The sequence below is a fragment of the Strigops habroptila genome, chromosome 6 (assembly GCF_004027225.2).
Source record: "Strigops habroptila isolate Jane chromosome 6, bStrHab1.2.pri, whole genome shotgun sequence".
Taxonomy (NCBI): Eukaryota; Metazoa; Chordata; class Aves; order Psittaciformes; family Psittacidae; genus Strigops; species Strigops habroptila.
The window spans coordinates 13,824,873-13,969,051 of record NC_044282.2 but is presented as its reverse complement, the minus strand read 5'-3'; the positions used below and the strand labels follow the sequence as shown (position 1 = coordinate 13,969,051).

At 40.3% G+C, this 144,179-nt stretch overlaps 3 protein-coding genes across 12 annotated transcripts; 1 reads left to right on the top strand and 2 right to left on the bottom strand.

The window, feature by feature from the left end:
• Nucleotides 1–6,614: 6,614 nt before the first annotated feature.
• TUBE1 (tubulin epsilon 1) lies at nt 6,615–31,874 on the bottom strand. Of its 10 annotated transcripts, XR_003991940.1 has the most exons (14): nt 31,755–31,862; nt 31,605–31,678; nt 30,299–30,351; nt 27,607–27,664; nt 26,901–27,016; nt 25,760–25,881; nt 24,305–24,492; nt 23,301–23,476; nt 22,504–22,644; nt 21,052–21,192; nt 19,989–20,163; nt 18,377–18,954; nt 16,243–16,446; nt 6,615–7,413 (listed from the first exon to the last, which is right to left on the bottom strand). XR_003991940.1 is itself a non-coding variant. In XM_030490164.1 (12 exons), the coding sequence occupies exons 1-12, from the start codon at nt 31,777–31,779 to the stop codon at nt 18,796–18,798; spliced, it is 1,425 nt and encodes a 474-aa protein (XP_030346024.1). In that variant the 5' UTR covers nt 31,780–31,863; the 3' UTR covers nt 17,748–18,795. The 10 variants fall into 10 exon arrangements, 6 of the variants coding, with proteins under 6 accessions (XP_030346024.1, XP_030346023.1, XP_030346027.1 ...); XR_003991939.1 differs by lacking the exon at nt 6,615–7,413 and having other exon boundaries at nt 15,870–16,446; XR_003991941.1 differs by lacking the exon at nt 6,615–7,413 and having other exon boundaries at nt 15,870–16,318.
• Nucleotides 9,467–17,460, top strand: CCN6 (cellular communication network factor 6). The gene is made up of 5 exons (XM_030490170.1): nt 9,467–9,553; nt 12,774–13,050; nt 13,463–13,705; nt 16,228–16,421; nt 16,828–17,460. Exons 1-5 carry the CDS (start codon nt 9,491–9,493, stop codon nt 17,107–17,109), a joined length of 1,059 nt encoding a protein of 352 aa, XP_030346030.1. The 5' UTR covers nt 9,467–9,490; the 3' UTR covers nt 17,110–17,460.
• A 5,941-nt stretch (nt 31,875–37,815) lies between the features above and the next one.
• On the bottom strand, nt 37,816–137,450 carry LAMA4 (laminin subunit alpha 4). Its single transcript, XM_030490344.1, has 38 exons — nt 136,791–137,450; nt 113,923–114,024; nt 102,285–102,409; nt 98,213–98,293; nt 92,791–93,005; nt 88,944–89,039; nt 87,474–87,625; nt 87,224–87,334; nt 83,719–83,830; nt 80,622–80,789; nt 79,670–79,863; nt 78,029–78,145; nt 76,480–76,628; nt 74,289–74,430; nt 73,734–73,830; nt 72,840–72,956; nt 71,619–71,804; nt 66,669–66,808; nt 65,265–65,438; nt 64,088–64,230; nt 63,600–63,762; nt 61,402–61,535; nt 60,081–60,252; nt 58,138–58,269; nt 56,988–57,130; nt 53,641–53,776; nt 52,364–52,501; nt 50,796–50,929; nt 49,313–49,477; nt 48,479–48,632; nt 47,584–47,777; nt 45,894–46,083; nt 44,883–45,038; nt 43,903–44,062; nt 42,745–42,875; nt 40,673–40,766; nt 39,815–39,934; nt 37,816–38,387 (listed from the first exon to the last, which is right to left on the bottom strand). Exons 1-38 carry the CDS (start codon nt 136,989–136,991, stop codon nt 38,242–38,244), a joined length of 5,484 nt encoding a protein of 1,827 aa, XP_030346204.1. The 5' UTR covers nt 136,992–137,450; the 3' UTR covers nt 37,816–38,241.
• Nucleotides 137,451–144,179: the final 6,729 nt, after the last annotated feature.

The window sequence follows — 144,179 nt, the reverse complement described above, 5'->3', positions numbered from 1 at the left end:
ATGCTGCCTTTCATATTTTCGTAAGAAAAAAGATTCAGTTTAACTAAACTTACCTGAGTCCCTCAACAAAAACCACTTGGGACTTCTTTGTTGAATGTAGCTTAAGTATATGAAAACAAAAGCCAGAGTGCTTGTTTCTTCTATTCGGAGTGAATGAGTCATGAGCATATACAAAATCACCAGAGGCTTGAATCAGAACGATGGCAATGAATACACTCCATGCTCAGAGGCTCTCTGCTAAGCCTCTTAATTTCTTTACTGAAGCCTTCTTCATGTTAAAAGGAAGGAGATGGTGGTGGGTGCTGTGCTGGGCACAGCTGTGGAGTGACAGCTTGTTGGGTAGCTGTGGCTGGTTTCCCCTGTGACTTGACACTGAGCACTGCCAAAGGGGCATCTGCTCCCATTGCCCCTCACATGGAGCAAGGATCCAAAAGAACTTTTCAAGGTCATCCAGATCATGGGCTGGCACCGACTACCTATGCAATTCCATGTCATTCTGCACCATGCCTATGGCTCTGCTGTGGTGCCAGCCCCAGAAACAGAGAGAGAGAGCAGAAGGGACTGTGAAATCAACTGAGGATGTCTAAGCATCAAGTTTTACACTGCATCTGGTCACCTGAGCTTTAGGCATCACTATTTGTGTTTCATTCTCACTGTTTCTGCCAGAGGGATGCCTAGACACAAAAGGCATACTTCTCTGACCAGATGTCATCACAAACTCTCTCCATGGTCACCAGAGAGAAAAAGGTACAGAGGTACTACAAGGGTGTGATTCATCTCCTCCTGAGGATGAAGTGTCCATTTGAAGAAATAAACTGCACCATGGAAGCATCTGTTGCTCTCCACAGACAGAAGGGTTTCATGGCTGCCATGTAGCTGTCCCCTTTGGAGGACAAGTAGGGGAATCTCACCCCAAAAAGGCAGACTTGCCACTTCCCTCCATATATTGGGTTATAGTTCATCTTCTGTTAAATATTTGTGTCTAATAAGAATTTTTATGGCTTGAGATGCCCATTGCTGTGTCTTCTTGTCCCTATCTTTGTTAGGTTAAAGGGTCTTCTAGTACTCCAGTCTTCTGCTGGAAGGTCTCTCGGGAGCCTAGGCAAACATACATGACAGATGATCTGTTAGTCTTAGATAAAAACCCCACCTTTTTCCCTTAAAAAAACCCCTTTTTCCTTTTCATATGGGAAGGCAGGATCCTTCCATCCAGAAGTGGGATGTTGCCATCACTGAAGCTGGTTTACACCTTTGGTGAGATGGGCTCTGAAGCAGGAGTGCAGCCTGGGCACAGCCTGTCTGGATGGGGCCCTGGATGAACTGGACTCCCCAGATGGCATGGTCGCTGCTGGTTTCTGAGCTCCTTTAGGAAAGCAAACAAGTATTTGACTGAAAGACAAACCCAAGCAACTGCTGGCAGGTTTGTTTTCTTCTTCTGATATTAAACAAACACTTAATTTAAAAAAAATCCGACAGATGTCAGGGCTGTACCTAGATCAAGACTGAGCACCTCTCCGTGAATTTAAGGTGGTCTGCGAGAGAGTTTGAAATACAAGGATTGAGGGATCTGTGCGTTGTTGAGGTTATATAAAAGAAACCCCTAATATCTTTCTTTCTTTTAATAACATTGAAAAGGTTTTCTTCTCTTTTCCTAATTTCTTCTTAGCTTTGCAGTGTGGGCCATACCTGGTTTTTCCAGAGGCTTCCTGGGTATCTGCCGAGGTACCTCTGGGGTATCCTTGCTTTGTTAAGTGTTCAGCAGGAGAGGCAAGGTGTCAGATGCAGTGAATGCACCCCTCAGCCCCAGCTGGGTGTCATGGTTTAAGCCCAGCTGGTAACTCAGAACCACGCAGCCGCTCGCTCACTCCCCTCCTTTCCCCCACCTGCTCCCGGATGGATGGGGAGGAGAATCAAAAGAATGTAACTCCCACGGATTGAGATAAGAACAGTCCAGTAACTGAGGTATAATACAAAACTACTACTGCTACCACCAATGATAATAATGATAAGGGAAATGACAAGGGGAGAGAACATAAAACTAAAAGGGGAAAAGGAAAAAACCAATAAACACAAGGATGCACAATACAATTGCTCACCACCTGCTGACCGATACCCAGCCCGACCCGAGCAGTGATCTGGGCCTTCCGGGTAACTCCCCCCAGCGTATATACTGGGCATGTTGTGCTGTGGTATGGAATACTCCTTTGGCTAGTTTGGGTCAGGTGTCCTGCCTCTGCTTCCTCCCGGCTTCCCGTGCTCCTTCTCACTGACAGAGCCTGAGAGACTGAAAAGTCCTTGATCAGCATAAGCGCTACTTAGCAACAAGTAAAACATCAGTGTGTTATCAGCATTGTTCTCAGACTAAAGCTGAAACACAGCACTGCACCAGCTACTAAGGAGAAAAATGACTGCTACAGCTGAACCCAGGACACTGGGGCAGGAGACCAGCGCAGTGATGAGAGGGCACCAGCTCTAAAGCTGGTCCTGTGGATGGTCTGGCTCCAGCAGCACTAAATCTTGTTTGTCTCCCCTTCCTCATTGAAATTCCCCTGGTTTTGCTTTCTGCCACTGCATTGTCCCACCAGCAGTCAGCACCATGGCTCCCACTGAGTGGGGAGCCAGAATTCTAACGTGGCAAAAAAACCCAACAAAACAGTAGGGTGACATCTCTGAGGCCAAATTTTCACAGAAACAATTCAGAGACTTCTGTAGCTATCAATAGGTCATGATTCATTTATAGAAAATGCAAACGAAATAATCCTTTCTGCAAAACAGAACTGAGAGCCTTGGATCTTGGACACGTTGTTCACTTGTTTATGTCTGCGCTCTCCCATGGGCTTTTCCGGATCGGAGATGACTGAGCCAGGCACAATCATTCACTAGGAGGCTTCTGCCTTAACCCCTTCCTGTATTTTTCCTTCCTCTCCCTTTCCACCCACATGGCAAATGAATGAGCTTTGGGTAACCCAGCAGCCCACCCCTGCTGCCATCTCTTCTCCTTAGTTCAGCCTGATGTTGGTGGATACGTTACTTGGCTGCAAGCGCTAGGATGAAATAGATGGATACAGTTGTGCAGCGGAGGTGGTGGTTTTCCCCTGATGACTTACAGGAAATTCTGCTGTAGGCATGTCAAAGGGAGAGTAACTATGCAACTGAATTGCTGGGGAGGTCAACCCAGCATAACTTGGCAACATGTTCTTGCAAGACAGGCAAGCTTGCAAGCCCTCCAGAGAGTTTGAGTTGATGTGGGGGCTTGCTTGGGTATTTTGTAGATTTTGATGCTTTTTCTACAGAGGAAACTGAAAAGAAACCAAACGTGACTGTTCAAGCTGCGTTTCCCGTAGGTTTTGCACTCTCGTACACACATGCTGAGGTGACATTCTTAAGTAGAAAAATAAAGACACTTCATGCTATTCTCCATACCCTTGCAATAAAGAGGTATGGATTTTTTCTCTTGGATACTTCATTACTTTTTAGAGCTTGAAAGGCACAGGCTGAGGGCTGGTGCAAGAACTCTTCTATGCCCTTTACAAAATCTTCCCTTACAAGAGTCTGAAGACAGGCTGTCACCATCTTTTGAACCCTGGACCTTGCCCAGATCTGATGTGCCCACCCAGTGTTTGCACTTTGGGGTATCCACCACTAGTTCCCCTGCTTCTGCTATTTTTGATGGACTCATCCAATGAAGGAGCAAATCAGTTTCAGTTCTGAAATGCGGAGCAGCTTCCTTGTACATGGGAGGAGAGAGGCGGAGGTTACCTTCTTCGTACATTAGATGGAAGAAGTGGAGGTGACTGCACCAGTGGGAAGGAGAGGGGCAGGGACAGCATCCCTTCCCCTCACTGGGGGTTTCTCACCCCCTGGGACACTTGCTATGTGAAATGAGCACCAGCTCCAGCCAGTGCCCTACAATTCACAGGTACCTCTGGGTTTATGGAGACCACCATACACTTTCCCTGTAGACCAAAGAGCTGACTTTGCCTTTTGGATAACTTTGTGCCAAAATAAGTCTGGAGTTAGCAGTGAGAATACACCAATATTTAGGTGGAATGATTTTTAAAATGTTATTAAGTATGTGCTGGGAATAAAATAAAATAAAATAAAATAAAATAAAATAAAATAAAATAAAAATAAAATAAAATAAAATAAAGAATCCCCAGATGATGGTTCGTGAAAAACATACAAAACTTTTTCTGTGTCTCTCCCATGCCCTCCCCACAAGGGAGGTTTGGGTAGCACATTGGCTGGGACCTTATTTTCATTTCCATCGGGAATGTTTTTTAGCTGGCACACAAACTATGTGTAAATAGCCCACGAGTTTGGGAAGCTGCTTTACTATTTCCTGCTATAACTAACAATGGAAACCCTTTGAGAACTGTACGAGCCTCTGCAGCAGTTCACAAGTCTCCTGACATGTGGGATTAGCCGCCGTGCTCAAATATTTATCCCAATGGCACTTGTCCCTGCGGAGCAGCTGGCTGCCTGCTCTGCAAAGCACTGGCCAGCTGCGGGCAGAAAGGAAGGGGAGGCTGGAGCTGCTGGCATTGGGGTACCCACAGAGCTGGGTGGTGAGGAGAAAAGCCGCTTTGCAAATATGACTTGGGCTAATCTGGGTTTATTCTGTCACAGTGAATTCAGCATCAAATGAAAAAGACAAAGCAGAGCAGCTGCACTGTATGCAGAATTGGCCAGTTCCAGTATGTAATAGGTTAGCTCAGTGCAGTTACACTTCTTTGCATGGCTTGATGGGTCCCCAGTTTGTCTTCATTTTTATTCCTGTCTCTGCCTTCACTCTTCCTGGCCTGTATTTTATAGTCTGTGCCTCTCTGGATTGATTGCACGGAGTCTGCCCCACAGATCTAGGCAGAGCGCAGGCTGAACCTGTTCGCCATGTACAGATATTTTTAAATGATCTGTTAATAAGAAAAATGAAAGCTCAGCCTCTCCTTGCTGACAAATATTCAACTGAAACAATTCTGAGAGTTAATTATTTCACATGGTTGATGGTCATGGAAAGATGAACAATTTCAGAGATTCATCCTTAGGAATACAGGCACTTTATGGCATCTTTTCTCTGTTTAAGGCCCCTTAAAAGAAAATAGGATATAGACAAACTACCTGCATAAGTCAGTTTTGAAAATGGGACCTAGACATCTTAAATTGGTGTGTAAATATCTTCATAAATCAGGTGGCAGGTTATGGCTGTGTGAAGCTTTATAAATTATTTTGAAAGTAGACGAGAGCTAAAATAGAAACAGCAGTATGCTCTAGGGAACATATTATAGCTGCCCTTGCACAAAGCATTTCTATCCCTCCGATGGTGATCTCAGTGTCACACGTGGCCTTGCCGAAGTGGGTATGAAGGACAAGAGTTTCTGTGCCACTGGCAATACCCCTGTCATCTCAGAGAGGTTCCCTACTCAGCTGCATTGCAGAATGTGCTGCAATTGGGGGTGCTCAAGGAGGAGAAGTACGGAGCCTTTTCAAATGTAACTAACTCATGTTTGAAACTCAATTTGCAGAGAAGCAAAAGTGGCCCAAATTTACCAGAGATGAGCAGCTGGCCAGCCAAGAAGGGAAGCATCTCAGAAGAGCTTGTCAGTGGTGGACAGGCAGCTCCTCTGCAGAGACCATTGCAGTGCCTGGCCTCAGTGACCCAGCTGGGGACTTCAATGCACATTAGAGCATGGCTGAGCCCAGGACCTGGGACACTCTCTGCTGCCCAGGAGCAAACTCTGCTGCTCCCAGCAGGGAGATGTCTGTGCTTTGGTGTGGCCAAACTGCTGCCAATAGCAAGCATACCTCTTAGTGTAGCACGCTGGTGTTTTGGAGCACGGCTGTTTTGAAGAAGGCAGCTTCTTTGCGAAGCCCAAGTGAGCCAAGAGCAATACGTTGCCATATAATGGGCCTATTTCTTTTTACTCATCTGTTTATTTTTTTTTGGGCAAAGAAACACAGACAGAAGGTTCAACTGACTGAACTAGAGGAGTCTCTTTGTAATGTCCATGCACGAAGAATGACAAAACAAGACAACATGTTAAAAGCTTCCTGCTGAAAGCCAGCTGAGCCCCCAGCTTTGGTATGTGTCTGAGGCTGACACTGAGTTAATAAGAATGACCAAACCCAACACTGGCTGGATTTTGTCACAATAACTCCGCCAAGCCCAGTAGGGAGTACTGAAAATCCAGGCCCATACATAACAAATATCAATAACAAATATTCCTGTCATTTTGTCTAAGACAGGGTATCCTGTTAGAACGCATGGTTATATTAATTTTTGGGTTTATATGCCATACTTTTCCATCTAAGATTTACGTTAGGATTTACATGGCGTATTTAACAGACAGGAAGATTATTTTTTGGCACCAAAGAAATGTGTGTGGTACATAGACATCACTGAATATACAACCAAATCACATTTTTGTTCAGGGTAGTATTAGAATGGCACCAGATAACAGGGCAGGTTTAGTTCAGGAAATGAATGATGCTTTATGTAATCAAATCTGCAAGGGACATTCGGCAAGAAGGACGCATACAGACAAATTAATGCTGAGTCTGGACATGGCATTAAGAACATTAATTTTTAAGTTGTGGGCGATCATTAAAGATCTGCATGAGAGGAAAAGGGTACACAGCCCCCATTTATTTAAATCAGAGCCAATAACAGAGACACAGACTCTAATACTAAGTCAAAGTATTAGTGCATTCTTTACGCAAAGGAGTTAGTGTTGCAGTCTTTGTGGTCTTATGGCTCTTTCTTACACACACTCAGGGCTCAGTACTGCAGGTTCTGCAAGCTCCAGATGACTTGAGTTTATGCGTTTGTTAGGGAGAGGCAATGAAGGCACGTTATTGCTTTGGAGTGCTGAGGCCTACTAGTGGGAGAGCTGCTAGCAGCAGGCCCTTCCTGGGCTGAAAATGCGGGCTGGTTGCTTTGCACACATGAGCCACATAAAATCCCATTTTAACACGTTATACTGCCAGAATGTCTTCCTCAGGGAGGAACCTTCCTTCCACCCCTCCCAAACCCAACAGTTTCTATCAATCAGCTTAATTATATTCAAACAAATTTCGAAGTCTTGCTCTCCAATACTGAAGATATCATGCTCTCCAGGTGATTCCAACAAAATACACTATGTAAAACAAATGGATAATCCTACAGGAACATCTCTTTCCTGTTTCCCAAGACTGGGGACCATTATCCACAACAGACCAGGCTTTGCCAGCTCACACAGAGCATTCCCAGGCCAGCACTAGCCACATGCTTTTTTTCTGCGATGCAAAGAGGAACAATATATTTCAAATGAGTGCTCTGTGCTCCCCTGCAGCTCCAGGGGGAGGAGGATGGATGTGCTGGTCCTCTGACCTGTCTCATTTCTTCCAGGCTGGAGAACAAGAAGGGCGTCTCTGGGTCTGCAAGAGAAAACTGTATGTAGGATCTCCTCAGACAGCCTGCATTGCTCATTATGATCACTCTGAAAGGCTGTAGGAGAGGTTTGGCATTCTCCATCCACCCTTGGAGGTTATCCAGACCCAAATAGACAGGGCCCTGAGTAACCTAGTCTGATCTCAGAGCTGCCCCTGCTTAAGCAGGGGTTGGACTAGAGACCTCCTGGGTCTCTTCCAACCTTAACTATCCTCTGATCCTATAAAACAAGCTGTGTTTTGAAAGTATGCAGAAGAGATTTTTGAGAAACCTAGGTGCTATGTTCATAAGCTTTTAATGGGAACACAAGGCTTGAGTCAGACCTGGTCTGCACTGCTGCCTACTCAAGAGTAACATCACTGAAATGAACTGATATGCAGCATCCACTTGGTACCTAGGTACTGTTTGGACCTCATATTGAATTATGTGGCAAAGAACAGTTTTTCAGTAATTTACAACCGACTGTTTTTCCTGGTTTCAGCTGGGATAAAGTTAGTTTTCTTCCCAGTAGCTGGTGCAGTGCTGTGTTTTGGCTTTAGTCTGGGAACAATGCTGATAAAACACACTGATGTTTTAGTTGCTGCTAAGTAGTGCTTACCCTGATCAAGGACTTTTCAGTCTTTCATGCTCCTCATGCCAGTGAGGAGAGGCACAGGAAGCCAGGAGGGAGCAGAGACAGGACCTGACCCAAACCAGCCAAAGGGGTATTCCATACCACAGCACGTCATGCCCAGTAGATAAACTGGGGGGACTTGGCTTGAAGGGACCGATATTGGTCCTTGGGGATGGGATGGGCATCAGTCACTGAGTGGTGAGGAATTGTATTGTGCATCACTTGTCTGTCTTGGCATTTATTTCTCTCTTTCTCTCTTTTTGTTGTCTTCCTTTTCATTACTGTTATTATAATAATAATAACAATTATTATTGTTATTATTCTAATTATTATAATAATATCGTATTTTCGTCCAATTATTCAACTGCTCCTATCTCAACAGAGGAGTTATACCTTTTTTCCGATTCTCCTCCCCATCCCACATGGAGGGGTGAGTGTGAGCAAGCGGCTGCATGGTCCTTAGTTGCTGGCTGGTGTTAAACCACGACACTGCTCAAGAGTTTCGAAGGACAGTTCAGGATTCATTTGTAACTGCAGAGGACATATGGTGCTCTGAGTTAGGGAACAAACCAGAATGGCTCAGGCTGGATTTGATTCCATACTCCCACCAGAACCTCTGTCCACACACAGCTGCTGTGTGAGCAAGGTCGTTGGAAGCCTTTCCTAGGAACTCTGGGACTTCACAGGAGGGGGCTGAGCGAAGACAAACACAAAGGAGGATCCTTCACCAGGGCACCACCAACACCACTGTTGCAGGGTGGAGCTTTTCTCTCAGCCTGGAGACCCTCACTTGTTAGCCTAAAAATCAGGCATGTCACCTTGGTAGTATTAGGAAGGAGGAAATCTGGAGATTTGAAAGTTCTTGTGTTTAAGTAGGGTAAACATACTTTTATACTTTGGGTTTCCTCATTAGGATTCCACGGAAAGAAGCAATGCAGAATATGTACCAGTGTTATTTCACACTGTCGCATCTCTTTCCCTATTTAGAGAGCATGTACTGATGGTGTTAATTTTTATGCTGTGGTTCTTCTAGGCACAATACATTAGAAATTTTGAGAAACTCTGCCTTCCCAGCCTCAAAAAATACATGTATTTGGGGCTTAAAGACAAGTTAAAAATAAGACTACATTTTCACCAGCAAGACTTTAAAAATCATATGTCACCCCACCCGACCTCAATTAAGTCAGGCAGAATCTGCTGAAGCAGCTGGATGGGATCAAGCAGGGTGTGAAAATCTGTGTTCTAGCACTGGGGAGAGAAAAGACCAGTTGGAAATTTCAGTGTGAAGCTGGTTCTGTATGAAGTGGAGAATTTCAAGTGTGAATGCGTGTATGTGTTCATGCATGTGCTGGGGAAAGTAGGGTTGGCAAGGGAGACAGAGGAGAGCTTTGTGTTCAGTGCTTCCTCTGACACAGCTCAGCCTGTTCCCTATCTCCCAGTTTCACTTCTGAATGTGCAGGAACATGCGGTGGCTTCTTTTTCCCACCATCTTCATCATCCCTTGTACGCAGCAGGTAAGTTCACTAAAAAGAAGAAAAAGATTTCTCCCTTCCTCACGCTGTCCCGGTTTTAAGCTTTTATTTGCTTAATGACAAAATAAATTTCAGAAAAGCAAATTCCTCATAAAGAATAAGGAGCCATTCCCTATGCCTGAGTAAATTTCATTTGCAGCTTATTTACTGTATCAGTTCTGATTCTGGTATTTTTTGTCTCTAATCTCTATGTTAATATGATTCAGTGGAAAAAAAAGTGTTAGAGAAGCTTAAATTGACAGCGACCTTGCTTTTTTTCTTTTTTTGGTCCATGCTCATATTCCATATATATACATGTATATGTGTATATGTGTATATATAGAGTGGTCTAACGTCAGGCTAGTTTTAAAAACGAGAAAGGCACCCGGGCTGTGAAAGACCTGAGCTTTGTCTCTTACGAGAAAACTTTAAGGGATAGCTTGTGCTGAAGGTATTTGTGTCAAAGGCCAATTGCATTATTTATTTACTTGATTTTGGAAACCCGCTTTATGTGCAGACTGTGTATTTTTCCTTTATGATCAAGACGAATGTCAAATGGAGACTTTCCAGCTGACTGTCTCCCTCTGCTAACTTTCTGCATATTTAAAGCCAGACTAAGATAACCAAACATTAGCAATAAAACATTGCCTGCCTTTGCTATTTGCTTATTTACGCCATCCAGACCTTGTTCAATCTTTAAAACGTAAGCAAACAAAAAACAACACCTGAAAGGCTCCTACACAATGGTCTCATTTTCTGCTCTGCCATAGGATCAGGAAAAGCATGCAGCATGCTTGTGTGGTGTGGATAGCCGTGGTATAGAAACTTTGGGAAGCAAGACTTAGAAAAATATTTGCCTGTGAACTTTACAAGTAAACTTTACATTTTCATTGTAACTGAAAAGATTTTGGAAGATTTTTCAGGTAAACTGAGCTCCTCGGTAATTTTACAGTTATAACTGTCAGGTATTTGCTTGATGCTGTGTTTCTTTCTGTGAAACTTTGTAGTCTCACACCTTTCAGTTGACAGCTTTCCCTAAAGAAAGGAGAGAAGAATCACTTGCTTAGGTAGAATTCTGTAGGTTTAAAGCATGTTTTAATTTGCAGTACAAATGAAACATACGGGTTGAAGCACACAGGTTATTTCCTGCTACACATACCTATTTTGAAATGCAATATCTGATTTAAGCCACATAACCTCATATAGCTGGCACATGGCCAAATTCCTAACAATAATCGTCTGCTTAAAAAGAAGAAAAGCAGCAAGAAAGTGTTTCCTAAAACAACCATCCAGTCTTGAACACTGCTAAATATATAGGAACACCTGTGTGTCTTATTTCCGGAACAAACCTTTGAGGAGCTTTACACTCCAATGCAAATGTTCATCAAATTAACATGGTTTATAGAAAAAGCTTAGCTGCCTAAAAAGACTATACTTAAGTTAGTTGTTTCTTTATTATTGCTGCATTTAGGTAAAAAAGATTAGAAGAAATCCTTTCTCAGCAAATGGTTAACAAAATAACATGTTTATGAAACTATCTTCTGCATGCTGCACGGAATACCACATGACATTGTTTAATATTCACTTATTATATGAATTGCCTCTGTGAATTAATATCTATTTTAAAAATCATTCAGCCAAAGGAACTTGAAAGCTACTGTTTTGGAGCTTCATTAGTAGCTGAATTAAGATATCGTAAGTATAGTTTAAATGACCATGAAAAATGGAAATTAGTAGTAGAAAAAAGCCTTTTAAAAGGTCATTTACTGTTGCACGCAATTAGGACAGATCAATTATGCTGTGAGAGCTTTCGTGGGATGTGACATACGAAATGCTGAATTCTGCAGATACTTCCAGTTTGAAAGCTGAACTGAAAGAAAACCCAGCCAAAAGATCCCTCCCCAGCTTTCCTTTACTATCTCTGCGGGAGGTGGTTTCTACATCAGTAGAGCCCTGCAGTTTGGAGGAACAGAGAGAAACTGAGAGGTGGGCTTCATGCACGCTCCAAAATTATAGGCTATATGTATATGTATATTTATTTCTTTTTCTGCATCTTGATGGTGATACTGGCACCTGATGAGGGGCTGGATCTTGTTTGTCCCTCTTGCTCAGTGGGCTGTCAGAACTGCTTGTTGAGAGCAGCTCCCAAGCCTTACATTGTACTAGCAGCCAAGTGCTGTGTGTGCCCCAACTTAACTATGGATCCAGTCATCCGTGATGAACAACTATATCACGATCTGCATTTCTGCTGAAATCAGCAGCATGAAAAGATTTAATGCTAAGATCTGAACTGTTATGTTTTAGATGTAGTTCTTAAAAAAAGCAGATAGAATATAGCTATCTCAAAGAGATCCTTTCGCACTCTGCGCTGACTTAATTTTCCCCCATCCCACAGAAAAATAAACCTATCTAGAATTACTTAGGACTTCCTTTTCTTAAAAATAAGAGGAACCTCCCCACCCCCCCATGAATTCTGAGGCAGAATATGGAGAACAGTAAACTCTGTCTAGATCTTGGCTTCCTACTGCTGATAACACTCTTTTTTAGAGATACATCTTTGCCCTTTAAGCCTTGGATTCAGTTCAACACTTACTCATGCAAATAGACTCTTAGAAAATGACCCATTAAGCTCAGTGTAACCACTAACCTCCCTTATTAGGAGTCAATTTTTGCATCTAGAACAAGAGGATTTGTAAATACCATAATGTTCCTTCCCAAACAGCTACTCAAATTTTGGAGCAAAAGGAACATTCAAAAGAGGTCTACTATTTTATAAGGCTTTTGCCATCAGCAGTGGACACAGGGCAGTGGTTGGCTACCGAAGAGTGGGAGGAATCAAAAGTTAATTAATTTGACAGGAAGTTTGTGGGAAAGAATATTCAAAGTAAATACACCATCTACTTGAAAATATTTTTTTCCTACTTTAGCTCTACTACAGGTTTTGTTCTATTGGAGGCAAAGGAAAAGGCAATGAATTGTGTTTCATACCAGCAATAGGTAAGGCTCACTGGTAGAATGTCACCTCAATGAATGACAGTGATCGATGAAACTGGTCCTCTGTCTCCTACCTAAACCTCACAGCCTCTCACTTTTGGATCCTGTGGGATGAGAAATGTTAAGTGTCTTTATGAAACTTCATAGTTCCTTCCATTACAATTTCATTTTATGCCATCCCAGCTATGCATAATGCATTGAGCTCTCAAAGTATCCCACCGTATGTAAGTTTTTCCACAGCTCACCAGTGAAGCCTGGAGAAAAACCTTCAGAAACTGGTGAAGCCCACCAGCGCAAGGAGGTTTGTCACTGGCCATGCAGATGCCCGCCTGTGCCAACCTGCACCCCTGGGGTAAGCTTGGTGAAGGACGGTTGTGGGTGCTGTAAGATCTGTGCCAAGCAGTCAGGAGAGAACTGCAATGAAGCAGATGTCTGTGATCCCCACAAAGGCCTCTACTGCGACTACTCGGAAGACGAGCCTAGGTATGAAACAGGCGTGTGTGCATGTAAGTTGTTCTTTCATGTTCTCTTCTTGAAATCTAGGAGGGTGGGACCATGCAGGTGAATGCTTTTGGAGGAAAACTCTGCTTGCTGGTGCTGCACAGCTCTGTGCTTGGCAATTTATCCTCATTTAGTCCTTTGACTGCTCAGTCAGAGGATCCGAGAGTAGGGCTGGGACCACCTTTAGACATACCTGTATATGCATTAGTGAAACCAGTTCATTGTACACAAGCCTGTTATTTGCAGACTTGTTGATGACTGATTCAAAGGTGGGTGCCTGTAGTTATCACTGGGCACAAATAAATAAATGTGTGCTTGGGCTGGGAAGAACTTGTGGGTGCAGTAAAGGCTTTCCCACTCTGTAATCAGGAACCACGTGCTCTTCCTGTGTTAGTAACTGTTGTTTACCATTTGCAGATCTGATAGCTGTGGGATGTGAGCTCAATGGAGTTTATTATCTTAATGGGCAGACCTTCCAACCTAACCCACTTTATAAGTGCCTGTGCATCAGTGGTGCAATTGGGTGTACACCTGTATTCATACCAAGACTAGCAGCAAGTGCCTGCAGCAGGGTCACGGGCAGAAAGAAGCCTGGACAACCCATCTGTGGCCCAGGACAGCACAAGCAGCTTCAAGCAACAAACTACAGACTGATGTCAGGTGTGCCTGGCTACACTGGTAAATGTTTCTGTGCATAAGCCTTGCTGCATTTAGTGTTCCTGGCTCCATCAGCCAGGCAGGCAGCACACTGGCAGTTTCTCAGTTCTTGCTGATGGCCATTGCCAGAATGACTTGTCTGTCCCAATTACCCCTCTTACTCTTAGGTCACAGGCTCTTTTCTCTAAACCCAATGAATACGCAAAGCAAAAAAGCCTTTTGGCTTCTGTCACCAGGGAATTGGCCAAAGCTATCTCCAGCCCATCTTTCTGCAGAGGTTTACTACTCATCAGATCAGACCAATTAGGGCTGCTGCTGGACAGCTATTTCACAGCCTGGGAGTTGTCTCACTTTCTCCTGCTTTGTCCTGGTAGGGAGTCTTGGTTTTCACATACACACATTAACGTGTTGGAGGCCTCTTTCAATAGAAAGCAGAAAATAGTAAAAACTTGCCTTAGCGGCTTTCCTGAATTCACCAGATTTCAGGTTGCTGCAAGGACAATGGTCCCCCCCAGTTTCCTCTCCATTCAGTCTGACCAAAAGCTTATAAGAGCTTACCCATGAAGTTCTGCTAAGGCCAGCTGATAGTCCCTTTCATCTCATTCTTGCTCTGCTGTTAACACTGTAGTTCTCTTTTTCACTTTAAGGAAGCAGCATTGCCAGGAGCAGCTGTCCTGCCCCTTCCCTGGCCACAGCTACCTGTGCTTGCACTGTCTCCTTCCCTGTGCATGTGCAAGTTTCCACAGTGAAACTCATCTTCATTACAACTAACAAGGATATCAAAAGGCTGAACCATTTATTTGGTGGCAGCTTGAATTGTGGGGAAATTAGGGCCTGAATCATCATGGATCAATAAAATAAAAGGATTGCAAAGCTGATCAGGAAGCCTTCATAAAAGGCAGCTGAGTAAATAGGTAGATGCACATAAGTCAATCTGCGGTTAAATGGGCCCACTTACAAAATCCAAAGTTCAGTTTTGACAACTTCTAACATGTTAGCAGTGGTTATGCACGTTAGCAAAAATAAGCAGCTCATCTTTACTTCAAAATTATGATACAACACCTATAACTAGTATCAAAGCCTTTTTACAGAAATCTACTTAATGCTGTGTACAAACACACACTTGGTGGGGCAACTGACTTCAAATGGAGAGACACTTCATTTCTAGAGAACATCACTAATCTGATCAAAGAAAACAGAGCTTTGAAAACAATGGCATCCAAACTGTCTGACCCCATGCAATATATTAATTGGGTTTGTGAAGAGCTGGATTTCAGATACCTGGAGAACAGCACTAAGGCATTTACTTTGTAGCACTTCAAAAGCTGCATCCCAGCCTTCAGTAACTCCTTCATTGGCTGCAACACCACACCTGGCAGCATTTGTTCTGGAATTTGAATCAGCTGTGCAACATAACCTTGAGAAAAGCTACCCAGCTCTCAAAGCACACTTCCTATGTGCCTTGGTTCAGGGACCCAACAGCCTGCCCCTGCGATGGCTGTACATGCTGAAGGATGCTATTCCTCAGGTGGTACAAACCCTCTGAAGAAAAGCATCTTGAAAGTTTTGTTTCAAAGTGAGGTCTCCCCCTTCCCTTTCCCAGTGCAGCAGAAGTATCATGTCAGCTTGTTCATGAATTCTATGAATGGCTCAATAGGCTGACACATGTTTTGAAAAGTCTTTTTTCTGTTAGTGTGGCTAACGAGTGCAAAGTTTTGCTTTACCGCTCTTGCTCTGGTTTCCGGCTTTCCTGGTCAGTTTGATTTACCTCATTCAGATACATAGGGATGTACCCAGGTCATACTTTAGAAAAAGGCACCAAGTATAAATGACCATTGAACTTCCCTTTATTTGTTGCAGATCTCTGACGGGCTTTAACCTGCTTGTTGCAATGAGATCTTTAAGTTGTTGTCTGCTTTCCAGGTAGCCTTGTCATTCTGCCCATGCTCTTACCTAAACACAGAGATTCCACATAACCAGTTTTTGTTTTGCAGTTTCACCATGAGCTTTTCACTGCAATTTTGTTTCTTTTTTGAAGTGTACTTCTCCTCATCCAGCCCTAATCCATCAGAAAATAGGCTTTTTGGTGATATCTAGAAGTGACTGGAGAATTCTATCCCTCAATAAAAAAGCAAAAGCCTTCACGGTACCTACAAAGAAACCAACATTGATGTTTTCAGCACTCCTTTTCAAGCTATGCTTGGCTTTAATTAATTTTCAGTGTCTCTTCCATTCTGGACATTTCATAAAAATTCCACAAATAACTGTCTCCACATAACATTTGCATCACATTAAACCGGAAGGTCGAACAATACATGCAATTTCATAGTCCTTGCTAGGATGAGCATCCAGTGTCGCTAAGTTTAATAGCAGCTTAGACAGCTTTCTTGTAACTCCATTTACGCCTATTTTTAGATTTACCTACAAAAGCACCTTCATGAACAGAAATCCAGTGCTTATTCTTTTATTTTCAATTAATGCTTTTTGGGCTGTTCTGCTACATATATAATATATTGCTGTCTTAGCTTACAGAAGCTTACCGCTAGTTTTGAAGAGAAAGTGCCTGGTGCAGGCAACCCCCTGGACGCCGTGTTCCAGGACCTGTGGCATAGGCATCTCCAGTAGAGTGACCAACGAAAACAGCAAGTGTGAAATGAAGAAAGAGAAGAGGTTATGCTTCATCCAGCCTTGTCTGAGCAACACATTGAAGACAATAAAGGTATTTTCTAATATAAAACGGCTTCCTAATAGAAAATGAAAATATTGGAATTAATGGAGTCAGGGATGGATTAGCAACTACTAACATAAAATGACCTTTTTTAAAGGTTTTAAAATAACTCCTCTCCATTTTCTACCGTCAGTCTTTAGGTTTCAATAGTAAACTCAGATGCGTAATTTCAAACAAAATGTTACACTGTCCTGAAATGTAAGTGCTACCAGTGCTGTCCTGCTGCTCGGTCACTCAGAAAATACTTTCTATTTGTTGACTGGTAAAGGAAAATAAGACAGCTCTCAGAAGGAGTGGTTTTCAAGTTATTTCTATGTAACTAGTGCCACTTTTTCTTACATGTTTTGTTTTTAATGTTTAAAAACCTCACAGGCTTTTCTTTGTTTTTATATTAAAGATTCCAAAAGGAAAAACATGTCAACCGACATTCCAGCTTCCTACAGCAGAGAAATTAGTTTTTTCTGGATGCTCAACTACCCAAAGCTACAAACTAACTTTCTGTGGGGTGTGCTTGGATAAGAGGTGTTGCATACCTAATAAGTCCAAAATGATCACTGTACAGTTTGAGTGTCCCAACGAAGGCTTCTTTAGGTGGAAGATGATGTGGATAACATCGTGTGTATGTCAGAGGATTTGCAGTGCTCCAGGAGATATATTTTCTGAACTCAAACTTGTATGACAAGTTACACCATTGACTGTAACCCACTGGGAATGCAACAGCACATTCACACCCTGAAGAGGTAGCATAATCCCCTGCCACAGCAATGTTTATAGTGAAACTACACATGGGAACACTCCTCTGTTAAATAGCACCTGGAGCACCTAAAAGCAAGTCAGAGTGCATCTTTTTAACCAGAATTGGTTTTGTATGTGGAAAAACATTCTTGAAAAGGATGTATGTAACACTAGTACTGCCAAAACAAGAACTTTTGGTAATTAAAGGTGCAGCAAGACAGCTTCATACCCCACTGTAACAAGTTGCTGCCCACTAAGACAAATACATGTAAATTCATAGACACTCTGACCTATTAGAAAAACCCCACCACCCTGTAATACTTCATCTATTGTTCCTGATTCTCAAATTAACATTTTCTACTATGTGTCTGCAATAGTAAAATACATCAATGCTGTCTCAAACAGGAGAAGTCATTTTAAGCTCAGACAGATTTATCTGCTGCACAAAGCATTCTCTAGTGGTGTGAATTTAACACACTGGTAAAGGAACAAGTAAGTGGGCACCTGCTGATAACAGATACAACATTTCAAGGAAATGACTACTTTTAGAATGTTTTCTTAAAAGAAAATGCCCTCAACAAATGCTATCACAATCTTTTATTGAATACTTTCAGACTTACACATTGAAAATCGTGCTTACTTATACACCCACTCTAACTCTACTAGAAGGACTTCAAGCTTTAAGAAATCATTGTATTGATCCAGTCTGACTTGTAATAGTTCACTAGTCTTGCTGTTCTAAGACAGCCAAGGCTGGCGAGCAACTGGAAACAGCTGTACATTGTTTTGTAAGATTTCTTACTGTAATATAAAGATCTACTTACCCTGGTAATTATAAATATTAAACCGCCTATTTTACTTGCATTATTTTAAGCATATAAACATTGTTCTCGAAACAGTCATTACAACTTCATTATAAGTGCATGTTTCGCTCAGAGGTACATTGTATTCTCTCATTATCAAGTGCAACTCAGCATTCATTAATATGAATCATTAAAATAATGTTAATTAATACTCCAAGTATAATACTTGGAACAAGAATTTTGTTGAATTTTCTGATATTGCAAATTTTGATATCAGCTCAGAATGCTCTAATACAGCTAAGTGCAACACGGAAGCAAAAATGTTACAACTATGAACATAGAGCATTCTTAAATTACAACTATCCTGCAAAGTTTAGGAAACCAGTTTCATTAGAGACTTGCTTTCACCTTTGAAGAGACGATGTAGGCTTCTCTTCATAGTTGCTTGTTAAAAAACAAATCAGCAACAGTGATCCTTCCTTGAAGCAAGGCCTGCCTTCAGTTTACTGTAAGATGAAAATCTGAGAAAAGAACAACATTTTTGGCTGCTATAACCTCTCTTTCTTCTCTTTACAGCATATGGTATGCCAATTCACAGTTAGGAAGATGGCTCTTACTGATATATTTGCCATAATTAGGTGCCTTCAAATCTTTCTTACAGTCTGGGCCTGTCACTTCATATGATGCCTCTCAGAGCTGAGGAAGCCATTGTCCCAGTCTCATTTTGGAATTACAATAGCTCAATATGCTTCGATTCATTCTGGTTAATTGAAGTGGTTGGATGCTTGGGGGGTTTCTTTTTTCTTTTTATATCAGTTCCTCCTCCTTCAAACAGCTATCTTCAGCCTTGGTGGATCTGTTCTAGGCCCACCTTTTGTGGCATCCAGTTCATTGTACTCTTCTATTAGGTCAGACAAAGATGATATGGCTTCAGAAAAACAGCTTTGTTCCATCCCATCTACATGCAGATAATGGTGAAGGTGAGCCTACGGGAATAAAAAAAAATATTCAGTGTTCTCCTTTTTCTTGGCACCTTATCCTTTTGGCTCAATACGTACCATTTAGCCCACACTGAAGGGGAGAGTGCAAGCACTGTAGGACACAGATTTAAAGACTTAGGACATTCCTTGTTCAAAGACTGAACAACTTTAGTAATAATCCCCTACGGAATCACAGTCGATATTACTGATTTTTATATGTCCACCTCTTCACATTGTTTTCTTGGGTTCACCTGAACAAACTGTGTATTGGGTTTACGTGGCAAGGTTTTGGTAGTGAGGGGGAGTGCAGGGCTGCAGGGGTGGCTTTTGTGAGAAGATAACCAGGATCTGCCCCTATGTCAGACACAGCCAGATCCAACTGGCTCCAGTAGTGCCTCTGTGACAACATACTTAAGGAGGGGTAAAAAATGCTGCACAACAGCTGTGAGAGAGGGGAGTTAGAAAAATGTGAGAGAAACAGCTCTGCAGACACCAAGATCAGGGAAGAAGGAGCAGGAGTGAAATTGAGGCTGGGAAGAAGGGCATGGGGTGGGGTGAAGATGTTCTCAGTTTTCATTTATTTCTTGCTATCCTAGTCTGTTATTAATTGACAATAAATTAATATTCCCCGAGTCAAATCTGTTCTGCCCATGACAAACCAGTGAGTGATCTCCCTGTCCTTATCTTGACCCATAAGCTTTTCATCATACTTTCTGCCCCTGTCCTGCTGAAGAGAACAGCTTGGTAGGCACCTGACAGCCAGCCAAGGTCAATCCACCACAAGCTGGCAGGCAGATCTGTCACATACTGACAGATACTGACTGCTGAAGAGAGTAAGTATATAGCCTGGTAGGTACAGATTAATAATGAGGTTACACTTTTTGAGCAGCAGCTGTTGGAATGATTCCTTGAGAGGTAATGCAAATAAAAATCTTTGGCTGTTACTTTTAAGCAGTCCCTTTGTGATAACTAAGATTTGCTTCCAGTAAAGCAAGATGCTAATGGTTAGTGGCTACGGATGTTATAATCATCAGTTGTACCTTTTTCTTGTAGAGCTTCATAAATCTGTCTTTGAGTTCAATGAAAGTTGGTTTTACACAGGTGTTGTTTGCTAGAGCCAGCAGAGAATGTGAATGGCCCACAGGAGGTACTGAACACAAACCAGTTTTCCAGCCCTCTTGATTCCAGGAGACAAAGTGCAGGGAAGGCTTCAACCTGCAATACAAAAATGTAGATAACTAAGGAATGTAAAGAGCACAAAGCTTAAGTTACCTTTGCTAACAGTGTGAAAAGGTTAACATTCAAAACTTTCAGAACTAAGCAAGCCAGTTATAACTATCATTTTGAACACAACATTTTAGACTTCAGACTAAACCATTGTCTATTTTAAATTTAAATTACAAACACCAATTTTGTTAATTTAATGTATCAGGGTTTGAAAAATAAAGTTACAAGCACCTATTTCCATAAAAGGGACTGGAAGCAATCTGAGATTTACAAGAGGGGCAGATTAATACTGTGTGGGGACAATGAGTCCATGTGTAGTTTAGAAATAAGTAAAATGCTTTACATTCTCAGAAATTTTCCCCATGTACCTGTTTGCCTGTAAACTCCATTCTGTATGCAAAGCTTGCCTGCCTTTCCTCTTATAGCTATGTAGATCAATAGTGTAAAAGGTAGAAAAAGAGTGCTAACAACAGAGTTGTTAAAACAAGAATGATTCCTGATGATGAAAGCGTCAATAACAAAGAGGGGCTTTCTGTTCAGTAAAAACAAACTTCTACTACAGAACTTACTCCTCAAACATCTTTTACTTGCAGGAGACCTCTGGAAGGTTGGGCTTTGCTTTCTTTTGCGTTTTTGAGAAAGGAGCAGCACAGGGACATCTAGTCAGCTCCCTTTATTTGGGAATCCAAGAACGCTGTGACTTATTCTAACTCATTACGTAAATTAATTACATTTTCTTCCCTTCTGAAAGTAAGAAAAATATTTCTGAGTAAACTAATTTGGTATTGAAATTCTTCAAATGAATATTGAGAGTGTTCTGGACAACTGACAACAGCTGCAAAACCAAATCCATGACTACTTTGTGGCATTACAAACCTTTCAATATTTCTGCGAAGGTCTGAAACCTGCACATTTCCTCGAACGAGAAGTGCACAGGCAAGGTAGAGGCTGTGCTTTGGATCTGCTTGAATTAGTTGATGATCTCTACTGAAAGCATCTGAAAACATCTGGTCCAACCTAGGTGAAAAGAAAACAGGGTTAGGTACTCTTACTAAAGGGTATGAAAGTTCTTCAGAATGCTCCCCCTGTGAGGGTTTAAAAGTTCATAAAATTCTAGAGATAAAGGTACATTTAACCTGGGACCATGAATGATAGGAAAAAGATTCAAACCCTTATACGCACATATGTTGGCAATAGAAGTTTTTAAAACCACACTGGACCCATCTTCCCTGCTCTTCCCCCTCACGTTACAAGCCACTGTTCAGTTCAAAGTCAGAAAGCCAGAGAAGTGGACAGACTAAGAGACCTTTATTATGACAATTTTAGGTCAATGGTTACAAAGTATTAAAAATATGTAAAAGGATGTAACTACTTCAGGTTCTGGTTACATGAAAATTTAAGTAAACAATCTCACTGCTTGTGAAGGATCTCACAAGAAACACCAAAGTGCTGCTGACCCTTACAGAACTGTTACACATCATTATTTAAAAGGATCAATGAATCCTACAGCTGCATTCACTTTGATTAAGTGAATTGGATTAATATCCAAGTTATTCTTTCCATTTGTTCTGAACTCTCTGCATCCACCACCACGATTTCTTTAAAATGACCTCTGCCAGAACCTTCCTATTAAAAATAACTAGAGACAAAAATATTCCTGTTTCCACCTCACTCTAAAACATGATTGACTGAGGACCTCCCCATAGCCTGCTACCTTCCCTGCAGCACTGTATTGTCCCCTCAGAGCATGGTTTCAAGAGATCCAATTGATTGTCACAACCTGTTATCACAGAAAACAGGTGGTCCTGCCCTCTTCTTCACTTACCCTAGCTGCCTGTCACTATTTGGACCTTTTGCTGACTGAACTTAATTCACTAAATCAAATAAGATCTATTTTAACTAGTTATTTTTCTGCCATGTCACTGGTATAACTCATCTCAAAAAATTTGACAAATGTCAGTTTAGTGTTACAATGAGCTGTTAAACGGCCTCTCTGCATCTCCAGACTGAAGTATGATGCCACTACTTCCCAAAGAGTCTAGTTTCATTCCTTGTTTGTCTTTACAGGATTTTGTGAGTCAAGTGCAGACTGTTACTCAAAAGACTTTGTGGTGTGGCTTCTAAGTAACACATTTTCCAACAGAAACATTTCCCAACAGAGATAACAAAAACAGATTTCAAGTTTACTGGCTCAAGCATTACAGAGACAAGGGACAAAGGATGTTCCTAAAAATCAGCAGGACTGATTTGAAAATGCGGTAGACTTAAAACTTTCAGAACTTTTACCCTTCATTAGTTTTGCTATAGTTTGTTATTTTTTTTCCTTACCTTCTAGAAGGTACGTTAACATCAGCCAACGTATACAGAGGAGTCAAGCTTGAAACCAAGTAATGAAGCCGAGGAAATGGAACCAAATTCATGCTGATTTCATTAAGATCCATGTTAAGGGAACCTTCAAACCTAGCAGAGCTGAAAAATTAGCAGAGTGTTATGAAACTGTTACAAACTAAGGGAATTACTTTTAGAATGTAAGCATTCATCACATCTGTTTTTTCAACTGTTCTATACAACAATTGAACAACACAGCATTCAAGAAACTGTTCATGTACTAAACTTTCACATTTGGCAGTAACAGTGCTATGTCTTATTTACTTACACTTCTCATTATAGAACAATAAATCATCATGATTGAGACCTTGTTTCCTGATTGCAATTTTTAACACTTTTTTTCAGTATGTGGACGTAGCTGGTTTTAATAGTTTTAATAAATAGTGTATTTCACCAGGAGTTTCTTGCAGCAATAGGCAGTTTAGGAGCAACAATGATCTGATGGTATTTATAAAATACAACTGGCCTAGAAAGCCAAATCTCCCTGGGCTCTGTTAAGCATTAATGGAAGACAATATCCTTCTGCCTATAAACCTTCTTTACTTCAGTAGTAAGAACATATCACAGGTAGGGCAACACCACTGCAATGTGAACACTTTCAAATACGTAAACATTTACTAATTCTTAAAAAGAGAAGACATATCAAATGGAAAACAGTTAGTATTCTTTGACTTGCTTTGCAGCACACATGGCCTCCAGAAATACTACTTTTACAGAGGAATAACCTGTAACTTTACCTTGTCAGGTTCAGCAGCAAGTTGGCTAGAATATTATTCATTGCATCAAATGGCTTTTCTTGTACAGTTTTTGCACTCCCTGCACTTGATGTCACCAAGCTGTTTTGCTTCACAGTTGACCCTAGCTTCCCAGAATTGGCCATCTGATGAATTTTATTAACTATATCAAATAGAGACTTTAAGAGAGAGAAAAAAAAAAAAGCATACAAGAAGTCTTGAGCACAAAGCTTTCAAATTCAGTACCCCAATTTTTAATTTCAATTAGTCTTAAAGCAAAAGCTAAGACATTGTTCTGTCAATTCAAAGATTATACCTTTGATACATGTAAGTCCAACTTCTGACCAATTCCAACTGACTGATGTGTTTCTAAAAGTCTGTTCTTTACATGTTGAACATCTACACAGCTTGACTCAGAAGTTCGAATTTTATTCAACTATTCAAAATCCTCATCTTCTAAAATTACATTTTGGATTTTCATATTTCTTGTGAAAGCAAAAATATACTCCCTAAATATTTTTTCACTCTCTCTTGCCTTTTTTACAAGCAAAAAAAGAGAGTCATTGAAGTTAATACAAATGAGTCTAGTGGTTTGTGTGGTCAGGTATGCCTACTATGCTCACATCACCAGTCAGTAAAGTCAAGTGTGTTGGAATTTGGAGTGATGAGTCATCTCTCTTGCAGGACTCCACTAATACTATGCAAAAATTGATTGCTAAAAGACTGTAAGACTCTCAGCCTCCGTAAATAGAGGCTTTTCACTGTTTACCTGGAAATATACATGAGAAAATTCACTCTACACCACTTCAAAGGTGAAGAGCAATTTTTTAGTGATACTCATGTTAATTTCAAAAGCCTGCGAGTGACTTAGGATTTCAATTATTACTTTAAAAAATGAAGTTATGCTTTTTAAGACATGGTACTCAAATTGATACAAAGAAGGAAGAAACACTTCCTACATGCAGTCTAATAAAAAAGAAATTGAGGGAAATAGATTATTATCTTACTTCATTCTCTATTGGCAGGACACAGTCTGCATGTTCATTAAGCTCCTTCATAGCCAGAACACTGTTATATGGAGAAGTAATAACGTCATCTTCACCAGAGGGATAAACTGAAGTAACAAATCTATATACTTCTGGGAATTCATCCTCAAGCAACTTTAGTACAAAAGTTCCAAGACCAGATCCTGTCCCTAATTATGAATGAAGACAGAATGAGAGAAGATAAAAGGTTCCCCATGTTATTTTAAGCCTTAAGTCTCGTATGTTGGAAACTTTTACAACTTTTCAGTAATACATATTAATGAATATTTTCTGAAGCATTTGGCTGACAGTGGAGGCTCAAACATAAAGGTTTTTCTCAGACAGGAAAGTACTTAAGTGATAAAAGTATTTCCCACAGCATACCAGAAGGATGAAGTATACAATCTCAAATTTCTGCAAACCAAAAGGTCCTATGTAACCAACAGTTTTCTGGCCTAGTATTATTTCTTATTTTAAAAATCTTTAATTTGAATTTTGAAATAAAACATTAAAAACCTTGAACTGCCCCAAACAATCATTTACTTTCCTTTTGGGGTTTCCTTATAGTTTACTCACTCTCCAGTCAAAACAGAACCACCCCTTTTCCCTGGCACACCTTTTTACCTCAGTAGCACAAAGCACATAGCACTGAGTTCAAATCAGAGAACTGAACTGTGGTTTTTCTGTCTTGGACAGCTAACATTCTCAGCAGCAGACAATTTCATCAATGAACAAGACAAAGTTTCTGCAATAACAGAAATAAGATCTGCAGGGTCTCTCAGATTAAGCAAATGGCCACAAAAAAGGCCCTTGGCAAAAGTCTTGCTTTGTATTTAAAGCTATTTTCTGTTCCTTTTTCCACATCATAACCAGTTATAACACACAGGCTCCCCTCCACGTTTCTGGGGGAGGAAGGCTTTATATTGTCACTGCAAAGGATTCTCCCGATTTATTAACACAGTAGCTAGACTGGTTTCAAGAAAATTATGTGGAAAGAAAACAGGAAAGCAAAGTTTTTCTAATGTTAAGTAACATCAGAAGAGTCCTCCAAAGCCTTTAGAAAACTCCCACCATGAATAACAACTTGATTACAACAACGATGTCAGTGTTCCAAGGCTCCTGTCCCTTCCTCTGATCAGTAATACTTCAGTGTTTCCTTGTTTGATACCTGTCTCGATCCACCCATTTCCTCATGTTTAAAATTTTAGCTGTATTTTTGTTCTGTGTGGCACTTACCTTAGTTCATGATTTGGGCTTCTCAGTTTTTTAACAAACCAAATAATAATTACAGGTCCACTTAAATGGACCATTAGGGTTTTTTTTTATTCTGCATTCTGAATGACAGATTACTACGCTGATCTTTTCAAGATCCAGGTTTTTCTTTTTCCATCTGTGGCTGGTGCAATCACACTAATGATAAAAAAAAAAATTACTTACCACCTCCCATAGAATGAATTATAAAAAAACACTGTAGACAGTCACAATGTTCTGCAGCTTTCCTCAGCTTTTCCACAATGTTTTCCTGATACTGCGAGCCATACAGCTTATGACCTACAGCCCTGAGGACACAAAAAGTACGTTAAAAAAAATAAATCCATTAATATAGCTTTCCATTTTTTATTTTAACTCCTCCTATTTGATATTTTAGAGTTCAGAGCTGGGTGCAACACCTATTTTCTGCAAGTTGCTAAGCTGTGACTAAATCACATGAATATGGGAGTCAGGATATAGGTTTAATTTTGAGGATGCAAGCAGCAGTAAGTTCACAGCTTTGCAGTGTGCTGTATTATTTTGTACTGTTACGGAAATAAACTTGCAGACTGGATGATCAAATTATAATTATGAAACTAAAGTTATGCACTCCTTAACAATAAGGATATCCCTATGTAATGCATATAGTGATCTTCCTTTGGGCACTACGCGAGTCAGTTGCTATCAGCACTAAACCACCCCCCTTGCAAACAGCTCATTTCCAACACACTTGCCTGCGAGGTGGTGAAGTTACAGGATGCTTTATTCTCTATATTGCACTCTCATTTGGTACATTTGCTGATGATTTGCTTTCCAGTCTGTAGTGCACTGAATATTATTAGAGGCACATCAAGGTCTCAGTGAAAATTTGGAATTCATTATGTTAATCAATCTTTTCCTGAATTTCTCTTTTTGGTAATGTAATTTATATGCACAAAGCCAGACTCTGTGGTGCTTAGAAATCAGAAGTACATTTGTTCATATATCTCATTTCCATACTAGTTGTACAGTCTCAAACTAGATTATGGTTTCAAGTAAGCAATGAAAGCAGCTGAATACCAAAGAAACAAAAATAAAAAGCATGTCCTCTTGAAAAAGAAAATCAAAAAAGAGGGAAAAAAAAACAGATAAAATGATCCATCAGCAGAATTATCCTTCTCTAAAAGGGTTTTCAAAGCCCTCCTCCAGGCAACAGTGACTCCAAAGTTTACTGGTAATATGCTGCAGCTCCCCAGGTGCAGAACAAACCAGAAAGCTACTGTTATCCTTTCCCTTTTCAAATGCCATCTAATTAGTTGCTAAGAAATGCTTCTGAAAAGGTTCTCACCAGTTGTTTCCTGACCCAGAAACATCTGTGATAAGCTGTGTGCTATCAAACACATCCCTCAATGGTCCCTGCAGAATTTCATTTACCACGCCCTCCTCCATGTCAATCAACAGTGCCTTTGAGAAAGGGAAGAATTAAAATTGTCAGTAAGCAAACCACCCTGTGAAATAATCACACAAAAAAAATACAAGATTATTTACAATATAAAAGGCTCGTCGTTTTTAGTCTGCTCAAGAGAAACTTTTTAGTTGTTCACTAGAAGACAAGCTAGATTCACCTTGGCTGATTTGCCAGAAGTCGTTCAAGAGGACAACATTTCAGATGATAATGCAATTTTGTTAAAATTGCATTTTGCCCGAATAGTTAGGAATAAAGAAATTGAAGCATTTTTCTGTTTCAAGTGTTCTTGCTTCTTAATCACTTAAAGTGGCTAAAAGAAACCCATTCCTTAGAAAAGTAAAATAAAAGCTTTGCTGGTAGTATCTGCAATCATTTTATTAAAATTATAATTTACTCATCAAGACTGGCAGCAAATTGCTTACTCCACTGAATCACAAAAGATACTATTATAAATGTTACTATTCAAAGCAGTATTTAAAAGCATAAGTAATTATGCTTTTAAATAATTGGAAGCAAATATGGAAGTGTAAATATGCTGGAAGCAAATATGCAGTGTAAAAGGAGTGACTTTTATAGATTGCCTTACTCGTGCTTTTAAAGAGCAGATTTTTCCTTTGTAAATATCGGGACCATCACCACCACTTCTGGAAAAAAAAAGGGAAAAAAAAACCCCAAACAAAACATCAAGCTCTGAATCACCATAGAAAATAAGGCAATATATACATTAGCATAAAATTTCCTCCTTAATCTTTTGTGTTCAGAGGACTGCTACAACGTAAACAAACAGAAACACCTTGAAAATGATGCTAAGACAGACCTTGTAATTCCCTAAAGCAGTGCAATTACAGAACATGATCTCTATCAGAAATATCTCAAACTACTTCAGGAAGCTGAAACAATCATCATTAAGAGTTTAATCTCAGATTCAGCCTCTGCTCTGTGGCAATTCTACAAGCATGCCAAAACTTGAAAGGATTATTTTTCCTCTAGCACGCAGTATGTATATCTGCAACATCTCATGGAACACACCAAGTAGCACCACTGGCTTTACAATGGGGGTAGTACAGCACTGTAGTACTTACTGCTCAAGCTGTGACAGCTGTATAACTGCACTAGCACAGTACTATGTTTGACTGGCTTTGCCATTAAGATTTACCGGTTCAGAAATCATGCTGGGTTGACGTAGCTTAATTTTCCTTTTTTTTCCAGGACTGGTTGTAGTGAGCTAACCCAGGGGACTATGCATTGTGCACAATCACATTTTTTCCTCACAAAGAATGCTGATACTTCTGCACTCAAAGGATGAGATACTCCAGTCTGGCCAAACTATATTTAACACAGGTAAAAAAGGCAAGGATACTAGAAGATGGATCTAATTTTCCCCTCAATTATTTATCTAATCTGGTGGCTGGCCAAGCCAGAATTTAAAGTATCTCTTAGACTACTCTACATTCAACCACAATAATATTCCAAAAACATCCGCTGAAATTCACTACAACACCAAATGTTCTGACCATGCTCAGTCCCATCAGGAATGCAGAGTATGGGGCTGCCCTGGGTTCCTCAAGGATCTTCCACCTTCTCACTCAAAGAGGCAATCCAGACATCTCTCATTAGCTGAGTGGCTCACAGCAGCTCCAGTACTCATGTGATTGAATTAGCCTACACTACCCCCATATGAGTCCACTGTAGCACCAGTAAATCCAGCCAAGGAAGTTCTATTTCTCCTCAGGCACTAACAAAATTCAAAGAGAAAAAACCTACCCCAGTTCAACATTTCGTTCTCTTATTATCTTCATGATCTTTCATGCTAGCTCACATTTTCAATCATTTTGATTCAATTGCTCAAAAAAATCCCCACGCTCCCTAGAATTCCTTAAGCTCAAGACATGCACTTCTGTATATAAAATCATACATGTAAGCACATTTCTAATGTTACACAGTTTAATAGTAACCATAACAGAAAAAAGTCTGCCTGGTTCTGCCAGAGTTTTGTTCATAGCTGTTTCTGACAGGTTAACCCACCTGGATTAATCATTTTGAACAGTGGTATGGCCATAGCATAGAAAACTGAAATTTGCCACTTTTAGGACATAGGGTTTTATGCTTGCAATAGCCTGGGAGGTGAACGACTTCTTTCTGATAAAAAGAAAACCCCACAACAATAACAAAAGGCTAAAACCTCAGAGCCTGAGCAACAGCGTTTGAAACAACTGTAAATAAATTATGGTTCAAGGCTACAGTTAAAAGTGGGAATTGTTTCAATAGGAAAATGAATAGCTCTCGGGAAAGACAAGATTTGAATAATCATTCTTCTCTTTCACAGGTAGGGGAATCTTCCTTGAAACTTCTACAGTATTCGATGAGACAAGTCCTTCCTTTTTGCAGAGAAAACAGATGATTCTATTGGAGCCAACCTGTCAACTGTAAACTTGGTGGTTTCATCTGGCACATACACAGATGTTGTTTGCAACCAAATCTTCTTGGATTAAAAAAAAAATAAAATAAAAATTATATTCTAGGAAATGCCCACAAGGAATGGCAATGATAAACTCCAATGCACTTGCATGTTCTTTCAGAGGTAAGATTTGAGACAAAACAATTAGTATTTCAATGCCATTTTAGTTAAAATTGCATGCTGTACTGCAACTTTGCCACATGATAGAAGGAAACAGAGGCTGGTCAAATGCTTTTTAATTACTTACAATAAAACAACAATATCCAAGTGCACAACTGTTTTATTCTTGCAAACTGCATGGATTTTTATAACTGATCAGTTAAGAACTGACTGAATGCTCTTAAGGTACAAATTGGTTAACAAAAAAAAAAAAACAAACCACAAAACAAAAAACCACAGACACCACTCTCCTTGTGCAACAAACTAGTCAGATAAAAGAGATCTGAAAAATGACATGACCTTTTCTGACTACCTTACATACAATTCCTCCTACAGCTCTTCAAGAAATGATGCTAAGTTGGTATTCAGAGGGCTTGCAGTGTGATCTTGATTTGCAACGACAAAAGCTATCAGATGCTGACTGTCCACTCTTGGGACAGAAAGAAGGTAAGACAAATCCTAACACTTTCAACGCCTTTCTGAAGTGAGTATAGTTAAAATGGTAAGGTGAAGATAGTGTTCTGAGGAGAATACAAAAAAGTAAAATCTTCTTCTAGAACTAAATATGACTTGAAGCAAAGAAAACTGTAGCTTAGGTTAAAAGAAGATACTAGAATTGTTGATCTTCTGTATTAAACTCATGAGCTGCTTGATGACTTACCTTGTATCTACATTCCTAAAGAAACTGCTTAATGCTTCATCATAAATTCCTTTCTAAAAGGAAACAACACAACAAAAGATGATGCATAACATCAGAAATTTAGTGCTTTTTCATAGAATAATTTAAGCTGGAAGGGACCTTTGAAGGTCACCTGACAAACCTCCCCACTTAAAACAGACTAAACATCTACATTGAATCCAACTAGCTCTAGTCAGCTCCAGAAAGAACATTTCTTTGAAGCATGAGCTTGATATTAAAAACTGTCAAGAGGATGTAACTAGGAAATTAATTTTTCAACACAAGATTAAACAACTACTCTTCTTTCAGTTCAAAAAATTTAGGATTTCACTGAAGATCGTGATGCAATTATTAAATTTCATAGCTGCTGTTTAGCAGACTCAGTTCAACACTGATACAACACTCGGTTCATCATGGCTCCATACCCATGATACCACCAATGTCCATGAAGTTCTGTGGAAAGCGTATTGCATTGTATCAGTGATTCCTAAACTCCCTGCTAAGGGGTGGTATGGAAATTACTTACCCTGCCATAAAGCTTAAGGGACCTGGCAAGTTCAAACACTTTATTATTTTACAGACTACTTACCATACTCCTAAAGACCTGGTGAGGAAGAATTTGGAAGTCACTGCTCCCTACAACACTAAAACCAAGAGACTCTGCATATACATATGAACTTCATTCACTGCTTTTTACAGCTAGTTCAATAGAAGGTATTGAGAAGGATTGCTCACCATTATCTGCTAACATACAGTGTTTACCAGGAAGTAGTATATTTACAGTCATAGCAAGAAGAGTGCATTTGTGTTCAGATACTCACAACAATCCTGTGCCATCTTTATGATGCTATTTTGGTCAGCACAGCTGTACAGCAAGTCACTGCGCAGGTTGTGTTAACATAGAAAAACAAAGCTGGACTTTGGTGAGCTGCTTTTTTGCTTTACTGCCCAGCAGCAAAAGACCTGTATTGTACAACCCTCTTTTCATTAACTGCCTCAAACCTGGTAACGTCTGCCTGCAGAGAAGCATCCTGAGCTTTTCAAGGTGGGAAGGCTAGAGAAAGCTGATCTGAATTAAGAGATAATTAGATAAAAGGCTTAAGAAGCTGGGGATAGTTTTGCCCATAACGAAGCAGCCTTCAAATAAGCACAGTGCTTTGCAGCCACAGTGAAGAACACAGGACGAAGCGAGGGTTACTGCAGCCTGTTTCGGCACGGTACACAGCGAGAGGGGCAGGCGTTCAGCCCGGCCGCGGCACCGCTCCCCTCAGCCCAGCGCCGCCGTTACCTTGTTGACGTTGGCGTGCTCCCGCAGCGCCAGGTCCCAGAAGCGGCAGCCCACCTGGTTCCCGCACTGGCCCACTGCAAAGGGGAGACACGAGGGTCAGGTAAGGGCTGGAGAGGGGCGGAGAGTGCTCTGGGCGCCAGGACCCCTTACCCTGCACCACCACCGACTGGGTCATGGCGGGGCGGAGGGCCACCGCCTGCTCGTTCGAACTCGGCGCTCGGAAGCCGCGCCCCTTTAACGGCCGCGGCGGAGGGCGGGACGTTGCGGCGGACGGGCTTTTCTAACTGCGCGGTCTCCTCCCTCTCTCCCCGCCCCCCCCGCATCCTTTCTGTGGTGGAACGTCCCAGCTGTCGGCTTAGCCTACCCGTCGCGAGTGGGGCGTTCCATTAGGGAGTGAGGGTGTGTGTGGGGCTGTACCTCGCGTGCCGCATGGGGGGGCCGCCAGCCTGAGGGAGTGAGGTTTGCGTGTTGGTCGTGATGGTCGCGACTGCTTCTGTAAGATCCAAAGTTTGGTGTAAGAATAACTGTGCACTGGGAGAAGCTGGGGTGTAGTAAGGTGTCTGTTGGGCAGTACGGGAGCAGTGGACCTGGTGAGGTACTGAGCAGCTCGGTGTAGTCTTGAAGGGGAATCTGTCTACAGGGGTCTCTGCTAACAGCCAAGTACAGGAGACACGGCAAAGACCTAAAATGAAGTCTTTCTATGGGAGAACAGAAATACTGCCATACAGTACAGTTCATTAGCTTTTGTGGCTAAAAATGTGCCATAAGGTATGTTTTATTTTCCCCAGATACATTATTCAGAGTGATAGTGTGAAACATACCAAATTATATGAAAATACAAATTAAAAACGTAGGGAAAAAGTGGTCATGTGGAAATGCTGTAAAAATGTCCCCTCAACCAGGCTTGCAAATCATGTTTTGGCTTAAGCTCAGTTTTTCCTGAAGTCCAGCAGCTAACCTAGCACTGGCACGTTCACTGCTAAACCAGTAAAGAACATGTGACACAAAGCAGTGACTTGCAGAAAACTCTCTTGTGGCACAGACAGCATTTGTGGGAGAACAAAAGTACTTCCATGCAACCCACTTCATTAGGTTTTATGGCTAAAACTATCCAACAAAATACCCGTTTTCCAGATACATTATTTCTGGTGCTGGTGTGCAAACAAAATTTGCTAAATGAAATTCTTAACAGATACCTGAAATTCAGTATATCTTAATCCTTTATTTGCTCTGGAGAAGCCATGGCACTGACTCCTGGGCATGACCAAGGCTCCTGTAGAGATCAGTTGAAGTTCCCAGGAAAATAAAGTTGTAACAATGACTATTCGAAAAAAACTTACCTGGAAAGCTTAAGTATGTATTGCAGCAAATACAATATTGTACAGTATAATGATGTGTTATATGTAAGAAATTCGTATCAAGACTATTTTTTAAAAAAATCAGTTGAAAGAAAAGAATCTATATCTACTGGAAATTTGGATCGTTCTTAAGAAAAGGTACTGAGTGGTCCAGGCTTACTCAAGCTTCATGTCTGAAGTTGCAAAAGACTGATGGCTTCAGTGTTATCAGCAGGTGGAAAGTTCAGCATGAATAGAGTTATACTGCCTCAAACACTTCTTTTATAAACTAATCACTAGTGTAAAACTACATGGATATTAATCAGGAAAGCAGGTAGTAATTTCTCATCTTTCTCTGGACAGACTAGATGTAACATGTAGCTTAATTTTGTTCCCTGTGTTTACCTGAAGTGGTCTAAACCTGTAGGCTGTGGTCTGTTGTAGCTGTGAGATGTAAAACTTTTCTATACTCCTTGCTTATTGTCATGTCCTTTAAGTCTTCCCTTCACTTGTCTTTTTGGCCTTACTTAGACTAAAAGCAGTACATGATTGCTTGTAAGCATTCTAAAGCTTAATTTAAAAGCTACAGAAATCTCTTAATATTACTGTATCTGGCTTGCTTGCTTCTTGTGAAGTTAGCTACAGTTTCTATTTGTTCTTTCAGTTAGCTGTAGTTTTTGTGTTCTGTGTCTCATCAAGATTCAGCTTAATGGGATTTGCTCCATTGAACATGAGATTGCAGCAGGAAACTCAGTGCTTTGGCTTCCAGTGTACTATTAAGAGGTCTGTGATGGCAAATGTAAAGTGCCATCACAGTATTCTCACTGAGCTTGGAAACGCTATGAATCAGAGATGCAATAGAGATTCATATTCATGTGGGAATATGAATAGTTTTAGCTTCCAGAGGAGGTGGATGTCTAATTACCAGTTTGGGTTGATGCACGTGCTCAGAGGTTTAATGAAATGGGCAGCTCAACTATGTGAAACAAATAATCACACACTGACCTTCTGTTTCGTTGTAGATGAAGCTCTACTTCATCTATCAGAGTACAAATGCATGTATCTAGTCAGGTCCCCTCAGAGACTTTTTGTCTATATTAGTCATTTAATCTGTAGTCGTATGCTAATGTGTGTTTCTTAGCTTTATATTCTCAGTAACTTTTGTTGTTGTTGATGGTATATAGTAATAGTGTTCCACAGCTTTGGAACATGAATTGCATTGTAGGAATAACTGAGTTATTGAAAGGAAATAAGTTGACATTGACCACTGTGAATCTGTGAATAACCCTTAAATCCCAACCATAACAAGACATTACAAGTTAAATATATGTTCCATGCTTTCAGCATCTTTTTAATGACAGTCATTTGACTATTTAGGCCACATGCTGCTGTAGGGAGAATACACTGGAATTTGAACTAATGACATTCCTTGATTTATATCAGGGTTTAGTTAATTTATAGAATGGTTAGGGTTGGAAAGGACCTTAAGATCATCTAGTTCCAACCCCCCTCACATTAGACCATGACACCCAAGGCTCTGTCCAACCTGGCCTTGAACACTGCCAGGGATGAGGCATTTACCATTTGTTTGGGCAACCTGTTCCAGTGCTTCACCACCCTCACAGTAAAGAACTTCTTCCTTATATTTAATCTAAATCTCCCCTGTTTAAGTTTAACCCCCTGTCCTGTTGCTGCAGTCCCTGATGAAGAGTCCCTTATGAAGGTGGTGTTTGTGTTTTGGTTGGGTTTTGTTTTGTTTTGGGTTTTTTTTGGCTTAGGATGGTTGGCTTTTGGGGAGTTACTGTGAGGCCTGTGACTCTTCATCTTTCATTTTCCTTTTAAGGCTGTTGGCCATGCTCTTGGTCTGTGAGGAGGAGGAAAGGTTGATAACCCTTAACTATAGGACATCTCTACATGTCTTCAGCAACAAGAGGTAGAGAGGCCAGAGATCCTAATTAGATACTCTATTTTGAAACAGTTTGCTGAGTATTTAAACTCGAAACTGGATCGTTCTTACATAACCATGCAAATTTCAGAATATTCCGTGATATAATAGTGTAGTCGTAGCCCTGATTTAGATAATGGCTATAACAACATTTAGTATAGCCTTGAAGGTGGCAAAGTTATAATCTCCTTAGGGTCAGTGCTCATTTTTTTGTAGGCTTTCTGCAGAATTGAGATAGTAATATTCATATTGAAAACACAATCTGACAGTGTACCTCAGAACTTGAAGGTTTTTCCCAAATCTGTGTAGATGAACAGTTTTGGACTTTGGAGCTATAATTTTTAAGATAGATACAGAATGCAAATTGAATTCTGGGAAGATTTCTGCTTAGGCAGTTGCCTTCTCTCAAACACCAGGGGTTTTGAAATGAATGCAGAGGTGTGTGTAATGTAATGTTGTCGCATACAGACTTTCTTTAGTGCATATGGAATGGTAATTTCAAGGTCTGTGTGGATGTTGGGGGGAAGGGAAATTTGCATTATTCTTTGCTGTCTCTTGAGTCTGCAAGTATGCTCTGGTTTCTTGTATTTTTCTTTGGAAACCCTCTTCTGCAGAGGGAAACCCTGCATCTCTAAGGCCTAGAAAGGAAGTTACATCCTCCACAAATACTGCTGTGTTTGATTAGCTAGTGATATAGTAAAGAGAAGTAAATTGAATGGTAGCAGTTTATGAATTTTAATGTGTTTTTTAATCACATACTATTTTACTGTATTTTTAGTTTTCCATATATAAAGTATGCAAAGGACTGATTAATCAGAAGAGTCATTCTTAAATGTAAACCCACTGAATAAAACCAAATCTCATTGCAGCAAATATGGCTAAGAAAAACACTGTTTATTCACAGAGCTTGGATGTGGGTATGAGAAAATATGCTTTAGTTTGAAGTAGGTGTAAGACAGAAAAGCGTTCTGAGCCTGTGTGTGCCAGTTACATACAATGCTCCGCTTAATACCAGCATTCACTAAACTGTGAGGCTCTTAAGGGGCACAAGCATATGCTGTTCCTGGCAGTCTCTGCTTAGCAGCTGCAGGCAACCTTGAAAGGAATTTCAGTAATGCTTATAATGAACCTATCTAAGCAGGGAATCTGCTGTTCTTTTCTCTCTGAGACTGGGGCCTGAGGAAGCTTAGCTCAGGTTGTGGTGTTTTGAGATTGACTGAGCCAATCTAACAACTCGCTGCCACTGGCAGGAGAGGCACTGCCTTTTTTACCCCTGCTCCCAGCTGCGCAGCCCTGACACCACGCATGGTCTCCGGTACACACTGGAAACCCAGCTCACTGGTCTGAGGATGTTCCCCCTCCACCCCAGTAATAAAAAAAATCCCAAACCAAAAGCCCCAAATATTTTCTGTTCAGAGTCTGCGTAGTAGCTGGGAGTAGGGAAGAGCTGAGCAGGCATACTGGTTTTGGTATCTGAGGCAAATATGGCATTCGAAGGCAACTGGATTTGGGGACCCATGATGTGCTTGATTCAGAGACACTGCAGAGGGATGCTCTTACTGCTTCCTTCTAAAGTGTGAACAGTAGGCTATGGAGTGACAAAAAGAGGGGCCTGTATACCACTCCCAGAAATAGGGGGCCTCCCTACAGGGTTGGGAAGGGAATCAGGCTTGGGAGCATATTGCTGGAGAGTTGCAGGGAACAGGATGGGAGATGTGTCCAGGAGAATGCAGTTAGAGCAGGCATGGGGCTGAAAGCATGAGCAAACATGAAAAAGTTGATGGAAGAAAAGGCAGTGGCTGCTGGAGCCACACTGTCTTCTCTTGTCCACTTACCACCCAACACTGGACTCTAGAGACAGGTGGAGAGGTAGTGACGGGGTCCCAGTTGCTGGAGAGTTCCTGTGCCAGTGTGTCCAGAGCTTGCAGTTCTTTTTCTGGAGTAAGCCAAGACCTTTTCAGTCTATCAAAACCCTTTTCCTACTGAGATAGTAGTAGGGAAGTTACTGATTAGTGTATACAGATGTATCTTACTCTGGTGGTTCCTCCAGCTGTCCATAGATTCAAGATCTTTGGCTTCCAGTTGTCACTTTTGTGTTTTCCAGATGAGCTCCTATTAATTTTTAGTCTGTAGGGTGTTGTCCTTTATTTTTGTGTTTCATACTTTCCTACTTTGCCGCTGGTCATGCCTTGAGTTGGTTCCAACAATAATTTGCCCAGCAATCATAAAACTTTCTATCAACAGTAGTTTATTCTTTAAAGAAATGAAACCTAAATGGGTTTGATGTACGTTATCTCTGAAGAGACTAAATTTTGCAAGTAACTTGTGTCTGTTTGATTTTCAAGCCTACTGTGACCTAAAGCCTAGTATTAACTTCTGTTTACCTTCTATGGTTTTAACACAGCTTAGATTTGCAGCCCTTTGCCTTCTTTTTACATCTTCCTGTTTCACCCCCAGTTTCTCTGCAGCAGCATATCTTCTGGGATACAATCCACAGGAACATGTTCCTAGTTTGAGGATTACTGCTGTAAACTGAAGCCTTACTTGTGTTACATTAGTGCAAATGACATCACAATGAGATGTGGATTTAATGCTGTGCTAGAATGTAAGTGCATTTAAAAATTTAGAGGAAAAACTTGACATTTTGAATTTTGTCTCTCCCTTCCTATATAAGGCAAGTACTGTGCTAAAATTACCTAGTTTAGGTAAATGGTCAGTTATATAAAGTGTCTGTCTTAAAAGATACACATCCAATCTTCACATTGTGCTAGAATGTATCCACGAAGTCTAAGAGTGCAATGAAGATTTTAGTTTTCATTGTTTGTAAGGTTACATAACTGATATGCTCTCTGCTCCCATTGTAGTTGAGGAATATATAAATGAGTTGAATGGAAAATTAAAAAAAGAAACAAATCTTTGGACACAGTTATTTGCGATGTTAAGTCTATTATCTAGCTTTATTCTTTAATGTGCATTAGCAGATCTTTTTCTGCAAAACAAAAGGTGACCTAAGGCATAGAATGAAATAATGTAGAGGATCTATCTTGAAAGTAATAATATAATTTTCATATCTTTTATAATCCCACATTTTCATGTAACAGACTGGCCACCCATACACTATAAGAAATGGTAAAGCTCACTCTTGTGGTATAGTAAGAGAAGTGCAGAAGCAAGAGCCCTTTATTCTTCAGTGATTTTTGTTTGCACATAAACAGAAGTGACCCTTAAACATACTGCTTTCTGTAGATGGATCCTTGATATTTTCATTCTTCTCCCGATGAACATAGTTTCTTTTTTTTTTTCTATTTTCCTTTCTGTGATCTAAGAAACTTTACAGGATTGATGCAGTGCGCTGTCAGGCTGCTGGACAGCTATTGATGCTTACAGCGCCACTAACCAAAGCTGCTTTACTAAAACTCACTGGTTTTTCATCAATCATGAAGTTACGAATACAGCCAATGAAGGAGTTGCGTGTAGTCAGGCTGGGTGTTAGCAGAGACTCTGGAAGAAGCAGATTAACAAAAAAAGATTAGAGCTTGTGATGACCAAAATAATCAGTTTGATGGCAGAATCTTTCCAATCTGCTACTTACTGCAGCTCTGCTGAATCTTCTGTGGATCTTTTAAAATGTCTGGCCTACAGCTAGTGTCGTAGGGGCTGTTAGTACGGGGAGTTACCTACATTTATGTAAAACTCCTCATACTACGTAGTAGAGGCCCAATCTTGCATTTTTTGACAACTGCATTTTCTTTTAAGTAACAGACTGGATGAATTCCAGCCACGCTGTAATTTCTTTTAACATTACCTGTATTGTCATCTGTGTCTGATTTGCTAGTTTGCAATTAGTTTACTATATTGACATGGTATTAGTTAGTATTACATCTTTTTTGTTGTCGTGAAGTTCTTTAAGATTCTTCTGTGCCAGGGTGATAATAGCATTACAGAGCCAATGTATGGCATTGCTTTAATATTCTATAATTAATGTAGAAATAGAAGGCTCTATTATGATGCAGAACAGCATTTGCAATTACCACTTTATAATATCTCTCTGGGAAGAGTTCTGTCTTAAAAAAATCCCAGTTTGGATTTAAAGTGTGAACAGGCATCTGCACATAGATTTTATTATCCCCTTTAGGCTCATTTTTCCTCCTGGCAGCGTGGGTTGGATGAGAACATCACACGCTCAAGTCACTAATCCAAGATAAGCAATATAATAAATCTTGTAGTTAGAGCTCTTCATGATTGACATGCAAGGCACAGAGAAATAATGCTGCATATTTTCAATGAGAAATGTACAGATAACTTAAAAATTGAATCACGTAGTGTTGATTACAGTTTGTATATGAACCCCAACAGAGTAGCTCTGTCTGTTGAATAAGGGAAGTAAATGTAGTAATCTTGGCCCACGCTACACAGATGGTCTGTGAGTCACAAATTCAAATTAGCAGACATCTGTGCAATAGAAATCGCTAGTCAGAAAAAGAAATTTCATGTTTTGTCTTGTGTTCAAAGATGCCATTGCTTGAAGAAGAGGAAATAAGCCTACCAGCAAAACCCCCTTGAGACTCCAGTTACTGTGACAGTGAATTTCCAATCCCATAAATAAATAAATCACTTCTTAAAAATACCAGTAGGCCCATACAGGAAAGTAAAATGGAAAAATCCCACTTTTTTTCCTAGCTGGCTACAGAGTCCCTGCCCGACCCTCCAACAGCTGTGAATGTTTTAATTTCAATGAAGTGGCACTTTTTTGATTTGGGAACTTGAGACAGAATGTATCTGATCAGGTCTTGAGCCTTTGAATTTTACCAGATTGTTCACATGAAATATGTTGTGTTCTTTTTTGAAATGAAAACAAAGTCTCTGTGCTTTCTCTGGAAACCATTGAAATTTGAGAACAACATACCAGAAAGCTCCCCAAAACTTACCTGGTACACCTCCAATGAACACTGGCTCCCTGTGGTCGATTGCTTTTGGATTTAGTGGCCCTACTACATGGTTGACTTCAGAGTCTACATCCAGCTGCACCACATTAGCATCTCTAATAACTAAAAGCAGAAGGAACATGGATCAAGAAGGTTGTAAAAAGTAGCATGTGAGTTCTCTGTGAGAGACAGGATACATACTAGAGTGCATTGAAGTTTCCCCCTTCTTTGTGTGCCTTGGTTTCCTTCAGAAGGAAGCCAGAATGCATAGGAAAAAGGTGCATATTCAGATCTCTTCTGGATGTGACACTGGGAGACATCCCAAGTCAGCATCTAGGAAGGTAAAGAAGTTTGGAGTATCTGAGGTTTAGAAGTACTTTTTGACTTTCAGACTTGGGAAAGAAGGATGGCTGATTGGCACAGAGTCAAAATCCTGACTGTAGACATTGCTGTCCGTGAAGCAGAGGCTCTCCAGATCTGTCCTGTTATTTGACCTTTAAGGGCAGCATATACTTGTGCCTACTACATTCTACCGACTTATTTAACCTCTAATTGGGAAAGAAGAATATAATCTGTTGTATGATTTAGGAATTTCAGCTAGGCTGTCTTTTGTTCTTTGAACAAGGAGCTTCCATCTTTGCTTGTTCTTTGAAGCAACTTGTGCTTGTCCTCCCAGGAAGTTCTTGTATCTGAGGCGTGAATATGACTGTGTCTGTCGCACAAACCTGTGTCTTGACAGGTGACAAGGAAGAACTGAAAATATGACTCCATTCCTAGTGCACCGGCCCATGTATATGGATATCTGGGGAGGGAGGACTGGGCTCTGTCATCTTGATTAGGGAATGATCGTGTTCTACTGACCTGCAATTCGGTGCCACCTGCCATCACAGAGACTCTGTTTCAGTGTCACCGAAGTTGAAAAATCCCTGATTCCATTATTCAGTTTCACAGTAACCTGGGGGAAGATAATGTAGTTGTCACTGCTTCTTGTTCTCTTTTCTTTCTGTTGTAATAATGCTGTATTCCCCACTCAAAACATGTCTAGTATGTAAGTAAAAGAAAAGCATGATTTCATGAAATTCTTTAAAATAAAGAATTTCTAATTCACAGATTTGAGTTGCAGTTTTTTGTGCTCCTCCTTCCCTCCCCCCATTCAATAGTTCTGCAAGATTTCTGATTTGAACTCAAGGAAGAGTTCAACTCAAAATTAAAAGGTAACAGCTATTTTCACTAAAATTTTCTAGTACTGCTACTGTATAACTTCCTGTGTGGTAAATTAGTATTTAGAGGCATCAGATGATGTTTTGGTATCTTGCTAGCCACTTAACAAGGAAAACAGTCATGAAAACCTCAAGAGTAAACAAGCAGACAAGATGTGAGAAAGGAATAGATAGGGGACTTAAGAATGACTTTTAAGTTACTTGTTCAAGTTTACCAGAGCTCTCTGGCAGAGCTGGAAAGTGAACCTAATTCTGAATTTTGTACCTCTGCTTTAGTTACATGGATTAATATCTTTCTGCATGGAAGTGTTACAGCAATGGCAGAGCAGTGTCATGTCCCTGTTGCAGCGCACAAGATTCCCACTGTTGATTGCTGGAGAACTGTAAACAGAGTCCAGCCACTCAGGCTTTTCAAATGCCTGTTTTCAAATGTTTGATAATGCTGACATCTTGTTGACTGAAAATGTTAATTTTAGAAGATCTCTGTTTCAATATAGCAGTAGCTAAGAGATTTTTAAACTTTTTTTTTTTTTTTCCCTACAAGGGCATCAGCAAATGAAAATGAAATGATCCTCATGTTTTCTTTTATTCACCCTTGGACAAAATATATAGGAGCGATTAAAACAACGAGTACAGACTCGTGAGAGAAAGTGGCTCCTTAATAAATCACCCAGACAAGCTGTACTGATAGAGATGTATACATTTAAAAAATGAATTAAAGGCACTGATTTTATTTGCCCAGCAAAAATGTTCTCACAAAATAGGTCTTCGGTAGTACATTCAAAGAGAACAGATAGTTAATGGTAAAACCCATAAATGCTTACTAAGAAGGTAACTGGTGTACCTGTTGCAGTGACAGCAGGGAAGAACTGCTTTTCCAGGGTGAATTTTATTTATGAATTGCATATGTGTTATACAAGAAGTGAGGTTTGAAGCAGTAAGACAGTATCTTTTGTTAGACCAATGATACAGTTGGAAAACCAGACAAGTTTCTGGACATGCAAACCTTCCATCAGATCTTTATATAAGAAGTACTAGACTGGATCAGTTGTATACAGGTGCAGCCTTTAAGTGTGCATTTAAAGCAATGCAGCATGCTTTAAGAAGTCCTTTGTTAGTTCACCAGGGACTGGTTGGAGTTTTAAGAATGGGCTTTATCTTACCTAATCGTCTGTCAAAAATTAAGTGCCTGACTGAAGCACCTGTTTTTCTCTCTACAGTCAATATAGAAAAATAGATTCTCGGAACGACAGATCAACAATCAGATCAACAATCAGAATTTTCCCTTTCCTTCACTGTCCCTATCACACACATACATGTTAGAGGAAGAAGACACTGAGAGCAGCTCGGACTTCTCTTTTGATAAACAAGATATAAAAATTCATCAGCAGTTACCTTCTTGTAACTGTTATACATTTTTAATGTGTGGATGAAAGAGCAGCACCAAAGAGTCAGTGCTCTTGCTTCTTTTCAACTGCTCATTAAATATTTATATGTGGTACTGGCAAAGTCATCTGATTTTGTCTTAGGTGTTATTTTTTGTATTCTAAAATAAATATCTGGGTTGCTTAATCTAAGCAGTGAATGTATTGAGGAGAGAAATAAGAGTCAATTAATAGCAAACTTGTAAGACAAAAGCTGCATATAGCAGAGCCCAAATAGGTCGGAGAGGAATCAGTCAGAGCAGTGGAAGAAATGTGACCTTCATTATACCTGTCCATTTCTCATGTGCATATTCAAGTACTCTCCATTCACGCTGTGACCATGCAGTAAAATTCCTGAGCTGCTTCGGGGACGTATTTCAAAAACAACTTCAAATTTCAGGCCTAAACTGAAGGATTCATCTGTGAAGTAGAAAGAGTAACATTCATTTTCTAGTGAGTTAGTGATGAAATGGGACATTTGTTCAAAGTCAAAATAGAAATTCATAGCCCAGGGTGGAACTTATTTTTCCTGTCTTTCAAACTATTGAAACATGTGCCAGTACACATACTTGAAGAGATAGCATGGTGTGCTGTCAATGACCCACTTCAACTTTTGTTTTGATTGTTTGCTTGGCGTACTAATAAAGGTTTCTTTATATGTCTCACTATTAAAAAAAAAAAAAAGTGTTTTGTTTAAAAATATTTCTCAGCAATGAAATGGGAAATGGACAGCAGAAAGTAAATTATCTGGTTCTTTTGGCAGTTTCTTACTGTGCAATTTGCTAGATACTCAGCAGTCTTTACACAGTGAGTGGGAGTTCACTTGAGCTTTGATGATTCAGTAGAAGGAAAAAACTCCCTTTTCCAATCTGGTTTTAGGCCAGAGAGCAAATTAGAAACATTGTATAATAATTCTTGGTGTTGTTAATGAATAGAGTTGTGCAGTTTCCTCTTCAGAGGCTATGTGACCAAAAAACCTTCATAAAACGCCTCCTGGAACACAGCAGGCCTAAATGACAGAAAAGAGGAGTTCTGTCATGCTGTTCATTATGAAGACATGCAGAAAGCCTTTCCTTAGGATATTTGAGTTGTATGTTGTTTTATTAATTAAAAAGTGAAAGGGATGACCATTTGTTGGTGTGCTTGGTCTTAGCCACATTGACTTCTATATGTCTGTGATAATTGTTAACATATAATCTGTTCCCTTGTGAAATTACTCATTTGAAATACATACATACGTCTGTATTTATGTAACACCGTGTTAAGTTTCGTGGTGACATTGTGACCTGTCAAAATCAGCTGCTTACCGCAATAATGATCTATATCTAATAATCCTTACAGTTTGCAGCCTCAGAAATTACCACACCCTGTAGTGAAATACGCCATTTTGAAGCACAGTGATTACTACAGTCTTCTTATGGGATACATTTGGTTAGTAATGTTTTACCAAGGACTACATATCCTCCTTCTGCTGAAAAGTATGTTCCTGCTTCTGATGGGCCTTCAAAGCAAGGTGTGACACTAAATGTCTGCGAAGCTGAAGTGATTGATCTTCCATTGAGCTGTAAATTGCTGAGACAACCACTAAAACTGTAGACAGAGTTAATCTGAGGAGAAAAAAATAATAAAAAAAGGCATGATTAGTAGATAAACTGCTTGTGGACGGAAAAAAGCTCTTCTGGCCTTATTTGTACTTGTTTATGAGCTGTAAGGATGTGATTGTCTGGTGTGTCAGTTTTGAGTTAAAAAGCAGTTTCCAGAGAAGAGAAGCAGGACTGATACTTTTCATAGCTTCTCGTGTCTGATGACTTCAAGGTAACTCCAGCTTGTGTTTTTTCTCTTACTGAACCATAAGAAACAAAGCATAACTAGAGCAAGGCAGTGTTATACATACCTCTTACCCTCAAGCCTAGACAGGGGTCTGCATTTTCCAAGTAGTGTTATCTGTCTTGTTAGGTGCATAACACTAAAGATTACCTTGAAGGAGACTTGGTTGTGTTCATTTTTGCTTTAACACTTCTTTCCATATACTTCAGTACCAAGATGTAGAGTGGAATACTGGCTTCTAGGTACCGTCTTAAAACAGAGATACTAAGGCAGCACTAAAATCTCTCCAAAACTCATCTGTATCTCAGGCTTTAGGGTGAAACTGATCTCACCTAACTTTAACTGTATCATCTAAGCTTGGATGTCATTAGGATTACTCTGTTCCTCAGGGACCACTGGCTTTCCATTTGCTGCTGCAAGCCTATGAAAGTCTAGCCCAGCTACTGCCAGCCCAGCCTTGTGTGAGATTTGCTATCCACTTGAATCTGAGCTGCTTGCTGAGAATTCAGCTGATATGCTTTTGCTGGAACTCATCCCACAGTCAGCTTTGCATTAGCTGTACATAGAGGCATGGGATGATGGAATGTGTGTTTGGTTTACCTGGATATTTTTTACAGCTTTTCCAGGAGCTACACCCCCAATATAGAGTGGTTCAGTGACCTGCCAGGTATCAGCAATACCGCTGAAGGGTTCTTCCAGTACTCGGAGACCATCAATTACCAAGCGACCAATATTTTTGCCTCTAATAAATATCACCTAGAAAGGAAAGAAAAATATTTGGAAGATAACTTTCATCTGTCGAGGGAACATTCCTGTGCAGTGAAATAAGATATGAAGTTTGAGAAGAAAAGCTTGTAAGTGATACTCTATAAGCCTGTTTTATTAACTGCCAATATTCTTTGCTGGACACCCTTCTCTCTTCACATTCATGTAAGGGCTAGATAGTAACACTGCTGTCTTTTTTACATTTCTGTGTACAAGGCAGATTTAATCAAGGTGTCACGAGGTAACTGAGATTTGTTCATCTTGTATTCACATATACAATTTGCTCGACAGTGCTATCGCTGTTAGTATTTTCATGGTCTGTGCCAGTTTTACGGTCTGGTTCCATCCAGCCTACTTTAAATACTTCAGTGTCCAAGTTAGCAGTTTAGTGACTGTAGACTTCCTCTGTAGTCAGTGAGGAGAAAGAGGTACGTACAGATCAATATTCGCCTTGACCCCTAATATTCGCTTTTTATTTTCATAGACTTCAGAGGGAGTCTAAGACAGCTGTGCTCCTTGCTTAGGCACTTCATAGGAATTTGCTGAACAAAATCTTTTCCTAGTTAACTCCTACTTGTCTCACAGCTCTACTTATTTCTGTCACTTCTATTCAGCTGTTAGTGTTGGGAATTGCTGGATTTTTATAGCAGAGTTGCTTTCCTGTCCCTATTTAATGACTTGATAAAATTCTGCATGGAAGATTTAAAAGTATTGGCAGAAATTTCTCAGCATATGGGTGTGGTTGTGAACACATGAATGAAAACTCCCTGAGCTGTCACATCAGCAGTGTCTCTACTGCAACCTTCATAGCATGTGCCATCATAACAGTTTCTTTCTTTTACTTACATTGTGCCAAAGGCCATCATTGTATTTCTCTTGGCTTTTAATCCTTATCTTCTGATGACCAGCATTAAACATAAAAACGAGTCGGCCATGAGCAACGAAAAGGGCCATGAAGTTGGTCTCTTTTTGATCCGAGACATAGAAAATCATTCCATGAGATGAGTGAGTTTTCAGACTGATAGAGAACTGAGCTCTGTCACATAAAAACATAGTATAAAAATTAGAGCAGATATAGTTAACTTAAATCAAACTGCAGGCAGTGGAATATTTAGATTTTGCTCTCTCCAAATGAATATACATCTCCTTTATAGAAGTGGTGTTTCTGAGAAACATTCCGTACTGGTTTTGGAGTAAAAGTCAAAATTGGAGGAGAAGCTGCCTTGCGAGGAGCTTGTTTTCAGAAATTAAAATCTCTGGTGTGAAAAAACATCAATATTTACCACCAATAATTGACACTATATACACTATATTTCCATTCCTGTTGAACAGGAAAACAACATTGGGAGACTTTTTAACTGTGATGGCATGGAGGCCTGGCAGTTCAAAAATGATGTTATTCCAGACTTGTGAAGATGTTCCAGATGTTATTCCAGTTCCTTGTGAAGTGCAAGACAACACGGCAAGTTTTACCAACTTGGTTTGACACTGTCAACAGCGAAGATTTCTTGAGTGGTTGGTGTTATTTTGGGTCTAAAAAATTGCATAGGTGTACTGGTGTAGGACAGTGTCAGAACTGATTACTCCTGCTTCTCATGTCAACTGATGAACCTAACTTCCATTCTTCATATTGTCTGAAGGATCTATGCGTTCTCCACTGCATGTGTGTGTGTACATTCCACACATACTTAGGCCATTGCCAATATCAGTTGTTTAAAAACATTACAAGTCATTGTTTTTTTAAAATGCACATTACAGTGATGAAGCTGTAGTAACAGTGGTAAAACAAGTATGTCTAGTAGGGATGAAGAAACATACTAGAGTTTTGGCTTTCCTTCTTCATATGGGCACCATCAGGACTGCCCTAAGGAAAACACTATTAAATTAAAACAAACATAATGCTTTTTTTATTTAAATCAGGAAATAACACTCTTCTTTTATGAGTTAGTGGTCTGGTACGCTTCCAGGAAGTGCTGTGTTGTTTTAGTCTTTCATGGAAAGTATTAAACCAAAATCCTTTGTTGGTCAGAACATACCATATACCATATTCTGTGGGAGCCTGAGAATTAAATGTCCACAATATCTGGACTCTATTAATTACTTGAATTTCCATTATGGCTTGAATTGGCCATGGTTTTCATAGCTTTATATTCTACTGCCCTGTGTAGATTTGTAACCATTAAATAGTTGACAAGGCCAAATCAACATGTAGCTGCTTAATTTCTCAGTGAACTGTTGTGTTCTTTTCCAGCTCTGCTCTAATGCCATCGCTTCTTGTGTCAAGAGACTGATGGTGCATTGCTCATAAAGAACTAATGTCCCCAAAGTCTTCATATAAATAGGCAAGGAGACACATTTTGTTAATATACAATGCAGATGAAGACTCCACAAGAGGAGTGTAACTGGAAGCACATTCTATTTATTGCTCTTACTCAACCGAGACACCTTTTAATATATTCTAACAACATGCTGTGTGCAAAAAGTAGCCTAAGATACAAAATAAAAAGCCAGGGTAACAGCAGAAAGGTCTCTTTACCTTTGACTGAAATCCTTTGGTATGTGATCAAATTCTTGCCGGCTGTTTGCTGTTCCTCCATACTGATACGCATGTTCAGTTGCCTTGGGATTCATGGGCAAGTGGCACTGGGGATCTCTTTGCATATTCACTTCTTGATACAGTTTTTTAAGGCCAGTTGAAGGCTGTTGAATCTTGTCTTTATCTCTTCCCACCTTCATAGAAAGAGAACCATTAACCAGAAATTTTAACTAAAATTGGACATCATAAAATAACAGTATCATTTATGTCTAAGCTAATGCTATATTTTTTCTTTACAAAAATACCAGGAATGGTTCCAAGACAATTTTTCCATGAACAGGTCTGCTATAGATGCTGATTTAGGGCACATGAAGGGAAAACCAGCTAACAATTATAATTCAATTATTTTGCAGTTTTCGTAATTGAATCTTTTCCTCTCAGCTTTTGATGATATCAGCTATACTGCAGGCATGAGAGGACATGCTTGGACTAAAAGTTCTGCATGCTGAAAGGTTTTTTTTTTCCGACATTTATATTAATGCCTGCTAATTGTACCCAACAGAGAGAGCTACACAGAAGTAGCTGAGAACAGAAGCAAGCTTATTGCCTTAGGATATAGAAGAAATCAAGAAGGTTTGTTTCCGCAGTACTCTTTTAAAGTTGTCATAAAATTTGTTTTACAGTTCCAGCCAGAGCATGATGCAAGCATAGGCCAGATAGGTGGGGTCAGGGCAGTCATTTGCAGTGATGGAATACGTGAAGGAGCAGGATCCTTTCCTTCATATATCTGAAATAGTCTTCATGTGTTACGTTTTGGATCTATAATTTGGAGAATTCCCAATCATGGCACAGTATGTGTTGACTTTGGAAAACTCTAGGGCAATTTGTAGCAAACCTTTTTATTACGGTTTCCTTTGGCTTTTGATGAGTTTTTTCCTTTCTTATGGAGAAGAGCAACTGGAGGAGATTCAACAGGGCATCCATATAAAGAAGTCTGAACTTTCTCAGAGTACTGCTGGAAATCTTCCACTTCAACCTCTCGATCCAACCTATGTTTCAAAGAGGGAATGACAAGAACAGTTTTATTCCAAGTATTGGAATTGTCTTCAGAAAAATCACAGAATTTTACATTTATAGTTGAAGCTATGTTTGGATGCGCTTTTTTTCAAGCTATGTTTGGGTGGGCTTTTTTTCATTCTTGGGTCATGGATAATAGTGCAGATTTGTCAGTCAATGTTTGGGTAATGCAGGCAGCCTGTCCTACCCCTGCCTGTTAATCCATGCTTGCATAAACAGGTAGTCTCAATCTGCAGCATCAAATTCACTTTAAAATCTTTTATATAAGATTTCACATGACCAAACTCCTAACTTTACGAGCTTCTTTGAGATGCCTTAATATAATTCTGTTTCAAAGGCAGAGCTGGAAGCTACATAATATAAATGTAAATTAGAGCTATGCAAATTATACGTTGCATCAGCAGTATTAGCAGGTACAGTACTGAAAGCTGATTTACATCAAGTTATTCCCACTTTAACAATAACCTAGCAGGCCTGTGCCAGCAGATTCTGTGGCAAATAAGATAAGAAACTTACTTATTCACACATACTGTCTAGCCTCACAAAATGAGACAGTGATTTTTCTGGTGATGGTAAATCAGTTCTCTTGAGTTACTATTTGAGCTGTCAGACAGTGACTGCCTGGTAATGTGTTTGGGAGGATGCTACACACCTAGTGAAATAAGCATTGCTTATGCAGCCAGTGAAGTTGGCTTGCTGTGTTCTGAAGGGAGAGCCACCAAAATAAAACTTCTTGATGCTGTCCGGGCCTTTCCCTGCTCTGTCCTTTGCTGGGTTCTTCTTGCTTTGCTTCTTGTCATCAACAGTCAGCTCGTATCTGCAAAGGCAAAGCATCCATTTTGTAGGCTAGTTTTGGAAATGTCAGTGCCAGTGGTTAGGCAGCATATTACATGCACCCAAAAATGTTCTGCTCAGTGTATATATCACTGAATGGTAGTGCTCACAGTCATGAGCAGATCTTACTTCCAGCTGTGCAACAAGTAGCAGTGCAATAACCCAATGAATGCAGAGTTGAGTAGACAGGCCCATGGATTTTGTAATAGTGTGGGTTTAGTTGTGAAGTCCAAAAAAATACAGTCCACTCAGTGAAGATAGATAAACTAAGGGATTGGTAATAAGTGGATGAAGCCACCATTTGCATAGTAGAAGATCTAAGCATATGCTAATCCTTCTTCTTTATACCCCTTCTTTCATCACAGTACATTGATGTTTGAACTTATAATTTTTATTTTTTTTTACCTAATCTCATTTTGCAACACATTGATTGCTGCAGAAGTCAGGAAGGATTGTATTGCTTTAATAAGAAACTGAGTACAACTAAAGCAGCAGACATTGATTTTGTTTGGCAAGTTCAGAATTCAGCACTCAGGGAAACATGACAGTCCCCAAGGCTATTCCAAGGCACCTTTTCGCACCTTCAGCTTTTCAAACTATGTTTCTTGGATGTCAGAAGTAGGTACAAACCTCTATTTCTGTTAGAAATCTGAGTAACACCTGGTTGTATCTGCATAGGCAAGATTCTTGAAGAAAGAAAGATAATTCTTTGATTATTTGATCTTCTAAGAAAATTTTAAACATAGTAAACAATGTAATACGTACCAACAAAACAATGCTTTCAAGTTTTTTAAGAAGCACATATGAAGACTTACTCCCTACTACTGTATTTAGTCTTCCATTTGTGTCTGCCAGTGCTAAAAATATTTCAAACATGTTCCACTGTATATATCCCAAATGAAGGTTTTTTGTGAAGATGTCTCAATTACTTCAGGGTCAATTTGAGATTGCTTTAACAAATCAGAACAATCAGTCCTGCTGAAAAATTAATCTCTTGCTAGTCTTAAATTATATTAAACTGCTTTCATACCTGAGGACAAAAAAGGACTAAGCTTTTGGAGAAAAATATAATTTTAGTTTTACTAAAAATTCCCAGCATCTGGTGTTCAGGCCAAGCTGGCCAGTTTTCTATCATAGATTTTTGGCTTTGTATTTTTTTAACTGGATTGATCAGTTAAACATACTACTTCAAAAAACCCCACATAAACAACACTTTGAAAGTGAATATTGAATGATAGTGTGCTTTACAAGCAATATTTATATTCTAAAGATAGGGAATAAAAGATGCTGGACAGCTTTACCTTTCTGGGGTGACAGAAGTAACGATGAAGTGGGTTTTTCCATCATTGTAATTTCGGTCTGGTGATTGAATTTTGGTTCCACTTGCATTTAAAACCACAGCACCTCTGTCCATAGAGATGGATAATACATCTGACTGAAACACAGACAAAAGCATCTTCATAAGCAAGTGTAACATAGAAAAATTAACAGTTCTATGCATTTTCCTGTTGTATTTATTTTCCTTCCTGCTGTTTTCCCCATTTGCGCTTTATTTGCAGAAAGGTACACTGAGAAGCGAAACAGGAGATGATCTCATTAGAATTTATATTCTTGCTGCTTTTTAAAGCCTGATTTCTGGGAATTCCGCTGCTGATTGTCTCATGTAACTGTCATATGAACTCCTTCCATCTAGCGTGGATGCATGATGTTTACATTTCATTGGTGTTTCTAGTACCACTGGTACCGTATAGAGCAGCTGTTACTGCAAGATTCCCACTGGCATAAGATAAATACATTTTTAACTTTCTGGGATCACCATGGTGCATAGCAGGAATACTCTGTTCCATTAAAGCAAGCACTGCCACTGTGCACTGGTAGGAATCATCATGTCTTATTCTGTCCAGTGCTAAACAGCTGAACCTCCATTTGTTAAGTAGGGCACTTGGCACCTCATAGGATTAGAGCTTTTGCGTTAAAATCAGCAGGCCTCATTTATGCAAATGATGTGGATAACCGACATGGTTACTGATTTCAATTTAAGCTAATGCTCCAGACTGTAAAATGTAAAAGCTCAGGAGTGGTTATTGGTGTCATACAGCGTTCCCTGCTACACTGCTGATGATCTGCAAGTGTGGCAGAACAGACATTTGGGGATGGTTGCAAATGTCCTGTCATCTGAGCTCATGCTTGCTACAGATGTCAGTCTGGGCCTGCGGGATCTTGGAATCACTCTGGCTCACACAACATTTTGGGAGTGCAAGTCCATACTTCTGCCCACATCACACTTCTCAAGGGGGCACTTAGAGCAGCCTGGCTTCCCATAGCTGCAAGGAGACATTCTTAAGTGCAGCTTTTCCCAGTCTAAGTACCATCTGGGAATACAGGCGGCTTTCTGACTGATTTCTGTCAAGTCAGCAATGCTCAAAATACCATCCTGCTAATTCAAACAAACTTTCTCTTTGCTTCTAGGGATTTGTCTTTGGATGGAAAATGTCAGGCTCTTAATATTATTTGTACTTTGGTAGCACCTACAGGTCCAAATAGGGATTGCAGTGCTGCTGAGTGCAGCAAGATCTGCTGTGCATTTCTGCTCTAAGGACTTTATTGAGCTCAAGTGGGTGCATGCTAATTCTAGGCATATGATCAAATTCTCTTCACAACATCAAAATAGTGTCTAAGCATTGCTAGTTTTCATCTGTAGATCAAATGCGAACTGTGAAAATGAGGTCATCAGTGAATGCTTCTACATTGCAGATTGCCTTCTCTATTATGAAACCATGCAGTGAGAAATTGTATTATTCCCTTAGTATTCTCCTGGGAAACAATGCAAGGATAAAATAAAACGAATTGAAAAGAAATATATACTCACTCCTTCAGAATAGTAAAACAGCAGCCCATTGGGCTGCAATGTCCGGAAATTAAAGCCTCCTTCGAATTCACTAAAGAGGGACGCTTTTTGGCTTGACCCAATGAAGCTCTCTCCATTGAAATATGCTTTGCGGGACATCTGCATATTACATAAAACAAAATTACAAATAACCCTCAGAAAACGTTCAAGTTATAAAAGGAATGAGGCTATATATATATTTTTTTTTTTTAAAGATGCAGCCAGTTCAGTTCTATAAAACCTTCAATTCTTCAGTTTTTCCTGTGTTTCTTAACCTGGTTCATACAGGCTTTTGCTTGCATGCTGTGAAAATCTTAAGAAGGTGTAGCCAATTTGTTCTCAGTTTCCTGGGATTCTTGGCCTCATCCTAAGTATGCTGATGTTAGTGAGCATGAAGACTAGAAGCACAGGGGACTCAAGTCCATGTCTGAGGAGTGTGGCACTGAGTCACCATCCCAACATGTGGTACATTCGTTTGTGTGCTGCACTGAGTGCTTGAGTGGGGTGGAGGGGTTTTGGACATGGTGATCTATAATCCTCTGAGTATCAGGAGTAGAACTGGGTCCGAGGTGGGACAAATTGCAGTTAGCTTCCTCCTTGACAGAGGGTGAGGTTGTATGAAGAGTTCTACAAGTGGTGGGCTGCTTCATCTTCGCAGGTGCACAACATGGCTTTGGATAGACATGGCCGTAAAATAAAAAACACAAACACTGTTTAGATTTACCAGCTTTGCATTGTAATGGACAAATCATGAATGATGGAAGGGATCAGAAGCAAAATGGCAATTTTCTCAGTGTTAATGCTGGTGCAGTTGTTTTGTGTATCACAGAGGAAGAGCTGGCCTGACTTAAGGGGAGAACTCATTTGAAGGGTGAATATCTTGCTGTCTTTTTCATTTCATACGTCTGTATTAGGATGCATGTGAGGACAATTCTCCTTGTTACTTTAAGAAAAAACAAATTATGTTGGAATATTTCCTTTCAGAATACAGCACACAATTTTTTTCAGATCCAGCTGCATTCTCACATGTGATAAAAATATCAAGTCAAGCACCTCATGCTGTAATTCAGGGTGAAAACTGGGTAGCATGTCACCAGACTTAACATACACAGACACACACCCCACCCCCTCGGTCAGTGAGTACCTTATCATTTCCTTGGTTGAAGACTTTCTTTCTATTTTTTGGAGTAAAACTCAAGCTCACAGCTGTATCCGTTGCCAAAATTTTGTTGTTATCTCACACATGATGTTATACTTACCAGTGAATCCTCTGGGCACCCATAGCTGATTCCCAGGGTTCCAGGTTCTTCTAGCAAGTTGAAATCCTTCTTTTGGAACTGGAAACCCTTCATGCAGCCTTTAAAGCCGATACTTCCTGCCAGATGTGAGCCGACGCTGTTGGAAAACAGTGTCAAACAGGCTGCAGTTAGATAGCCCTTGCCTTTCTGAACAGACTTTTATCACCAAGGTGTTCTATAAGGCTGGGAAGACCCTCAGTCATTTGCCTCACTAGTGCCCAGTTCCTGCATCTTTATGTAAACCAACTAACTAACCACATTATGAGTTTTGAAAAGTTAAGATGCACCAGTTGTAATAAATGTTTTGGTGAAAAATATATGAGTTCAGACATATATGGATATATGAGATCCATACAGAGTAACTCAAAAAAAGATAAAAATAACTGCTGAAATAAAAATATCTTATTTTAGAAAGTATTTCTACCCACTTTCAGTGAAAATCAATGGAGTTGTAGCTCAGTTTTTTATTATTTTAGAAAAATTCTGGTCTAGTTTTCCTGTCTTGCTTTTATGAGCAAGCTCCATTCTTGCCTTTGGAAGCAAATGGATCTCTATCTCTTAACAAACAACAGTAACAGAGGTCAGGGAAGAAAAAGTAAATTCTGCTTGCTGATGAATGGCTTTACCTAATTGTAAATAAGAGCGGTGGGTGGGCTTCCAGGATCCTTTTTATGTCAGATTTGAGGTAGAGAGCACAGCAGTGTGTCCCAGCTGTTCCTACTCACTGCTCTAAGTTTTTCAACTAGGCAACTAATACATAGGAATGAATGTGAAATCCGGAGTTTTGACATGGCTACCTGTAAATAGTCTTTGTTCTTTTGATAGGATGTATTTTAGCAGTGGGATTCTTCTCACCTCATGTGAGATGATACTGACAGTGTCGACATCTGCTTCTGTGCTAGTTGTCTGTGAGTTATCTCATTGTAAGGTAGCCATTGAAACACGCCAGATGAATGAGGCTCTGGAAATGCTTATTTTTCTAAATTGGCAATAATAGACCATCGAGTGAAATAGTGAAAATGTACATGTCTGAAATAAGGTGAGAGGAGGAGCGCTGTAGGGCTTAATCTGCTCCTCATGGAATCAGCAGGAAGACAAAATAGACAGGAAGGCTCCTGCAATCCTCACTGCGATTTGGATCAAAGTTTGAGATATCAGTCAACGTTTGAGCTCTACTCTGGTTGATGATGTGACTGGCTGGATGCCACAAATATGCCTTTCTGTTAAATGCCATTAAATTAACATTTTCTAGGAGCAACAGGAACTATAGAAGATAGGCTTTAACCTAAAGAGAGGTTTCTGAGTTCGTTTCTTAATAGTTCCAAGTGCCTAGTACTCCTAAATACCCGTAGCTTTCTGCTTTATGCAGGTGGGAGAAAGATAACATACAGTGGTACTTCCAGATTCATTTACTTGGGAAAAAAATGCAATTGTCAGAGGAAGGTGCTGTTGAAGTGAATGACAATAAACTGCTTTGAAAGAATATGAAACTCCTCCTCTAGAGCTAGTTTTCCCCCCTGCTGCTATCCCCAATGTCAGTTAAATGTAAATCTGTCTAGAAAAAGGAAGCATAAATATCAGAAGTAGATAGTAGTAGTAGTAGGGAGATAGTAGTAAATCATTAGTAGATGATATAATTCTAATGCTGACTTAGGCTCCTGATGAAAATGGAGTGATGTCACCACAGTTGGACCTATTTCTTGCTGTCTGTCCTTGTCATGAGAACCAAAGCTGAGTACAGTATCAAAGACAAAGGTGTAGCTCTGCTTAAATAATTTCTGTATGGATTTTTCAATATTATAATGGATTTTATTTTTACAACGCCTATGGATTTTCTTCTGGTACAACTCATTTATTGAGATGCGATTTTTCCTGCTTTGACAGTACCTTCCAGGTGTTTTGCAGGATAACTGCACTTCACTCAGAAAATTGTGGGCATAATTCCTATAATTCATCTTGTATCCTACATTTGTGAACAAGTCTCATCTGTCATTGAGCTGCTTAACTGCCTAGATTTCTAGGTCCTTCTAGGCTTTTTCAGTGTTCTCTAGGCTTGATTAACCAAGTAATTTTTACCATCCTTTTGCCATTTATTTCTAGACCATTAATGTATTTAATACCAGCCCTAAGAGAGTTCTTTTGGGCACATGATGTAGACGTTTTATACTGGGAAAATTGAAGAGTTACTCTTACATCTTATTTTCTCTTTCCCAGCTGCTTTCTAATCCACTGCAGCCTTTCCCCTCTCCACCCCACTAGTTTTCTTAATAGCCCCTTATGACAGACCTTTGTAAAGAACTATTTGAAAGGCCAGATGAATTACATACTCCTTCGCCCTTGCCCACAATTTTGTTTGCATGTTCAAATAATTGCATGGCACTGAAAGGCATCATTTTTCTTTACATGAAGTTTGTCCCTAGCTTAATCTGTAAGTGGTTTATGTCTCAGACATTATTTATCGATTCAGCAGGCTCTCCTGACAACAAAATAACGTTTCAAGAGATCTGCCACTACTAGAAACTATTGGGCAGCATTTGCTATCTTCGCTTTATTTTTTTACTTAGAGAGTATTTTAAAGAGAGATGGTATTGCTGTTAGCAGTTGTCACTCTTGAAACAGCAGCTGGAACCCTTCTGAAAATTCTGGCCTTGCTATCTGACCTCAGGAATGAATATTGCCTGTCAGAAGAGCATGCCCTTCTTCAAGCAGCCAGTGTGCTCTCCCAGAGCATGACCCTGGTCCAGGAGATTCCCACTGCAGGAAATGGGAGTTGTACAGTCCAGTGAGATTAAACTTGGCTTCTGTCAAATGGTACGATGGGAAAATGAGACTTTTCCTTTTCTTCCCACGCCTACACAGAGCCAGCTGACTTGGGTCGGAAGAGAGCCTGAGGTGGATCAGAACTGAAGTGCATGGTAGGAAAAATACCATCTTTAGATTTGAAAATGCAGTTGGTAGAGGGTTTTCAGCTTCTGCATTGCGATTTTAAAAAGATCGCTTTTTGCAGAGCAAGGAGGAATAGTGATTCTGTATGTTCATGCGTTCTTTGAAAATGTCATTTTGGTTTAAGAAGAGAACAGTCTCTGATATCCTTACTAAAACCATGCCAGTTTCAGCAGAATTTACCTGTGCTGGATCAGCCTAACCCTTGGTACTTCAGAGCTCTGAGAGATGCTTAGAAGGGTGTCTGAGGGCTTGTTTATAGGTGTGGAAGCTGGGTCAAATGTTTTATTGTAAGCCCTTCAGCACAGGTCAGGAAACAGAACTTAAATATGGTGATTACTTGAAGATAATGATTACAAACCAACCTGGAGTGCAAGATCTCAGCAGGTGCTCCTCCGATGTAGATGTCTGTGAACGGCATTGCTGTTCTTTCATTGTCCACACTTTTTATATGTCGCCTGTCTACTACCAAGATCATCTTCTTAGAATTATGATATATAATAGAAATCTGAAAAGAAAAACGTGCTTAAAAGTACCCAAGTTGTCATGGTGATTTTGCAAAATTGATCGCATCTATCTTTTTGTTTGAAAAATTCCTCCCATTTATCAAAAAAGTTGTTTGTACATCTGGAGAGGCTGACAACAATTACTGGGAGGGAGCTTGTTCTGATGTCACAATTTCTATGATGGCTGAAACCCCAGGATATTTCACTTACAAATAAATCCACATATAAGTACCCCATATCAAACTCTACACTGCAGCAAACAGATAAGCTCCATTAACTTGAGTGTTTTCTTGATTTATCCAGGAAGTTAGGGAATACTTCTTAGAAACTTTTTTCATTGTCAGAGTGGAAAAGGCTTAATTGTGCACTGCTAAAATGTGTTGAACAGAACTGTAGCTGTCATTGTGGATCAGGAATCAGACTTTGGATTTTCACCAAGTAAGGGGCAGGAGAAGCAAGACACTGAGGGAGATTTGCTACTGTCACTGTCAGTTACATATATTTATATGTATGTATTTATTACATACATATTTAAAAGACTGCTACCAAATTAATTTTCCCTTCACATGAAATGGAAAATGCAGTATTTCTTGTAATACAATGCATAATAACTAAGGAGGGCAAGTTAACATAATGCCATGTTTCGAGTTGAGGAGAGTTACATATTTGAAGGATATAGTTGTCCTGGATATATGTCATTTTGAATTAATAATGCTTTTTCTTCCATGTGAATTGCCCTGTCCTTGGTTAGTGAGATGAGGAATCTGTCCACAAGCAGTGATTTACTGGGAGGCAGGGAAAGCCTTCCCTTTCCAACACTTAGTAGTGGTGGGACTTGCATGTGCTCTACTCTTCTGCCTGCTCTACTGCACCACCACCTGGCCCCTCATACTTCTCTCCTTTCATTTGTGTTGGAGCAAATTATTGCTGCTTGTTGAAGCAAATTATTGCTGCTTTGGAACTGCTGGGATAGTTGGTCAAATGGCTGTGATTGTAACCACATATTTACCTCATGAAATTTAGCGTCGTTAATCTGAGCCTTCTTCATGGAGTCCTCTAGTAGCACAGGACCAGTGCTGAAACCAAAGTCATAACGGAGGTACAAGAAACCATTGTGCATCTCTAGACTGAAGAACATACTCTGTATAAAACAAAACAGCAGTCAGAAAAGCGCTATGATTGTGGCAGGAATAAAAAAAAAAACAAAACAGTGTTATGAGAGTGTCTGTCATTGTGAAAAGCATGCTGGGAAGAGGTCATTTTATTTGCAATAGTACAGCACAGTTTCTGGATTGTTTTGTTGTATATAATATGTGTGTACATGTAGTTGTGCACGCATAATCGTTTGATAAACAGTACTTATTTGAAGACTTAGTGAACTGTTTTCCTGTAGAAATAGTATTTGGTATTACAGTAATATCAATATTCTTTACCAGCAAAGTATTCCTAAAGCAAACACATCTATTTACTGTCTTAGTAACACCACATGCCCCAAATGAAAGATGCTATACTGGTAAAAGTGATGTTGTGCTAGGATGGCTGTATCTGCATTAGCAGCTTCTGTCAGGATGCCTATAATAGCTCAGGATTATATCTTCTCAGAGCCCTGATCAGCACTGATCTATTTGCTGAAGGCTGAGAAATAGCTAGAGTGTATTTATTTACTGTGTATTTGGTTTCTGGTTTTCCTGACTGTTCCTCCTTCATAGTTTGGCTTCTGTTTTGTGGCTGGGTGACTTAAACTTTATAAACAGGAGCTCTACTTCAGAAAATCTTTAGGGAGTACTTGAAATGAAGACCTGTACCACAGAATTAGCCTTGTTCCAAAACTGAACATAAAGAAGCAGAGAGGGCAGTTTACAGCAACTGTGCATCTGGGTTAATGCTTTTAACGCTAATGTTTGTCTTCTCTTCTAGTGTTCATGCTCTTGTTCCCATGCCTAATGGAAACATGGGAACAATAATTCTCAAAAAACTACTGCAGGCCAAGTACTGCCGTCTCTGGCACAGATGAGTCCACCTTCAGAAGTCATTATTAAAGTAGCAAAAGCAGGTCATAATCTAGTGCTTTAAAATGAAACTGCCACTTGGGTTTGTTTTGCACAGCTTAAAAATGAAACAGGGATTACCTCTAGAATATTTATGAGCTGCCTTTGCAGAACTGAATAATGGACTGGCTTACAAAGTCTTTCTAAAAGTGCCTGTGAGCAGGCATGGTCTTCCACAGCTAACATCCAACTTGATTGCAGTTTCCACTGTAACACTCCTGTATCTGTGGAGTGCATCTACATAGTAAAATGTTTTCTGTGGCTTTACAAAGTTGTAATCCATACAGGGCTTGGGAGCTTGATGTGGAGATGCCCAAAGACAAAAAAAATCCAAGTTTGTCTTCAGAGGATATTTATTTGCACGTGGAGTCTACTTTCTTCAAACCCTTACAGAGTTTGAAACACCCTCAAACTTCTGAAAAGCTGGTGATATTTGGATCAAGACTTTTTATTTGGACTACCTTCTATTTTCAGTAACTTAAGTATTTAACTGTAGTATACCCTGAGACATTGTTACAAAGTGGCAGCTACCACAAAGTGGCTGCTTAATGGGAATTACTTCGCAGAAACTTCCCATTGCTTTGACTGTGCATTCACATTTAAATAAAGGGACAACTACTGGGCTTAACTGGAGTCTGTCTCAAAGTATCATCACAAGGGCATGACCGGCCTGAAATCCTGTCTTTGGATGAGAGCAGAGTCCAACTCAGGGCCTCAGCTTCCCTGGGCCTTTGCAGATGAAGTCCAGTTCCCTCCTATTATACACCAGATGGACACAAAGTATTTCTTCTTTCCAGAAGTTAAATGTCAGGACATAAGCATTTTGTATTTTCCATGATATTCTAAGTACTGGGCAACATGTAGTTCTCATAGGTAAAGGATACCAGCAGGATTTGGTACTCACCCCATTAATCATCAGCAGGATCAATCCATTGTCTGTAGGTGTTCGAACTTCTATGTCAAACCGAGTCACCTGGCTGAATCTTCCCCTTCTCTCAATGTTTCTTGCCAAGGCATAGCCAGAGCCATCAAAGAAATAGCTCACAGCCCGACTCTGGGTGAAAGCCAACTTATTTCTATGAAAAAGCAAGCAGGGAAGTAATATTTGGCATATCCCCATTTTAATTTGTAGAAATTTGAAGGCCTTTAATTTTTCTGAACTGCTGCTTCTTCTTGGCAGCAGTGAGACCAATTCTTTTCTTTCAAATTCTTTCTGGGATTTTTTTCTGAAAACTAGTGTGTAGCTTTGAAGGTGTATCTAACTCCATCATCATGTTATGCTTTTGTCCTGTGTTATATGTAGAGGACAGGTAAATTATTTGCTCATCCTTGTCGTGCAGGTGCACGACACCTCCTCATTATGAGGATACATATATTTCTATTAAGAGCTTGCCTAATTTGTGCAGAAACACATTTGAATTCTCTGAGGCCTTCAGCTGAGTGTGGGCTCTGCTGCATGCACTGTGCTGGAGAGCTGCACCTTGTGCTTCCTGAGAGAGTGGCATGGGAAGCAATCATTTGCTCTGTCCCAACACCTCCTGCATTTCTTTCCAGTGAGAGCTGCAAGTTTGTCTTCTGTTATTTGTATAGAGAGATTCTACTGTTGTTGCCTGTTGTATGAACAAAATGCCTACTGTGCCTGTACTAAATGAACAAAGTGGTTGATGTTCACTTGTATTTCAGGGGCTGCATTTCCCAGTTTGTGAGTGGTTTATCTGACGAATTTCTGTTGTGGGTTTAAGAGTGTATGGCAGAAAGGTAACTTTTGTACAGGCTTTGCTAGCTGGGGGTGGGACTGCACTCAAGTTTACTGGCTGCACTGGAGCTAACTGGTTAACTGCGTCACTGGCAGCGACAGGATTCGAGTTGGGAGCAGTCCTGTCCTAGGCCAGCAGTGGGGATAAGGAGGGAGCCTAGATCATGCCCCAGCTAACATGGCAGTTTCCCTTTTGAAGATGTGAGGAAGGCTGTGAGATAGTGATGAAGACAACAGCAAATCATAGAATATCTCAAGTTAGAATATCTCGATGATCCCATGAGGATCATCGAGTCCAACTTGCATATATAAATTAGGCTTGTTGACACAACTAGGAGTTAAAAGTGGCCAAATTCCTTCTGGACAACTCAATATCACCTTAACATTTGTAATCTAAGCCAGGAATGAACCAGCAGGATTGGAGCTTGAAACTAACCAGAGGAGCAATGACGGTGTGACTGTTCCCTACCTGGCACAAGGTGGCGATGTGGTGGTGTCGATGTTATAGACGTGCTTGAAGTTGTATAGGCTGATCACATCATCGTTCAGGGTAGCCAGTTCTAGGCAGCCGATGAAGCCAGGTAAGTTTAAACTAGGAGGGAGCTGTGCAAAGGGCAAGGAAAAGTAAAAGGAGAAAGGTCACACTCTTTATTTAGATATCACAGAAATAGTTGTGCCTGGGGTCAGTTTTGTCTCTGCTTTTCACATTTGAAATAAATGGGATGATGCTAGCTTGGAATGATATGGCCATTGTGCTGTAAATTAAAATAGAGCACATAAATGGTCTGACAGTGAGAACAATAGGTCAGGTAAGGCAACTGCAAACAAAAACTTCTTTTTGTAATTTTAAAGAGAGAACACTTGGAAAAGGAGAAAAGGGTTAAGATTTGACAAATCACAGGTCTTGCTCAATGTATTTGAAACTCTCGGTAGATATTTCATGCCTAATGTATAGACATCCTTCACTGCTAGAAAAATAATTTCATACCATGATGAAAGAGAGAGAAATGAGAGAGATCTTTAAGCCCAGGAGACTTGGATTCAAAGTCTGTACCAGTGGCTAATTCTCAATAGATATTGTTTTGAATAGTTAGCAGGATACAGAAACTGCTTTTAACAAAGGTCATTGCAAATGGAATTTAAATAGCCACATTGGTGAGGGGAAAAATACAAAAGACTAAAGCTGGCAGAGCTCGTGAATCATTCTTTTAAGATACTCTGCCCAGTACACCTCTGAAGTACAAGAGATGTGATATTTATAACACCTCTGATACTTCAGAGTCTGATCATGACCAGTAACTTTTCTTCAGCTTCTCATTATTTCTATTTTGCTTTCCATATAATAATAATAATGGTACTACAGCAATGCAGAATATGTATAGCTATAAAAGAAAATGAGATCCCATCTGCAGCACAGATATATTTGGTAAATGATCATTTTTCCTTTTTTTAATTTTGTTTCTTCTATTATTCTGTTAAATTATTTTAAGTATGAGACTTGTAATGGGTAAGTGGTACATTTCTTATTTTCAAAGTATGTAACAGGGAAGCAAAGGCAAAAGCTTTTAGCAAATAAGACTATATGTTAATAAATGAAAATGTGAGGTGTCCATTCCTAAGAGAGAAGAGACCTATATGCTTATGAAACAATTCCATGAATCCTTTTCTTCCCATTCCCGTACCAATTTTCCTTCACTTTTTACCTTTCTCTTTTCCTCTTCCCTGCTCTGGAACACACCTGGAGGGTTCATTTGCCAGATTACTTCTTTTGTGTGTGTGTGCAACTCTTATTCAGTCCTCAGTCCTTTTCCCAGGCAATTTACACCCAGGGCCCAGTAATCTAAAATTCAGACCATGGCATATATCTGGTAGTCACAGCAATAGCTCAAGAATACGTACGTGTATTGAGTTATTCTTTGGTTTAATGTTGTTAGGAGGGCTGCTTGTGGAACAGTAGTTGGATGTTTTTAGCACCTACTAGTTAGCTTAAAGAATTTAATATTTAAAGTCTTTGTAAGTATGTTTTCTTTCAGCCATGCAGTTTTCATAGCCAAGGTTGTTCATAACAATTTCTAAATCCAAAAAGAGGACCTGGTATGTTCACAGAAGCACATAAGTGAGGTGCTAATTCATGCTGACTATTAGGATCTAGAATGAAGCAATTGTCTTCATATTTTTTGCATAGGCAAGTCTTCATGCTGTCGTAAGGCTGGATTTAAACCAATGATAATTTAAATTCAAACAAATCACTATGTTGCTAGTTTACCACTGTCCTAGTGTTAACAATATATTACTTTTCATTTTTGTGACAGTTGTAAAAGAGAAATTGTAAGCACTGAGGACTCATCAGCATTGAAAAAGCCTGATAGCCTGCAAATTTTAAGCTGGACTTACAGCCCTTAATTTAGGCATACCACTTAAGAGCTAGCAAGCTTTTTTCTTACATTTCAGAAAACTTGAATGACAGCTAAAAGGAATCTGATCATCTATGAATGATCATATGATCATAGAGAAAATAGTAGTTTTCCAAATGGCTAGAAGATGAAGTCCTAAGATGATAAGTGACTAAATAAGGACATTTTATTTATTAACCATTTCTGTGTATCTAGCCCAGCAAGATAGGTTTGCATTATTTGATTTTGAATATAGAGCATTTATCTGACAAACCTTGAAGTCTGGAGGCACTCCACCAACATAGAAAACAGCATTTTCAGGTTCCAAATTAAGGAGAGAGCCGGGACCAGGAACCTCTCCCTTTTTGATGAATTTTTCTTCAGCTGTGCTGCTAAGACTGGGCACAGTTAAAAACATTTTGCCATGTCTTCCAATCCTGTAGAATGAAATTGCAAGGGAAGAGAGTTTCATGTTGGTTAGACTTAAAAAAGAACAAGCAAGCCTCCAACTCCAGGAAGGGTTTTTATTTCCTTACTAGAAAATTGGTACTCTGGGGGAAAAGGAAAAGAGAAACCACAGACACTTTCTCTTCCCCCCTCTAGTCGCTTGGGTCCTGGCTCTCTGAAAGCAAATAGAATTTCCATTTATTTCAGGAGTAGAACCAGGCGCTGAAGACTCCTGATGTGCAGTTCTGATCCAGCTTTTTGTGTTTCATTTTTTTTTTTCCCTATTAACTGTTTGATTTTGGGGAATCACTTTACCTCTCAATTTTGATGATGCTGAAATAAGAAGGCCAGGTGCTGACTGGCTTGGCATCCAGAGGTATCTCCACGTCTTCATCTCCCAAATTATAAATGTACACAAGGTTGTCATTTTTAATTGCAAGACCAATATAAGTTTTTGCCTAAAACACCAACGGAGAAGGATGTCAACATTGAAAGAGATTGAATACAGAACATCCGTAAATGTTGGCCTTTAGTAGGTGAAATGACATCTTGAAATGTAACTAATAAACAAAAGCTTCATTCTCTAAATGCTTTCTTTCACCAGATAAAACTGTACAGCAAATGTCTCTGATATTTTACTTTATACCCATTTTGGCTGAGGTAAATACAAGACCATGAGACTGTAAATTGGTCATGTTAAATGGGAAGCTGTTCATCAGTATTTAGCGTGCAGTGTCATATGCAGGAAATAAGAAGAAACATTTGTCTAAAGCCTAGGTATTATGCCACAGTTAAATATTCTGCCAAGAGGGGTTTCACTTGATTTGTGTTCAGTAGACGCTCCTTTTAGAAAGGCTTAAAAAGAAAAGCCTGCCTCTTTACCCTTCCCGAGTAACAGCTTGCCAGGCTTATACCTTGCTTGTGAGGTGTGATTTTTTGTTTCTTTTAGGAACCGCAATTTAAAGAACAATTATTTCACAATGCTTACAGGTGGTGAGAGCATATACATTTTCTAAGTGTTTCAAAGTAGTGATATACTGAGTTTAGAACAGCAATACAAGCCACAGGCACAGAAACTTGCTTATCTGTGACCTCAGAGGTCTGGAATTGACACTGTCAGCAGTATAAACCTGATTAAAACCTGGCCCATGAAAGCCGGGTGGGCTGCTTTAGAGCACTTTAGTACTGGCAGCGGAGATAGCAAGTGTGGCTCACAGCAGTGACAATCACAGCATCACTCTACATAGGTAGTCTAATCTGCTTCTTGGAGAGAGTCCTTCATTGTTTGGGGTGAGAAGTTTCGAGGACAGTGGTCTCAGGAACCCTTACTCTTTGCTTGTCACAAAATCAGTGACAGGCATGTAGCAGACACCTCTTATTTTGAAACATGGAGAAAAAGTGAGAAGAGAAACCAAAGGCAAATGAACTTAAAACCTATTTAAATTTCCTTTTTCATATATATAGATATAAATTAGCTGAGTTATTCTCTTACGTTTTTGTTTCCAAGGTACAAAATAAATCTGTCTGGAGATGTTGCCAGTTCTGGGTTGTCTTTCTGAAACTTTATGTACAAGCTCATGGAAGTGAAAGATTTCAGCTCCTCCACATTGATCTTTGGATTAACTTCAACAGCTGATTGGCCTCCAAACATCATAGAAACTTGGACCTGCAATTACAAGGATGCTAACTGAGACACATTATTGCTGCCTGGGAACATTACTTAAGGTAAACGTGCAAGAATACTTAGCCAGCAGCCTTGCTTACAGCAAGGACAGAGCTGGCACCTTTATATTTGCCGTGCAGAGTTGTATGTTTATAACAATCACTTCTGGAAGACACGGTAAAGAACATGAAGGGAATTAATTTTAGAATTAATTAAAGCTCCTAATTAACTCTGCCTAAGCATATGCATAAAGAAAATTAAATTTCAGTAGGACATAGATGTGTGCCTAGTTGAATCAGGGCTACATCATTATGTATGGCACATAATGAAATTCTTACATAGCTATAAAACTTCTACCCATAATTTATTTCTTCGCTTTGGGAGTAGTATGACCAATTTTCTGTTCAAAAGTAATCCTGTTATATTACTACATTACAGTGATATATATGAGTTGCTAATAAAATTTTAAAACATGTTCATTTTAGTTCAGAATGCCTTCAACATAACTGAAATGTTTTCAAGTTTAAGCACAATACGCCTGAAAGACAAAATACATTTAAAGAACAGTCAAGCACTGCACACATACTGATTTTTCCTTTTTTGAAGTAATGTGTGTAGACAGCATATTCTAGCATTGTGAGCTTACAATAATGCACTAAATTTTTTATTTCTCTGAATGAATTCAAATATAATGTTTTAATTTTTGACCTTGGTGTTCTTGCTACAGAAAAATCACTCATAATTTATGTATGATAATGGAAGTGTTTTTCTCTATTAAATATGTGTAAGCCAAAGATTTGCTTACCCTGCAGAAAATTAATTCAAAAGAAAAAAAGAGAAATACTGTCATCTCAGAAAAGTTTGCATTAAATTGCCATAATTACTACTGCTTGTAACTAATGCTGCTTGCTGAATAATGACCTATTAGTTTTAGATTTAAATGGTTTTGTTATTGCGGCCATCTTTAATGCTGTGCCAATTACTTAATGAAAGTTCCTACTGCAATAGCAGTAGTCTGCCATGAATACTGTGGTAATGTTAATAGCTTGCAAATAGCAACTGTAAAGATTTCAGTGACCTCCCCCATGGTACTTTGTTTACCCAGTTGTTGGGAGGTGACAATGTCAAGGTTCGGGCTTCTAACATAGAGCAAGAAAATGAGAAAATGGAGCTCCTAGTAAGATGCATTTGATATTAGCACTAGTAACCAGAAGTCCCATCCCAAAGTTTTACCTTGCTTGCTACGCTCCTGGTCTGAGCAATTAACTCTCTGATTCGCTGGATGCTGGAAGAAATATTGTTTGCTGGTGCCTTCTGTTCTACTCTGCGCAGTTTGTCCAGGAGTTCAGGGAACACTTCTGTAAGTTTCTTCACTGCAGTTAGAAAAGAAGTGACAGCTTGTTTTTATTAACTCTCTAACATTGGTTTTACACCAGGAAAATTACTCTTTAGCATCTTAGGTTAACTCACCTGTTTCCTCCTACTTTAAGAACAAGTCCTAACTGTGGTATGTGAGAGGCAGTTATTTCAGAAGGGGTAGTGATTTATCAGAATGTAATATTGCAAAAGTTTTTGGAAAGAAGTTTGCACAAAGGAGACTACTTTTCATGGGACTCGTAGGTACTACCGTAGTGTTGTACCTCTCTAATACTTTCCTCAAGGTGCTTTGTAAATGTTAATCATTTTAACCTTTTCATCTTCCTTCAAGGCAAATAAATGCTAAACCCAATTTTACAGATATGGCAACTGGAGCGAAGGATTATTTGTTCAGTATCTCACTGGTTATCTGTGTCTGACCTGGGAACTATATGTAGCATCTATGGTTCATGAGCTCTTCAAATTCAGTTTAGGGGAGATGCATAGGTTGTTTCCCTTAGCTCTCATCTGTGCATCTCTCCTAAAGGTTATCACCCAGATGGCAGCAGTAGCTGCACGGGTGATGTGTCTGTGTCTGGTTCACAACCCACTCTGCTAATAGAAACACCACTGCTTTCAGACTGTGGTAACAGGCCTGTACTGTACAATGGTAGAAAGCCTTAGCTGATGATGCCTGTGCAACTAAACTGTGCTTACTACCTTCTCCAGCCCTTGTGAGTGGTAACCTCTTCAGCTTTCCTAACTACAGCTGGGCAGGGGTCATGAATCAAGAGTCCTGCACCTTCACTTTCACTACTGTCTTCTGGTACCTGTGCAAGTAGGATTGTTACCAAAGGGAAATGCAGGTGCTTCTTTGTGTTCAAAGGGAGAGAAGTCCTTTCCCAGAAAGATAAGCAGACGGAAAAATTATCAAGAAAGGAACATAACTACCCCTAATTATAATCTGATTTCATCACATCAGATTCCAATGACATGCTTCCCTTGGAAGGATATTTACACATCACATCATTTTTCATCTTTAATTAGATGTAAGTACAATTAGCTGAGTAAAATGAAATGCGATTTTAGCCACAAGCAACATGCATATAGGAAAGATCCAGTATTCATAGTTAATTTTTAATGACATGGATTCACTATAAAGGTTAAGACTGATTTGTAGGGCTTGCAGTTATATTTTAGAGTTTTCAACTTGCATGCACGTGCTTTTGTGTTCTTCCCCTCATGTTTTTACTCATGTCTGAGAAGATAGCAGAGAGACAGGTAGAGGAGCAAATCCTCAGATGTACTGAGATTGTATAGAAGGGAAAGAGTAGCCTCCAATCAATATTCTGTGCTTTTAGTTCTGTTGAATGAAGACTGAAGTGGCTCTTGGCCTCATTCAGAGCAACTCAGAGTATGAGAAGATTCCACAGAGTCCTACAAGTCTTACTTCTCTTTGGATAGAATGTAAAGCTATATTTGCCACAGTCCTGCCCTCTCTCTGCCTAGTTCTTTTCGCTTGTGTTTTCCTTTCCAAGACCAGTGTAGGAGTAGGCCATATAGATTTTTAGACTCTCCAGTTATTCCCTTTAATTCCTGAAAGACCTTATGTGCCAGGGCTCAGTAATCAGATATTCTATATAAAGCTTGCTGTACTTTAAAATGCCATTACTTTAGCAAATCCTCAAAGAACTACAATGAATTCTGGGTAACACATTAATTCCAGAATGCATTAAAATTCATACTTAAAAGATAATAAGTGTAATAGTCAACCTTGCCTTTTCAAACAAATGTTCTGTTGCATTGGAAGAAAGCCCACATTATTCTTAAAGTAAAAAAATGGCAAGCTCAGCAAGTGATTTAGCAAATTTCAGCCACCTTTATTTTTTTAATAATCAGCAACTGAACTGGAATTGTGTCTGATGTGATACCTTGAAAAACTGGTTTTTCATCTGTTTGGAATTTGAGGTATTAAACCTGAAATACAGCTGTAACATGAAACCACAAAACTAACATCTATTACTACTAGTCCTATTATAAAATCTCACCAAAGTCTCTTCCTCTTGTCCTTTAAAATGGCATTCTTCAACACAGAAGAATATTGATTTTTTATTTTAGTTTTTGGGGTGAAGGTAAGAATGAAAAAGGAAAACTAGTCTTAACCAGTGATAAAATACAAAAAGAATACAAGGGAAACTATCAAGGAGGAAATACCTTGACTATAAACTTCCAGACACTTTCTCCTTGTTTTCCTTCCTAAACTGTCCTTCATCCTCCTTCCTGAAGCCCACCATGGTGACACAGGCGTATTCTCAGACAAACTGCACAGCCAAGGCATGCTCTCACCCTTCCAAAACTCAGGTGCAAGCTTTATTCAAAGGCAATCCAGACATGCCATCTTAGAGGCTTCACTTGCCATGGTTAGAGTTATTGGCATGATAATCAGGTGTTTTAGTGTTTCAGGCACCTCTCTGAACACTTTTTGTGACTTTCTTTTGGACGTCGATGGACATTACTGCTGTCAGACCAGCCTCTCCTAGCAACATACACAGCTGATGTGAGAACACTCCACCATGCCCTAGCATGTCTACATCTGTCTTCCCAGGCTGTGAATCGCAGTCACAGGTGACTGGAGCACTACCAATGCCAGCCTCCTTTGTAGTACTGATCTGTCCTCTCAGCTATTTCCACCTGATCTTTCTGGCAGAAAATATCGTTATGCCTTAAAATGAAATATGCCATGGAAAAGCTGCCTCCACAAATGTGGCAGGGCACACATTGCTGTAGCTTCCATATTAGCATCTCTCAAACAGTTAGTCTGTGGTCAGCAGGCCCTCCAGGCACTGTGATATGGTCACAATACTTTCAGGGTGACTCCCTGCCTGCAAACCCACTACCACAGAGAAGACATTTTTGCCCGGCATCTCACATATTTGCTGAACCGTTCTGTACAACTTGTGGTGTCTATACCATGTATGCCTTTTTGGGAACATAACCAACTAGGACAGCTGGGCTATGTTAGGTCTATCCACTCTTACAGAGCCTCTCCAATGCTACTGGAAATATTTCAGTATAACAGCTAGTATGAGCAGACTTTTTGAATTCTGAATGTCTCGACATTTTGAGCATGAAAAGCCAAATGCAGTTTGCGTTGCTGCTCTGTCTACTCAACTGGCACTGGTAAATGTTAAATGTAAGTCAAGTGTAAAGGTGCATAAAAACAAAAACCTTCATGTCTAAGCAACAGCAGACTGTTTCTCTTAGATGTTTTTCTTCATACCATTCCCTCCCTCCATGCCAATCGAATCCACATTTACATTATCAAAAATGGGAGTTGGAGCCCATAGCCTGCAGCTTAAACTGCCCTGTGCTGATCAAAAACATTTTATAGCAATGCAATACAACTATTGTTATCCTAACTACACCCTTATGGAGCTCTGTCCAGTGTCTAGCAGTGAGCTTACCCATTCCCAGAGGGAGTGGATCAGTGTTTCCTTCAGATGAAAAACTCAGAGAACTGTGAGTTGCCTCCAGTTCTGGACCCAGAGTTGGGATATTGAACAGTACTGAATTTCTTCTTGCTAGGGGAAACACTTTTATACATGTTCTAGGGAGCACTCATTTAATAATCAAAAATATTAGTGTGAGGGTCTTATCCGTTACTAAGTTCTGGAAATAGCATGACTCTTGAGTTCCCCCACTCTAGATGGAAAAGTGAGGTTTGGGGGCATTAGTATCAATGTTGGGTTTGGTACTTGTAACACCATTTGCAGTAAAATGACACATTGCAAAGCTCCTGGCAGAAGGAGAAGGGATTTGGAGCAGTAAATGTGAGATTCAGACTTTCAGGAGATAGAGTCAATGGAGTTGTGGACCTTCTCTGTGGCACTTTCAGGAGGCAAGACATCACTGAACAGTGCTGCAGGTGATGGTACATATCATCAAATGTATGTAGGAAATTTCTTATTCTGGATTTCCAGCTTCCCTAGCCGTGAATAACTTGGGGTTAGTGAGCTGAATGAGCAGAGTCAGGAATACATCAAGCAATAAATAGTGATGATTGTCAGCAATTTTTGAGTCTGAATATTCTCACTTTTATATTCTTTTCTTTCCTAATTGTTCTTTTCCTTCTTTCACCAGTTACTTCATTTCAGCTTCACTCTCCCTGCCTCTTTTTCCCCTCTTTCCTATCATCTTCATTTCAGTTTTGTAGCCTGCCTCAGTTTTTCTTTTGTCTTTTGATTTACCTTATATTTTTCATAACAAACCTTCCAACTTTTATTCTACTCTTCCTCCTCCCCGATAATAAAAGTGGAATTAATGTGATGTTTACAAGCTTTTCCAGCAATCACCCTGCTTAAATATTTTATTTCCTCCCTAATCCTCTTTGCCCCATTTGTTTAGACTACAAGCTCATCAAGTCAGGGACCATTTCTCCTCCATGTTTGTACTACTGAGGACAAAAGGGCCCTGTTTTCAAACGCCTCCCAGTGTTAAAAAAATAACTAAACTGCCAATTATAATAGCAAGAATTACTTAAACAAGCTATCTACCGTTTGGTGTGACCTTGGTACCCTGATAAAAATGATTTAGCAGCCAGTAAGACTTCAGCCTTTAAGTGTTTAAGCCGTTTTTGGAAATGGCCAAGCATCCAACAGTTTTAAAAGACTCTAGAAAACTACTAATTTTTAAAATGTTTTCATGGAAGTAAAATGCTAGAAGATTATATGCTGTGAATGTGCAATATAAACAATTCATACAACATGATGTTGTGATGATTCCCTGACCTTTTAATGCTAAGGAGTGGCAAAATTCAGCTCACTGTACCTGCATCCCCAGCTGAATGCACTGCACTGTCGTATGCCGCTGAATTGTGCTGGAAATCTTGCAGGTTTTGAGACCACAACCTCACGTTCTCATCCATGGGGGTCGTAGCCTGTGTTACTGTCATGGTGGCACTTACGGCCTCTGCAGTCTTTAGTTTGGCTTGCTCTAAACGTTCTCTGGCCTCCTCTGCAAAATAAATAGGGATGAGGAGAAATGAACTTTTGCAAAGATTCAGGTGAGCTGTAACGGTACTTAGAAAGTGGTGAGGCTAAGGGGATTTTACCTTCTGCAGAATGGGGTCCCAAGCTTGCTTGCTTGGTTTTCTCTTTATTTCCACAGGGAATATTCAAAACTTCCTGTGGTTGGTTGGTCTACAATCCTATTAATTTTTAAAATCTAAAAACCTCTCTTTTTCATTCTAGATTGTTAGAAATTTTCAGTGTCCTTGGATTTTGATAGGTGTTATGTAGGCAAAGAAATTGGAACAGAGATGAAAAAACACACTGTTTTTCATCAAGTTTTTAAAGAAAATGCATGTATTTGTTGAATATTTTTCATGAAAGTTATTTTGAGGAGAAAAATCCAAGACGCTGAAGTGTTTGGGGTTTTTTTTGTCATACATGGCATTTTGGGGTTTTTTGGTTTTCTTTTTTTGAGTTACAAACCACTGTATGGCAAAACCCATGTCATTTTGCATATGATAATGTATAGGGCAGTAACCCCAGCCATTTTTAGTCGAAGTTAATGAAGAAATCTTGACCGTGTCAAGTTTGAACACCTTCAGATATACTTGCTCGATTCTCCATGACATCTCTTTTCTGAAAAACTAAGGTGAGGTTTTGTCAACCAAGACTGCCAGTAATTACTTCCCAAATACTCTCCTTGCTAGGTGTGATGTGCACATGAATTAGATTTTAGGACATTAAATACACAGACTTGCAGATTCTCCAAGCTCTCAAAAGATCAAGAGTAACACAGGAGAGGATAATTTTAGTAAGAAGAATCAAGAAGAATGTTGATAATTTCAGCTGGCAAGACATAAAAGTTCATTATGAATGTGTTAAAGCTAGGTGCTTGCTATCTATATCTTGTAGTTTCAAATTCCTTTAGGGCTCCCTGGGACTGAAATCTTAATACAACTTCATAGGTTATATGCAAAGATAAAATACTCTCTTAAATATATGAGATAAAACATCATTAAGATGAAGTTCCTCTTACAACCTGGCTCAGCTGATTGCATTTTTGTGATGGCTCTCATCAGGTGGCTTCGCAGAGCATTCATTCTAGCAAAAGTGCCATTAACATGCCGGCTAGTGTCTGCAATGGTTAAATCATTACCTGTGGGGAGAAAGTAGGAGGTATAGTTGAGTGGAATCAAAGTGGCATTTGAAAAGGTAAATTTTATCCTGTAGAGGTATGTTGTTAAGCATTTATTACACCATAGGCAGTATACTATGGCCTTTTCTTCGTATAGGGCATACTGGCACACTTGACTTCACATAGTCTAAAGGAAGAAACAGCCTTGCAGCTCCCACCTATTATTTACTTGCCACAGGGTGTCTTAGAAAAAATCTGGAGACCTGTGTCTCAGTCAGTACTATTTCTGTTTGCTTTACCAGAACTGCTGAGAATACTCCAACAAGTATACAGTAAAAGTTTTGGGGAACTCAAAAAGTCCTGAAAAATTGAAGAGGTAATTTCTGTAATTTTAGAGCTTGCTTTCATTTTCTGTGAAAAAAGGCTAAAATCTCTTAACATTTATTATTATACTTCACTGGTGAAATCCAGCTTTCTGAACACATTGTGAATTGATTTCAGCTGAACCACTCGATTGAGTATATTTACCTGTGGACAAATGTTTGCACGATCACATATTTAAACAGTGGTTTGTATCTGAAGTGGGCATTCTGTAAATGAAATCAGCATCTGACAGGATGACAACACATGAACTACTCAAACTGTGCCTGTAGCCATTTCAAGTACTTTGTGTGGTAACTTCGGTCAATACACTATTCTGTTACAGCACTAGTTCTGCCTTAGTGATATGCTTTTGAAATTTCTTTTAGTGTGCATGTTAATAAACTGACTGGGAAAGTAGAAAGGATGTATATTTACTGTCATCTGCTGTCCGATGTAGCTCCATGGCTCGGTTGAGAAGTTCTTCGCTTTTACCTTTATGGTAAATAATCTGAGTATCAATTCCAACTGCAGCCTGCAAGTATGTTCCAAAAAAGAAAGTCAGAGTAATCATGGACTCAGAGAATGATTTGGGTTGGAAAGATCATCTAGTTCCTTCCCCTCTGTTATAGCCAGGGACACCTTCCACTAAACCAGGTTGTTCCAAGTCCTGTCCAGCCTGGCCTTAAACACTGCCAGGGATGGGGCAGCCACAACTTCTCTGGGCAACCTGTGCCAGCGCCTCAGCACCCTCACAGGGAAGAATTTCTTCCTAATATCTACCTATACGTAGGGCCAGAAGTTATGTCTTTTCAAATACCAGGGGACTTTAGGCTTGCAGAATAATTCAGGAAATAGTAGATGAAGCAAAATGTGCAGTGAGAAGGTCAATGCTGACATTTAAGCTATTCCCCCCCCCCCCACCTTGTACTTTGGTATCTGAAGTCTATAAAGCTTTGCAAAGTAGAAGCCGACATTATGAAAATTACTTACATCGTTGACCCGGTTTGTTGAGTTCAGTGCAAGCAATGCAGCTTCATTAGCTTCTTCAATATAACCAGCAATGTTTTCATAAACATTTGAAGCATTTATTGCCCTTTGTACCAAACCATTTGTATCAACACCGTACAAATTCCTGTTAAAAACAGAGTGAAAGGAGGAAGAAACCAAACTGAATCAAAGTAGTTTCAAATTGATTAATTTTCTTAACGTTCTGTGAATTCTGACTACATAATCTCACACATAGATATACTTGGCCTAAGTAGTATTCTTTTCACTGCATATGACCATTTATATCAATCTGAAGCAGGTGAAAACTATGTGGATAGAAGGTACTTCCCAGGGGTTTAACTCTGGGAATTTTTCTCTTAACATCTGTGTGAGCAGCACCAAGTGACTAACTGAGCTTTTACCTTTCTTAAAATCTAGATTAGATGTTCCATAAATTAACAGAATAACAGATCTATCAGTTGTCCTTTAGGGATAACTCATGGCCATGAATGGAAGGACTTGTGTGCCAGTAGTCAGGGAAGCTGTATGAGTGAGATGTTTATATTTTCCAAAGGTGGGTGGGAAAAGGGGGAGGATTAGATGAAGAATTTGAAAGATTGCAAAAAGTTACATTTGAAAAACACAAGATAGGTTTGCTGGCATGGTACAGATTGATTTGCATAGGAGGTGATAACTGGTCTTCAGGGCAGATTCCAAACAGCAGGTGGTTCAGGACTCAACCTTCAACTGCTAGCAACTTTGGGTAAATATTGATTTTTAATATTTTTGTGATAAACAGATTTCAGAGTGTATGTTAGATATAGACTCCAAATTCATATGCATTTGCATGTGTGTGTATTCAGTTCAAAGTGTTTGCACGTTGAGGGATTAGTAAGTTTCCAGATTCAGTGTTATTGCAAGAATTTCCTGCTATTTTCCTCTAAGATAAAAGAAGAAACTCTACCAACAGCCTAGCAGGCTTATAAAACAAACCAGTAAACCCAAAATGATTTGAAGACAGGCTAAATGTTTTAAGGGATTAAAGTTTCACTGCAGGACAATCTTCTCAACAAATAAAAGAGCCAGCACATTTCCATCTGTGTATTTCATAATTATTTCTGTTTGCTTTCTGTTAAATTCCTCATGTGTTGGACTTGGTAGTAATTTTTGAATTATTTTGGTAAGGGATGAAGGCTGTCCATATGGGGTATTTCCTTTCAAGAGATTCTGCTGCCCCTACTTAGCTGATCTCAGACCGAACATGCTGTTTATTTTTTAGGCTGTCTATAGTTTGTGTGGTGTTATAGAACAGAGTTTCAGATGTGAGCTTTATACAATTGTATAAAAGAAAGCCATCTGTTATTATTTTCTCTATTTTAATCTCTTATCTAGGGATAAGAATATTAAGAAACAACTGATACTTAGATAATATACTTGAAGACTAAGTTTATCTTACAAAAGCATATGTTGCTTAAGGTAGATTTTGGTGAAATATTTTATTTAAGAGTTCATTTGTAGCAGTGATTTTTCTATGGGTAATCCCAATTGCAAATAAAGTAGTATTTCAATTCTGTCTAGACTTTTTAGAAAATGGGAGGGGGGGAGGAGAGGGTGTGTGTGTGGGGGGGTGCGTGTGTGTAAGTTGATGCATTTAGTATCTTCCAGTAAAATAGGAAGACTTACAGTAAGTTTTTGGGGTTACAGTGGGCCAGTTACACAGGGACACAACCTGTTGAGTATCACAACTACTCCATGTGTAAACCAGTTGTTGAACAAAAATTATCCCAAAGCTCAATTTGCGGCCCATAGTGCTAAATGTTTTTTCTTGCGAGCAAACTGACATGAGAAACGTCTGCAAATGCCATTTAGTCTGGCTGTATTATTTTACTTTTCAGTAATCTACCTTTCCTGTTCTCTTGCTATGGGAAGAGAAGAACATGGCAGATTAGAAAAAGGAGAATGTCATGCAAGATATAAGTTTATTCTTTGAAAAGATAAATAGATTTTGCTTAGCTCAACTTCAGCTGTTCCCTCTAGATCATGACACGTCCTTCCGTATGTGACTTAACGGTGATTTGTTTAGTGCCTATTTACAGACAGAATACTTAATGTCACTGTGTTTCTGCTTGTCTTTTAGTTCAGCTGTTCAATAAGTAGCGCTTGTATGACAGAGTCTGCTGAAGTTAAATTTTACCTGTCCAGCTCATCAGCAAGTCTTCTTAGGTTGTGTGCATGTTGCATAGCCTTTTCTACCAAATCATCATCAAACAGAGACAGATTGGCTATTTTTTCTTGCAATTCTTTTTTCGCTCCATCTATTTCTGCGTAGATCCCTGACACATTCTGAACAAAATATGGAAGGAAGGAAAGAAGATGAAAATTGTAAAAAAAACCAGTCTGTATTTTGATTATGTTTTATTTTACCCTTTATATTATTATAATGTTGTTTTCTGTTACATTTTTAAAATGTAACATGGGTTAGTCTAATTTGTAAATCAGTCCACCTTAATACTTCCTATATGTATGTATAGGCAAGGAGAAGTAGTGTCCCTTTGCCTTACCCATACTTCTTCCTCATATGAAATACTTGTGGGGAAGAGCAAATGGGCCTGCATTTACCTTCTCTCCAATACACAAGGCTGCTGATATGTTTGAGGATTATAAATGTGGCCTCAAAATACATGAAAAAAGGATGGAATGGAGAGAGAGAAAAGGGATGAATGAGTGAAGCACAAAAATGCTTATTGCTGATGGGGATGGAAGATGTATGATGTTTGCATACTACTTCCTTCCCTGCAGTGTGAATGTCCCCTGTATGTATGCTTATTCACAGGAGTGGGGGACCTGAAATGATAAATTACAGAAATTTATTTTGCACCAAACACAAATTTCTGGTTTTCATACAAAAAACGAGAGAAAAAAAAAGTAAAAATCATACTGCTTGATGCCCAGGGATGGTTATAAACCAAGCTGTCTTCTTTCTGTTCTCTCAAATCACTTTTCCAAAGAAAAATGAAGAAATTTTTCATATTTCATTTTGTGTTAAAAAAAAAAAAGTGGGCAACTATGACCAAAATAAATGTGGAGGATTTTCATTTGTCTTACATTATCTCAAAATTTTAAAACAAAACATGAAAAAGCAGCTTTGGTAAATCTTTCAGTTAGCAGAACCCCTGTTTTATTTTCTTCTTCTTTTTTGCTAGAAAGTGCAAAAGCATAAGATTTATAAAAAATATCCTACAACGTTGTAGAATATTTGTGTTATTCAGAACATTGGATATTAGCCTAAAGTTCCAGAGGAGGATTTCTATAAGACAGTCTGTTTATATACATTTTACACTCTGACAGTGGCTTGTTTTAACAGTGATATCTGGGATCTTTAGCCTTCTCCTATGCTCACTTGCCAGCATGAGAAAAGGAATTTAGCATAAAGTGCAGGCTTTTACGAGGGCATCTTCTGGCAGCTGCTGGTAATGAAATGATTGAGAACTCGACTGCAAAATCCTTCATTCAGCTCTGCCTCCAGTCAGGCATCTTTATAATATAATTATTTTTCGAGGCAGTAAAGTGTAATTACAGAGCTTTTCATCTATGAAGATTTATACTTTTCTGAGGGAATATTCATCAGTATTTCATTGAAGCAGTGTGAAAAAGGAGACGTTTTTATTTAGTGGTCTACACACACAACTTAAAAGTTAAAAAAATCAGGACATATCATTTAAACAAGTCACTGAGGTACCTACCTTTATGATCTCACTTAACTGAGAGTTGACCTTTTGTGGTCCTGCCAAAATATTTGTGGCACTTAGCAGAATGCTGTTCACTTCTTCAGTTTGCTCTTTTATATTCTCATGTTGTTCCTATAGAAAATAAGACAAAATTAAATCACATCCCAAACTATCTGCATTGCTAAAAGACAGTGTTACCATTTTAATTAAATTTATTGAAGTTTATTCAAAAGACAAAGTGATGAACTAAATAGATTTTAGACAAAGTTGAAGTCTAAGTTTTTCCCAGACATCTCTAATAGCTGCATTTTGTAATATCACTCTGCATTTTCTTGTCTTTGTGAAAGAAATGTTGGCTTTTTTAAAAAAAAAAAAATTCATTTTATATTACAGCACGAAATTATTGGAAGGAAGCATTATTCTCTGCACTGCCAGGAAAGACAAATTAAATGTGGATTTTTCATAGTGGTCTGGAGACTAGTTTTTGTTCTACAGTCCAGAGATCTCTTTTCCTTGTCAATAGCAAAGCTGATGTGAACAATGGCTTGTACAGCATCTGCCTTCATTGTGAGGAATAATGAAGATCCAACTGGTTAAAACCAGTGAACAACTGCGACTACACACTTCAGGCTTTGCTTCATAAATGTGAGACAAGCTGCAGCTTGGCACTGTAATTATGAAACAATGGAACAACAGAAGAGGCTTTGTACATAAAGATCCCAAGCTGCTTGCAGAAGAATTCACAAGTACCGCACGCCTGATTTCTCTATTGAATTATTAGGCCTTCCACATCAGCATGAACTTCTAGCACTGTAGATTTCAAGAGCTCAAAACTCAAGCACTGATGCTGTGAAACTCAGAGGTTGGCCCGAATTCGCAAGATTGTTCTTCAGATCACAAAATTGCTCCCTAAACCCCTCTCCTTCAGGATCAAAACAATTTCAGCCATTGAAATGAGAACAGTTTGCTTCAAATAGTCCCAAATTATTCTCTTTGTCATTTTCTTCCTTGCTGAAAAAATAAATGACAAGTTATAGGTGGGACATTCTGGTGGGACAGAGTAAGAGTCACAAAACTTCTGGGAGGGGAAAAAAAATGGTCTTTGTATGGCTGATGGGTTGGGTACTTTTCTGGGATGAGAGACCTGAAAATTCAATTTCCTCATCATCCAGATGGGATTTGAACCTAATACCACCACTTACGGGCAAACATGCCCCCCTTCCGTGCTGTGAGGGACAGGCCTCCTTTGAGCTCTCCTCTGGAGTGATTACTTTGTTCATAATACTGAAACTATTAATTTGAACAGAGCATAAGAGAAAACTACTATAGCCTTATAGCTAGGCTGTTCATCCAGCAAGTAGGAAACGTAGTTTCAAGGTATCTGTTGCGGAGCAGTTAGACCGTGGGTTTGTGCTTGAAGATGCAAGGACAATTGTCTGCTTTTCCTGAAAAAATGGGAATAAATAATAGCTCCTTGTACCTCCACAACTTGTTTCTTAGAACTGGAGAGTCAAATTCATCCCACTGAGTAGTCCAAGAAACTCTTTTTTGGTGTGGTGATTCCTGAATCTAAATTGTTTATAATCTACTATTTTAAACACCAGCAGAGATGGAGTGTTCACAGACAAGAGTTACAGTAAATGCACTGCACAGTACCTCACGCCTTTGAAGTCTGGCTGTGTTTTCCTTGTTTATATCATCTGTTTGTATAACATAGTCAAGCGCCTGGTCTAATGCCTCCTCCAGGTCTGACAGCTTCACATCCTGTTCACTGAGCTGCTCCAGCACATCAGATACTAGAGATCTGGTGTCATTGTACCTCTCATGAAAATCTTCAACTTGCAGAAGCACTGGGAGAAAAATCAGAGGCCGCTGATTAACCAAAAGCTTGGATTTCTGACATAACTCACCTCTGCGACAATTTCTGCTGCTATTATTCAGGGAACAGTAAAACACATTTGTTAAAAGCTTACTTGAGGGATTATATACCTAGATTTTACTTTCCCACCTGTTTTGAAAAGGAAAGATGCCTCTCATTTTTGTATCTCATTTTAAACCCGTTAACTTCCCCCCTCAAGTAGCTTTTCCTAAGAGAAACTAGGTTTGGCTTTTCTTCCTCTTCGTTTGCTTTTCATTCTCACAGTGAACCAGGCTGTTCTGGAGAAGACAGTCTTTATTGTACTGGGGCTCTGACTCAAGTTCATCAAGCTGTGAGAATTAGGCTGCCACTCTTTCCCATACCAGCAGTTTTTCTCTCTCTGCTGGAGTTTACTGTCCCTATGGCAGAGCTAGCAGCGGGGAAGGAAGACGTTCACACGAGCAGTTCCAGCCCTGGCAGGAACCTTCCTAAGCAGCTATTGCTGAGGTGCTGCAGTGCGCAGGCACACACAGGCACACACGTTTTCTGCCCATGCTGCCACGGGGCAGCAAGCCCCAGCAGAGACTTAGGGCAGGCATTTGGAAGCAGCATCATCTTCAGCACACTAGTTGGTGCTTGCCAAGCGCCTGCTGGTCCTCCCCAGGGCCTCAACAGTACATCCAGAGCAGCCCAGTCCATGCCAGCTGTGCATCAACATGTGGGTGAATGGAAAACAGACTTAAAACTCACACTCCTCTGCTGCATATTCTTCCTCATGTGCAAGTTGCCTCTGATTAGTGAAAGGCTTATGGCTTCTGATCTCCTTCAGCGTCTCCTCAGCCGCACTCAGCTTCTGGGCAATTTCTTCCGGGCTCAGCTCTTGCTGAATTGCATAGTAGTTCATCTTGCTGCTGATTTCTGTGGGAAAAAGCAACAGATGGTCAATCCAGCATGGCTACAGACAAGTAAATACTGTGGAGTACTGTTGTGAATCCAGATCATGCTGACAGCAAAAGAAAGTTTTAATTATCTTCTAACTCTATAGTAGATAATTATTATGTTTAATCCAGTCTTAAAATTAAACCTGTAAATAAATCACGCTTTCTGGCATATGTAGGGGTCTTGTCAGAAGAAGAGATTAAACAGGCATGGGATGTGTGCATTACTTGGCTTATTCCTAGTTCTGTTGCATGTAGCAGGCTGGGGAATTCATCCAGGATTGTGGTTTTTAAGTGCTGCCACAAAAATGCTATGCTCATTAAGTAACAACAGCAGTAAGGAGACTGAAGTAACCTCTTTTTCCATCTTAACAAGTTCCTGAAGAGGTAACATATGGCTTCTGGCCTGGTAATGCCTAGCTGGTTTAGAGACAGATACTACTTCAAAATTTTGGTGTCCATTCAAAAAACACTGTTGGATCCCTGCAGCTGAAATGGAGTTAACCCTTCTCCAGTGTAGGCATTACAGTTTACCCCTTTCTCGCTCCCTGGCCTTGAATACCAGTCACCTCCTCTTTCATGTCCTATGATGTGAGTAGTTCTGGCTTGTGTTCATCACTACTTTTGTGGATAACCAGAGCTGCAAAACCGGCGCTATCCATCTGTAAGATTTTTATAAAAAATAGATGTGTAATTGTGGCACAACTGATTCTTTATTAGAGTGTCCTTGTATGCAGTCTCTTGCTGGCTCCTGAGCTCATTAGTGAAGCCTTAAAGGCTCATACCAAGCAGTAACTGACCATGACCAGTGGCTCCATGGATTTCTTTTTCCTTCTCATGCTGGCACATGCATGTGTGCGTGTGCACACATAGGCCTTCCCTTGAGCAAAGAGTGGCTTGCCTTCTAGAGGGGTAGAATAGCTGTGGAAATAAAATGTGACAGATGGCCAGAGAGTCAAAGGTGATTTAGCATCACAGGTGTAAGAAAGTAGTAGAAATTTACGTGCTGTAAGTCTGGTCTCAGCCTGCCTCATTTGTGTGACAGTGTATCTTAACTATGTTTGTTGAAATAGTGATTGAAGCACCCATGAAGATAAGGATAAGCAAGGATAACTGTTGATATGTAACTGCTCTTCTTTATACAAGTTGCCACAGAGCTTGCAGTAATTGCTCTAAGACAGAACTACTCCGATTTCTTAATCAAGTATTTCTATTGAAAAAGGACTGTTTAACCTCAACTGCCAGCCAGCCTGTCTATTCTGGTGCCATATACAGCTTTTGTATACTGTTGGCTTTGCCAAAACTGGGGGAAGTCAGTGTGCGCTACAGCAGGATGGAGGCTTTCATGATGCAGGTGTACAGGGGACAGGGATGCTTCTGAGTACGTTCTGTTGTGGTTTGATTGCTTTCTGTAGGTGCTGAAGAAGAGGCTGCGATTGATATAATCTCAGTTTCATATATCAGCATGATAATGGTATGTCACAGATATTCCAGATGAAGATGGTCATCTTTGACTAGGGAACCTTTTCTAAGAGCAGTTGTGCTTGGGAAGGTGTTCACTGTTGTCGTGTATCCTTTGATATATAGGGCAGTAAAAATTCTTAAAGATGCAAGAGGTTTTGAAGGCTCTAAATAATAATAAGAAAATCTTCATCTGGGAAGGTGTAAATACATACATTTACAGTCAGAAGGGATGTTATGTTTTGAAATTTATGCTAGATCTACAGATGCTTTTAGTGCTCTAGTGTGTTGCCCAAGGATGGACTTTCTAAGTTTTATCTGCATCCCCTCACATCATATCAGCAGATGAGCAGGACACAGAGACAATAGGTGACAGTTTGTCCCACATTTTAACATGAAAAAGCTTTTGGTTTCACTCTTTGCCTAATTTTGGGAGATCATCATCATGTTTACCTCTCCTACTGTGAAACAGCATCACTATAACCATTTCTGATGGCCTGCACCAGCCACACAGGTTACGGTTCTGCCTTTCACATTTACATTTAGAGGCAGCACTTCCTTTGTGGAAAAAGAAGGCAATGAGGATGCAGTTTTCCCCTCTATTTCTGAACAGTTAGTCTGTAATGCTCTGTAGATGTGTCTGGACCCAAACTCAATTGGAAATTCTGGTCAGATGAAGCAATAAGCAGCATGAAAAGAAACTCACCACCACCTCCCACACTGATCTTGGGGAAGCAGTAAATTCACCAGATTATTTACTATTCAGTGTCCTTTTCTTTTTAGAAGCATTTGCGTGAAGTTATATGAATCAGCATAATCCTACTCAGCAACAGTTTGCTAAAAGGCAAAAAAAGGATGTAAAGTAGCACTCACTGGTGCGATCCCCAGAGTTAGTCAGACTGAACTGACTGCCATGGGTTGAAAAGGGAAAGCACAATTTAAATAAAAATCTGCCTAGCAAGTCATGTGGCCTCCATTGCTTATCGGCAGCATGCAAAAGTGCACTTGCATGAACCTGCTGACAATTAAGGCACAGAGCACTCTCATGACCCATCCTGTGTTTGCATTTGTGGTTCCATCCAGCCCAAATCTGATACTGACTCTTTTTTTCCACAAGTGTATATAAATACCTTGAGCAGCTATTCAAACAAACAAAGGCTACAAGCTGATTTAGCTTGAAGTACTTCATATAAACCTATTTACTATTATTTTGCTCTGTCAAAGAGAGAAAAAAGAAAGACAAGCTCTTGTTCTGGGGGTCAGCCCAAGTCAGCCCATGGTGTCAATTGTCTTAAGAAAGACAAGTTTTTGTCATGGCATTGGATGCTGCAGGAGCCTCATGTGTGGCTTGCTTTGCGAGAGTGCCCAGGTGCTGTGACTTTTTTTTTGCTGGAGGTTTCATTAATACATTCTTGACATTGAGCTGAACCAAAAAGAAATCTATTTACCTTGAATGTTATCCCTCATATTACTGAGCTGGTGCACAAGCTGAGTAGCACGGTTGTTGGTCTCTATGGTTTCCCTCTGTATCAGTAGGCCTTTGCTGGATGCTTCATTTCCCTATGAATAAACCATGGAAGCTACACATTAGATTTCAGATCCATATGCACGAGTGAGGATGAATAGTGTAAACACACATTTTGCTTTCTGTGTGTGCATGTGAAAGTCCCTTTATCGCAGAAAGTGGCATTTACAGAGGTGTTTGAAGTGAAGGGCTGTCTGTCTTGTCGGTATTTTCAGAATTGCAGAGTGAGAGATTAAAATCTTTCCCATATTTATCCATCATTTGCTGCAATCAAATTGCCATAAATTATGTACAGTTGTAAAACTCCCATCTGCTGAGTCTCCTAGGCATTCAGCAGGGCTGGCTCATTTTCCTGGGTATGGTGTTTCCTGAGTAAGCGTATAGACTGAAGAATCAGCTGTCAAGCTCTCAACCATTTTTAGATCAGCATCTCCCTCAAGTGAGGTCCCCAGCTCTGCAATTTGTTAAAATTAAGAAAAAACACAAAGATTCAAAATAGTCTGAAGAGCAGAGTATTTTGCCTCCTATGATATATTATGTTGGAGGCTGTACTCTGCATTGTGTTTTTAATGTAAAGGAAACAAAGAGTTACTATGTCATAGTTATCATCTTTCCAAGAAGGTCACTGACTTTGGGAGTCCGTAGACTTAATTTTCACTGGTATTTCCTAGGAAAGAGGAAAAATTGACTGCTGTGCCATCAATGTTTCTCAGACCGCATATGCGTGTGGATGTGTAAGTGCACCACACGCCACTGGTAAGGTGTTTCATTCAAGGTCGCTGTTAGGGCTGCATCAGCAAAAATTCCCACTGTAAAATTAGTTTCTGGGTTTGGAGTGCCCTAACACCTTATAAGCCGGAAGATACCTGGCTGTCGGTGTGCTCACTTCTTACTTGTTTAATGAATCCTGCAGGAAGCACAGAGGACGCCGCTGCTGCCTTCCAGCCCTGCAGGGCTCAGCCGTGCCTTGGCTGCGGGCTCAGCTCCAGCCCAGCTGCCCTGGCCCATGAACCCGGTTTTCACTCGAGGTTTGCAAAGGCACCAGGTGGCGCTTGAATGCAGGGCCAGGGCGGCCAGAGTCTTCCCAACATAAGGGTTTATAGAAAGGTTTTAATTTTATTTCTATTTACTTGGATTTTTAGCCTTTGAAGAGCAAATTCCTTGATAGCTATCAGAGTTTCTTGTGGATGCTCTGTTGCTCAGCCTCACCACTTCATGCTTATTTTAAGTAACTTGTTACTGTTTTTACACACACTTGCCTTTTATAATGCTCTTTCCTTGCCAGATTTTTCTTTAACGAACATGTGCGAAATTGCTCAGATAGGTTTGCTGATTGCCATGAGAGTGATGGGAAACACAGCAGCATGAGTGAGGGGTGCTCTTAGGGACCCTCAAATTCCCACTGAAGTACAAAGACTCATCCTGAAATTTGCTGAGAGCCCAGGAAGGAAAAATTCTCAGCTCCTCCAAGTCTCTGCCAAGCATTCAGGATGAGCTATGTGCTGTTTTACTCTAAGCTTATCCCAGGCAGACTCAGGGAGTTGCAGGTCACGTTTAGTCTTCTCATTTAGCAGAACGATTTGTTTACAGTTGGTGCATTCATCCTGCCTTTGGGGTTTAGATCAGAATCTGCAGGAACCTCTTAGGCACAGAGACGTGCATGTGGAATGATCTAAACGGAAGATGCAGCATATCTCTGCAAAACCTACTCAAGGTTCTGACACCAATTTTCTGTGAAAGTGCCTTGAAAGAGCAAGAAGTTCATTATATTCAGAGTTGTCCCTGTGGTCTTCCTTCCACTGTGAGAGGCTGGGGCCATTATTTCCCTGCCTTTAGAAGCAATTATAAGTGTTTGTGTGGAATAAGCATTAGAGATAACCAGGGAGAAATGACCAGAGGGAATGCTGAGTTCATTGGTTTAGGAACAGTCAAACTGAGGTATGAGCTAAGAAATCCCCAGGTAGTACTGAAGATGACAAAAACATTGTTATCCAAATTCACTAAATATTCCGAGAAAACCTAATGCCTTAACCATCCTGCCTACCATCTGAGGCATGTGAGCTGTGCTGAAATTTCACAGGTACAGAGGGGGGTGTGTATGTGAGCTGATTTAATTAAACCTCTTTTGAACACAGGTGTAGTCTGTGTAATACTGCAGTGCCCTTTCTGCTAAGTAAGTGCAAATTAAAAACAGCCAAACCCATTTTTTCTCTTCCACCTCTCTATACAGTCCTTTCTCCCCTTTATTTTTTTTTCTTCCCCCCCCCAACTTGCTCCTGTACTCAAGTTTTAGTCTAAGGTATAAATTTAATTTGTCTTGTGAAAGAATTGGTAAGTGAATATAAGGTTGGGCATTTTGCAGTAAGTGTGAAATATATGCTAGTCCTACTATAGCTATGGTTATCTCTGAGAATAAGAGAGAGTGATGTATTTCACTAATATATATATCTTAGCAACAGAAGGATGTTTAATGATGTCTCCTTAAAATAGAGGAAAAGCAATTTTGAGACCTATTTCTTCTCTAAACATATATCATATGAGTATTCTAGGGTGCAGTGAAAGTGTTATGTGTGCTGAGAGTAGATAACCTTAATTTTATAGCCTGACAATTGAATGTAGATGCAGCATTTATGATTACAATTGTGTTAAAGCATGTTTTGAGTGCTGAACAGGCTCCTATCTCAGTGTGTTCATGAAAACCCTTTTAATCTGGCACTTTTGTAATATATTTTGAAGTGTCTAATTGGGGCAAATTTAATTTTATGAAAGCATACATGTAAAATAGAAACAGTAAAATAGATATAAGTCAATCTGCATTTGCTTAGTGTTGGTTACTTTGGTAATTAGAAATCAAAATAGAAAGGCAGTTTGTCTATCTCAGGTCAGACGTTGCGTAAAGTGGTGGGTGGGATCTCAGATCTTGAGGGAAGGCTTTTTGTGACTGGTGACAAACTCCTGACCACTTTCAACAGACTTTGGCCCTACGTCCTTCCTGTTCTGGGAAGACGACTTCATAGGTAATTTATGCTTGTAATTCAGAGCTAAAGTAAAGTAGAAAGTTTAGAAATAGAAAATGGAAAGTTCTCCCAACTATCTTTCAGGGTACTACCACTCTTGTTGTGGTACCTAGAGGTTCGAATGGGGTGTTTACTGAGAGGTGGTCAAACACTGGAAGAGGCTTCATAGAGAAGTGATTGATGCCCCCTGTCTGTCAGTGTTTAAAAGGCATTTGGACATTTAATAATGTCCAAAGTAATAATGTCCAAAGAGGCATTTAATAATATGCTTTAACTTCTGGTCAGCTCTGAAGTAGCCAGGCAGTTGGACTAGATGATTGTTGTAGGTCCCTTCAACTGATGCTATTGTATAGTAACCTCTCACTCCAGCATGCAAATATGACAAACTACAGACCATCACTATAAACAAACCTGCTCATCAAGTGTTGCTGCTTCTCTCAGGAGATCATTCGTTTCATCTGCAGCATCATCAACCTGGATGGTCCAAAGCACAGCATGGTTCTTTTTTTTGGACATTGCTGCCTGTATGTGGGGGGAAAAAGGTCAGTGCATCTGAAAACAAATGATTTGCCTTGTGAGGGCAAGAATAGAAATTTACAGGAAGGGAGTGGAAATTCATAGATTAAAATTACATTAAAAAAAATGTCATCAATATTTGTACCTGGAGATGGGTGGTAGTGAGGTTCAGGTCATTCAAGCGCTTTTGAGCTGCAACACCTGTAGAAATGCTCAGTAAAGTCGATTTGCTTTCATCGATAGCCAGAACTGCTAATCGGATGTCATCTGTCAAATCCCAAATACATTTGTCGCAGCCTGATAAGAAAATAAGAGAGTGTCATTTTTCTTTAGTGTTTGTGTCAGTTAACAGCACATATCTTCAATTCACATTATAGTGCTCTTGTCCTATAGTGTTTCCTTCTGTTTGTCATTGATGGATCCTGATGGATACCCATTTTTCTTTCACATTCATCCGCCCACTTCCGAGGTCCCACAGTACAGTCCTGACACTTCCAGCTGAGCAGCACCAGCTGGGACTGCTCCAAGAGGCTGCCACAGCGACTCCGTAATCAGTAGCGAGAGAGAGGAGGTATTTCCTGGCTATTCCCTAGAGGCTCTCCATGTTTGTTGCCCAAAGGACAACAGATGAGGGTCAGAAAACAGCTTCATTTTGTCAGAAGCCAAAACTCTGTATTTAAAACTTAGTGGTATGAGAAACAAGGATATCCAGCAGATGGGCTCTTGGCTGCCTATTTGATTAGGAAGGCAACTTGTAAAAATACAGTTATAACATTGTAACAGTTATAACTTGCGCAGAACTATATCCTCATCCCTGCTGAATGCTTGCAATACTACCTTGTTTTTAGTGACATTTGTGCCACCACTAAATGCAAGAGGTTTAGGTGAATGAGAAACACTGATTCCTACGTGAATTTTTGCTTGCTATTTTACAGTCGGTATTCTTGATGGCAGCAGCTCCCAAGCGTTTTCCTTCTGGTCGCACTTCCAGGCACACGACCTGTCTTTTTGGGAGTCAATTTAGGAATCCATATGTGATACATGGTCTGCATTATACTACATAATTATACTAACATTTGAAAAAAACCATCAGTGGTTACCAATAATTACAACATAGTGCTTCTGGAAACTCCCCAGGCTTCCTATCATTGGAATAGGAGAGATGATAGTGGAAAAGCAACTGATTGATGGATATACATTGAATTGCCAACAGAAACAATTTATATTAGATGTACAACTAGAAAGCCATAAATTACATGCAAGATGGCACAGGTAAAGTTGTGATGGCAGCTTTTATGGCCAGAATATTATTTTGCAGTCACTGTGTCTCAGAGTCTATAGAAGTAACTTAGGTGATACGTATCTACTGCTCCGCAGTTTTGTCGTTCAGCCTGTATCAGAGTTGGATGTATGCATGTACTCAGTCAAGCAAGTGAGAACACATTTAAATATTAATTTGTTAGGGCATTGTGCACATTTACATGTTCGAGTGCACTGTGGGACCAAGGTCAAAGTGCTGAGCCCACTGGAGAACTGAGCCCTTAAGTTAGTATTTGTAAGCATCTAAATACAAGAGCAGTATTAATATTAAGTGTTCTCATGATAATCTTCTTACTGATGGTTGGGCAATCTGTGCCAGTAGAAACTTGAGGACTGTCTGCGAGGCATTCTCCCGTCTGGCTGTCACACATTCTCCCTCCACAGTTACATTCTGGGGGAAAAAGACAGGATTTTTGAAAGAAGCAGCTTCAAAATGTACACCTCACCTTTCCCCTCCCAAGACTAGTGAAATGATTGTATGTAGGATTATGCATGGATAGTCCAACCAAAATTGAGGACTTTCTGGACTGATTTTTCCTTGAGTATGTAGAAAAAGGTGGGTTTTGCACTGCTGTCAGATTGGACCAGATAAAAATACAAGGTGGGAAACAGAACCAGAAAGTCTCTGCTGAGACAAGTTGTTCAGAGCTCCCTAGCTAGTCACAAGCAGAGGCAGTGAGGCCAGAGTTGCATCATCTGGGCCATTGTGCATCACCATCTAGAGAGGGTGATGTTCAGGAGACGGGATTAAGAAAAGCAGTACAACTATAGTTAATCATTAGTTACAAATCTCTCCACAGCGCTGTGGAATTTATCAATGCTGTGTCAGGTTGCCACTGAATAAGCTTTCCAGCTATCAGGGACTGATAGTGGACTCCAATTCCATCATCAGCTTGACCATATCAAAAAGTAAATATCTCCTACCACTTACAATGAAGAATAAATGAGGTTTTAAATTTTTTAAAACTTGAGTAAGCTATATTTTTATTGCCATTTAAGTGGCTTTTTAAAAAGTATAATTTTTAATCTAAAGTGTCTCTTTCAAGGTTTAATTGGTCTTTTAAAATATATTATTTTAAAGATTACAATATTCTTGGAACACTTGGATAGAATAACAAAAACTCAAGGAGAACATAAGAACAGCAGCGACTTATCTGGAATTTGTTTTGTTCTTGTGATTCATGGTTTCAGCAGTATTTCATATAACAAAACTGTTTACTGCCATTTTAATGCAGCCCGTTCATCGTTCTCTATGAATTACCCTTGTATTTACATTCCACATTTCACATTTGAGGAATTATCAGGGAAAAAGTGTAATACAGTTTCAAAGTCAACACAATGGATTAACATTCGAATAATTCTGTCTAAAAGTGAACTAGTCTTAGCAGAACTACTCAGTTTTTGTACTAATGTAAGAACAGAATTTGGGTTTGAATTTTGTGGGGCACTCAATATTTTGACCTCACCACAGTCTGTGGGAACTGGGTGCCTCAAAGATTTAGGGTCTACTTTTAAAAAAACCCAACTTTTTATTTCTTTTGTTAAGAAGTGAAAGAAAACTCTCAGTTGAAAGAAGAGATTTCTCTTTAACTATATCACAGGACCTAGGCTATTCCCGGGTGGCAAGATTACAGTTACAAAATTAAAATTTCTATGAGACTGGTGCTCAAATTGTGTCTTCATTTTTAAATGGATAACTCCTAGTTTGCTATACAAATGCTTATAGTAAATTAATTTCAAAAGCAGTCCTGACCATTTTTCATCTGTTTAGGAAGTACCATATTTTTAGTAGGGAATTAAGACTTTCCACGCTACTGTGGCTTTCTGGTGGACAAAGCTTCTAAATTTACCTTTATTTCGGAGGAACATTTGTGAAAGCTTTGAAGTGTGGCTAAAGATCATGTGGTTAAAAAATTTATTGAAAAGCAGCTGAAAACTACTGCCTTGTAAACTACTCAAATAGTTTGGATATCAGGGATGTATTGAGTGGTGCTCGCAATCTATGCAGTACTGTCCAGTACAGCACTTTGTGGATTTCAACAGAAATGAAGATGAAACAAGAAGTGTGTAATTCTCTGAAACACAATACTTCAAATTCAGGATTTGCTAGTCAACTGCAAGATTAAATTCACTCCTAAACAGAGCAAAGCTGCACCTCTCACAACATATTCAAGTGTCCAGGCATGTTTATATTTAGCAAAGATCAAACACTACAAGGAAATTTGCTAATGAAGAGAATTACCAAGGTGATTTATAGTCTGCATGAAAAATCTGTATAGGGAAGTCCTGCACACTGTGAAATCCCACTTAAACTGTACCACAGAAACATAAATAATACCAAGGCATTCTGCCTACAATTCCCTAAAGGTGCAAACCAGAACTATACTGAGGTTTTGAAAGCTGGACTTCAGTTTAGAAACTCTGTGTTCAGAGATGCCTTCCAAAATTACGTCTTGCATAATCTGCTTAAACACTTGGAATGCTCTGTAATTCTCAGACTTCTGGCAAAGCTACTCTTAGTTATTTGAAGTTCTGCTTTTACCCATTGCCAGGGCATGATTGCTGTGGTTTGCTGAGTTTAAGTGTTGAGTGCGTTTCTGCCACCTCATGGCATTCAGGAGCCACAGACTAGATCCTGTCATTCCTTACAGGAGAACTGCAGTTAAATCATCTCTGGTGAACTGAATTAGACAGTGAAATGCATAAATAAGGTTTGCCTTTGCAACCTCAAAACCCCAAAGATGTTGAATTTCAGGCATGTCTTGGGTGCCTAAATCCAGGCAGGAGGTTAGTTTTGGGGCATGCTGTTCCGTACAGCCAATGTCTTTTTTGACTGGTTTGGATACCTGGGATAGGCTTTGGGGATTACTGTGTGTGAGCACCATCTCTTCCTGTTCAACCTAAATGGAGTTTAAGCATGTGACTTAGCAATGTGAATTAAATCCTGGAGATGGACACTCAGCTTGTAGCTGTCACAGGAATATAAAACCAAAAGGGACCACTAGTGACATCATTCACAGTCCCCTGCGAATGGAGACAGCAGCACAAAGTGCACTTGACTACAAAGCATACTCAAAACCTTCCAAACAAGTCCCAAATGCACCTTAGCACTTTATAGTAAGTTAGCAAAAAGCAAATTCCAACTGTACGGTGAGTTGCAAGAAGGACACAGGCTTGATCAAGACATTGCTAAGGCTCTCTGTACCTTGAGATCCCAGAGCACTTCAGAGGCCCGGGTTGGGTGCATGCTTTGGCCGTGTCTTACCTTTGAGTCAGGCTGAGAGCTAGGAGTGATCCATCTCCTCCATTTGTATTCTGGTCCTTGAGGGAAGGACCCTGGCAAAAAGGTTGGGAAGGAGCCCCAAGGTTCTTGCTCTGAGCACCTGCATTTTGCCTTCAGCAGTGGCTATTCTGTGGTGCTTTGAAAGCGGATGTAGTCTTGTCTCCCAAAGCCAAAACAAGGGGACCGGGCATGAGGCTAAAGTCCTATTTGGATCAAACTTCATGTAAATTAGGAGAACAAGTATACTAGAGGATGTAAACCTCTGTGACCCCTCTGTGTAGGTATGTTTTGGTAAGATCTTCTGGGTAGCACTTTACCAGACCCTGGAAGTACAGTCCTCTCTGGTGTGGAAATGCAGAAATCAGCAAGATTACATGGACACATGGGAAATGAGGAATAGATTACCAGCATGAAAACCAGCAGAAACTGAGCAGGGATTGGGTCAGGACAGGAAGGACAAAGTCTTTAAGCACCATCAGTGTGAGTGGTTATGTTGAACAGGGTGTGGTGTGGACAAACACAAAGGTGATGTCTCTGCCCAAAGAAAGATTAGAGACCCTTATTTAAAGCAAGATGCAGGACACAACAGTGTCTACATTCATCCTGCCCAGGCATTTGAGATGTTGGAGTCTGGGGTCTGAGGCTTCCTTGTGGGCAGTGGAAAGAGTGCAAGTGCCTGGGATTATTCAACTGAACAGACATCCAAGTTATCCTGCCAGGTAGGTGGCTGGGAGCACACCTTGCCCCCCAGGGCCACAGGTGTCTGGTGACTGAATCAGGCATCTCTGATCTCTGATAGGTCACCCACAGACCATGCTGTGTTTTGCTTGGCTCTGCTGCACTACACCATAGACAATACCTGTACAGTTTTTAGCAAATCTGGCATCCCCGTAGTAACCCGGAGCGCATCGTTCGCACTTGAACCCGGTGGTGTTGCGCAGGCAGTTGCGACACTGGCCGGTCACTTCATCACAGTCTTCAAAAATCAGATTTGGGTCCGAGTTGCCACTGCAGTCACATTTTTTACAAGTGCTTCCAATTAGCAAAGGGTTCCCATAGTAACCAGGGGCGCACCTAAAAGGAAGAGCAAGCCCAGCGACGATGAGCAGTGACATTCCCATCCGCAGTACCCTTTTTTCTCTGACCTTATTTATGTCACCAGGAAATGATGATGGTTGGCAGCTACCAACAGACAGAGGGCAAATTAGGAGCTGTATTTCTGCGGAGGCTGTTTTGTGTTCTTATCTTAATCTGTACAGTTATATATTTCTCCCTTCTTGAACACTTCTGGTATCTCAATCACATCAGTCTGCATTATGTTGTTTTTGTGTGTCTTTAACAGTAAAATGATTTGTTCCCCATTGTTTTAAAGACTGTGACAGAATGACCTTGGCAGAGAGGCAGCTTTAGTGTTTATTTTGGTCTTTTCCAGCTTTGGATCTCACCAGCTATATTGTGTTATATAGGAAACTGAGGTAAGAGACTGCCATTTCATGATGCTGAAACTCAGAGGAAGTTCAGCATATGAACTTCAGAATATGTGTCTTATTTCCATTATAAGACTTATAACAAAGTGTTGTTAATATCGTATTATATATAAAGAGGTTTGTATAAATACCTCTATGGTGAGGGGCTGAGATTGTTTCTGGTTTTTGCAAAACAGAACAGGCACTGAACCAGCTTCCATTTTCCAGATTTGTTCGATGTTAGCCTGCTGGCTGAGGGCAAAAGGCTGAGAGCAACCACCAACACAGGAGGGGCGGATTCCTGTGTTGGTTTTGCAGAGGGAGAGAGGAGGGCAATAAGCACTGCGGGGGAGGTCTGAAATGGGTCCAAATTGCTTTTTGTGTCTTGTCATTTTTGGGAAGTATTTCAATTGAAAATTTGCTGCATCTTAAAATGGACAAGATACTGAAACTGTAGTCATTTTTCAAAGTCTAGACAAACTAGCGATATGTAACATTCCTGGGTAACCAGTAGCCCTAGACTAAGGCATCGGGTACTAGATTTGGTGTCATTGTTTGGAAAGAAAGGAGAGGATCTCTGTTAAAGGAGTTTCTGCCAGTAGCAGGGAGTGTGCTTAACCCTACAAGCTAGAGGAACTTTTACAAAACAACTAGTGAGGCGAACAAAGCTGGCACCAGAGTGGGCATGGAGCAGCTCAGGGGGGCTTCAAACAAGGGCTTCACTAGAGGAGCTGGAGACTGAAGCAGTATGGAACAGTGGCTGATGGACCTGGGCGGGGCGGCGGTTAGGGGTAACACACGCTGTTCCTGGTGTCACTGCGGGGTGGCAGGAGGGTCTATGACCCACTAACCTGGGCCACAGAGATCAGGGACTCATATCTCCCAAGCTGGGAATGAAGAATTACTGCAGGGAAGGGGATAACTAGCTGGTGTAGCAATTGATGACTGAAGAAATCAGAGGATTGAATGGTTGTTGCAGTGATTTAGGGAAGGAGGAGTTATTGTACTTCATCCTGTTTTATCACCCTGCTGTCCTTGTCTTTTCTCCAATCCATAAAGTCCTCTTTTAAGATGCTGTTTGTTCTGCTGTTTGTGGGTGGGAAGGGTGAGCTCTCAGGCAGATTAATTTTCCCAGGTTCTGGATGGGGACCTGAGCCAAGGTCTCTTGTCTCCTAAAATATGAACATAGTCAAATCCAGGTTCTGCTATGTCTGAGTAATGAAAATGTGGGAGATCTGATAAGAGCTTCCAGTTTTGATCTGTTCCTACATTTGCTGATTTATTTTTTTTTTTAATAAAAGTAATTTCCTCAGTGCTGCTTTGTTCATGTTCCAGTCCTGAACCCCCACAGAAAAAACACATAAAATTTTAAGCATCTTAATATAAAACACTTGGCTGCCTCAAATCCTGCTTTTGCCAATGACAAAGACTCTGTCTCTTTGCAGCACTGCCAGAGTCTTTGGTGCAGATCTTATCATTTGGGTGACCCAGACGTACAGAACAAAAGTGTGACCGGGAGTTCTATGCACCCCTCAAAGAACTGTGAATGTGACACTGAGCGCAGAGTGTGATTTAACTGACTTTGGTGGAGTCAGTCCCCATTCCCATGGGAACTAGAGCAGGCAGTGATGGGTAATGCTACTATTCAGTCATGCCAAAAGTCTTGCTATAATTTTCTAATATTTCATCCAATATGAGATTTTAGTGTTTTCCTGAATTTTAGAATTTCAGTATATTTGTGAAGTTTGATCAAGAAACCCCTGCTCTGTGGTTGCTTGTTTTGAAGTTTTTTGTGGTTGTTTTTTTTTTTTTTTTCCTAATATTCAATTTATTCTGAACTCTCAACATTTTGGAGAGTTGCTTTTTAATTTTCTGTAGTTTGCTATTTCCCAAATGATAATCTGCCTAATGCGGCCAAGTCACAGAAGCCACTGAGCAGTGCTGGGGCCGGGCCAGACCAGTGTGTTACTTACCACTACCCAGCTCTGGCTTTCAGCTAGCATCTACCAAAGACTGCCTGCTATTCCCATCAGGTCCACAATGTCTGCCCTCTCAAGGAGGAGGACAAAGTGATTTTTTTTCTTCTTTTCTGAAATATACCATTCAGCTCACTTGCCAGAGACACAGTGGACAGTTCCTCACATCCTCACGAGTGCTGCTTTTTATGACTATCTGACTCACTTTTATTAGCCATATCTCCTCATCTGGAGGAGCTGTCTAAAACAATCAGAAACTTTAAGAGCTGAAAATAAAACTGTCACCTTCACTTTCCCCTTCCCTTTGCCACTCAGTGCATCTTGTAGGGCTGAATTGCACTGGGCCTTTTTTGAACAGCTGGTAGCATGTGAGAAGAGCAGAGGCTGCTGGATGGAAACAAGTTGCTCCATCTCTGGCCCTTATGGCCTGAAAAAGTAGAGGTCTGGGGTAAATGTCTTTTCCTCTGTTGTATCAATAAATGGCTCTTTGTTGCTAACAACGAATATTTCCTCTCCTGTAATAAAGCTGCTAAGTTATCTTTGTTTCATTCTGTAGCCATGTTTGCTTCCTGTAATTATTGGTGAGTAAGAAATTAACTTCCTCTTCCCTGGCAATACCAAAAGAACCTTTTATTTTCATTCACTGTGGACACTAAGGTATCATTTGTTCAGTTACCTTTTTTAATATTTGGGCATTACCAAAACCTAGATTTCCTCTACTGCCACCTTAATGCCTTATTGATGAACTCCACGAGCAAGATGATTCATTCCTAAATTTCAAGTTGGGAAGCTGTTTTTTTCACTCCTAGCAAAGGCCTTTGTGATTTCACAACAGCGTTTGCTGGCAAACATAAACTGGATAGGTTTGTGCCAAGCCCCCGGAGCAACACGGAAAAGCCTCCTACATGAATGCCAGAGGAAATGGAGCAGATTGCCTCCTGGTGTGCAGCTCTGGGTATCCTCACATTGCCTGTGGAGGGGTGTCCTCCAGCTCACTGCCCCATGGTGCCCGTCACCAACGGCTGCAGAGAGCTGGGAGGGAGAGCAATGAGCAGGGTGTAGCCTTCCTCTGCCTGGGGAGACAAGCGTCTGTGTGGGCTGCAGGGAGGGACAGGGGCAATGCTCAGGATTCCTCAGTCCTCCTGCAGCATCTTGATGGCACGGTAGGTGCCAGTGGGAGTAGGGAGTGGTGGCAGTGCCCAGCAGCAGCGTACGCGAGGCAAGGACTTGCTCTTTGTCCCGTGGTCAGGCACCAGCAATGCATTTCTAATCAGTCTTTAAAATGCTTTTTGCTGTTTCTGGCACAAATGGGAGTAGGACCAGGAGCTTACCAGTAGAAAAGTCTTGTTTGTCACTGCTTGCTACGTACCTCAGCAGTTAGTTAAGGACTTAATATGGTGACCAGGACAGGCTGATTTCTTTCTGTAGCTTTTTCTAACCCATCTACGAAGCTTTGCCTTCCTTGAGGCAGATGCACTGTGTCAGTCTGTGTAGGGGCCATTAGAAAACAAAGCCGATGCTATTTTCTGCTGTTACTATGCATCTGCTGTTCATTTCATATGATTTGAATTGCTTGTAGTCTAGGTTGACATTTTAATAACCATTAAGAAACCTCACTGACCTTTTAATTGTCTGCATTATTCTTTGTGTATAAATCTGATATTTTGGAAGAACAAAAGAATACAGCTATAGGCCTGGAAGCAAGGGTTATTTTTTGCATTTTTGGGCCACCTGTCTAAAGGGCTTTCACTATTTCTGTCACCATGTTAGAGATGCAGAGGTAATATGCGGATGTTTTTGCATCATCTGCAAGGGCAAAAGCCTTTGCTCTTTTTTTCATCTTACCTTTTTCATAGTGATTTCTCTTTGCATCTTATGCCTCCCCTTTCTCCCTTCTCTGATATTTATGTTAAGTATCACTTGAATTCGAGACTTGCCCATTAATGATAGTGGACTGAAGTCTTAAATACTTCAGGGGCTTTAAAGAAAATCAAAATGAGGTGTTCAGGAAGCCATCTTGAACAGCTAGTTCACATCAGCCTGTGTCTGAGGCATCTTATACCCCTCAGTCTTTGTGTTAGAGCTGTTCTAATTTACAGGCTGGCTGCTCAAGGAGAATTTCTAAATTATAATCAGGCCTCTGACATTTGTGGAGATGCCATCCATGTGTGTTCATAGCGAGTAAGATGGTGCTTTACAAGATAGGAGAGTAAGTTATATTTCTGCTGTGTAGCTCCATTTATTTGAGTACTTTGTTATTTGGAGGATATTTACTGGAAATTGTTTATGGGCATAAGGGAAAGTTGAAAAGCAACACTGGCCTATGGTTGGTTGTTTAACTTTATTGAATTACGTCTGTAAAGTGCATTTAAAAATTAACTAAAAAAGCTACATCTGCTCCTTAAGAATTTGACTAGATGATGGATTTCCTCCTTTGCTTTTGAAAAAATGCATTTGGTAGAAGCCTGCTATATGTTTTAGAGCTGTGAATTGCAAGAGGCATCTATGTGGTCATTGTTTTTCACTTCAGCTGCTGTTTCTGATTTGTATTTTGTATTTTGATTTTTAAATTGTATTCCTGTTAGGAAGATTACCCCATGAAGGTACACAAAGTCTAAGAACTCAATCAAAGTACATCAGATGGAAATGTCTGTCTTATCCTGACATGTCTCCATGGCAAGTTTTTATGGTTTTTAGTAGAGAATGAGATCCTTTAACAGACATAATTCAACCTGGTGAAAATACATGTGCAAGCTTTCTCCCACATATGGGAAGATTCCTACAGAAACTTCTGGAATTCAGTATTATTGACCAGCAAGTCATCCTATTAGTTTCTTACCTTTCACAGTTGGGTCCTGCATAGTTTTCCTTACAGACACAGCGCACACTTCCACTTTTTCTGTAACAGGAGACTGCAAAGCTGGAATTTCATTAGAATGAATAGTTAGAATAGCAGGCAGTGGCAAACAGTTGGGAGTATTTCTTTCTTACATTATGGACATTTGCTGTTAGTGTGAACTCTGGCTCATTGCTACTCATTGCTGAATAGGTATTCTTGAGCTCTGTGTGTTATTCACATTACACCCCTTGTTTAGTCTTTTTAATTAGTGTAGAAAGCACTAATTCATATTTAGCACTATGGAGCTATATAAATACAGATATATATATAAGGTTTGTCTTGCAGTGTAGATCAGACACACCTGCAGGTTTTGATACACACATTTTAGATAAGAGACTTACTTAGGATAAATGTGTATGTCATGAAGAAGTAATTACATCCTACGTCTTATTCTAAGGGGTAAAATATTGCTTATGAAAGACACTGCAGTGAACACTTTAGGAACTGAGATTCTGGAATGGGTGCAGCAGTTTCCTATGCAAATCCTACAGTTTTTCTCAAATCCGATCTGGAAGTACCAAGTTGTGAGAACTCACCTCATTTGCAGTAACCAAGGCTGCTTTACTAAGTAAGCTGGATCAAGTCTGGGGCCTCTTCTTAGACCAACATGCCAAGTAGTGACACTGATTGCAGTAATAGTTGGGGTGTAATTTTCACTGCCATGATTCTAAATCATGGATTCCTTTCCTTCCTTATGTTTTCAGGATTTAACAAATGTTTAACTAAATATAAGACCCAAGAAACAGCAGCAGCAGACGTGGAAAGTGCAAATTGTATACGCTTCAAACGCAGTGATGGACATGGCTTAAATACATTTGCAAGAAAAGGGCATACAGTTCTAAAGATGTTTCCAGTTAGCTTGCAATATGTGTGAGTAAATTTCTGCCAGAACTGGAATGCGAGCAAAGTAGTGAGTGGCAGCAGTTGCCAGCTGCGGGACCGTGGTTGCCAAAATGCAGGTCCTGAGCTGTACAGTGCTGGGCAGCTGTGGCCAGGTTGCATCCCTTTCATACAGAAGTACGAAAGGCTCAGAGCCATGGGAAAAGCATGATCCATGCTTGTTTTTCCCTTGTTTCAGGAAGGAGCAGCATTGAAAGGTGACAAGAATTCCTGCATAATTTCAGTTCCCACCAGCATTTCTCAGCTGGTTGGAAAACCAGGGTCAAATAAATCTGTGTCTGGATGTCTGCTGTCTCAAAACATTTCGTATAACCAGAGAGAACATAAAATGAAACTCTTCTCACAGAATTCACAAATTAACTTCTGTAAAGCTTTTGTGAGAACATGTTGAGAAAATTGGAACGGTTTGGCAGCCTTCCACTTCTTTTACAGAGGCTAATTCCTTCACGTAGTTGAAAAAACCACATTGTGGATTTAAGTTATGAAATAAGACTGAAGCCTTCCTGGAGTTTCACATTTTTTGTGGTCTTTTAGAAAAAAATAGTTCATATAATTCCCTTGGGTTTGAAAAGAAGTAACATCTGCTGGACTGGGAAGCAATTTCTATCCTCCTTTTTTTATTCCAAGGAAATGATATTAGACTTTTATGTGTAACGTCCGAAAGTTATTCCAAAACTTACCAGGATAGCAGATATGAAGATACTCTGGTCAGAAAATCTAGAGACACACAGATGAATCCCAAGAAAAAATATGTATCTTATGAGTCTGTCAGTTTATAGATTTGGTCACTTTGTCTAACTACTACGAATTCACTGGCTATTTCCAAAGTAAAACAGAGTACAAACCAACATCCTTTGGATGTTCTTTATTTAAGGCTTATAATACTTCTCTGCTTTCTGGTAGAGTTACTGTTTTACTTTAATATAAATGGAATAGGGTTAATGGAGGAAAAATAAAACAAAAAAATAAAACAAAAAGAAAGAACAGTTGTTCTTTCAATTTAGTTGTGTAAGGCTGAATGTTGCTCAATCATTATTATCTGCCTGTTCCAGCTCCAGCCAAAGGCTATTGCTGTGGTCAAGTCTCTCTCATGCAAGAAGCTGAACAGGCAATTTCTGCATGTTATTTAAATACGGGTATGAGGCAAATTGGGATCGGATATTCCTTTAAGTATTGCCTTCAGGACTTTTCTGAGGGAAAACCCTGAAAAACTGAAGTGGATTTTTGATGAGGTAGTTTTGAAGGGGCAACATATCGCAGAACATAGAGTATCCTGACCCACGAGGATCATCAAGTTCAAGTCCTATATTGCTGCTAACCTTGAAGCATCTGCATTCAGAGTCCTTACAACTTTTGTTCTCCCTTTCCTGTCCCACACTGCTGTCCTTCTGTGTTCGGTGCTTACTTGTCTCTAGTGGTCTGGAATAAGAGAGGCATTAAACCCCTAGCAGAAGGGCTAAGGAGCATGCTGAAGCAGGGAACGCTCCCTGGCCTCTGCGGCCATCTCCCGTAGCGCTGGCAGAGATGATAGCCTGTAGCTCAGGTCCTTGCTGGCCCCACCACACCAAGCCTGGCTAGGCTGGCTGGCTGGCTCCCTGCTGTCAGGGGCACTGCTGCAGAGCCTGGTGGGCTGCAGGGGGCTGGGTGAATGCAGACCCAGCCATGCTCTGTCAAATCGCACTGTAGGGAGGACAGACTAGACCTTGCTTGACTGACCATGCTTAATAGAGACTGGGTCTTGTGAGGTAGTGCGTCAGGCATGTGCAGCCCAGGTTGTGGTTGAGAGGATAGCTCTTTACACTAAAGTGTGCCCCCCCAGTTTCTTTGCTAAGGAAAAACCACTGCTTCCAACTGTTGTATTTCTATTTATTTCTGGCATTTACAGCCGCTACTGAAACTGGAGGAAGTGGTCTGCTTCGTCTGTGAGGTCGCTCGCTCTTAAGCCTGTCTACATGTGAGCAAAGCCAGGTTCTTCCCTTGTCTCTGGAGGATTTTATCTCTAATCCAGGCAAAGCTGCAGTTTTTCAACAATAGCTGCTCCCCACCCCACAGCCCTCCTCGCATGTCTGCAGCTCACTGAGGAAGCCAAGAGGTGATCTGCGGGCGTTTGGCCAGAGTTAGTTTGCTCTGTGGCCATTTCGAGCCCGTGCCATTGGGCAGCTGAGCAAAATGCAGCTCATCCCACCTTCAGGCTGTATGAGTAATCCCATAGCAACAGCAAACAAACACAGTGAGGAAATTCCCCTTTGCTGAGAAGCCTTGCTGAAAGCAGAATGGGAAGTAACAAGGGGAGTAAGTAGCTGACTGAAAAACAGCTTAAACCCAGCGGCAAGTATTTACTAGCATCTCCTCTGGGCACTATAGTGGAATTTGCATAGGTGCCTCTCTCCCAGGGGATGGACCTCAAGCAAGAGGAAGTTGATAATTCCTTTCAAGTGCATTACTGACATGCCACTAACAGTTTCTAGTAGCTAGTCATGGTTTGTAGTTATTTGTTTCTTCTCAAGGAACAAAGTGGCTAACAGCTGGAGATCTCTGGGTTGGTCTTGTTTTTCTGTCAGGCTTTAGTTTCTTACCCAAAGGTAGCGGGGCACCAGCTGAAGAGGCACCGTACCTGTCACAGTGTCCTCCAGTCTTTCCTTTCAACTGTTACTGTACTAACCAGATCCATGGGCTGTTGACTCAGGAGACTGCCAGACTATGCTTTTTTTTGTGGTTGGTTTTACTCTCCAGAGTCATGGTTCCGCATGTCTGTCTGAGCTACATATGTCTCTGATGCCACCTTTTCTGGGAATTGGTCTTTAAGGGATTCTTAAGAGTAACCAGACAGCTGAATAATCTTGCCTACATAAAAGAGGATGGACTTAAACTTGCTCAAATATTTTCTGATCCCTCTTGGTAAGAACTGATATGAGCACTTAAGGATATTTTGCACCTTCTAAATGAAGTGCTGTTTCCTGTGGTGTTGTGAGCAGCTGGTAGTCCTCTTATTTTCCCCCAGTTGGCAATGACAGCAGCCCTTGTCTCCTGCATCCAGGAAGGAGTGCTGACCCCACCTTGGAAGGGGCCAAAGCCAGCCCAAATCAAAGAGAAGCAAAGACTCTTCACTTACTTGGCAAGTGCTGGCAGGGGGCAGGGGCAGGGCTGGCAGAATGTGGGGACTCCTCTGACAACGTCACCAATGAAGCCATCCGGACATTGCTCACAGTGCTGTCCTGTTGTGTTTCTCTGGCAGTCCTTCAGTAGAAAGAGAGAGTGGTAAAAGTTAAACGGAGGTGCTGCCTTGAGGCAGAATGAAATAATTTAGGTGAAGACCTGGCCAAGCAGAATAGGGGCAAATGCCAGACCCCAACCCTTCAAGGCACTGACAGAGGCAGCCAAACCAGCTGCAAATAAAAATGCTATAAATTATCACACTGGCCAGCCAGAAAGTGTTGGCAAGGTGCTGTACAGGATAAAACAGACATGCATGCCTGCCAGGTGCTGGAGTAGAAGCAGCACTGCCCATTGTCAGAGATGTCAGAGGTACTCAGGTGTAGCTGGTAGCACTGTTCTGAATTGCATGTACCAGCAGAAAAGATCCCTTTCACTGAAACCAAACTAAAAAAATATCTGCTGGTAAATACTATCAGCAGATTTCAGCCTAGATACAAATTTCAGCACTGCTTCTTCTTGGACATTGATGACTAGAAAAGAGCATTGGGGAAATCTGCCTGCAAAGGGTGATACACCAGTGGCTCTGATGCTTTTTTCCTGAGATGAGTAGTGTTACAGCCTGAAAGGATGTGTTATTACTACTCCTTGTTCTCAGCTTTAAAGATGGTCCTCTTAACGGAGGGAAGAAGCAGGAGACTTTTATAAGTGGCCTTTCTCTAAGATACAGGGCCACAGCGTGCAATGTCATTCACTTTATAAGCAAGTTTCATCTCCACAATTTAATGTTTGTCAGGAAATATGCTGCTTCATGCTGAGGCAAATCAGCCATCAGCTGATATTGTTGGAGCTCCATGGAAGTAAATCAAGGTGTGGTAATTCATACAGAATATGTGTTCCAAAATATTTCATGATGCTAGGTTCAAAATTGTACCTCTCAGATTATATTTTTTGATTAAAAAAGGTCAAGATTTGCTGTAAGCAATTCTAAATAGAATTTGCAAGTCCTGCAAGCTTAAGTAAGCATTGTTACATCTTCTGGTTTACAAATAGACACACTTAGATGCCACAGGTTATGTGAGCTTTTCTCTAGGCGCATGTCAAGGTGGTGGGTGACTGTTGCAGCGTGCATGAACAGTGCTACTGCACGCTGCAGGACTCCTGCAGACTCCTGTCCCCCTTTCTGCTTCAGCAAAATAACCAGTTGCCATCAAAACCCCACAACCCTCCAAATTCTGTCTGTCTCTCCAAATAAAAAGGTATGAAGGGTGCAAAATTGCTTTTCTTTCTTGCAGCTGTGCAAGGAGTTTTGCAATGTCCCTGAATCAGAACTCTCCAGCTACACCACTTTGTACCAATACAGTACACACACATGCAAACAGCTATGCGAGGCTTGAGGCCACAAGGAGTCAGTTTCATGGCAGAAATATGTGGAGAACTACTCTATCAGTGCATATTAGCTGTGGTTTTGGGTTAGCATGCTTGATTCTTTCCTCTTCTGACCTACAAACAGTGAGTGGATCATGGAAACTGCAGACTGATGGATATGATTTCTGTTCCTGGTAAGATGACAGTATCTATGATAAAGAAGATCTCTGAGTACATAACTAAGCATCATCTGATTCGGGAGCTCCTGCTTCCCTAACTTGCTGTATAATAGTGTAAATAAGCGAGTGTATGAAGTGGAACCGGAAGACATATCTGGACTTTTAGAAAAGCCAACTAAGTTGTCACAGGACTTGAAGAAAGTTTCTTTTATGAACTGAAAGCTGATAAAGACTAGGAAGCAAAGGGTAGGATGTAAGTCACTTTTCAGAGTGGTGAAATGTCACTATTTGTGTCACCGAGGTGAGAAACTAGGCAAGAAACTGGTGCTGAGGCCAGCTTTGTTTGGTATTCACCAGTGTCTTACAAACAGAGACCAGAAATGCTAGGGCTGCTCAGCTGGGAGAGAAAGGCTGACAGGAGGGTGTATTTGGGTGACGTAAAATTGCAAAATCAGTGAATAAGCTGAATGCAGAACAGCAGCTCACCCAAATCCTGTGATACAGGAGCTGAGAGGCACTGACTTCAAAAGGTGCTTCCTTACACAGAAGGTAAGAAATTTCTGGAACTTGCTGTCAGGAGTTGGCAGTATTTGTGGTGACAAAAGGGGTTTCCTAGAGAAATTCATGGGCAACAGATTCATAAATGGGTATTAAAAGGACTCAGGAGGTATGTACCCTCTAACATATCCTAATTCACCAATTGTGGATGCTGGTGGAGTATGAAATGGAGACTTCAGGAATGGGCCAGGCTAGGTGCCTCCCAAAACAACATCTCCTATTGCCACCACTGGACACCCAATATGGGCTGCAGAGACTTTTGGCTGGGCCCTGCAGGGGAGTTCAGAGTTGGCGCAGGTGCTGGGAAATGGCCGTGGTGCCCCAGTTTATTTTCCAGCAGTCATTTAATCGCATCACAGAGCTTGCTGTACTGTCAGCAGCTGGCATTCCCTGGAATAACAGGGAACCTGGGAGTGGAATTTCAGGAGTGCTCACAGCAGGAGGACAAGGGGCACCTTGGCCTCTCTGTGGTTGGAACTTCTTCAGCGGTACCAGGTTGGGGTTGGGTGAGCTCGGTTTACTGATGTTTTACCTGAGCCAGTCCCTACAGATTTGAAACTCGCTTTCTACTCCAAACATGTGTTCTTTGAAGAAGAGAATGAGGAGAGAAGCATGTGATTAGTGAAGGCATTTAGTGAGAACAGATAGTCAAGTTTCACTTGCACAGGCATTGCTAAATCCGGGTATTGTAACTTTGATTAAGTGGCAGAAATCTGTTCTGGCAACGTTGATATTTTGTTGGGTTTTTTTTGTTTTTTCCGAAGTCTGTGTCCAGATATCATCAATCTGCATTGCAGAGTGTTATTTTTGTAAAGAATACTCACCCTTGTGAAAACACATCTCATTTTTTTTCACCCAATCTTCCCTATTTGAATCCCATTAAAGCTCCGCAGTTAATACTCACTAGTTTAGCTCAGATCTTTTTTGATTCTAGAAGACTTTGCTTGTCTTGCTGTATGTCTTATAATCATTGCACAGCAATTGTTTATTTCTGCAAGGCTGTGATTTGGCCAGAGATCTCTACAGCAAATAGAATATGATAAAGAAAGGAAAAAAATAAATATCGTTTTCCATGGATCTTTAGATGAGACACTAGTACTTGTAGAGCTTTATCTCTACATGTTTAGGTGGTTTTCCATAGTAGTATTTGCTGTAAAGAAGAGAGTACAGAAAACCAGAGGATTATTTTAACTAAAACGCTCTAAAATGAGAGAATAAGAAAGCTTGGCTAGAATGGAGAGGAGGAGGAGGGAAGAAACTTGATGAGAGCAGAAAAATTGAGGGTAAATGAGGGCAGAGTAGCAGGCAGCTGCTGGGGAGATGTCCAGATGTCACACTCCTCGCTGGCCAGAGTGCACTAACCACGAGGCTCATGGTATGAGCCAGAAGGCACTAGAAATCTAATGCAGTTTTAAAAATAGTTTGCATTTGTTGTTGTTCAATGAAAAAGTGATGTTAATGTACCACAAGAGAGAGATGAGTGTGTGGCCACTGAGCACTCAAAGAGAAAGACCAGTTCTGTGTCTGAAGCACTGGCAGAGGCATCAGGTGGGCTGCATGCAGTAGTAGCCTTCATCCCACTCTTTCTTTGTGCTCTGAGCAATTCAATTCATCTCTCTTGTCCTCAGCTCTCTAAACAACACATTGATATTATCAGAATAAATCTGTTCTTGGTTTCCAAAGCTCAGATACTACTGTAATAAACAGAGCAGGGCAGCAAATGATGCTCCTTGAATCTGCAGTGTTTTTCATCTTCTAAACTGAAGGGAAGTGCTAAAAGGCCCTTTTACTCCAAAGACCCTCTTAGCTGAGTGCTTGAGACACTTTTGTAGTTTTTCTCTGGTTAGTGATTATGTAAAAGTGACTTTATCTTCTTTAAGTCAGAACTCCTGTGGTTATTTAGTAGTATATTTTTACAGTGATAAAAAAAATGTGCTTATATTTTATGTTCCATTAGCTTGCATCTCCAACAAAACTGCTGACATCAGTAAGCCTGGGAGACACCTCTGAAGGCAGGGAGGACACCCTCCCTGCAGCTCATGGGTGAATCTTAGCGCTGGGTGGCACTGGCTTGGTAGTGCAACAAAAGTGTTTTGCTTCTGAATGGATCACTTTTGACAGAGAAATAATAAGGAGTTAAAAAATGGAATTCTATTTATGGTGATTTTTTGTGAAGCTGGATTTTAAATAAGTGCCTTGCTGTGAGAATTGCAAGGACTATTCTTGGTCCTGGTATTCATACCTGCGTTAGAATGAAAGGCATCATTTATGGTTGATGTTATAAATCGGACTATGTATGTCATTGCTTATGTCCTTCCCTGCCTCAGTGGTTCATTCATACGTACTCACAAAATTTTAGAAATGCGTTTACTGACACTGGTATCTACTTGCTCAAATAAAGAAACTCAGTCTATAGTTTTTGTTTCAGTTGCCTTTGAAAAACAAGGAATACTGAAGTAAAAATCTTTAGAAAATATGGAGTGACATCAAAAACAGAAGTTTAGCAGCAAATTGCTTTTTGCCTTTGTACAGAACAGAATGAGACGTGGTAAAGGGCATGGACTATGCAGCTAGAAGTATTGCAACTAGGCTTTATAATACTCTGCTTTTTGTAAGCTGTTTCAAATTACAGTAAGTTAAAATTTTAAGATCAATTCTTTCCATATGCCCATGTTAATATAACCTTTATTTTCATAAAGCAAAAATCAATGGACATGTCAACTTCAGAAGAAGTAATGCAATGTAATAGCAGCCTGGCTTCTGTATGAATCTACAGCATATAATCATTCATCCATTGGTACACCAGCAGCAGCTTGTCAGATGACAGAGTGGCTGGAGTGTTTTTTCCTGTGTTAGAAAATGTCTTACTGGTCCTACTACTTGGCTCTCACTGAGTACCATCAATCAGGATGAGCATTTCTACCTGTCCCTTACTGTAACTATACTTTACACACATGAAAAGCACAGGAAAAGGTGCTGTAGGGGTTTTGCTTTAGAATGATTGTCAGCACTGAGCTCATGAGCTCATTTGCTTGGAAAATAAAGCTGGAATCACTGTTCTGAGACCGCAGAGCACTTCATGTGACACAGTTCTGCTCAGTAAATACACTTGTACAAAAATAATAATGAAGTTTATTGATTCTTATGAGTCAGTGGTACTAGCAGAAGCTTACCAGCACAAGACAAACATGCTTTTCCATGAATGAATATAACTGAAAATCTGAGAGGTAGGAATCTGACCCACCTTAATTTAGAATCCTGAACTTAAAGAGAGCTCTTTCTGACAGTCTTCAAAAGCACCAGCTTCATTACATGTGTCATTTAGGCAGTTCTGGGGAAATTATTTCATCAGATGGCTAACAGTGCAGTCTAGGTGGGCTGGACCTCCTCCATAGGAAACATCACAGGCTGGTTTTCTGTGTACCCTCTAAAGGTAAAGACAGACAGGACCTGCCACAGTGTGGTGCAGAGCACCTGTGTTAGGCACCTACTGCTGGATGGTATGGAGACTCTCCGGGGCCAACCAAAAGTTAATACTCATCCCTACCTCTGGTGAAGTTAGTACAACAAAACAAAAACCCCAAACCATAGCATCTTAAATTTATCTGTGAAATCTGGAAGTATCCTCAAACCCTGGTTGGGAATTCTGAATATCAGTTTGCAGCTGAAAACAGGCACTGTTAAAATATAGCTAAATATATTGTAACAATATATACGAGCAGGAACTGTTGGATTTTGCATTCGTTTGGTTTTGGTTTTTTCTCCCTTATTTCTTGTCCTTCAGAGAGATAGTCTTAGTACAACTGTTAATGCAGAAAGATTACACAAGGGTAAATACATTACTTAGGTAAAGAGATGCAAGTGGTTTACATTGCTGTGCAGTCTGTCTGTATTTATTGCTGGGCCAGTGGAGGTTGGCCTAAGGTATAATATATGCATGCAGATTTAGACTTCCCCAAATTTGGGAGATGCTGGTTACCGAGCTGCATAGCATGCCAAAGCTCATTGCTGTCCCAAAATAATAACAGTAAAAAGAGTACTTCAGCATAATGGAATGAAAGCCAGGAGATATACATGTTTTATCTTTTTCATCTTTGAGATTTATGATTTCAGGCCTTTTCTCTCCAGCCACTGTGGATGAGATGCAATGTTAGTTTTCAGAATGTCTTATGGAAGAAGGAGATGAGGCACTAAAAGGAAACATTGAGCACTGTGCAACTTTTACTGAAGTAAAGACAACTATCAACCTTAAATAATGAGAATAGCAACAAAACTTGATTCCTGGTCCAGTTTGGGTCAACATACCCTCTCCCTCTGTGTCAAAGTTTTGGTGTGTAGAACTTGTCCTGTATTAATGAGTGAAGTGGGAGCTGAGGTCTTGCCAAAGCAACCTGGCCCTCTACTTTCTCAATCCGTCACTTGTCTTAGCTAACTGTGGGAAATGCAGCTGAGCAGGCATGAGAGCAACAGCAGCCCTTCCTCACAGCCTTAGTCAGAATTCCTACGTGCCTCTGATGCAGGCTGCATGGGGAATGGAAATAAAATTAGGGGTCACTGTTGCAAGTTTTCAACAGTAAACCATTTAGGACAACAATTATACTAATTTAAGCTTAGCTAAGAGGGAGGGAAACATCTGTGTCTGAGAAAATGAGTCTATTAAAATAATGCTTTTGACAACTACTGCATGCTAAAAGCTCTGGACAAGGGCTGCCTTTCAGCACCAGAGTGTTGTAGTTCTGGTTAGCTTTCTAACCTATAGATAGATGTAGTCCATCTTTATAGAAAGAAACAGTGAGCCATAAGCTGCAAGGCTCTTCATGAAGCCAGAAGTACCTAATAAGCTGGCAAATTTTGCTAGCTTCCTGCTGCCTTTTGCTCGTGCTTGATGGGTGGTTGTAGATCTACTGGCGATTCTCCAGACCTGCCTTGGCAGTCATGTGGAACATATCATCCTCTTGGGCAGAACTGCCAAATCCGTTCCAACCTTTCCACTCAGCTGTAAACCCAAATGTTTCAACACAAATCACTTGCATGACAATACTCTCTATTGTAAAAAAATCCATAAAAGGCTGGAAAGAATACCCGTGAATTTATCCTCTCCACTGTTATGATGCTTTGGTCTTTCTTCTTCCAAAAAGGTTTTATTTATTTATTTTTTCATGAATAGTCTTTGGATGTCTTATATATATACTGATCAGATATACAGGACTGCGATGATAACAAAGCACTTAGAAACTTTTAAATATACACCAACAAATTTACCTTTCACATTCTGATGTAGTGCTTTTTCAGACTTACTTGTTTGGCTCTATGTGTTTTCATGCACTTATGAAGTTCTAACCTCCATTAACATTAGAAACCTCAGAAAGGTCACTGATAACTCAGCCCAACAAGATTTTTGTATGGATATCCAGCTTTTTAAAATCCTTTCAACCTTTCAATCCAATTTACTGTGTTGGTCTGGAGTCATTGCCATAGTACATTGCAGCCACCTCAAGTGACTTCCTTTTCTAGTGTATGCAATCAAATTTTTAGCATGGTAAAGCCCTACCCATTGTACTACTTGCATATGATATGAGAGCTCATAGTTTTAGACAAGCTGTTTCACCTTCATATGCCATAACAGCCACTCTGGTGTTCTACTCCGCTGTCAAGTCATTTGAAGCCCACTCCCACATTGGAATTTTCAAATATTGAACCCTCAGTGGAGGTGCTGTAAATAAATAGCTCAGCTGTAGGCTGCCCTTGGGGTAGAGTCTGGTGTATGGTGAAGGAGGCAAAACATTCCCTTCATTTCTTCATGTCTTCATATCTTATTAGGAGCAAAATCCGACAGGTTTTATGCAGGAGAAATGCCCATCACTCTGTCTGCAGATTGCCACTTGCAGCTGTTTACGGTTTCACCCAGTTAATGTCACATATACCAAGCACGTTTGCAAAATCAAGGTCCTGCAATGACCTTTCGTTTCTTCTCTTTGCTAGCATTGAGAAAGTTGCATTAAAAGTCCAAAGTCTAAAATCTTTACAAAGAATTGGTGTTTCTTCCTCTACTAGCCTTACATGCATCACCAGATAATGTCTTTGAAATTAAGCATTATTTAACATCTTTATTGTGTTATAAATTGAGCTTACACTGTGCTGGCTGCTCTTCTAACGGTTGGGCGATTTTCTATGCTAACCACAATGGACCGAGTGGCTCTTCAGTTTTAATCACAGGACCACATGATTAATTTCTGCACCAGTTTTATGTGGACATCTATGCAAGAAAGGCTCTCTCTGCAATAACTTCTTCTGTCTGGTTACCTAATGAGATTGTGGATGCATTGATTGTGTCATTCGATAAGCTTTTAAAGACTTGTGGATCAGATTTACAGTCTGAATAAGCTGAGAGAAGTTTTGAAAAAGAACCCTAAGATAGATACTTATGTCAGCAGAAATTAAAGATGTGAGTACTTTACCCTAAGGCATTGTTAATAGGGGTTTAATTTTATTTGATTTCAAATCCAGGGCAGAGGCCAATGAAAATTTCATTAATTTGTATGCTGTGGGAACTACATTTGCCAAATCGATTTGGGAGATTTGCATAATATGATGGTCTTAGAGCACTGTATGGAGTCCAATCCTTATATTTCATCTCTTTTGAAGTACAGTACTTTTTCATTTTCATACTGCCTTGTTCATTTATTCAGTTCTTATAGCTTAATTATTAGTTAACCTATAAAGAATAGTTATCTACCAACTAAACACAATGTTGTTATTACTTTTATGTTGTCTTCCTTCATTGTTAGAAGATTTAACTTATAAAAAAAATTCTTTTGCCCCATGTTTAAATTACTGCATAGGGTGAATAAACATGCAAACCTAGAAACTTTTAACTTGGGTAACATCAGTTCTTCTAAAGGCCTTTTGCTAAACACATTCTATAACATCTGTGAGTCATGATTAGCATAACATGGTGCCAGCGCAGAGTCCATAAGTGATAAAACACTGTTGCATCTCAGAAGCAGGGAGATAGCAGGTCTATACTGATTGAAATGGAGGATGACAATCATATGGGACAAATATAGAAATTTATTTATTTTTTAACAGCCTACTAAAAACTAACTGAATGCAGAAAATCTTATGTGTTACTGTCAGGTGTTATGGTTACCACTGCAAGAATTACTGGAGTAATTTGCCTAAAAATGTGAGGACAGAGAAAATAATGAGTTCTCTGATACCCTATAGTCCTATCCCTTCACAGAAACTCCCAGCCATGTAGGTACATACTCCTTCCTGTCCCAACCTCAGCACCAGCAGGCTTTGGCCAGATCTCTTCCTGTGCTTCTCCCAAACAGTCCTTAGGAAGGCTGCTTTGTCGACTGATTCTAATGCAAATCACATTATCAACCATCAAGTCTCCTTTTCTGAACTTATTTGCATTCATTCATCTAACATGCTTCTTCCTGCTGTAATTCAAGTTACATCTTTCTTTCCCTAAGCTTTTCTCCTCCAAGGCTTTCTCAGTCACATTTTGCAGCTTACCAATTTCATCAGTCTTCCAACCTTCCATGAAAATTTCCAAATCCTCAGGAAAGTCCTGTTACTGCAGTCCCCATGGGCATCTCTGGTTCTGTTGCATGCTATCAAATCTTCAAAACCCCTTTTCATTCTGCTCTTTCCTTGCACCAGGCTCTTTCCCTTTTCCTTTCACTCTTATTTCACTTAAACCTTTTGACTCTTTATTCAGAAGTAAATGGCCTGAGCTTAATGGCTTAGTAGGTTGTTCAGATAAGCCATCAAATGGCTTATTTGAACTCAAGTAGTAAACTGGGGTTTAGCTCTTAGTTTTGTTCTTTACTACCTGACTGGTTCTGAGAGTTTAGTATTCAGGAGAAACATCAGCCAGGAATGCACATATACTTTCAGATTATTTCCTGCTGATACAGCAACTTTGGTTTTGTTGGGGGGTTTGTGTTTTGCTTTGTTTGTTGTTCCCTCCCCCCCCCCCCTTTTTTTTTGCCATGAACCCTTGACATTTGCCTTATTTTTGTAGAAGATGGGAAACAAATCTTCTGGTGTGTTTGTAAACTGAGGATATAGGCACTTCATACCTCGTATATTTTACTCCAGAAAATCTCTGGTCATGATAGTCACCAGAAGCAGACATTTGTAAAGCTCTCTTTCTTGTTTCTAAGTCTTCCCTTGGAAGTTTCCTTTTGGCATCTTTGTTACTGGACACTAAGGTGACAATTTTTGCTCATAAGCAAAAGCCTTGTGTATGTGAAAGAGAGTAGCTGGGAGTGCCTGGTAGTGTAGAGCCACTTTTAGAAATTTAATATTAAAATACTAATCCAATATGTGTTCTGCAGAAACCAGCCAATCCTAAGCACACTACAGTGGCCAAGCCATAATAATTCCTAGCTGAACAGCTGCACTGTCTTCCTCCCACAGAAATAAAAATGGTAGGAAATACGCCATGGAGCATGACTCCATGTATTTGTATAACTGAAAACTTGATAGAGGCTGTAACGATGCAAAGTATGTGAATATTATCAGGCCATTTTATGAAGAGACAAACTGAGGGCAAAGGTTTATGACTTGTCAAAAGTAACATATGGCGGAGTGAGGAGCAAGGAGCTATACTCATGCTTTTACTAGCCTGTAAAGAACACACGAGTGCCTAGCTCTTGCTGTGTGGTTTAGAAACGTTACACTATCAGCTTCCATCCTTTTTTTAGTGTACTATTGCCCTGATTGCCAACTAGTAACTGTGATTAGTTTTGCTGGACTGGTGTTTGCTCTGGAGCTACAAGTGATCAACTACTAATACTAACTCATAAGCTTTCTGTATGAACTAATACTGAGTCTGAGCATATGAGAAATTGTAATACTACCTTGGCGTTCAATATGCTCTTCCCTTGGTGTATTATTTCAACCTCCTCATGTTGTTTCTTCACAGCAGAAGGCTGCCATGCAGCAGAATTACCATGAATAATGCATTTGTATACAGTCACTCACCATTGTAAACTGTTTATATGATATACAGCACTGTATTCATAAAGGGGAGAATGAAATGTGTTTTAATTTATGTATTATTTCTCCAGAGGTATACAAAACTCTTCCCATATTTCTGATGGACTAAAAATTTTCCCCAGCATACTGACTCTCACAAATATTGCATGCAGGAAGTGTTTTGAATCTGCAGAGATAATTTAAGTAAGTGAGAATGAAATTTGGCCAGGATAATCTTATTAATGTATTGATCTTGGCCCTACTTACGATTGCATTTCAGCAAAAAGCCCCTGTGGTACAGACACTGCTCTTGCTGTGTATTGAAACTGAGCACTGGTGTTAATAGAAGAGTCAGACCGTGGTTTTTTGGGTTTGCCTGGGAAGTATTTCCTTCATGTAAAGCATCACGCAAGAGTGAAAGAAGGTGAAAAGGTTCATGTTATCATTAAAAAAAATGAAAAGAAAAAGGGACCAGTGGAGAAGACAAGAACTCCTTACCACACAGATTCCAGATCCATCAAGGCATCTGTTTGCATTACCATTACAGTCGCAAGGAGAGCATTTTCCTGAGCTGGTACGGTAAAATCCTTCTTGGCATTCCTGCAATGAGAAAATAAAAATAAAGTATTTCCTATGCATACATATTCGAGGAGTTAGATTTGGCTGAGAGGCAGGGGAAAGCAAGAATTACAACAGCCAGGTCTCCCTAGAGCACAGTGCACAACCCCATCATAGCAGACCACACACATGCTGCTGAACTTGAATCTGTTCTTTCATTCCCTGCCCTGGTGCTCACTTTTTTGCCTGCAGTATTTAAGCTGTCAGCATTCCTACCTGTGTCCAGCCCCTGGCCCTCAGTGCCTGCCTGCAGGTGAGAAGCTGGCAGATTCGTAACGCATTTTGTACTGGAGAATGAATTAACTAGAAATGATGATCCTTATTCAGTAAAGAATAAGGATCATCATATAAGTATCTAGAAGTAAATAAAGTGTATTTATAGGAAAATAATAGCTTTTACTTAAAAAACAGAAAAGCTTTATAAAGTTTACTTTACATCAAAGCTTTGATGAGCTTTGGATGAAGAGCCTAGAGGAGACAGAAACTTATCTACAAAGATCAATGCCCTTCTGAATGAAAGCTGGCTGGCTGCTGTGAGAGCCTACCAAAGCATGGCTGGCTGGCTGGCTGGCTGGCTGGCTGGCTGTGAGGCTGGTGAGATGTGCCTATTGTCATTCCAGGAAATAATCAGTCCCTGGGAGACACAACAGTTCGTCAATCATTATTCATGTGGCATAATAAATAAGTGAGAGGAGATTGCATGAAAGGTAACATTTTCTTGTTATTTCTTAAATGTGTGGCTGTGCCTGGTTTGTATAGTTTAGTACTTTTGATGACTTAAAGAGCTTACCAAAATTAAACAGATGATTGTAAATATTTATATCACCTTTTAAATACTATCAGAGCAATAATATAAAGAATCAGAAACACAAAGCTATTAAGATGCCCCTCTAAGACTGGAAAATAAAATGAAAGAGGATGGCTTTTGTATGATATGTTCGTGTAAATGCTTGTCCTCTACTGAGGAACTTCTACCTTATTATGCAAAGCTGGTAAGACACGCACAGGTTGACTTCAGGAGCAATCTCTATTACTCAGTCAGCACATGCTCACCCTGTGCAGTCTCCCTGTGTCACGTGTGTTATGTTAGATCCATGCAGATTCATGAATTTTTGGATCCTAAATCTCTTACGGTGCTTAACGCTTTAAATGCTGTTGCAGAGTTGATGTGAAGGCTCTAGCAGGTCATATCTTCAGAAATTATGTACCTTGCCCTGTTTCTGCTAGCGTTTACAAATGCTCTCCCTGAAGTGGCTGTCAGAGCTTGAGATACACCAGGCTGCCTCTACAGCACTTTCTGTATTCTGTGGCTCTTGAGGACACTTCCTTTTGCAAAAAGTGAGAAAAGTGAAATTCAGGCAATGAGAAAGGTATGATCCTTCTGGCATTTGTATGAGCTATGAGGCTTCTTACTATATTGTACTGATCTAATTAGGATTAGTTTTCCTTTATATCTGCCTCTTCCTCATTTTACTGGGTTGCCCTGGAACAAAGGATGATTTCTTTTCTGCACTGAGCTAACCATTGCTTCTTGTGCCTGCTGTATGCTATGACACGAACAGCTGTTCTACAATATCAAATGCAGCACTGTGCAGTGATACCTCCACCAGCTGCAAAAACTAGCCTGTGAGTAGCATTGCTAAATAGCCCTGCTGGTGGCTGTGGCTATTTAACCCTGGCTCAGTGCTATGGCCATATTGCTTCTGGGACCTGAACTTGTACATCTGCACAGTTCTGTAGTTATAGCTGTGGAGCACTGGGTAGCAAGAGCCAGCAATCCTGAGATTCGTCTGCATGTTAACTTCCATTCTCAAGGGTGGCTAGATATTTCTATCCAGCCAGATAAGCTGCTTGTTTAGAAAACAGTGTATCTTAAGAGATGACTAACAACAAGCTTTAAAAATGAGGTTTACAAATGAATCATTAATCAAATCTTATCCTAGAGAGCTCTGAGAAGCTGAGATGAACATAAATGGAAAACTCAGTTGCCTTTACACACAGTTCTTTCTTACACACAATATTTTATCTGGTTTGCTTTGGAAACACTTGCTTAGATAATAGCTCCTAGGAGGAAAAGCCTTCATAGCCACTTTGGGACAGCAGAAGTACTGTCTATTTGTACTGCTTGTTTCTTTCAGTTGTTTAGTCTTAACACAGAGCTGTAGGACTGGCCTCCACCAGACTGAGGATTTCAGCTGGATGATTACGCCACACGCAGTGGAAGGGAGACAGTTTCTAAATTGAAAACAGATTCTTATCCCAGTGTCTGTCTCGGCAATATTACACTCCACCCATACAGATCTAAGGCATGTTATATTCTCTGATGCCCCTCAACTGGTGGGTGGTCGTAGCTGGTCCATTAGTGTCTGCCCAAAAGCTTTCTTGGTTTTTCAGATCTGTCTGCCCAAAAGCTTTTTTGGTTTTTCAGATCTAAACAGAATTACTTTTTACTTATGGTGCTGAATATGAACAATGAAAATGTATGGGTGTAAAGATGTCTATGTATGTCCTTCAGTCAGTCATAAAGATCACCACCTTCATACTTCAACTAAGGGTATGCCTGCATTGCAGCACTGAGTGAGCTTTCATCTAGTCCACTCACCCAGCAGTAACTGGTTAGGTGCAGTTCAGTGCAACTTCACTGGTGCCAGCTGTACGGGCAGGGTTGTACTGTATTTGCCAAAGTCCACTGGGAACCAGTTTAACCCCTATCTAAGCAGACATACTTCTCAGTTCCTCAAAACATCTACCTTGGTTTTGGGTGCCTCTGCTATTCTTGCTGTCAAAGCCCCTCTTGAAAATGAGATGCAGGATCTTAAGAAACCTATGTATTTTTTGGCAACATTTTCCTCCCCCCATTATTCAGTTCATCACAAAAAACCAGAAGGTGCTGATGCTCACTATTTTGATACAGTATTTTAAACCATGAATTGCATCAGTTTAAACCAGAAATGAGGTATTGACAATCAATGCTGTGATGGCAGTGGGAATGAGGGGAAAATGGGATCCAGATTGTTTCCTTCGGGTTCAGAAGTTTTCTCAGGCATTCTCAATTATTCTGATATATTTTTGTTGCTCCTTGCCCCACTAGTGATAATGGAGTGATTGGTTAGTTGTTCCAGGGCATGAGCCAACATCATATTTATAAAAAGAAGTGTGAGAGTGTTGAGCTAATTGAGGGATTCAAATGGCTGAATGTTCTGGGAGCACAAAATAGTTGCACACAAAGCACAAACAGGTCTGGAACAAAATGGAAATACCCTCCCTGAAAAATCGTTATATAGGCAATTGAGTGAGGAACATTTCCGTCCACTGTCTGTTTCTGAATGGTGAAGACAATTAGTAGGCCAAAATGTTAGGTCTGCATTAGCAATTATGTCTTCACAATTATTAGGTTTTTTTTTTTGCCCAAGGGACAATGTTTGTTCCAGTTTAAGCTGAAAAGTCCAATCTAATGTGAATCTTGCTGAGCTCTTGAAAATCTTTTATGCCCATGGTGCATTTATTCTCCCCCCCCCCCTTACATCTGGATTTAATTATTGCATTTCTTAAAAACAAGAACCAGCTGCAGTGCTGAAAGTGCTGTGGAGCCTGTAGTCATATTCTGTTTCTTCAGACCCTTCTGCTGGTATGGGTGCAAGATGGGACCGAGGATGGAAGATGATCCACATTGAGTATGAGTTTACTCCCATTTTACATTCAAGCAGTTCCACCAGTTTCATTGCAGCTGCTGCTGAACTGCACCTGCATAACTGAGGGCAGAATCAGGTCCCCATTCCTCTCCTGCCGCCAGCTAACAGTAGTGGTGCATCCATCCCAGGGTAGGTATCTTTGGTTTTCCCTGCCTCTTTTGACTTGCTTTTTCCAAAAGAAGAGTGCTGTGCTAGTAACATGCACAGAGCATTGTCTGTGGTTCTATCTGCCTCAACCAACTGAAGAAGGGCAAAGCATGGTTTCAGGTCCTGTCTTCTGATCATCCGCACTGACTGATGGTTCATTTTCTGCCTTGATTTTGATCTTTGACAGACTGTGATTTTCCTGACAATGTCCAGGCATGGCTCAGAGCGTAGCATCTGTTAGGATGTGTCCCCACAAGGCAGTCTGTATGAGACTGCTGATTTCTGGGCAAACAAGGAGAGAACTTCTGTGGTTCTTCCACAGCATGTGGACCTGGGCTGTGTTATGCTACTTGACTAAAAGGTCCCCACACTGCTTTATTCAGTAATTCAGATGTAGCCATGGACTCTCTGATCTAATGGTAAGAAAACATGGCATGTTTCTTTAGTTAGTACTGGAACTTGTGACTTTCCTGTGAATATATGAACCCACAAAGGGTCTCTTTCTTCCACAATAAAAGGCTGCCTTGGATCCACACCAGTGTTTGTTATTTCCAGAGTTTTCTCTTGAGTGCTGGGGTACATGAAGGGATGTGGATTCAGGGTTAACTGGTCTACATTAAGACATTTCAGCCTTTGTTACATTCATTATACTCATGCCTACCAGTCTTGGGCCAGGAATCTCATTACATTTGATCTAAAACAAACACAGAAGAAAAAGATGGTGCTTGCCTCCAGGACCATTGCAAAAGAAGAGACAGCTGGTGCATTTGGGGAACTGAATCTGAAGAATCAGCCACGGCACATCAGCTGCCAAGTCACTGACAAGTTTAGTGTCAGCTGAGAGTTGGTTGTAGCTGGCCAGCAGTGTTATGCTCTTCGCTGCTAGAGATAGAGCCAAAAGGTGTACTTCCTTCCAGGGCTGAGAAGGATCCTTACTGGGCTAGCATGGATGTTCAGACAGGAGAGCAAAGATCAAACATCATGATGTTACTTAGCAGAATCTCACTTCAAAGATCTGTTCAGGGTAGTAAAAGTGATTGCTGCCCAGGCAGAGTTTAATCCTATAAACTCATGGGTTTGTGGTGAAATGAAAATTATCTATCTAAGTTAACCTAATAGCCCAAACCTACCTGCAAATATACAAACAAGTTCTATCCTGTGTCGTAAATACTGGTATTTTGTGTAGAAGGGTGATTTTTGACATGAAGAGGCAAAAATATTTTTGTAGTTTCTGACAGCCCTCCCCCTCAACTTCTTCATGTACTAAGAGGCTAGATTGATGACTGTAGCGTAATTTACGGTATGCTACTCAAGTCATAGTAACTGTTCCTGATAATGCTCTTTTAGCCTTCAGTGGAAGAGAATTAAATTAATTCTCATTACCTGTCATCTGGTGATGGTGGAGAACATACATAGATAATTACCTCTGGTTAAGCTCACATACCGCAGCTTGTTCACCTGCTTTATTTTAATGGGGTATCAAGTTCATTGGACATATAATTTCATTTTGAAAAGGTTTTTGTGCATTCAAGTTTCCAGTTTTCTGCAGTTTGATCTGTTCTGTAAAGGTGGTAAAAGTATTGTCAGAAGACAGATACTTAAGGGAGTCTTAGTGTGAGAACTGTGAAGCCTGGTGCAACAGGCTACCTCTCAATTGAAACATCTATCGAGAACTGTGACACATATTGTGAATTACTTGCATAATAATATTTATCACTTGGCATAGATTGATCAACAGTTTCAGGACTGGGGGACCTTCAGAAGTCTCCACTGTCTCTTATGGAGTGGAAGAAAAGAAGAAAACAAACTGCTCAAGCTTCGCCTTAGAGCTCAGGGAAAAGAAAATAGAAAAATATTCCTTCTCTGATATAACAGGCATCATATCAACCATAGATGTCTGTAAAAGTAGGACACATGAATATGCCCAAGATTTTAATGCGTTGATAAAAAAAAGTCAGACAAATTGAGTGGAGCAATGCCTCTTCTGACAGCTTCACAATAAGGTGTAATGAGTTTCTGGAAGGAACGGGTTAGCCAAATGGAATTTTAGGGCTCAACGCAACACTAATTCCCTGAACCTCTCCATCCTTTGCTATATAGGGTTGAGTGAATACTTTAAACATCCTCTGCTCACTTTAAAATCCATGTGTCTAGAAGAGAAATCGGCCTGCTCGAAGTGCATGGCATTGCCATGGAAACAACCGCCCTCTGCTCCTTGAGGACATTTCCAAACCCAACCTAAACATGTTTGCTTTTGTTTATTTTTCTTTTAATGAGCAGTATTTGGAATTGGCAGCCACAGTTCTGAGCCCTTTTTGAAGATTGTTTGCTTAGGCCAACTTGAGATAAATAGCCTACTGCCCTTCCTAAAAATAAAGATATTTTCCTGCTTGACTATTTCCCAATACTTTAATTTATGTAATTATTTATTGTAAATCAGAACACTAAAGAAACAAGTCTAAGAAAGCAGTCCTTTACTGTACATTTGATGCTATTTCAGTTTCTCTGGTTTCTTTAGAATGGGTAGGGCTCTTTTCCAAAGAGATTCCTGGTCTTTATCACCTACAGTGAGGTCATCACTTCCAGAAGTACTCAATCCCAGCCAAGCGCTCACAGAAAGCATTCTGAATTTTCATCATCCAGCAGGTCTTATCATCTGGCATGTGTGTGTCCGCCATGAAGACAGTCCCAGGCTGAACCCCAGAGGACCTCCATGCCCAGGTGCAGTGCTGTGCTAGCACAGCTGTAGCCGTGCTACTGCGGGGGCATCCTGGCCCATAGCCTCCGCAGCTGGATGGCGGGACTGCATGTGTGAGAAGCCCAAACCACAGCAGGCTGGGAGTCATCAGCATGGAGTCATCTACATGGGAAGAAGCCAGCTAGACACCCTTTGTATGGTTTCATTTCTTCTATACTAAAATGCATCTAAAGAAGGTCAGGCGTGCCTGTCGCTTTCTACTGACGGCAAAGGGGGACCTGGAGGGCTAGCTCATGTGTAGGTGCCTGTACTGCATACGAAGTCCGAGGACATGAAACCTATTGCACATATCAGATGTGCTGTGTAGAAGTGTCCAGGTTATAACTGCTATGCTGTAGATCTGGCCAAACTGCTGGACACCCTGTACTTTCAGAAAGGTGCAAAGGCTCCTGACAGGCTGTTCTACCAGTCAGTACCTTTATGTAGAGAAAGTGGGTGCATCTAAAGGAAACCTTGGTGTCTGACAGGCCCCAGTAATTCTCTTCCTACATTTAAGTTAGGCTGATTCTGGCCAGTTCAGAGTATGATCATGGGATGTTTCCCTTTGTCCGGATAATTACTCCACTGATATTTACAAGTAGTTCTCCAAGGGAGGTCTATTATATCACTCTGCACTGGTGCCACCTTCCCCTCTGAATACTTGTGCATTCAAAAATCTGCAAACAGAATCTTTTCAGCCCATCTCTGAGATATGTTGGTTTTGGTTTTTTTTATGGTTTTATTGCTGTTAGTAGCTCAGTCCTGCTTTAACTTGATAGCTTTGGACAGCATAGAAAATATTTGGGAAAGAAGTCTCTTAAGAAATTATTATTAAGACATTGTATGGTCATCCAAAATACTTGGTGTTCACTGCAGCAAGGCTAACACATGTCTGTGAGATATAAGATTATTCCATTTTACAGAGAGAAAAACTGATCCTTGCCATCATGTTACTGCTGCCGTGTTTTTCCTGGTTCAGGTTGGGGTTAAGCACTGTAGATATAGCTCAGAAGAAGAGCTCTGATGCTGTGAGTAACTTTGACAATCTCTAGAGCTGGTGACCAGAGTAAAACTCCCCAAATAACCATGCAACAAAGCTCTAGCACAGAACAGACCATGACCCCATTCTAAGGACACTTTCTGGTTCCCTCCAAAAGGCGTGCTTTTTGCTGCACTAAAAATACTGCTTTGCCAAATTAGGATGTAAATAAACAAAGTGTTTGATTGCATGGACACCCTAGCTTAAAAACACTCTGGAAGGCACAAATTGTCTGGAAATCATTAACTACACAACAATCTTCTTTACCTTGGACAGATATATGAGTCTACTTCTGGTGTTCCATTCAGCAAGAAAGCACTGAAGGCACCACTATGACTTCTACATCTGCTTTTCAGCTTAGGGTATAACTGACTTCCAGTGCTTTTAAACATAGGCTTTTAAAATCTAGACTACCAGTTGTAGACTGATGGACATTTGACCGTTTCTTGCTCCCTGGGAGCAAAATAACAGACGTTTCAAATTCCTCAGGTCAGATACATGTTATTCATAAGCACAGACACAAAGATTTAGCTTTCCTTCAGTCTATTGGGAAACTTCTGCAAACAAAAAGAGCTGTAATAATGCCACACCCCACTGTCCTGACCATCCTGCCCTTAGTGACCTGCAGGAGAAACCTTTCCATTTGTTGCCAAAACATAAAATCCAGCAGATGTACCGTATGCACTGTATGCAACCGCAGCTCTGTGCTGGACCATGCTACTGGTGAGCAGCACACTCAGGAGCGCTGGGCTCTTTGCCCTCTTGCACAGGCACCATGCACTTTACTGACCATGGAAAAGGTGCTTAACTGCTGGAGGTTAAATTTTGGCTCGAGCATTCAGCATGGGTAGCATTTAGGAGTATCTTGTGACTGCACAGAGTCTCAAGAGCGTGTGTGTCTATGGGAACAGACAAGGGTTAAGTGGGGCGAGAGTATGTAGCCATATTTTCTCTGCAGGATCCTGGTGCTTACTCAGCCATGCTGGTTGCTGACTTGGTCCCAGAGCACTGGATGGACTTTCACATTCACTAGAAAACATATGAACTACACTTGCTGTGTCAGGTAAGAGATAGGAAAAACTGCATGCATTTCCCCCCTTTCTGAATGCATAGACAGCTGCAGGCTCATCAGAGGTTGATTTTACCAGATTGATAGGGTATTTACTAATTAATGCTCTGGTTTGAATTGTCTACATGGACATGCCTTTAAGTTATGGAGATGAAGCCCTGTTTCTGGCAGGGGATGAACTGCCAAAAGCTTTTATCCCCATCTCGCAACTTATCCAACCAATGTTCCGCTCACCCAGGCAGTGTGTGATGCTGCAGTGTACTTCACACCTAGATTTTTCCATTTTTGTGTGTGAGGAACTCACTGGCGCTAGCTCACCAGCTCTTGCTGAAAACAGTTTTGTACCAAATATTGACTACAGCTGAGAAACACTGTTAAATAAGTTTTGGGATTAGTTTAACTGATAAAAGTTTGAACTATGCTGGTTTTGTGTGTACAGGTACGTAGGCGATATCTAAGCAGTGTGCATCAGTATGTAATCTGCCTTTCCTATTTGGCCTAGCTAACCATGAAACACTGTCTTCTCGCACTTCATAACTAGGAGATAACAAATCACTGAGCCCAGCATCAGATGCTGCCAGATGCCTCTGCGTGATCAGACTCCTGATTCCTGTTTTCCAAAAGGGTAGGGCTGTCAGTAATAACTGTATAAAAACAGTGCTTGTAATATTATTTGCTGCTTTGAATATTATTTGGCATTCCTCCTCTTCTTTGCAGCTTTTATCCTCATGTATTCCACACATAAACACTAGACTCTTCACAAGATTGCCAGCAATGTGTAATCAAGAAATGCAAAGAGCAAAGCTCTGCATTTTTTTCCTGTAACACCTGCTATGGGAGAAGCTTGAGAGGGTGGTCTCTGTCTCTCAACAGCTGAAATGGTTGAGGTAACAGATGGCTGTATTAAAACATTTTGATTTTTGTTACTCCTGCAACCTGCCAAAAGGATCCATCTCAACAACTACATTTGATCTAACTATGGTAGGCCATATGAACAAAGGATCTGATGATCTGATGGATCCCATGTGAAGTGTATGACTTGGGATAAAATTTGTCGGATTAAATTCTCTCTGCCTCGTTTTGTTCTGATTTTTTGAGGCAGGAGAGAGAACACCTTCTACAAGATGTCCTTTGGCTCTTTATATACAAGTATTTGATAACAGCTCTGGTATTGTCCTAACTGTCATTCATAACCCTGCCACTTCTTTACAAACATAACTATATAGTTGCAAATAATTTTTGTATAAATTTCTTCTAGCTCTCATGTCTCTAAAATTTGGATGGATTTGAATTTGCCAGAGGAGAAAGAATAATGACATGGGTAGAGATTGGGCAGTTACAATTTCCTCAAAAGCATAGAGCAGTGAGGGTTTTGCTGCAGAGAGCATGTTCCAATAGGTCCATTTATATATAGTGAGGCATTGATTAAACCCATGGCTCCTCAGTTTATATATATAGCACACATTCACTCCAGTTTTTATTTATAGGTTACCTTTTAGTCTTGTCTATATTATATGTCTCTCGTTGGCAACAAGGCTTGAATGTAATTTAAACAGTGTTACAGTAAATGCCAACCAGATGAGATGGTTGTTCATTGGCCTTTCTCAGGAGAGGCCTCTGTGCTTCTCTTGGGCTGTTTCTATTAATGGAGTATCTGAACATTACCCTGATGGGTTGTGGATCTCCACCTGCCCCCACTGGCTCTCATAGCCCTTATGCTGTTGCCCTGTTGTCTACTCATGCTTGTGTCCTCCCTGTCCTGCTTTCTATTTGTCCTCCTGCTCCTCCACTTTGACTTTCCCTGCACCTGGTTCTAGTCACTCACCAACTTCATGACATACCTTTCACCTCTGATCTACTAACATCTTCGCAGCAATAGTTTCATTATGCTTTTTGAAATTAACATAAGGAAAAATATGCCTTCTCACTGAACAGATAAGAAACTCGTAATCTTGTTTCTGTGCATGAGCTCCTCTGTCCCTAACTATGTTCATACGGATATTTGGACTCAAGAAAACATATTCTTCTGCTTATCTGTTATATGACCATGAACATTACTCTTTCACTCAGTTTCTTGATCTGTAAAATGGAATAACCGTAGTTACTCAGAATCACAGAATGGTTGAGGTTGGAAGGGACCTCTGGAAGTCATCTGGCCCAACCTCCTGCTCAAGCAGGGCCACTTAGAGCTGGTTGCCTGGGAGTGTGTCCAGATGTATCTAATATAATCCACAGCAGTGACACAGTGTCAGCAGTGTCAACAATTTTTTATCTTTTAGGAGAACTAGTCAGAACCACCAGGAATAATGAATATTCTCACATGAGCAGACATTTCTGGTAGTTATGATTTGCTTGTTTCAGGTGCCTGCAGTAAATATAAAGCTTTTGCTGGACCCAAGACTTCCAGTCTTTTTAATCCAGTGCTAAAAGAACTTCTTCGTCTTCCAGGTAAACAGCCATGCTTTAAAGCCATTTGCATATTTACACAGCACTGCTTGGCATTGTGCTCTTTCCTGCTTTTTTGCTCCATCCTTTCTAAGGGGTAAACTACACTCTGGTGACCTGCAAGGATTTACTGCCAAAGCATACCAGATATATGAAAGGGATTAGTCAAAGAGGGTAGGGAGAAAGAGAAAAAATTACATTTCAGTGTTAAAATTTCACATGAAAAGTTGAAACTAACTTTGTAAGAGAGCTTTTAAGATGTTTAAGGAAAATCTGTTTTCTTCAATGTGTAAGAGGAAGGAAATATGAATATGGAGAAATCTATTTGATGTAGTTGTTTTTGTCAAAAAATCTTTCATGGCATTTGTTTTTATTGGATACAATGATTAAAACATTTTCCTCTTCTTGAAAAAACAAAGGAAGAGCTGGAGCTCTTACTGAAGGTACAAATAACATTAGTTCTGCTGATAACTTCCCCTTTTAACCTGCCCTGTTCATTTCTCTTAATTTACTACATGCATCTTCCTAGATCAGACTTTGGCTACGGAGGAGGTTGCCGTGAGTTCTTCCAACCAGAGAGTTAAACTGTAACTAATTTAAAAATTAAAATGCCCTGGTGATGGCCTTTCTAAAAGCTGTCATACTTCACTTTAGCTTAAGTTATCATTTGAAGAAATAAATTGATTTCAAATTCCCAGACCTTGAGTAATAGCAAATTCAAGATTGTCTTTGTACTTGAACCTATAAATCCATATGAAGTGACATTTCAAATGGATCTTTGTCATTCCCTGGAGAACGAGGCTCTCAGAAGTTAATGACTGACCTGTTGGACAGGCATGTTTTACCATCAAAGTCATCATAAAGGAGATGGACAGGAGTCCTGCTCTACACCATGAGGTACTCCACAGCACTTAGACAAAAGCAGACATCTGCTCTGCAATTTTAATTCTTCTCCTTTGATTTTTACTAAATTTATGTATGCTTTGAAACCTCACAAACCTAGCGAATTAAAAACAACCAACTTTGCTCACCAGCTTCCCATTAGGCCTCCAAGCTCTATTTATATTTTCTATAAGCCTTTGTTACCTCTGGTGTACAGTATCAACTTCTTCTGAACTAGAAAGGTCACATTCTAACTATTATTACTGAAGAAATTAATTCAGTGTGTGACATCATAGTTAGACAGTTAATTACACCATTTAACAGGACACTACAGCTGTTAGAGAACTGTCTGCACACAAAAAGCCACTCTATAGTATTTACTATTTGAAGGGCAGAAACCTCATTCAAAGTAGCCATTTGCAATTTCAAATTTATTTTTAAAATTGCAAACATTTCCGAGAGGAACACATTTTTTAGCTTAGGCTTTGTGTAGTACGTTAAATTCCCGTATTGTTGTTTTAAATTTCTGACATTGTTAACAGTGAAATATTTATTACTTCCAGTGGTCCACTGATGATAACATCAGTGTTATCATTAAGAATTACCTAGAACTTGGTGAAGAGTTTTGGGCACAATGCTGGTAATCTTTTATTATCCACTTATCTTGACAGGTATCTCAGTGCTAATTGCATGTAATGAGATTACAAACTAAAGCAATTATATGAATTACGCAATAACAAGCTTTCTGTTTTTTGTTGTTTGTTTTTCTTATTTAGCTTGCAAATGTAAAAGCAAAATCTTTCTTGCTGAAATAGTCATTGGGTGAGAACCTGAATATTGTTGCATATTCTTATTTTTTTAAATTTAAGATGAGATATGTTCAATGAAAATTAAAACCTCACTACTCATTTGCCCGTAGGTCTGGGCAAGTTAATATAATAATGGGGTTTTCTAGGATATGAAATGCTTATTAAAGCTGCAGTGGTGTGTTTTTGTGAAGCTCAGTAATTTGAATCTTCAGGCATAAAAAAAAATAAATAAACCAGTGACACTGGTTTCTGTAATCTTTTTCAGTAAATGAACTGTTCACTGAGCGATGGAACAAATGAAGACTTATTTGCTGTTACTAGTGTCCTTTCTGCCATTCCCAGTGCATGGATCTCAATATCGTCCCTTTATGTCTTCATCCCCAGTGATAGTCTCACCTGAGAGCACAGGGCTGTGTCTGGTTGGGAGCCATGCACGCTATGCCTGGCCAGTCTGCAATTGCTGAAAAATATATCTGAAGACTGAATTAGGTCTGGTTTTCAAGCAGTTGCTGTGTTAAGGAACAAGTTAACTCTGTAAGATCCCCATCATTTGTATATACAGAGGGTTTGAGCTCTCAGAATTTACCGAAAACATTGTGATTGCTTTTAGGGAGACAGGACAAGGCCCTAACTTAGTAACAACTAATTTTAAAACTTCTCTTGCTGACTTATCCCTGATGACTGGGGATATTTATATATCACCTGAGAAGTACCAACTGATCAGCTTCCAAACTAGTTTATTTTTGATGATAATAAAGAACAGATTATGATGCTGATGGAACCATCTTTCTGAAGTTTTAGACCAAGAGCTCGGAGGTGGCTAAAACTAAAACTAGCGAGACAGAAGCTAGTTGCTATAATTCTAGGTAAAATCCTGCTGGTGTGGGAGTTACAAAACAAAAGTTACGTCCTGCATTTCTCCTTGTAGCATAGTAGAGCTAGCAGTTGGAGAGAGAGTGAATGTAGCTAATTGCATATGGGTAATCCCAAACCAATAAGCAAAGCAGAGCCTGGGCAGCAGGGAAAAACGCCAAGGAACCCCCTCCCCAGCTCACTATCACTCTATATTCTTGTTCCTTGAGTGGGCTTGTGTGTGTCTCCGTTGTGGTAGTGACAGACTGATGGTGACTCCTGCAAAAACAAGCCACAGCTGAAAGCCAGATAGCTTTATGCAGAGCAATAACATCGTCTATTAGCTTGACTGAGTAATTGTATTTAATTTTTAAAAATATTCCTGTGTTGAAAATATTTCCAGGCTGTTACCCCTTCCCCAGTCCAAGTGGAAAACAAAATGCCATTCAGCAGCAGAGATGGGGTCAGATCCAATATAAACTTTCTCAGCTAGGCATTCTCCATGGAAGTGAATAGTCATTTTTTCCATATACAGTGGGAAGGACAAAGCCTCTGCTTAAAAGGCATTCTTCTCCAAAAATGGGGGGGGGCTAAAATGTTTTAGCTGTCTACAAGCTGGCTAAGGATTAGAGATTAATACCAGCCTTTGCTCTAATGTACTTATTATTACAGCCACTAAATAAAAAAACTTGCTCTTACAGATGCTCACTGTTGGAAATAGAAAATCTACAGTTGTAAAGGTAGCTGTTTGATCTTCCTCTTTCAAAGTGCCAAGTTTACTCAATTTACAGGAAAAGAGATAAATAATTCTGCATTGTTTCCTCATTAACCAACCTCCACCCAGTCCCTACAAAACACTTGCATGAAACGTGTATTCTGAGTCATACTTTCTCCTCTTGAGTCCCCGCGATAAGTGAGACATAATCAGTTGACAAACTACAGCACTCCCTGAGAGATTTTCAGATAGAGACAAAAACTGGCAAGAGATAAAAAAGGAAAGCGGCATTTAAAGCAGGTATGGCTGTGCTCATGGGACACTGTTAAAACTGAGAGGGTAGATCTGAAGCTTCCTTTGATTTCCCTTTTGCAGCAATTTCCCCTACCCCAGATTTCGAGTAATTTGTGGTTTGATATTGCAGTTCTTTGAAATGTTGGAATCACACTAGAGACATACAGTGATCTGCTTGACCAGTAGCCATGGCATCAATTTAAAACCCTGTTACTGTGAAATGCAAGCCAACGTGAAAGTCTTGAAAGATGAAGAGAAACAGTTTCATCCATCTCTCCCTCCCAAGGGTGCCCTAACTGTGAACAAAACTGATGGGATGGCTGATGGGAAGGTGCTGTGTTTCTGGGCTATTCTCAGAAATAGGGTTTCGCCCTTGATGATCACAGGGCTTTGCAAATGTGTGGGAAGGAAGTGAGGCAGCTCGGCATGGTTAACTTTGTACTACGCGCCTTACATCCAGAATGGAGGTGGGCAGAGGCTGTGCTCTGAAAGGGGAGAGGAAAAGCCGGGGCTCGGGAGGAGGGATAACCCGCCCTGATCTCTCACTGCCTCTCAGCTCCTGGCTTGTTTCATCGTAGATATAGTCTAATAATGAAGAAATTAGTTACTTGTTGGCTCAAAGAGGGGGAAGAGTAGATGCATCAAGAGAAAAACCCAACAATCTATTTCCTTATCCCTCACAAAAATCCATCGCTCAAACCCCTGTTTCCAACTGACCTGAAAGTAATTAAGTGGTGACTTAGAAGTACTGTTGAGCTTCTGCAGACAATCTGGGAAGTATTGCTGGGAAGTAGGGCACCACAGAAAACCACAAACCTGCAAAAAGCTGAGCAGGGCACACAAGTCCCTTCTGACCTTACACTGTGTGTAGACCTTCAACACCTGCCCGCCTCTCTCTTGAATGGATCTCTGCCAGGTACTGGTGCTCTGGAGACCTTGCTAACCCTCAATGGGCCAGGCTGGGTTAGCTTTTCTGGGACATGTAGTATTTTAATAGCTGGGGTAGGGAGGGCTGCGTGTTTTGCCCTGCCAGCTCCTTTGCTATGTTTTTTTTATTATTTTATTTTTTTGGGTACTGGTGCAGATTTTCTCTGGACTAATGTTTGCTTCCGTGGTGCTTTCGAGGAAGGGTCCCTGGAGCCAGGAGTGGGGAGCACAGCACAAGGGAGTCATGAATGGCAGGCTCTCTGTGGCTTTCCACGGGCTATCATCCAGGCTCAGAGGTGGAAAACTACAGTGGGAAACCCTAGGAAAAAGAAAAGAAGTCTACTCATCTCTTGCTGCTCAGAGGCCTTTCATACAACAGTAACAGGATGCATTGTAGGCTGGTGGTGGGTATCACACAGCCCAGAAGTGGTCTGGTTTAGGTGCTGGTTCCAGGTAGCTTTTTTTTTTTTTTCACCTAATGCCAACAGTGAAAGCCTGAATGAGTTCGTTTTTATTAATTTTTGTTGGGAAGACAGAGTCAAACAGTAATTCAGAGCCTTACAGTTTCAGCTAAAGTGGCTGTTTTTACAGATCATATTGGAACTTGTTCATGCAGGTGGAGTCTTTTTATTCAGTAATTATTCAATTGTGTTTCAAATTAACATTTGAGTGTGCCAGTTCTTCCCATGCCCCCTGTCTTCCATATGTCATGACTTAAAAAATAACGTCTTAGTTCCTGTTAAAAATAAAACCTTTAGTTCTTTAGACTTGTAAACTTGGGATAGTAATTTCTAAAATACTTTTCACAACCCTCTATTATTCTTTGGCTCTTGAATGCTGGGGTTTTAGCACTGTTTCTTGCTGGTTTGTCTTAAAAGAGAAAAAAAAAGGAGTTCTAGTATTTCTGAAATACTTATTTTAAGAAAATAACTATCTAAAGAATTGCACAATACAACTAAATAGGAATGACAAAGCCATTTTTACTGCATTTTAGTCAATCTCTCTTTGCATTGCCAAATATGCACTGTATGTATCCTGACTGATAGTTAGGAATATCTCTTTGAGACCATTTAGTGACAAAGAATTAGATTTCAAAAACCGTGGAGCTCTAACAGCTTTGTATACAGCAATTCAGCAATTGTTGAATCTTGCATTAGGATGCATAACCCAAACATCCTCAGCTCATGGTGTTGTCTGAAAATGAACTGGGATTGGTTCCAAATGTTCAAGAGAACTAATTAAAATATAGAAACCAAGGGTATATATATTTTGGTGTTTGAAATCTATATCCAGAAACAAAATGTAAATTATCAGTGCCTGGTTATGTATTACTCAGAAGCTAGACCTATTTTATATAGCTCTTGAACACTAAGAGTTCTAATTGTTACCAGTTTAAATCAAGACAAGTTCTTTAGAAACCAATTCTTCTATTGCTTCTTATGCCCCCTGGAAAAACTGGACTTTTAATTCCTTCCTTGCTTCCCATGTCATGAATAAGAGTGGTCATGAAATGCCTTTTATTGGTTTTCACAGCCCTGAATAAGCTTCAGGGCATTTTGCTGGTACTTGCCCAAAATTTTGTGGGAACTCACTGTGGTGGAGTTTAAATTGCATTGTTCTGGTAGGTGCTTTATGCACCTTCTTGAAATGGAGAACATTTCACACTACCCATCTGCTGTGTCCTGTGCTTCCAATTGCTTCAGCTTCCTATGATTTAAAAGGTTTGGGGTCTGGTGGCTCTACTCCAAGCAGCTGATTTTCATTAAAGCTTTGATGAGAAACTTGAGCTGGAATCACAAGCATCTGCAGTAAAACTTCCTCCCCACTAATAGTTGTTTCTCAGAACATAACCTTGTTGTACCCGAAAAAAACCAGCAGCTAGGAATCCAAATTAAGCATTATGGGAGTTAACCTGACATAACCTCAAGGGTCTGAAACAAATTCATTTAAAGACATGAAGACATGCTTTTTTAAAGGTAGATGCAGTTCCCATTAGCTTAAAAAATATAAAAGTTTCTGTTAAGCCAAGCCCCTTTTTGGCTCACACTACAGGATTAGGTCTTCTGCTGCTTCTTATAGTGCTAGTTTGTTTTAAACAGCTTAATGCCACAAGTAAGGATCAAACTGTGGTTTCTCTGAAAAGTCTGCAAGACTTTCTGTTCCAACCTTTATGGGTGAAGGGGTGAAGGCAATTTGGTGGTAGTTTGAATCTTTGTTAACAAGTGGCTGGGACTTATGATTGCTCTCTTTTTATGTATTTAATGGGATCCGTTTTAGAGAGGTGAGTTTGTCACAGGTCCTGTGCTAATTACTGCTTATCACTTTAGAGAACCAGAAAGAAAGCACCTCAAATACAGTTTCTTGCTTTTAAAAACTTAGGCCAGCAGCTTCTGGTAGAAGTCAGGTGGGAAAAAATGATTGTCAAACATGTCATTTTAACATGAAAGCTCCAGCAGATAACTTCTGTCTCTTACTTTCTCTTATAGTAAATGGCTAATTTTGACTTGACTATGGTAATTATTTCCTTTAAAGGACTTCTTTTGCCTCTCTGCCTTTCCCCTGAGCCAAAAACACTGATGCTGCAAACAGTTTTCCTCTTCCATCTGTCCAACAATATCATGCCTTCCTTCACTCTGCGAATTGGTTCCTGTCCTGTCTCAACTACTTTACTCTTAAGGCTCTTGATTATCTCATTCTTGGTCTAATTTTTTCCTCTCCTTTCTCTTCTTCCTGCTTTAGGTTGCTTGCTTTCCCACTATTTGCCTCATTTCTTCTTTCCATAGAGGACATTTGAAATTATCCTTTCTTGCTTGACAAGTGTCTCCACAGAATGTCTGTCTTTCCTTTCTTCCACTAATCCTTCCCACACTCATCTCCTGTACTGGGCTCTCTGCTATTTTCTTGACCTCAGTTAATCATTGACATCAGAATCAAATGAGTTTTTTTCTGGATGTCACCTTAAATTCATTTTACATCAAAGTGAGTGACTGCATAACATGAATTACAGGGAATTGTTTGCCATACTCTTTAGCATTCAAAGTCTTGTACCATTGTTTATGCTCACCTTGGACTCCGTAAGGAACTTTCTTCCTCCTGGGGAACAAAATCTACACCTCTGTAATTAAAACCATCATGTCAGTGGAATTTACAAACACAAATGTTGACAGTGGCAGGCTTCAGACCAAAATGGTAATGTATGACCTGCCTCTTATTTTAAAGGCATACGTTTGGCAGTGGGATATAACTGTTCTCAGAAGTTATTTCTGGTTTTCATTTTTAACTCTGTGCCTCATCAAAATCACCCCCTTTCCTTCTGCTATGTCCAAGCTAATGAATGGAGCCCCAAAACAAAGATTTCTGATGTTTGACACTTGCTTGTTTGCTTTCATTCGATATCTGTCTGTCAGTTTTAAATCCTTTGCTTCCACCCCTGATAAATCTTCCTTGTAAGATATTTTACCTTTGTTTGGAAAAATCAGTCTCTGACTTAATGCTGCCAACTGCAATTGGGTTATACCGATGAGTTGGATCCATTGGTTTGTGCTCACTCTCTTTCTCACTCTCTCCCCATAGAGATCAGGATTCAGCACTGTAACATCTCCCCCATGTCCCTTGGGTACTTGAAAGTGCTTTTCATATTGATCTGCCTCTTGATAGACAATCCAACACAACTGGATAGTCTTCAGTGCTTAATTACCTTTGAAATTAAAATTTGTAATTAACTTGTAGTCTGAACTGGGTCACCTTCAGTTTCCAGTTGCTGCATATGGTGAGACCATCTATTAGACTAGCAAGCCTATTAATTTCTTTTTGCCTGTGTATGTGCATACACAATAAGTTCAAAATTATTTCTTAACCTCCCCCTGAGCTAAGCAGGTTGGATTGTAGAGTCTGTCACCTACCTTCCAAATCCTAACACTGTAATCCTTCTCATGATACTTTTCTGAATAATTTTCATACATTTATAAGCATTCTTCTTGAAACAGAGGCAGAAGTAGATACCTTATTCCGTGATAGTCACTACCAGTACTCATTATGCAGGTAACATGACATTTCATTGGGTGGAATCTAGTCCACTTAATTTAAACATCTACATTTTGTGGCTAATTGGTAAAGCTGTCCTGCAGTGAGGACCCAACATAGTTCTTACAGAGGAAGAGGTTCCTTTGAGGGCCTCCAGGGAAGACTGCTAGGTATTAGAGGCTTTAAAAACCTAGTGTCTGCATCACTGTATGGGGAATTTGGGTTTATACTTGAAGACAGTGCCTGATTCTGATTGGAAAAATTTAAGAACAGTTTGCATGCCTAATTTAGGAGTACTGGATTGCTTATTGATTAATAACTAGGGCACCAAGCTACTAGGTTTTGCCTGAAGTCCAACTCAAACCCATGGGCCACTCCGTGAGTGGGTACAGTATATTAGCATAGCATTGAAAATGTATTTAGTCATCTTCTCTCTGCTGTTAAGAGGCTTTCATTCAAATCCAAGGCACAGAAAAGCTCCAAATTAAGAATAAGTCTGAATTTTTAAACAACTTTTCCCTGTTTCTCTGAGTTTAGGGTTGCCCAACACAGGAAAGGAAGATGTATTTACGTTAATTGGATCTCCGGTTCTTATATAGGGTCGTAATACCAAACTGCTACCAGGATTTAAGAGCATCCCACCAGTTATAGCTTAGGAACTCCCACCAGCACTGTCTTAGACCTTACAGATTTCTGAAGATGTTGCATAGAGCAGAATCATATGTGGAGCAAATGCTGTCCAGCACCCTGAAACACCCGGGTCTGTCTGTGCCCTTATCTATGCTTCAGCTTTACAGTGGCATGTTTTGTATTGTGGTTGACTGGCACCACAGCCCACAGTGAAGCCCCATCCCTGGCTTTATAACTCTGCCTTACAAATCTGACCCTTTGTGTAATTTGGCATATTCAATGTGACTAACAGCCTCTGTCTGCTTAGGAGAGTTGTAGGCCTGAGTCAATATTTAGATGAAGGAGCTGAATCAAACCACGCTGTGTAAGGGAGTTTACTCTGTGGTTCACTGTGAGCTGCGGGTTAAGAACTCATGCTTTGAAAGAAGCTAATGCAAACCTGCTGGTATAAACCCTGTTCCTGGGGCCGAGGAGGGGAGGTGGGCTGTGGGAGGGGGAAGCTTTCTGAGGACCAAAGAAAATGTTCCTTCCTTGGGTAAGAGACTACCAGACCATCACTCTCCAGCCCCTATATCAATCTCTGGGCTTAGAGCTGGTTCCCCAGCTCACGTTACCAGCTATGTATCTGGATCGATGGGTAAGCAGGTTCTCATTGTTGCAGAGAAACCAGCCCTATCCCAAAGAAACATCCTACTAGACTTCCTTGGAAACTGCCATTGAGATGACCCTGAAATGCAATAGTAAGATGAATCTGCAGCTAGCAAAAGGGCCTGAAATCCTGGCTCCTGCCTCATGAGACGATAATATCCTGTAGCCAAGAGTCTTGGCATGGCAATAGCAGGCAGCATCATTCATTCGTAACATGGGATCCAGAGTCTAAATGCTGCCATTGCAGGGGCTGCAGCAGCAGACACCAGTTAGCCTAATAGATCAGACTGTACAAATGAAACTTTAGGGATGATTTAAATGGGGTGAAGGAGACTAACGTGTCATCCCCTGCCGTGTCCAATATATCTCACAGCACTTTCCCAAGGTGAAGTCAAATATATCGAAGTGAAGCAATGTGAACTGTATCTTTGGCAAAACCATAACTACACAATCATATTGAGAAAGGCTGATAATCATTTATGCCCATTATCCTGTGAAAAGCAGCTACAAAACCTATCTAGCTCTTAAATCAGACATTTCATTGAGGGACTTTCCCTGTTGTAAGCAACAGGTGGCAATGCAGCTTCCTGGGGCTGATCCCAGGCCGGTGGAACGGAGCTCTACATCCCCTGTCATGGAGCCTGTCCAAGTCTGGGATGGCTTCTGAGAGCCCCTATGCTGAGAAAAGCAGGGTTTAGCCTCCAGTTTTCTCACACAGGTCATGTTTCCCACCATGTCCCTGGGAGGGTGGGCAGGCGTTTCCCGAGGCTGCCCACCTGCTTGGATCCGCTGCAGTGGGGAGATGAGCTCTGCCCAGCCCCGCGGTAGCCCCCGCTGTCGGAAGGGCTTGTGTGCTTATTTCCATGGCTGTTAGTTCTGGCAATTGGAGTGTAAGGGCAAAATTGGCCATGTGATATCAGAGATTGCGATCTTGATACTGTCACAGTGACATGGCTATGCTGATCTCACCTCATTTGGGGATGTTATGCTAGAAGAACTACGCTTTCCCTTCCCATGACCTTATGCAACTCAATTTGCCTCATACTTTGCATCTCCCACGCATGAGACATTACTATCCCCCCCTCCCAGTGTATGCTGGAATAATTTATTGTTTTCTCAAGCTGTAGTTTTGAGTAGTCTATTCCCGGCGCAGCCTTGCTAGAATGAGGGGTATCGACCAATCCCAAAACACAGAGGTTGCAGGAAAAATTTCCACCATCGGACTGCTTTTCAGATCTCTCTAATTTCATTTGTCACTTATCCCAATCTCATACTTTTTGGAAGTCTTAAAATCTCTGCAGGTGTTTTCTCTGCAGACTTTTTCTTACTCACATTTGATTTATTATCCCTCCTCTTACTGCGAAAAGGAACTTCAGATTTTGGAGGTGGATAACAGTCAGAGGCAGGAGCACAAACTTTTACAGTACAGTGTTTGCCATAAAAAGACAGACTTTTTCTGGAAGTTTAAGTGCATTACAATTGCAGGAATTACAACAAGGCAAGAAGAAAAGTGTTGTGACAATTAACCCTTGTAAAATAGCTCTGTTTGGACAGGCCTGTTTAGTTATGTTGGCAGGAAAGTCAGAGACATGCTAAGCCAGCCTCACTGCAAAGTACAACAGCTGTCTAATCACAGCAGGCAGGGCATGTGCACATTTTGAAGTCTGAACTGTATCTCGCCAGTCCCGAAATGCAGCGTCTCAGACCCCCCGCAAAAAATCCTCCGGTATCGCTTTAAGAATCGAATGATTAAGCTAACGTTAACCAGATGGGAGCTTCAGCACAGACAGATGAAAGCAGAGAAGTGCAGACACTAGAGAGAGAAGGGAGTTACTGTACCTCAGCAAAAGGCACCCAACTTCCAGTAGCTACTGCCTGCTGCTGCCCTCTGATAACAGTGGCTTCTTGCGTGCTGACCGCTGCGCTACCTTCAATGTCAAACTGAAAAACGCCTCCCTCACTCGAGGCTGTGCTGGAGGAGAAGCATCTCAAAAAGAATAATATAGGAGAAACGAAGGGCCAGGCGGAGATCAAAGCCATTTCCTCCCCTTACATCCAGCAGTGGTCTTCTAGCGTCTCAGTAATTGTTTACCCTCTTCTGCAATCAGCCCCCCTTGGCTTAGTGGTGCCTCAGTTATTGTAACTTTCTTTCAGCATTCAGTTTCCAGATGTGGCATTTCAAGGCAGTCTAATCAGATCCTGATTTAAAGGGGGGGGGGAGAAGGAAAAAAAAAAAAGTAAAAAAAAAAAGGGAAGAAAAGCGCTTTTGCTGCCTCCCTCGTTCACTCTCTGTGCCTGTGGCTCCTCTTTTTCCCCAGAGGCTCCAGCACAATAACATACAGATGGGCAGTGCTTAAGCAGAGAGTGTCAAACAGAGATTGTATTCCAGGAAAGCACCGCTGGCTCCCCAGCCACCTTATCTCCCCCTGTCAGGATACAGACTAACGCTCTGCTCAGTGCTCTGGTTTCCTTCACATGTTCACATCATTCCCTTTTTTACCTTTCATGTTGAGACCCTCCCACTCAAACTTTGCTGTTCAGAAAGTGAAGTCACCCTTTCCTCCTCCCCCCCCTCCCCCGCAGCTCCATCCGACTGCTCCACATGAAGCATTGGCTCTCGTGACTGTTTATTTTTTAACATCTCCAGTTTATTCAGTCGAAGGCAGAAAGGTGCCAAATTTATAAAAAAAACCCATGTTAGACCAACCTTTTCTTTTGCTGTGGGGTGGGGAGGCTGTGAGTGGGAGGAGGAAGAGAAGGAAGAGAAAGGAGGAGGAGGAGGAGGGAGACAGCCTGGCTGTGCCATGGACTAATGGGACTTAAGTGGTTTCTCTAACATGCTTCATTCAGATTCTTTCCCTCAAGCCCACCTCTCAGCTTCTCGTCGGCTCGTGAAAAAGAATATCGTTCACTGCGATTTTGGAAAGTGACTTCATTCCTCAGGCTTATGAACTTTTATTTACAAAGAGCATCTTGTATTCCTTTTTCAAGAGATGCTTTGTGAGGCCCTGGTAACAAGGCTTGCAGTGTGTGTATGAAAGCAAGCTGAATATATTGCCCACAGCTGACTTAATTTTATGCCTACAATCTCAAAAAGACAACACAGTAACTCTTGCTAGGTTCTGGGACAAAGTCAGGGTATAATTATACTAATGTGCACCATTCCAGCCAAGAGGTCAGCACCTCATCCCTCAGCTGTCCTGTGTGCAGGGGTTTGTAGCACCATTGGCCTGTCAGGCTTCATTCTTAAATCTTAGAAATTGGCTTATTTGGCTTCATTCCTTCTTTCTCCTTCCCTCCCCCCTTTCTTATCTGATTGAAGATATTATGAACCAAGGAAGCAGTCAGTAGAGAATTAAGGGTAAAAGAAAGTGTTTTGGTGATCTACTAACTTCTGCACACCTGCAGGCACACCTCTGGGCCCATAAATGCTGTGCAGGTGTCATATAGGGACCATAAACTAGTTAACTGCCAAGAAACTGCCTGAATCAGAAGTGGTGCAGCTGAGCAGGCAAGGCCACTCCAGCCTGTGGGACAAGTATTACACTGGCAGAGAAGAAAAAGCTATGAGGCTATGAGGTTTAGAACCAAAGTTTGTAGGAGGAAATGAAAGATGGCAATGGTGATTGCAGGTAATTTTGTCCTGAGAGCAAGGGAAACATCTCTCTGTTACCTGGAACTGGTATGACAGTAAGCATGTTAACTTAGGGAACAGTTACTTAAAGTCTGTAAACCTTTAGATGGGAAGAGCAGGAAAATTAATCCATGTATTTCTGGAAATCAGTTTTCAACAAATTCAGAGACTTGGAAGGAAAGTTCTCTTGCCCGGTAGATAAAGGAATTGAAGTAAGAAAGTGATATGTAAAGAAATTACATGAGTGAGAAAGACAGGAAAGACAAGAAGATTTGGCCGAACTGTGAGCTCTTTCTGGACCTGAAGGTCAAGAAAGAATCATGTGGGAAGTGAAAACTGGGACTACATCTGAGCACAGAAAAATGAAAGCTGAAAGGTAAAGGCAGAAAATGAGATGTAATTTTAAAGAGAATAGGCGTGAGAGAAAGATATGGGAGATCCTTGGTTCAATATCCATCAAAGAGAGAAGGTTATAAAAGGATAAATCTGAGAAGAGTAATCGTTTAAGGTGGAGGATTGTGTTAAATGGCTTCTTGAAGGTTTTCCTGCCTCTGTGAGCTTTAGTTTTCCTAGAAAATCATTAGCTGTTACAATTTTGGCTCTGGAGAACAAAACCTCTAATTATAGTGGAATAAAAATAAGGTCTAGCACCGTTTTTCTACAATTGATTGTGCTTTTCTCTCTTTTTTTTTTTTTTCCCCCCTGAATTGAATTGCAACAATGAAGAAAAAGATTCCTTTCAGAACATTTTGGGAAAATTTCCGTAAATAAAACTTCAGAATAGAAAATTCTTTTAAAGAGCTCCTTTCAGAAAGGTAATTTGCAGAGCCTATAAGGTTTCTTTGTGTCTTTTAATCTGCCTAGTGATGTCATTTGGGTACAGTTTAGGACTGTGAGTATGTCACAAGATGTAGGAGGTATTGGAGACCAGTGCTAGGTACTAGTCAGTATGTTGAGTGGTTCATAGTTTTGAGATGGCATTTAAATCAAGGAATTAAAATTAATTTAATTATTAAAACCTAACAATTTAATTTTTTAAACGTCTTTTTATTTCAGGTATGGTGAAAGTAAGCTGAACAGTGTATTCATGCACGCTTAATTTAAGTCAAGATCTTGCAATCATGTATGTAAGTCACGTAATGACTTTGAGGAGTTCAGGGCTTATGTGTTTGCACAACTGGGCTTAACTTGGTAGTTATGTTGGGATCAAGTAGCAGCATTTGGGGAGCAGTGGTTGCAGGGTGCCGTAGGCTGGTCCAGCTGACTTGACAACAGATGGAAACAGCTCATAGTGCCCCAAAACATGGCTCCTCTGCTCAAACAGATGCTAAAAAGGGCAGCATCTCCTGGGGCAGGAGATGCTGGAGGAGAGATGTGAGAGTGCACTGGGGACAAACAAAATGAAAGATATGACAATGCAAAAAGGGGGGATCATGAGGAAAAATGTGAACAGATGCATTTTGAGAAATTCAGTTGAGGAGGTGGGGTAGGAGACATGGGTAGGGACATGGCTGGTGATGCAGCCTCTGAAGGATACACTTGTTTCTGAGTAGGATGCCCACCTAAGTGTGATCCAAACCAGGGACACACTGAGGGAGTGCAGCCTATGTGTGGCCCATGCAGGTCAGGGATATCCCATAGGGTCTAGATCATAAAGGGGTTAGAAAGTTATTGGGCAGAAGTTGAGCCTAGAGAGAGGGAAGTAAAGTATTTCTTTGAGTGTTGATTTAGTAACTGTTTTTCTTACTCTTTTCTCAATACCTCAATGAGTGATTAAACATTTCTGTTTATTTACTTCCAATAAATTGAATTATGTGAAATGCCCTGAGTCAAGACTGTTTTGCCTGTGACAGTAGTGAATATGGAAGTCTTGTGAATGAGGTGCTGAGTGAGATATAATCAATCAGAGCAAATGTGAGCTCTACGAGCCTTGCTCAGCACAGCAAACTGACCAGCTGCACCCTGGGCACTCCATTGAGGGACTTTTTCTTCTTCAGATATGCATCTGCTTTACCAGAGCAAGAAATACGATTAGAAATATCATTAAAGATGCTTAGATTACAAGTTCTTCAAGTAAAGCCTGATTTTTATTGCACATATGTAGCAGATGAAGGTGTTCTACCTAGTAGGTCATTAATAATGTAAAACCCCTGAAACACATTTACAGAAAACAGAAAATACCATTCTTGACATGGGCAAATTTTTCCAAGTGATAACAGCATTGATACCCATCACATCTCTTTGTGTGAAATTGGAATAAAGATATTCATATCCCTGTAAAAGAGTTCACAATACTAATTTACAGCACTTTGAGAGAGGTAAGATTGTAATTATTCTCAAGATCAAAGTCTTAAAAGGAGGAAGATGTCTGCTTAACATCTCTGGAAAATCAGATCCTTTAACAAATCTCAGACTGGCCCAAGGCATTAAACATCTGAAAAATTTCATGTTATGAATCTACATAGGAAAGGAAATACAGATAACTTTAAATAGTAGAATTGTTAAATAATAAATAATTTATTCTTATGAAATACAAGAAATCAAGAAACAGTTCATTACGTCTTTCCACAAATATATATTATTCCCGTACCTGAAAATTAATAACCAAAATCTTTTGAGCAGAAAATATATATATTAATTTACCTAAATATTGCTACAGAGTGGATTAACAACAACTCCGTACAAAAGCTGTTTCCTGCATTTAATTTAAAATCTTTTAAAGTATTCCATTCCTTTTCAAAAACTGCAGATCTGTATAGAAATTCAGAACAATGCAAATGGTGCATAGGGTGCTTATAAAAACATAAGCCTCTGAATGTAAATTTATGCTGTGGTGGACTTCAGTTTCTTTATCGTTGGCAGAGATGATGTGGGTGTGTTACATGAACAGTCTCTGATTTGGAGCAGGACTTCTTCAATATGGCAGGTTAGAGAAACAGGAGTTTCTCCTGTGTTCACAGTACCATCTTCTGTTCTTTTTAAAATTTCTTTCCCATGCCTTTAACATTTGGTTTTGATTCAATGTGATAGAGAGTAAGATTAGTGAAAGACAAAAGGAAGAATCCAGTGGAAGGCTTATTGCAAATAACATATTCCAAACTACCCAATCTCAAGCTGTTGTGTGTGGGCCACTGGTGGTTTGTCAGGTCCCAACGGGAGATCTGCGAGCAGTCTGTCGAATTCGAGTGCCAAGTGTTACCAGTTAAACATTCGATAATGTTGCCTGGTGGTCTAATGGAAATGTTGACAGATGACTGATGTTTGCGATCCAAAATGTTTTGGAACGAGTGTTCAAAGTACCTTTGTAAAGGTTAGAAGATGTTGCCAACATATTGATATATCATCAAATGAATTAGCAATCCACCGTCTGCGCTAGAAGCTGATGTCAATCAAGGGGGAGCAGGCAATAATTTGTCTGTCACAGTCTGGGCCAGAGAGAGATGCTAATAAAATCTCAGTTATGAAAGCAAAATAGCACTTGTGTTAGCTTATTTCATGTGTTTTGGATTATGTCATACTAGGAGAAGTCTAAGTTTGCAGGTAGAAGGTAGAATTTATGCTGTAGGGTTCAAGGATGGCATACCTTCAAAGATTTCAAGTTGTAGATCGGGTTCAAGCAAGCACAAGCATATTCTTTGCTTCTTTGCTGTACTAGTTAAGGGCATCTAATGAATTTCCCACATGACAGTGCTTTAAAGCCAACAACTTTCATCCTTCATGTTATTAGTTACTGGCAACACTGGGATCTGGCTGATATCAAGCTGCTTTCAACTAACCTCATAGTGTTTCTTTTCTGCCTTGATACTTGTTACTGACCAATTTTTTCCTCTCTAAAACTCTTCAATTAAGCATGCCAAAATCTTGCAAGTCTGGTGAAAATGTCATTATTCTTTAGTACTACAGTATTAAAGGCAAGCTTGTTTACTGAGAAAGATTTCTCAAAGTTTCCACCTCCAGGGTGCAACATGGAAACAGCTGCCTGTCTTTCTTGCTGAAATCATTGTCCTTGGGAACTGTATGGACCTTGTAAGACTAGAAATGAACCCCAGCATTATGTAATACTGGATAACTTATTTGAAAAGTTCAGCCTATGCTGGTTGCTAAAAGTCAATCAGATTTAGAATAGTGGTTTTCCCAGTCCTGTATCTTCTCCCCAGTGGTAACCAATAAGCAATAATACCATTTTCATAGCTTTTTAACACGAAAGTCTTTCCGTACTTATGTTCATTTTTGTTACCCGTACCTGAACTCTCTGATACTCTTGACATAATTATTCCCGTTGAATAGCCTGAACTACAAAGATGCTATACTACCATTAATGATATTATCTGTTCATTACTTACGGATCCTAAGGTTCTGTCTGCTTCTTGGATGGCTTCTTAGGATTCCTTATGGATCCTAAGGTTCTTTCTGCTTCTTGGACAGATAAGAGGTGTTAGCCCAACATCCACTGTTGAAGGGCGCATGAGAAAGCACCATCACATGTAGTGTTACATAAACAGCAAAGACCTGGTGATCTTAAAAAGTGAACTAGAGTGACTAGAGGAAGATGGGGCTGGAGGCATGAGGGTGAAGGGATGTTTGCAGGGATGGAGACTGCGCTTCCCGTCTTCTGTAGATAAACATTGAATCTTCTCATTTCCTGTGGCATGTTAGCTATAGCAAGATGACCAGTGTAATATTCCAGTCATTTAGTTTCTGTTACCCAGTGTTTGGCTCTGACACCTTGGCTTGTACATCCAGCACCTAGTATTTCCAGATGGTCTCCCATATAAGTTCTGGGCATGTCTGCCTATCTTTTAATATAAAATAAGCCAAGACAAATCAATTCAGTCTGTTATAGCTGGGAAAGTGATACCTTCTGCTAGAACAAAACAAACTGTTATGTGAGAAATTGTGGAAAAAAAAAAATAATGTTTCTACAATAGATATGTCCCTGATTTTATCAAATATACTTGTGGGTTTGTATGAGTCTGGAGGAAGTTTGATTAGAAGGGAATAGGACAGCTCTATTTTGCTCATAGATGCTAATGATGCATCTATTCATCATAGATATCAGTAGATACATTGATGGAGAAAGGTGTGGCATTGTAACATAGAAAGAAAGTTTGGGATTATTTATAGGTCTTATTCGTAGAAGCAACAGATCATACAGAAGAGAGTGGATGACCCTGACTAACACAATGGCAACAGATTCTTTTGAAATTGATAGGAATGGGCTTCAGACTCACAGGGTATATTGTTAGACAGACACATATTTTGACCTTATTTATAGGCAGATAGGGAAACCGATGTATTGTTATAATTAGTGAAGTTATACTGGGTATTAGCAAATACAGAAATCATCACTGGGCACTCCAGCATAATCCAGCAAGTCTAGGATGTGGATGGTGGATTCTTTTCTGCTGTTAATTGTGTACTCATTTACTTCTGAAAAAGATTACCTAGGGAGAGAGAAATAATTTTGCATGTTTTAACCACATTTAGGCTAGTGATAGGTGAGTAATGATCCAGTGATCTTTCTCTTAAAGTGGATTCCTGTCCCAAACTCAAATTAGGCTAGTGATAGGTGAGTAATGATCCAGTGATCTTTC

Coding starts and splice junctions, on each gene's coding strand:
- CCN6 (XM_030490170.1), top strand. CDS start 9,491: ATGTGCAGGAACATGCGGTGGCTTCTTTTTCCCACCATCTTCATCATC. Junction 13,051..13,462: donor TGAAACAGGCGTGTGTGCAT/GTAAGTTGTTCT, acceptor TACCATTTGCAG/ATCTGATAGCTGTGGGATGT. Junction 16,422..16,827: donor ACACATTGAAGACAATAAAG/GTATTTTCTAAT, acceptor TTTATATTAAAG/ATTCCAAAAGGAAAAACATG.
- TUBE1 (XM_030490163.1), bottom strand. CDS start 31,779: ATGACCCAGTCGGTGGTGGTGCAGG. Junction 25,882..26,900: donor TCTGGGTCAGGAAACAACTG/GTGAGAACCTTT, acceptor TTGTGTCCTCAG/GGCTGTAGGTCATAAGCTGT. Junction 23,477..24,304: donor TCCTGCCAATAGAGAATGAA/GTAAGATAATAA, acceptor TCTCTCTTAAAG/TCTCTATTTGATATAGTTAA.
- LAMA4 (XM_030490344.1), bottom strand. CDS start 136,991: ATGGCTTTGATCTCCGCCTGGCCCTTCGTTTCTCCTATATTATTCTTT. Junction 87,626..88,943: donor CACAGATTGCCCAACCATCA/GTAAGAAGATTA, acceptor TTTTCTTATCAG/GCTGCGACAAATGTATTTGG. Junction 80,790..83,718: donor TATGAGGGATAACATTCAAG/GTAAATAGATTT, acceptor TTTTTCCCACAG/AAATCAGCAGCAAGATGAAC.